Source organism: Sciurus vulgaris (genome assembly GCF_902686455.1).
Source record: "Sciurus vulgaris genome assembly, chromosome: 11".
Taxonomy (NCBI): domain Eukaryota; kingdom Metazoa; phylum Chordata; class Mammalia; order Rodentia; family Sciuridae; genus Sciurus; species Sciurus vulgaris.
In genome coordinates this window covers 57,913,868-58,058,046 of record NC_136472.1, presented here as the reverse complement: position 1 = coordinate 58,058,046, position 144,179 = coordinate 57,913,868, and the positions used below count along the sequence as shown (strand labels likewise).

At 37.0% G+C, this 144,179-nt stretch overlaps 4 protein-coding genes and 3 pseudogenes across 11 annotated transcripts; 2 read left to right on the top strand and 5 right to left on the bottom strand.

Moving 5' to 3' along the window:
• Window positions 1–34,206: 34,206 nt before the first annotated feature.
• On the bottom strand, window positions 34,207–73,655 carry COPB1 (COPI coat complex subunit beta 1). 3 transcript variants are annotated; one of them, XM_079104238.1, is made up of 22 exons: window positions 73,173–73,647; window positions 72,329–72,477; window positions 67,575–67,804; window positions 66,981–67,150; window positions 65,085–65,199; window positions 62,868–62,960; window positions 58,367–58,504; window positions 57,358–57,477; window positions 55,166–55,273; window positions 54,924–55,070; window positions 53,705–53,850; window positions 51,575–51,671; window positions 49,557–49,717; window positions 48,559–48,679; window positions 45,008–45,235; window positions 44,684–44,863; window positions 43,264–43,408; window positions 38,872–38,991; window positions 37,179–37,324; window positions 36,262–36,351; window positions 35,062–35,217; window positions 34,207–34,590 (listed from the first exon to the last, which is right to left on the bottom strand). In XM_079104238.1, the coding sequence occupies exons 2-22, from the start codon at window positions 72,417–72,419 to the stop codon at window positions 34,531–34,533; spliced, it is 2,862 nt and encodes a 953-aa protein (XP_078960364.1). In that variant the 5' UTR covers window positions 72,420–72,477; window positions 73,173–73,647; the 3' UTR covers window positions 34,207–34,530. The 3 variants fall into 3 exon arrangements, with proteins under 3 accessions (XP_078960364.1, XP_078960365.1, XP_078960366.1); XM_079104239.1 differs by lacking the exons at window positions 34,207–34,590; window positions 35,062–35,217 and adding an exon at window positions 35,247–36,216 and having other exon boundaries at window positions 73,173–73,655; XM_079104240.1 differs by lacking the exons at window positions 34,207–34,590; window positions 35,062–35,217; window positions 36,262–36,351; window positions 37,179–37,324; window positions 38,872–38,991 and adding an exon at window positions 41,682–41,728 and having other exon boundaries at window positions 73,173–73,639.
• LOC306638520 (ADP-ribosylation factor 2-like) lies at window positions 55,988–57,130 on the bottom strand (annotated as a pseudogene). The gene is made up of 2 exons: window positions 57,086–57,130; window positions 55,988–56,704 (listed from the first exon to the last, which is right to left on the bottom strand). The product of its transcript is annotated as an ADP-ribosylation factor 2-like (transcript).
• A 3,875-nt stretch (window positions 73,656–77,530) lies between the features above and the next one.
• Window positions 77,531–87,408, bottom strand: PSMA1 (proteasome 20S subunit alpha 1). Of its 2 annotated transcripts, none has more exons than XM_079104248.1 (10): window positions 87,273–87,408; window positions 85,856–85,900; window positions 85,499–85,600; window positions 85,280–85,383; window positions 83,118–83,206; window positions 82,312–82,382; window positions 82,059–82,188; window positions 80,696–80,775; window positions 79,683–79,793; window positions 77,531–77,902 (listed from the first exon to the last, which is right to left on the bottom strand). In XM_079104248.1, the coding sequence occupies exons 1-10, from the start codon at window positions 87,273–87,275 to the stop codon at window positions 77,846–77,848; spliced, it is 792 nt and encodes a 263-aa protein (XP_078960374.1). In that variant the 5' UTR covers window positions 87,276–87,408; the 3' UTR covers window positions 77,531–77,845. The 2 variants fall into 2 exon arrangements, with proteins under 2 accessions (XP_078960374.1, XP_078960373.1); XM_079104247.1 differs by lacking the exon at window positions 87,273–87,408 and adding an exon at window positions 87,215–87,243 and having other exon boundaries at window positions 85,499–85,595.
• Window positions 87,409–107,727: 20,319 nt separating this feature from the next.
• Window positions 107,728–108,879, bottom strand: LOC306638617 (mitochondrial nicotinamide adenine dinucleotide transporter SLC25A51-like; annotated as a pseudogene). The gene has a single exon. The product of its transcript is annotated as a mitochondrial nicotinamide adenine dinucleotide transporter SLC25A51-like (transcript).
• Window positions 108,880–127,222: 18,343 nt separating this feature from the next.
• LOC306639843 (small ribosomal subunit protein eS1-like) lies at window positions 127,223–128,081 on the top strand (annotated as a pseudogene). Its single transcript has one exon. The product of its transcript is annotated as a small ribosomal subunit protein eS1-like (transcript).
• A 7,361-nt stretch (window positions 128,082–135,442) lies between these two features.
• Window positions 135,443–137,099, top strand: LOC306638756 (AN1-type zinc finger protein 6-like). 2 transcript variants are annotated; one of them, XM_079102059.1, is made up of 2 exons: window positions 135,463–135,536; window positions 135,698–137,099. In XM_079102059.1, the coding sequence occupies exons 1-2, from the start codon at window positions 135,526–135,528 to the stop codon at window positions 136,326–136,328; spliced, it is 642 nt and encodes a 213-aa protein (XP_078958185.1). In that variant the 5' UTR covers window positions 135,463–135,525; the 3' UTR covers window positions 136,329–137,099. The 2 variants fall into 2 exon arrangements, with proteins under 2 accessions (XP_078958186.1, XP_078958185.1); XM_079102060.1 differs by having other exon boundaries at window positions 135,443–137,099.
• A 3,151-nt stretch (window positions 137,100–140,250) lies between these two features.
• LOC306639930 (large ribosomal subunit protein uL13m-like) lies at window positions 140,251–141,380 on the bottom strand. Its single transcript, XM_079103606.1, has one exon. The coding sequence runs from the start codon at window positions 141,298–141,300 to the stop codon at window positions 140,764–140,766; it is 537 nt and encodes a 178-aa protein (XP_078959732.1). The 5' UTR covers window positions 141,301–141,380; the 3' UTR covers window positions 140,251–140,763.
• Between the last annotated feature and the right edge of the window lie 2,799 nt (window positions 141,381–144,179).

The following is a 144,179-nucleotide window of genomic DNA, read 5'->3' as shown; positions in this document are numbered from 1 at the left end:
GCCTATCAGTGGCTCAGAGGGTGATGGAAGGGTGATGGGTTAGGAGAAATGGGTATAGAGGGTATCCTGGAGAGTGGAGGATCCCAGGGTCTGGATTAGCAGAGGGTCGTCCCTCCCCACCCCCTCCTGCTGCCTGTGTTGCTTCTGTGAGTAGCTGTACACACAGAGGGGTCCCCAGGGTGAGGCCTAGGGTGAAGGGAGCAGAGGATAGGGGCTTCCCTGCCTTTCTCCACCAAGGGCCCAGGCTGTGGGTGTGAAGCAGGAAGTGGGGGCTTCTTAGAACTGTCTAGGTTTCCTGGAAGCCTGTGAGAGTTGAGACCACCTGGTTTTCTAAATCTCATTTTCTGGTGGTATATGGGTTCTGCAGGAGGGAGCCCCTCTGGGGACATAAGTTTACTAGTTGTAAATTCCGAGGTCCTAGTGGGAGCTGATGTCCTTGAGCTGGAGGAGACATTTAGCCCTGGACTCTTCCATCTCCACTGCTATTTACTACAACCCAGCACCTTCCACCCTCAGCCAGCTTTGGTAGCCTGCACTTGTCGAATCAAACTGTCTTCTGGGAAATATGAGTATTTTTCAGGCTCCTCCTAGTCTGAGAAATCCTTGAACTGAAGGAAGCAGGAAGCCACAGACTACTGGTGGGCAGAGCCTACCTGGGGTTACCCACACCTCAGAGGGGAATGCAGCTCCTCTGAGTCATAGAGGATGCCGAACAAATAACACCTTCTCACATGTTCACACCATTAAAGAGGTAGGTAAAGGCCAACTGAATACCCGGAATGGGGGGATTGAAAAGGGCCTGCGCATTGGGGCTACAAGACCCAGCTTCTAGTTCTGGCTTTTTAACCTCATGGCCATATTTTTGAGATAAACTCTCAGTCTGTGATAACCAAATAACACAGTGGTACCATGTGGTTCCCCTCTTTTAAAAATAATCTGAGTGGGTGAATATAATGTAATATAAAATAGCATGTATTTGTATATGCTTTATTAATTATGGTAGTGCTAGCTGTTATAACAACTCCCCAAGTGTTTAAAGACTCAAACCTAAATGAAGATTATTTCTTACTCACATTGGGTTCAAGGTTTTTGGCAGGTGACTCTTTTCCCCTCAGCAATTCAAAGACCCAGGGCCCTTTCATTCTGTTTCTGCCATCCCCCAGGGCTTCAGCAGGCAGAAAGAGAAAGAGGGCAAGGAGAAGTCATGCTCACTTCCTGAAAACTTTGGCACAAAAGTGGTATCTATTTCTGTTCTCATTCCACTGGCAAAAACTATAAGCATGGCCACACCTGGAGGCACCAGAGGCTGGAAGTCACACCCGGTCACTGCTTCTGGGCAACATCTTGTACCAGAGGGGAAACTGTCACGTCACATATGCAAAGAAAAACCTGGAGCACACACACTAATGTATTAATGGTGGTTATTATTGAGGAGTAAGAATAAAGAAGATAGACTTCATTTGTACTTGGAATGGGCACACTATATAAGCCCATATTCATTTTAAAATGAGAAGACAGAAATGGGTATGGTTCATTGGAAGGTGTGGAGTAATATATCCCCATTGGTGCAAAATACAAAGCCTCAAATGATTGGTGGTTCTAGGAGACTAAATGGTGGTTTCGAGTGGTGTGAGGATGCGCTGATTGGATAGGAACCAAATAAAACAGTGTGCTGTTTCTGCAATAAATGAGTCAGCAGCTCTCACCTGCTCTTACCTGGCTCCCGGTGTCTAGGTGGTTATTGACACTGCGTCCTTCACCCCCCATTACACGAGCCCCCGTGGTAAGCAATATTTGGCGCCCCAACGTGGGGCCAGCGCCGCTGGTCGGCCCCTTTCTTCGGCTCTCGATCCCCGTGGTATTATTCTTCGACTCTCTGGTAAGGGCCCCTATCAGCACTATAAGGGTCTCTCGGGGTTTTGTTCTGTGTTTCGTGGTATACCCATAAATCTGGATGTGGGTCCTTCTTTTGATTCTCCTACCTATCATCGTGTCCTTCCATGGTTCCTCCACTGAAGCTATACTTCAAAAACATAGTGCTTCCGTGGATGATGATAAGTTGATTTTGCACTTGGTTCCTTTATCTTTGTCCTCTAAAGACCCTCCTTCTTCCTCTGATTCTGAGGAAGACACTGAACCTTCCCCATTATTTGAGGGTTTTGTATTTTGCACCAATGGGGATATATTACTCCACAGTAAGGAACTGAGTAAATACATTTTATCTGTTGTTATTTTTATCTTGTGTGTGTGTAAAGGGATTGAACCCAGGGCCTCAAGCAAACTAAAAGAAAAGGAAGAGAAAATATCATCCTCAAAAAGAATGCCCTTTCCCATGTCCTTCACGAATGACAAACAGGTTTCAGGGTACAAGGTATGGGAGGAAGTAGAGGACTTTTATTTTTCTCTTAAAATTTTAAGAAATATTCACACCAAAGAAGACTTTCAAGAAGGTACAAATTCTGGAATGGCAGACTCAGAAGCACCCACAGTGAAACACTCCATATGCATTTTTCAGACATAATGTAAAAACACCAATGTAGTTCTCAAAAAAAAAAAAAAAAAAAAAAGTCCATGTCTTAAATCTTTGCAAGACATAAGGAGTAGTCAAGCTTTCTAATTTTATTTGAACACAAAACATTTAATATTTTGCATGTAGAGAATAAAAGGTAAGCAGCATGAAAAGATTTATAACAACACTATGTATGAAAAAGCAAAATTGCAAATACCAACCTACTCAGCAGATGGATATTAAAGACAGGAAGACAGATGAAGAGCAATAGAGACCAGGGAGAGAAGGAGAGGAGGAGCTGTGAAGGCTGGCAGCTCCTTGGCCCAGAGCAGGGTGACAGTCTCTGAGAACCTCAGAGTCTGGCTCTGGTCAGAATCATATGTTCATTAGACAAATTGTTATCGTGTGCCTACTATAGGCCAGGACCCTTTAGGTCCTAGAAGTATAGCCTCGAACAAATCAAAACCTCTACCCTCATGGAATTTATATTCTATAGGCAGGAGACACAATAAACAAGCAAAGCTAAAAGTATATGACATGGCAGATGATGATAAGTGCTTTAGATTGAAAAAAAAAAAAAGAATGCAAGAAAAAAAAAAGAGCAAGGTCACTAGGAAGTGCAGAGGAGGGGTGGGGAAGAGAGATGGGAGTGTGTGTGTGTGTGTGTGTGTGTTATTTCCTGTAGCAGTCGCATGGTCAAGAAAGAACATGCTGGTAAGGAGCCATTTGAGCCAAGGCCTTAGGAAATCCATGTGAATTACTTACTGTATTTTACCGCATAATTGTCACAGATTTTATGCCAAATTATTTTGGAAAATAGTGGGATGCAACCATTATGGGAAGATTTTCTTTTTTTTTAAATGTACCATTATTAGTTTCAAATCATTTATTATTAAACTGTCTTTGGTGCAAGATCAGGATACATGGACTACTCATGAACATATGTTAAAATTGAAGTCTGAATCCATGCATGTCATTTTTTCATGACAGGTTAGTGAACATTTTTCTGATTAAAAAAAAAAACACATTAGTTGCTGTTAATTTGTGCATTTATAGTCAAAATATTACACTTGAGAAGATTTACTACAGTGTTGCAAAGTATAGACTTAGCAAAATTTAATCTTCTGTTTCTGAAGATTCTGTGGTGCTTTCACTGGTTTGGTTATCTGATGTGTCCTTCTCAGCACCACTCATATCAGGTGTATTTACTGTTAGATCTGCAGGGCTCTAAACAAACCATGCAAGTCAACTTTCAGAAATACACTGACAACATGCAATGTGTTGAGAATTGTAGGCTCAGACCTTGCAGTGCGCAAGACAAACGCACAACCAGATGCCACTGGCAAATACATTGCTGCTGTGATTACCTTTAAAGTGGCCTGACAGAGTTATACCATGTGATGATTATGCAATGAAAGGTTATAAGCCAATTTTTGAACTGGAAAAACAGTGAAATGATTATGCGGTGACAACAAATATGCAGTAAAATAGTTAGCATGAGATAAATGAGAGTTATCACCTCTTGAGGAGGCTAGTGATTATCCAGTCAACATCCAGTTCTTTCTTTCTGTGTCTAACAGAACCCCTCCCCACAGGCCAGGATGCAGCCATGTGGTCAAGAGAAAGCTGGACTCCATCTTTAACCCCAGGGGAGCTCCCAATTAAATCCCAAATTGTCTGAGCCAATCATGGCAATCTAACTTCACTTACTAGTGACAGGTTCAGGAAGTCAACCTTAAGCCAGTCAGCAAATGGAGTCCCCCCCCCCCCTCCTGCAAAACCCCATCACTGTCAGTAGGCAGGACTATGCAGATAACCTAAGTTAGCCTAAACAGATTCAAAGAAGGAATTTAGATTTGTTTGGGGGAGGAGTTGTTTTGTTGTTGTTGGTTGGTTGGTTGGTTTATTCTTTTGTGATGGATGTGAACAAGGAAGCATGTTGTCACAGTTACTCAGGACATGGTGACACAGCCATCTCTGGACAATGCAGGAAGCCAGCCTGCAGAAAGAGCCAACACAAAGAGGGCAGAGTGGGGAGAACAGCAGAGAAAGGGAGTCAGAGCCCTGATTATTCCATGCCTGGAGCCTGCTTCCCTTCAAGACTCCCCATTATTTGCCATGAACAAGCTCCTTACTGTCCACATCAAGTTCTGCCTAGGTTTTCTGTTTCTTGGTGCTCTGAAGTTCTCAACTATGACAATAAAAATAGTAACGACTAACATTTCATAAGAATTACCTTGTGCCAGGCACGCTCTTTATATTTCTAATTTATGTATTGTTTCCAACAACCTTATGAGACAAATACAACTATCGTTTTACTTGTAAAATATAAGGGATTTTTGCCCCAGATCATATGGGTGTTAAGCGGCAGAACCAAATCTTTCAGAGCTCAGAGTCTGTGCCAGTTTGATGTTTCCATTGCTATGTAAGGCAAAGGCAAAAAAAGAGGAAGCAGCATGAGAAGTCAGAAGAGGAGATGGGGATACTTTTATTAATTTTATAATTCTATGTAGGCTTATTCTCTCTGCCTGGAGTGCCTTCTTCCTGGGATAACTTTTCCCATGTCCACATCTAGCAACTTCTATTTATTCTTTAAGAACCTGACTCAGATGTCACCTCCTCTGAGAAGCCTTCCTACATTCATCTCCCTAAACCTCTAGTCCTCTGGGATCTCATAAAAAAAATTGTTCAGATTTGCGTTATAGCCCAGGTTATTTGTAATGTGTTTGTTTTCACACCTCCCTCTTTTACTAAACACAGAACTCCTTGAGGACAAGGACTACATCTAATTCTTCCTTGTGGTCCTGGTGCTTAGCTTAGCTCATGGTCAGTGGGGCTGTGGAATCAAGAAAAGTAGGATTGAATGAAGTACTCATGTCCATTAATCATCACCCTTTCTTGAAGATACTCTGTCTTACTAGGTACTGCACAAGGTCTTGCAGAGATGTAAAACTAAAAAGAGTAGGTCTTTGTCTTCTTGAAGTTCATAAACAAATTGAGGATGTCTTGGTATCTTTTACAGATCCCCAATTCAAACTAACTTAAAAGGAAATAAAAAATGTATGGATTAGATGCATTTGTCCCAGGCAGATTACTTCTAGCTTCAGTAATAGCTGAATTTAAGATTCCACAGCTTCCAACATTGTTATGCTCAAAATTAGCTCTCCTGTCCTGTGGCACAAGCCTGTAATCCCAGTGACTCAGAAAGCTGAGATAGGAGGATCACAAGTTTGAGGCCAATCTTAGTAATTTAATGAGACTCTGGGTTCAATCCTCAGTAACTGCCTTCTTCCACTGAGGAGGAAAAACAAATTAGTTGTCTTTCTATAATTTGCTCTTAGGTGGCTTCATCCTTAGGAATTCTTCTTCCATGTGAAAATCTAACAGCTCCTTGTTTACCATAAAATCACCATTAAAAAAAAAATTTCCTCCCCAATGATTCCAGAAAAAGTCCCAGGAGTCATTGTCAATGCTTTAATTAAATGACCTGTCATTCCCTGAGTCACTCACAATGACTGATTGAAGAGGCCTACCTCTGGATTTGGGAGGTGGGATCAATCTCATTCAAGTAATATGGACTATAAGTGAGAGAAGGTAGCTTACCAGAGCAAAATCAAGATAGTCTTACCCAAAGGGGGAGAGAATGTAAGGCAAGCAAAAACTAACACATGTCCTCCACAGAGCTGTCCTGTACATCATTATACAGCAAGATTCTGAGCTATGTGTGTCTGAAGAGCTTACAGTCAAACACTAGGATGACAAGGCCAGTCATCCAGGAACACCTAGATTCTAATTCTTTTGGATTTGGGATTTGTAGAAGTATGGTAGCAAAGAATACTTTCAGGTATACAAAAAGGGAACTTCAGGGAATCAAAACTGGGATTTGGGTTGGGTGCTAGATCCATGAACAATCTAATAAACCCTTGATCCTTTATGCAGATTTATCCTATACGTGATCTCAAAGAAAGACATACTGGGGACTGGGGTTATAGTTCAATGGTAGAGTACTTGCCTCACATGTGTGAGGCACTGGGTTCAATCCTCAACACCACATAAAATTAAATAAATAAAGATATTGTGTCCACATACAACTAAAACAATATTTAAAAAAAAAAAAAAAAAGACATACTGATTTGGGCAGGCACCAAGAATAGGATTATTTCCCCCCAGTTACCACTGGGGTAAGCAAGGCCCAATGCAAGAGACGCTTGCTGAAGCTGATTTAGTGACACAGCCTGTAATTCCAACAATTTGGGAGGCTGAGGCAGTAGGATCACAAGATCAAGGTCAGCCTGAGCAACTTAGTAAGACCCACTCTCAAAATAAAAAATAAAAGGACTTGGAATGGGGCTCAGTGGTAGAGCACCCCTGTGTTCAATATCCAGTACCACAGGGAGAAAAAAAATGATACTTACTGAGAGTCACCCATCCAGAGGCTGAGAAGTCCAGCGTTCTGCCCTCCAGCCCAGGACTGTGCCCTCCTTCTCCCATCCATAGCAAAAAGAAGTCCAGAGCTAGAGATCACCAGGCAACAGCTGTGGCAGAGCCTCAGGATCACCCTGAGGAGAACTTTGCGGGGAGCTGTGGAAGCAATCATCTAGGCGGAGAGAAGGCAGAGAGCCTTGCATAATGTTAAGAGCAGAGACTCTGGAGTCAGACAGCCCTGGTTTTGAATCTGATTCATGAGTTAGGATGTTACCTTGAACAAATTATACAACTTCTCTGAGCCTTGGTTTCCTCATTAGTAGAACAAAGTGGAGAACAATACTTACCTCACTGGATGGCTAACGAGGTCTGAATGAGGCAGCACATATTAAGAATGCAGCACAATGTCTGTTCCATAGAGATGATCAATAAATGTGATTTCGAGGACAGTACAGACTTACAAATCCCGGTTCCAACACAGTTATTGCATTTCATTAATTCTGCAATGTACTTTTCTTACTGCCCACCTCATTATTTTAAACATCTGTGAAGTTAAGGTGCACCTTAGCATTGTAATGTGATTTTATTGCCAGTGTCTCTTTTTATCCTTTTTCTTTGTGGTGCTGGAAATCAAACCCAGAGCTTCCTACTTGCTAGGCACATGCTCTATCACTGAGCTACATTCCCAGCCCTTTTAAAAATTTGTATTTAGAGACAGGGTCTTTCTAAGTTGCTGATGCTGACTTTGAACTTTGATCCTCCTGCCTCAGCCTCCTGAGATTACAGATGTATGCTACTGTGCCCACCTGTCAGTGTCTCTTAGTGCTATATGTGTGTCTTTACAATCAGTGTCTTTTATTGGGCAAGTTACCTGATCCTTTGGTATCACAGTTTCTTCAGTTGTAAAATGGGGATATTAGTAGTATTTATTTTATGCTGGGTGCATTGGCACACACCTGTAATCCCAGTGACTTGAAAGCTGAGGCAGGAGGATCATAAGTTCAAGGTCAGCCTCAGCAAATTAGCAAGAACCTGTCTCAAAATTTAAAAAAAAATTAAATAAAAAGATTTGGAGATTTAAGGTAGTGGTAGAGTGACCCTGGGTTCAATTCCCAGTTCCACAAAAATGAAAAAGATATATTTTATAAAGTTGTTGCAGAGTCTGAATTAGATATGATTTGCAAGTTTCTAGCACATAATAAAAGCTTAACAAATTCCAGTTATTATTATTATTATTATTATTATTATTATTATTTCAGACCAGCTAATGGAGGTAGTGGGAGCTGCATAGGCTGAGCAGCCAAAGGCAGAGTCAATCTGAGGGGTTGTGCAGAGATGAAAGTTGATGTCAGTGTTCCAAGATTCAAAAGCTTCATGTGAGGAGTAGCCAACAAATGGCCAATGAAGTGTGAGGGGAGAAAGGGCTTATGGTTTTAGATGAGACAGACACCATGTTAGGGTACCAAGATGGTTAAGCAGTGGGGATGGGTTGGTGGGTTAAAAGAGGCGGTGCAGCTGGGCTAGCTGGACTTTGTGTTTTTTGACTATGATAGCTACCACCTTTTAAGTCCTTGCTATGTGCCAGTGCACTGGGCTAGTTGGTAATTCCTATGTCATAAAATTTTGTAATCAACTCTATGAGTTAGGTGATTTTATTAGGTCATTTCTAGAGAAGAAACAGATTTAAAGAGATAAGTTCCCATGTTCAAAGTCACATCGCTTTTAAGTGGCTGAGCTGGAATTTGAATCAGGTTTCTTTTTTTACATTTTTTTCTGGCATCTAAGTCCCTCTGTCACACTGCTTCTTGAATTCAGTTCTCTGGCATCTCTCAGTATATCTAAACCGATTTTCCTCCCTCTTCCACTCTACCCCCCCCAACCCCAGGTCTCCACTTCCCAAGCCCACAAATGCCAAACTCAGAAGTCATCTGTTTTGCCAAAATTCTGTTCCGATTTGATAAACTCTAGCCAGGCCAGCTCACTCAGCATGATTCAGCCAGAGAGAATAGGGAGGCTGCATGCCCAGCATGCCGACTGTCTGAGCTCAGGCAGGATGGGCGGTACTCAGGAACCTCAGCCTGACAGATGGCTCCAGTCGGCTGTCCTCATGGGCCTAATGCCAGGGGCAGAGCTCACTCTCTGCAGGAGGGAGAGGCGGAAGCCAGGTCATGTTCACATGCATAGATGTGTGTGTGTTTGGGGGGTACATATGGAGATGCAGGAGTGAGGTTGTGTATTATTCAGATGCACATTTGTATGTGGCCAGTTTGTGCATGTTTATCTGTATATCTGCAGATGAAAGTATATGATCCTGCCTGGTTGTGTATTTGTGTGTGTGTGTGTGTGTGTGTATGTGTGTGTGTGTGTTTGAGCTTGTATTCATTCTGGTACATGTGTTCATGAACGTGGAAGAGACAGACAAAGAGACGGTAGAGGGGTGGGGAAAGAAGGGTCCTGGGCTTTGAGGATTCAACCTTTCAAATGTTCCCACCTGCAGAAGAGAGCCCATACAACCCTTCCTACAGTCCTCATCTCATCACAGGACTGACAGGCAGCAGCAGCAGCATAAAGTCATCCCACTTCCAAGTAAAGTCTAGGCTCTGGCTGAGCTTCAGATTTCAAAAAAAAACCAACTTCTTGGCCATCGTGTTTCCCTAAGGATGAGATACTTAATTGCTTGTGAACTAGGGCCCTCCTGAAAATCTGGTGACCAGAATGTATCTTTCCAGGAAAATACCCTCAAAACACACAATTTCACATGCAATACCATGGAGCTCAAGGTGCCCTCCAAAGACTGTGCATGGACCTTGAGTTAGAAAAAAAACAAGGATTATACATTTATTGGGTGCCTATTGTACTGGGCCCTGGTTAGAGAGATACATACACAGAGGAATAAGATGCCCACTGTTTTTGAAGAGTGTATAGCCTAGTAGGAGAAACAGATACAAATGCATGACTACAGGCGACTGTGACAAGTGCAGCAAGGGTTGGGTGAGGGAACTACCAGAGCATGAGAGGAATGAGAGAGGCATTTCTTGAGGGTTTTCCAGGAATGGATTCACCAAATAAGTGGACATTTACACTGCATATTGAAATATAAGAAGGCGTTTGGTCAACAGAATGAGGAAGGACTTTCCAGTCTGAAAGAAGAGCGTACAAAAGCAGAAGGGATGCTGTGATCAGGGAGCAATGCATGTGGGAGGAGCAGGAAGTAAGGTTAAAAGGGGAGTTTGGGAGGAGGACCCTGAAGGGTCTCACACCTACTAAGCCAAACGTTTCAGATTTTATCCTGTAATCACTGGAGCTCTTAGACACAGGAGTGATACGATCTAATTGATGTTTTGCAAAGACAATGCATCCAGCATTTATCTAGAGACCAAATAAGAGGTTGTTGCAGTAGATCCTGTGAGAGAAGTGTGAATGACAGGAATATGAAGAAACTAAAGCATGGGTTTGAAGAAAATAATTTAGGAGGTAAACTAGTAAAAAATGGGTTCCCCATTAAATGTGTGGGGGTTAAGAAGCAGGAAGGAATTGTTGAGCATGGCTTCTGTGTTTCCAGCTTGGGAAGAAAGGTGAATAGTAGAGCCTTTCACTGAGATGGAACCATGATGCTTTGACGTTCTTAGGGAAGATAGTGAGTTCCATTGGGACAGCTGTGAAATGTCCAGGTAGAGGTGTGCCTTAGGCAACTGGCTATGCAGATCTGAAGCATTGGGAAGAGAGGTTTGGAAATACAAATCTGTGAGTCCTGAGCAGATGGGTGATAATTAAAGTCATGGGTACTAGATGAGATGGCGGAGGAAGAGTGGAGATATTGAATGAGAAGAAGAATAAGAAAGAAGTTGATATTTAAGGATACATGGAAGAAGAGGAATTCATTATGGAGACTTTGAGAGAGGATTCTTAAGATTTGGAAGAACTGGAGTAAAATCGGGAGAGAAGTATCACCTGGAAGCTAACAACATACAAAATTTTAAGAATGAAGAAGTGATCACTAGTGTCAAAGGTTAAAAAGAGGTCAGGTAAGCAGAGGACTGATGTAAAAGCCACACAGCATCAAAAGAGAAAAAGAAGGGACTGGGGATATAGCACAGTGGGTGGAGTGCTTGCCTTGCAAGCGTAAGGCCCTGGGTTCAATCCCCAGCACCGCAAAAAAAAAAAAAAAAAAAAAAAAAAAAGGAAGGAAATGTGAAATACCTAAAGCATGAATCTTACTCAGAGGGATTATGGGCATTTGTATACTCTTTTTCTCAATTCTGGACCACTCCCGTCTTTGTAGTACTTGAACAATAAGAACACCTGGGGAGATTTTGGGAGGCTGTTGGAATCAAGGACTTTACTTTGAGTCAAGATGGAGTAATAGGTACTGGACTTAGTTTCCTGCATAACCTAATTATAAAACCTGTCAAAATATATGAAATAACTGTTTCCAACCTTAGACAACAGGCTATGAAGAACACCGGATAAAAGGGGATAAAATCAGAGTCCTAATATTACACCAGCTTACAGCCTGGAGAGTGTTTTCACACTTAGTGCATAGAGGAGTAACCTAGGCAGAGCTGGCACGTTCTCTGAGTTGAGACAACTAGTCATTCAGGGAGGCCAGGAAAGCTAAGGTTCACAGGGAAGAGTACGAACTCCAGAGATCCACAGAGGGCTCCCTTTAAATTTTCACCTAAGTACGATGATTGTTTGCCTAAGAGGAAGCTACTAGAAGCTGAGGAAAGAAACAGATTTGGAGTTCACATAAGTTTGGAAATAGTTTATATTACCAACAACATGGAATGAAGAAACTCATATTAAGCATGAAGCAAATACTCAAAAGGATATTGTCTCACAACAGAGCCAAATTAGCCCTAGAATAGATTCTGCTCCTGAAACACCAAAATAAATTCAAAATCATCAAACTGTTTCCAAGTAAGTTAATTGCACCCTGGAGCAAAACTCAAAACGGGGAAAAAAGTGCAACACCACAACAACATCAAGTTCATATTGTTGGCACTGAATTAACGTTACCAGATATTAAAAGAAGCAGGAAATTATGACCTACGATGAGGAGAGAAAACAACCAATAGAAACAGACCCATAATCACACAGATGATAGAATTAGGAGACAAGAACAAAATAATACATTACAAATACATTCATATGCTTTGGAAGATGGAGGAAAACATGTGCATATCCAGGAGACAGATGGAAATATAAATATAAAAAAGAACTCAAACCTAAAAAAAATGAAAAAGGCAATATTGAGATTAAAAACAAAAACAAACAAACAAAAAACTAAGTGGGACTAATAGATTAGATACCACAGAAGGGGAATTTGAAGACAGCAATAAAAACTATCCAAAATAAAACTTAAAAAAAAAAAAAAAAAAAAGAACAGGGCACTGGTGAACTAATCCTGATGGACAGAATAGGGAGGGGAAAGAAGAAATATATAAATAAACAATGACCCTAAAATTTCCAAATTTGATGAAAAACAAACCCAAGAAAGTTCATATACCCCAAGCAGAAGAGCATATAGACAATAAAGGCACATCATAATTAATTTACGTAAAACCAGTGATAAAGAAAAAAAGATGTTACACAGAGAGGAACACAGAAAATAACATCAGACTTCTCAAGTGAAATTTTGCAAGCCTAGTACTGGAATAAAAGCAGACACACAGACCAATGGTATAGAACAGAAGACACACAGAGAAACCCACACATCTGCAGTCATCTGATCCTTGACAAAGGTGCTAAAAACATACATTGGAGAAATGATAGTCTTTTAAACAAATGATGCTGAGGAAACTGGTTATCCACATGTAAAAGAATAAAAGCAGACCCTTAGCTCTCAGTCTGCAGAAAAATCAACACAAAATGGATCAAAGACCTCAGAATTAGGCCAGAAACCAGGCAACTCCTAGAAATATATGTAGGGTTAACACTCCAGCATACAGGCACAGGCAATGAATTTCTCAATTGGACCCTTAAAGCTCAGGAAATAATGTCAAGAGGTAATACATAGGATAGCATCAAATTTAAAATTTCTGCACAACAAAGGAAACAATTAAGAATGTGAAGAAGGAGGCTACAGAATGGAAGAAAATCTTGACCAGCTGTTCTTCTGACACAGGTTAATATCTATAATACATAAGAACTCAAAAACCTTGACAACTTGCCAGGCACCATGGCACACACCTGTAATCCCAGCAACTTGGGAGGCTGAGGCAGGAGGATTGCCAGTTCAAAGCCAGCCTCAGCAGATTGGTGAGGTACTTAGCAACGCGGCAATACTGTCTCTAAATAAAATATAAAAAAGGGCTGGGGATTGTGGCTCAGTGGTTAAATCCCCTGGGTTCAATCCCCAGTGCCAAAAACAAAAACACCTCAACGTCAAAAACAACAACAAAAAAGACCTAATCACTCAATTAATAAATGGGCAAATGAATACAACAGACATTCATGAAAAGAATGCAAATGGCCAACAAATATATGAAAAATGTCCAACATCTTTAGTAATTGGGGAAATGCAACTCAAAACTACCCTGAGATTTCATCTTATACTAGTCAGAATGGCAATCATCAAGAATATAAACAATAATAAAGATTGGAGAGGATGTGGAGAAAAAGGAACACTTTTACATTGTTGGTGGGACTGTAAATTAGTACAACCACTATGGAAATCAGTATGAAGTTTCCTCAAACGACTAGACATGGAACTACCATATGACCCAGCTATACCATTCCTTGGTATTTATCCTGCAGAATTAAAGTCATCATACTACAGGGACACACACATACCCATGTTTATAATAGCATGATTCACAATACAAACTATGGAACCAGCCTAGGTATTCATCAATGGTTGAGTAGGTAAAGAAAATGTGGTATACATACACAATGGAATTTTTTTCAGCCATAAAGAAAAATAAAATTATGCCATTGTCAGAAAAACAGATGGAACTAGTGACCATTATACTAAGCAAAATAAGCCAAACTCAGGAGGTCAAGGGTCATACGTTTTCTTTCATATATGGAAGCTAGAGAGGAAAAAGGAAAAGGAAGTGATGAGGGAGGGGATCTCATGAAAATCGAAGAAAGATCAGCAGAGGAAAGGGACCAGGGGAAGGGAAAATGGGAGGGAGGGGGCAAGTACTAGGAAGTGATATTGGCTAACTTATATTGTTACATTGTGTGCATGCATGAATATGTAACAACAAATCCCATCATTATGTACAACCATAATGCACCAATAAAAAATGCGGAAAGACAAAAAATTTTTAAAATTAAAAATAATTCAGCAAGCCACGAGAGGGTAATGAAACTCTTGAATTTATTTATTCTTATTTTTTTCAGGGCTGGGATTTGAACCTAGGGCCTCACTCACTGAGCAACACCCCCAGCCCTTTTTCTTATTTTATTTTGATCCTCTCAACAACTCAGGAGGCCGTGGCAGGAAAATTGCAAATTCAAGACCAGCCTCAGCAACTTAGCAAGACCCTGCCTCAAAATAAAAATGAAAAGGGATGGAGATGTGGTTCAGTCAGTGGTAGAGAACCCTTGGGTTTAATCCCCAGTACCTAAAATAAGAAATAAATTAAAAAAAGGAAGTCAAACTTAGAGTCACAGTAATCAAGAGTATGGTAGTAGCATGAAGATATGCACATAAATCAATGGAACATAATAGTCCAGAAATAAAACGTTATATTTACAGTTGTTTGATTTTGACAAAGGAGCAAGGAAAACTGATTGAAGGAAAAGACAGTCTCTTCCACAAATGGTACTTGGAAAATTGAATACACACACACACACACACACTCACACATGAATTCAGACCCTTACCTTAGACCATACGCAAAAATTATTTCAAATGATTATAAACTTTTAAGAGCTAACACAATAAGAATTTTTTTTTTTCTAGTACTGGGAATTGAACCCAGAGTTTAAGGCATGCACTCTGCCATGGAGCTACGTATATCTTCAGCCTTTTAAATTTTATTTTTGAGACAAGTTTTCATCAAATTGCCCAGGCTAACTTCTAACTTGCGACCCTCTTTTCTCAGCCTACCAAGTAGCTGAGATTACAGGTGGCCCACCACTCCTGGCTCTAGAAGATTTCTAAAAGAAAACAGGAGATAAACAACATGCAAATTAAAACCTCATTGAAATGCCACCATATACTCTCCAGAAGGACAATAAAAAATGTAATAAAATTAAGACAGTATCATACACAGTGTTGGTGAGGATGTGGAGAAATCAGAGCTCTCATGGATTGCTTAAGGGGCTATAAAATGGTGTAATGCTTTGGATAACCGTTTGTCAATCTCCTGAAAAACTGAGCATAAACTTAACAATACAACCCAGAAATTCAATTTTTATGAATCTTCTCATCACATGTCCACACAAAGACATGTATGTAAATTTTTTTTTACTATTATTCATAACATTAAAAAAAAGGGAAACAATCTAAATGTTCACCAATTGGTGAATGGATAAAAAAAAATGTGGTATAATCCATATAATGGAATTTTACTGTATAACTTAAAAAGATAAACTGCTAATATATACTACAACATGATGAATCTAAAAACATGATACTGAGTGAAAGAAACCAGAAACAAAAAACTACAGGTATGGTTCTGTTTATATAAGATATCTAGAAAAGGCACATTTAAAGAAGCAGAAAACAGATTAAGTAGTTGTCTAGGCTGAGGTAGGAGTGGAGATTAACTACTAAATGGGCATCAGGGAACTCTCTGGGTGATGGAAATGTTCTAACACTGATTGTGGTGAGAGTTACACAATTCTATGATTTACCAAATTACTGCATTTATACATTTATAGTGGTTGGATTTTCTGGTATGTAAATCAGACCTCAATGAAACTGTTTAAAAGAAAGCAGAGAAGACTCCTGTCTCAAAATTAAAAGGGCTGGGGTGTAGCTTAGTGGTGAAATGTTTGCCTAACATGTGTGAGGCCCTAGGTTCAATCCCCAGTAATGCCAAAAAAAAAAAAAAGAAGGAGAGGGAAGTAAAGACTTTTAGATCTTTTAAAAATGCTGAAAAAAATTAATCACCAGCAAACCAATGCTAGAAGAAAGGTTAAAAAAAACCACTCCAGGAGAGCTGGGGATGAGCTCAGTGGTAGAGCATGTGCTTGATAGGAACAAGGCACTGGTGTGGATCACTAGCATCCCCCCCACTGCAAAAAAAGAAGAAAAAAAGAAAAAAAGGACACCAGGCAAAAGGGAAATCAGAAATGTAGATGTACACACAATGCAATAAAGAACACTAGGCATAAAAACATATGGGTATGTTAGTTATCTATTTCTATATAATAACTTATTTAAATAATTCACATTTATTATCTCAGTTTCTATGCACCAGTCTTGGTAGACAATTCTCCATGGCATTTCCATGTTCCTTGTATCAGCTTTTTTTTTTTTTTTTTGGATGGTCTTTTTAAGGATGTTTGTATATCTTGGAAGATGGGAAAAGTGTGCCTCCCTGACAGAAGGCAGACCGATTTCCCTGACTGGTCTAATAAAGGTAATGTTTGTCTGGGGCAAAGGCTGGCAGGCTGGCCTACAGCCTCCAACTTTAAATCATACATTATGAGTGTTAAAGTTGATTTCAGGGTCTTTTCTCTTGTGTGGTCCAAGTATGACCTTAATTAGTGACAGCTATGATGCTAAGCTCTAGAAAAGACCTCTTCCAGGGCAGGGGAAGGGAGTGTACAAAATGGAAAAGATAGTCTAGCAGGAAATAGGGTGAGGGTTGGAGGAGAGAACTTCACAAAAAAAAAAATACACTGCACAGCAGTACCTGGTCTGACAGAGGTTCTTTGGTGTGCAGGTTGGTTGCTAACTTGGCATAAGAGCCAACACTTCCTGCTCTTTGCAGATGACACGAAGATAGGAGTCCGATGAACACTGTGATAGAGGTGGTAGAACCCACAGAGGCCTTGGCCTACTGTAATTCAGAATTAAAGGAGACGAACTTACTGCCAGGGCTTCAGACTAGTAATGATGAGAATGTTGTCAGGCATCTCAACAGGTGGTAGATGAGTACTCCCAAGAAGTCAGAAAAGAGAGAGATTACATTGGTTTTATTGTTTTTTATTATAATTACAAAAGTAACACCTGTTAATTATAAAAATAATTTAAACAGTACAGAGGATATAAAGTGGTAAATAAAAACCCTCTCCCTGCCAATACTACTCTTCGGAGACATCTGATGTAAACAGTTTCTTGTATGTATTTTTATACACTTAGACACTTTTTTTTTTTTTTTTTAAATGCTAGGAATGAACCCAGGCCTTCCTGCATGCTAAGCATGAATTCTCCCATTGAGTCACACCCGCAGTCTATACTTTCACTTTATTTAATGTTTCTCAAATTATTACATGCACAGGCATTTTTTAAAAGTTTTGTCTTCTGTGGCACTGGGGATTGAACATAGAGGGGTTCTTTCACTGAGATACATTCCCCCAACACACACTCCTTTTTATCTGATACAGTCTCACGGAGTTGCTCAGGTTGGTCTCAAACTTGCAATCCTCCTGCTTCAATCTCCCCAGTAGCTGGGATTATGGGTACACACCACTGTGCTGGGCTTACTTTTTATTTTCATTTAAAAATTTTTATTTATTAATTTGTAGTCCTGGGCCTCAAACCCAGGACTTCCTGCACACGCTAGACAAGCACAAGTTTTTATGTGGATGCATTTTCATTTCTTCTGTGTTTCTACCTAGGAGTGGAATTGCTGGATCAGTGGTGGATCAATGGTGAGTCTATGTTTAGCCTTTTTAAGAAATGCCAGACAGACTGTTCTCCAAAGCAACCACACCATTTTATATTCTTACCAGTGTTGTACAAGGGTTTTAGTTTCTCTATATCCTCATGAACACTTGTTGATCAAGACATCTATCTTTTTTATTATAGTTGTCCTAGGGAGTAGGAGGATTTGACTTTGATTTGCTTTTCTCTCATGCCTAGTGATGATGAGCATCTTTTCATTTGTACATCTGTTTTGGAGAGATGTGTACAGATTCTTTACCTATTTTTGTTATTGGGTTGTCTTTTTATCATCAAGTTGCAAGAGTTTTTTAAGCATATTGTGGATATAAGCCTCTTATTAGATACATGATTTGCGCATATTTTCTTGCATTCTGTGGGTTGCCTTTTCATTCTTTTTTCTTTTTTCTTTTTTGGTCTAGTGCTGGGACTTGAACCCAGGGGCACTCTACCCCTGAGCTACATCCCAGCCCTTTTTATTTTTAATTTTGAGACAAGATCTGGCTAATTTACCTAGGCTGGCCTTCAACGTGGGGTCCTCCTGCCTCAGTCTCCTGAGTTGCTGGCATTACAGGTGTGCACCACCACAGCTGGCCCAGCCACCTTTCTTAATAGTGACTTCAAAGCCCAAAAGTTTTTAAAATTTTGATAAAATTCAGTTTATCTGGTTTTTTTTTTGTTTTTGTTTTTGTTTTTTTTTACCCATGTCCATTAATATTTTGATTTAGTCCTCCAGGCGTTTTCTGTGTTTTAACAAATACAAGATGATGTATATACCTTCTGCTTTATTTAATTAATAAATTGTGCATAACTTCCATAACTATACCCATTATTGTCTTCATAGAATGTGTTGCATGAATTCACTGTTATCTATTTAAGCAGTTACCTAGAAATGAACATTTAGGTTCCCAGTATTTTACTATTATAAGCTATCCTTATTCAAACATGTTTGGACACACCTAAATTACTGTATGGAGAAACCAGAACTGAAGCACACGACAGATGTGGGGAACAGCATGAGGAAGATCAAAGAGAAGGAAGAGCTCATCAAGCCCATATTGGATAAAATGTAAGCTGTATAAAGGAGAACAGTAGAAAATAAAGCTGGACAGATAAGCTGGGGCTAAATATGGAGATTCTCAAAAGTCTCAGGTTAATAAGCTTAGATTTGGAAAGCCACAGAAGTTTTTTAAATGGGGGCTTGGCTTGATAAAAGCCATCTGATTGCTCTTTGATAGAGTGAGGAAAAAGTTCTGTTTATCTCCCAAACCTGTGTTCTAGAGAAGTGGGAGAAAAACAGACAGGCAGAGTCATAGGACCCAGAGGAAAGAAGTTTCTACAAGAGAACAGCCCATTGAGCCAAATGATGCAGAGAAATGAAAATGTTAGTTGACTTAGCAATAAAATAATTGTGGTGGCACTTACTCGAGTAAGGTCAATGGACAGGAAAAATGATAAAAGTTATGTCAGAAATATTGTATTCTTTTTTAAAAAAAAGTACATAGGAGGTGAGAAAGTTCATATATTAGTTAAGGTAGGCTACACTCTAGTGAAAAGAACCCCCAAATTTCATGTTTTAATACAAGAAAGTTGCTTTCTTATACTGTGAATCAGGGGTGGTAGTGGGGCCTGGGTCTGCACTACAGAGTCACTGATGAGCTTGGAGAGATGGAAGTTCCATCATCTTGAAGTTGCAACTCCTGGAAGACAAAACCTCCTTCATATTTGGCTCAGCTCTTCCCTGCTTTGGTTCAGAGTGAGATATGAGTCACCGTGCCCAGCATAACTGCAAAGTTATTAGGAAATATGGGGAGCAGAGGGACTATTTGGTGAGCATTGCTATCTCTGACACAGGGAAAGTAGAAGATATAACATTTAAGAAATATTTTTAGTTGTAGATGGACACATTGCCTTTATTTTATTTATTTATTTATGTATTTTTTTATGTGGTGCTAACAATTGAACCCAGTGCCTCACACATGCTAGGCAAGAGCTCTGTCACTGAGCTACAACCCCAGCCCTATAACATTTTGTTTGTTTGTTTTTATAAAGGTAAGGAGAGTGATAAGGTAGCAGCTACGGTAACAGGAGGCGGGTGGATTTTGAGTTTTGCTTATGCAATTAGAAGAGAATCCAGTATGTTTAGAGGCTGGGGAGTGGCTAAGCAATGGACCATGGTATTGGTCTTGGAGAAGGTGGAAGGGAAAATGATGAGCCTCAGAAAGGAAACCTGACCCTCCTTCTGTGATATTGGTAGGAAGGAAGTGAGGGAAGTACAGTTAGATGAATCTGTGGGTGTGAAGGCAGGAAATTGAGGAACTTCACACGTGATATTTTTAATTTCCTAAGAAGTAGGAAGCAAGTCAATTTCAAAAAGTGGTAGAAGTGGTGGTGTGGTGGGGGAGGAACCAAAGATAGGTTATGGGCTTTCAGGAGTTTAGAGGAAGTTCTGAAATCTATCTCCACTAAGCCATCAACCTTCAACTGTAATAGCTTCTTATATGGTTTGCTTAACTCCATTAAACATTTTTTAATACTACAAACAGGTGGACCATTTTTAAAAGAGGACACATTAAGTCATGACACCTCTGCATGAAGTCCTATACTTTTTGTTCAAAATCTTTAAAACTACCAAAGATTTGGCTCACATTATTTTCAGCCTTGCCCTCAACCCTCTCTGTGCACTTTTGCATGATCCCTCTCCCCGTTTTTGTGGTACTGGCAATGGAACCCAGGGCCTGATGCATGCTAGTTAAGCTAAGCACTCTGCCACGTGGCCCCTCTTCACCTCCTTCCTCCTTCCTGTCTCAAAGCACTTCCCTCCACCCTGCAAAGCACTTCCACTCCACGCTTATTCCTTTCACTTAGCTAATTCAAACCCTTTCTTTAGGCCTCAAATTAAGGGTCACTTTCTCAGAGAAACCTTCCTCAACCCTTCAGATGAGATTAGGTCTTCCCACTGTATACTCTTAGGAGTGTTTTCTTCGGTAGCACTCTTTGCAATTATATATTTGGATAAAATGGACAAGGGCTCTCTCCTCCACTAGACTATAATTCTATAAAGATAGTCACTGTGTCTGTGTTGTCTACTGTTGTACATTAAATATGTTGTACGTGACCTGGCATGTAACTGGTGGCAAAGAAATATTTGATAGAGGGAGCAAATTGATGAATGGATTAATCAATTTTGTTAATTAATATACACGATTGTGAAGAGCTGACCAGGGTTACAATACCTACAACAGCCCAGTGAATGATGTAGACCACAGGATTGCTGCATAGCCAAGAATAGGGGCTCAAGTACAGGTAGGGATGGAGAAGGCAGAGAGTTGGACTGATACAAGGTTGAGACTTCAGAGTATGGAAGAGAGAGGACAATGCTGGTCTTCCTACTGCAATAAATTCTAGGCAGAATAGGAGAGGAAAGGGGATACTGGGGGGAGTGATAGACTTGGGTATTACCCAGAATATTTTTTCCCCTGAAGCAGGGTCTTACTAAGTTGTCCAGGCTGGTCTTAAACTCATAGGCTCAAATGAACCTCCTGCCTCAGCCACGAGTAGATAGGGCCACAGTTACCACCACTGTGCCCAGCTTTGGTATCCAGTTATTAAGAGCATGTATGGTAAGAATAAGAGTAAGAGAGCTAGGTAGCCAGGAAGTGACAGAGATTTAGTATATCAGGCCTTAAGACCTCTGAAGTGGGGCACAATTCTGGTTTTGAGAAGTCCAGAGTATAACCATGGAAAGGAAAGCTGGAGTATCTCTGAGGTGGTGGTTATTTATTTATTTATTTTTACCAATAATAAGGATCGAGGTTAACGTGTTAAATGGTTCCATATAGTGAAGTTACCTGAGTGACAGCAAGACTTGAAGTGAAGATGCTGTATTAGGTGCTAAAATATTTATGGACCAAGGTAGGTCAGAAGATGACCACTGTAATTATAGCAGAGAGGATGGCACGAGACTCAAACACAGTATCTCCCATCATTCTGTTCTTGGATTGGCCATTCAAGACTCAAAATTCTAGAACAGAGAGTCTGATGGGCTGAGCTTGATGGTGTAAAACTCAAAGAAGCAAATTTGCATGTGGTAGAAGTGTAGTGACAAATTAATGTTAATGAGAAAAAACAAAACGGCCAACAGAGGCCTTGGAGGTATATGGAATATGTAAGAATAGTCAGCTTCTAATCAAGAGATAAGAAAAGCATGTGAGGGAGATATGACCTAAAGAGAGAACCCAATTTCTATTAAGCCCAAGGTGGAGATAATAATCTTTCATGAACTTAAAGGTTTTTTGTATATTTGCTTGCTTTTTAACAGAGCAAGGATTGTTCCAGCATTAAAAGTAACATGTAATAGAGAGGGGACAGGCCCTGGTCAAAGGTGAGGGCCTATCACTTACTTGGTAAGCAAACAACCAATTACTGAATCTCTTTGAGCTCAGTTTTCCCATTTGTGAAATAATGAAGTAATGACTGGATTACTGTATGGACCAAATGAAATAATGGGTACAAAATTGTACTGTAAACTATAAAATGATATCCATACAAGTTATTATTATTATTGCCCCATGAGTTCATGGTACCATTTGAACCCAAGTTTTCAGGGAGGTGGGGCACTGGGAATTGAACCCAGAGGCATTCTACCACTGAACAGCCCTTTTTTTAAAAAATTTGAGATAGGGTCTTGCTATGTTACCCAGACTGGCCTGGAACTTGTGATCCTCCTGCCTCAGTCTCTAGGCCTAGTTGCTGGGATTACAGGCCTGCACCACCATGATGGGCCTGGACCAAATTTCTTGATTCCTGACTCTAAATTTAGAATGGTCTCAGGAAGAACACAGTGCGAATACCATCTCTACTTTGTAGGTGGAAAAACCAAGGCAGGTCCAATTATTAAAAACAATAACAGCCCCCAAAACTAAAAAAAAAAAAATTATTGAGTGCTACTCTGTGAGTAACTGGGCAGGAAACCTGCAGGGTTTTAAAGGAATTTCGACTTGTCATGCATACTGATTATTCCATACCTGAATAAGGTTGCTGGAGGTCTCTCCACCTCCACCCCTTTCCCATCTCTATTTCTTTCAATATCTTGGGAAAAGCTATATCCTATCCAGTTTCTTTCTTCGCCCATTCTTTAGGTTCTTAAACTCTCGACTGTTTCTTTCTTGCTCTTTTCCAAAAGCATTGATGGGGACTCAGTAATCCAGCCTATTCCTGAAAACTTGTTCACCCAGGGCCAGCCTTTATTGCTATTTAATAACCAAAAATAAAAACTATGCTGTATCCATTTTATTTTATTTTATTTTACATGTTCCAATTAAACTTGTTTATTAAATCTTCATATAGCTTTACCTCTAGCCATATATCATCTCATACATAATTAAGCTGATAGCTGAACAACAGTGATTCCTCAGTAAATCCTAACATCATAACAAAAATGTCATTTTAATTATTTTAGGAATGGTCCATAAAGTGTATATCTGTGTTTCTAAGAATTGGTATATTCTCTAATATTCTAGATAAGTTTCAAAATAAGATTGTATGCAGTCACATTTCAAAATTATAAATATATTTTTGGCCCCCATCTTTCTAAAACAAAGTCAAACTTTAAGTTATAAATGATAAATGAAGTAGTTATAAAATTCTAAATATATTATTTCTGACAGGCTTAAAATCCAGCATAATGAAAACATAAGACATTACAATTTCTTTGTACACAACCTCTAGTCTTTAATTAAAGTCAAAATTTTAACTTGAACGAAAACACATTTTTAAAAAAGGATAGAGGTAAAGGCTCTATTTCCTTAAAATACTGCTATTTTAAATATGCTGTATCCATTTTATAGAAGAAGAAACTGAACCTCAGAGAGGGTAAGAAATGAGAGGCTCAGGGTAGAGAAGCCATCTTGGAGGGACACCCGTCATGAGGTAGGAATAAAGCCTAAAGTAATGAAATAAAGACCTCTGTCTGTATTTGGCTCTGCGATATCCATTTCCTCCTTCTGATTTCTGTCCAGTTTATGTGCTTCATGTGCAGTCTTGGTGTGAGTGGACACTATAGTTATTGAAGGGCTACAGAATTCTGACCTGTGAGGTTTAAGGGAAATAGCAGAAGTCTCTCTACTGATGCCAGCATAGTGCCTAGCCTACAGTACATGCTTAGCAAATGTCTGTTACTCAGCACTGATGCTCAGTGCTCAGCACTCTGTTACTATCTGTGTGGTATTAGGTGAGTCGGGGAACATTCTTTGCCTCAGAAACACTGTGTGTAAAATTACCAATGTTTGTAATATGTATTAAGTGCTTGGTGGTTAATAACTGCTATGATGGTTCTTTTGTCCCCCAAACAGTGAATGGACTGAATCAATTGTGGTTTATCATTATTAGCATGACAGAAACTATTTAAAGTGCTGCAGAGGTAGGAAAGTAATTTATTTAGCTCAGTGGTGCACACCCCATAATCCTAGCCATTCTGGAGGCCAAGACAGGAGGATAGCAAGATTGAGGTCAGCTTGGGCAACTTAGTGAGACCTGTCTCAAAAAAAAAAAAAAAAAAAAAAAAAAAGAAGGTCTGGGTGAAACAAGCTTTGCAGATGTGATTAAATTTTAAATCTTCCTGAATTACCCATTAGTCTAGCATAATCACAAAGTCATTATAAGAGGGAGGCAGGAGGGTCAGATTGAAGATCAAAGTAAAGTCAGAGAGAAGATGTGACACTGGAAGCAGAGTTTGAAGTGATGTAACCAAAAGTCCAGGAATTCAGGCAGCCTCTAGAAGGTACTAGAAGCAAGGAAATGGAATTTCTCCTATGGCCTTCAGAAGGAACACAACCCTGCCAACCCATTTTAGGTTTATGATCTCCCATATTATACAGATCATAAACTTAAATTTGTAAGTTTTAAGCTTAAAAAAAAGGTCTGGGGTATAGCTCAGTGATAGAGTGCTGGTTCATGCTAACCCTAGAACCTCAAAAAATAAAAAATAAAGTGTTACAGAAGCAGACATTAATTCATTGACATTAGGACTTGTTTATACCATTAAGATATGCTGATCATATTTTGATTAAAATATAAATGTATATCTGAAATGACATATCTCAAAATGTTAACCAGAATTTATCTGTCTTGTTTTATTTTTGCCTTTCTTCATTTTCTATCTTCAGCGAACAGACATTATTTAGTTAGTAATTTTTAAGCTGGGTGTGGGAGCGCATGCCTATAATCTCACCTGCTTTGGAGGCTTGAGGCAGGAGGATCACAAGTTTGAGGCCAACCTGGGCAACTTAGTAAGACCCTGGGCAAAATAAAATGAAAAGGGCTGGGAATATAGGTTTGTGGGAGAGTGCTGAGTGATGGGTTCAATCCCCAGCACCACAAAAAAAAAAAAAAAGGCAAGTAATTTTTAAGTTAGAAAAGGCTATCAACTTCTAGACAAATTGGCATTACAAGCTGGCCTGTAATTCCAACTACACAGGAGGTTGAGGCACCAGGATTACAAGTTTGAGGTCAGCTTTGGTTACTTTACAAGACTTTGTCTCAAAAAAATTAAATAAATAAAAAAATAAAAATAAAGATTAAAAAAAAAAAAGAACTGGGAGTGTAGCTCAGTGCTAAAGGGTTCCTAGTTTCAATCCCTAGTACCAAAAGAAAAAAAAAAAAAAAAAAAAAAAAAAAAAAAAAAAAGAAAAAGAAAAAAGAAAAGAAGAAACCCAAATATGTTGAGCAAATCTCCACTTTAGGTCCTTTCTGCCCTTACCTCCCTTTCTAAGTTATCCATCTATCTACCAGTCACTGTATATCCCATTAGCCCATTAGCTTGCTTATTTCCTTCCTTGCACTCATCCACTCTGAAAATACCTTATTTGGTTGCTGTCATAAGAATGTAAGCTCATGGGTGCAAAGATTGTCTGTCTTGTAAACATTTCGTGTTGTGACAAAACAGTGCCTGCACACAGTAGAAGCAATTAAAAAAAAGACTGAATTAATTAAAAATCAGAACCCTTCATCAGGGAACACAAATGTTAAGCAAGTAAGGAGGTGGGAGGGTAGTTCAGTGGTAGAGCACTTGCCCAGCATGTACAAAGCCCTAGAATTGATGCCCACAGTGTCCTAAAAAAAAAAAAAAAAAAAATTTTTTTAAAGGAAGGAAGGAAAAATGCTAAGCAAGGAAAATGAAGCAGAAATCTGGCTGTGCTACTGGACCCCAGGAGGGTGGAGAATCAATAACTGTGAGTTCACCTTTTGGGTTTGGCTTCAGAATTAGGACTTTAATAAATACCATTTGAACTGTTCGCACCACCCCCCTTCAAAAAGCAGTTATGACATTTAAAAAAAAAAGAAAATGGTGATTGTCGCTGGCTCTTTGCGGTTCCAAAATCCATGGATATTTGTGACCGCTTGCAGCAACAACTTGCACGGGTCTTATGGGTGGTGGAGTGGAAACTGAGGCACTTCTATCTTTCTCTTTAGTGCACTGCTTTCTTGCTTGTTTATAGAGGATAGAGGAAACGAGGTTTACTTGCTTTGAGAGGAGAGAGAGAGAGAGAGCCCGCTTATCAGAGAGAAAGAGACTTTGCTTAAGAGAGAAACTTTGAGAGAAAGACAAGCTTTGCTTAGAGCTTAGAGGAAGAGACTTGCTACACCTTAAAGTCCTGCATCCTGTGAACTAAGGGTACGTCCACCCAAGGTGCCCTAGTGATGCGTCTCAGTTCTCCGGTCCTCGATCTGCTTTCCGCCGCTGCCGCTGCCCCTACTCGCTGCTGCCGCGTGTGTCTTCTTCTGCTGTTTTCCTGCTAATGGCTGCTGTGTCTCTGTCTCGCTCTGCCTACGCTTATATCACCTCCAGGAGGCGGAGAGCAGGGCCACGCCTCTTACGCAAAGATTAGGCGAGTCGCTCCGAGCAGGCAATTAGTGCTGGAGAACACATGCGCATACATTGTGTGCATGGACGAGAAAATCACCTGAGTGTGCTTATGTCAATTAACCTCCTCGCTGCCGATGTGATCAGGCGCCATCCCGGCGCCATCCCGGCGCCGCCAACATAACACATCCCCCAACAGGTGATGACTTTTCCAGGGGAAAATGACACAGTATATATGTATGGGTTTATTGGAAATCTGTGCTAAATGAGTAACTTCCTGAATGATGTGAAATGTGATGAGACTTGTGGCATTCCGGAAAAACTTGACACAAATTGTGCTCAAAGTCATTTCATAGAATGTTTGATAATTTCATTGGCCACTCAGTTGAAAAGATTTTGGCTTGAAGTTAGGATAACTGAACATCCCCACCAAATCCCCAGTATAACTGTTTTTCTGGAACACAGGAAACAGAAAACTCTGATGTCTACGCCAAGTAGGAAAAATGAGGGAGAGGGGCATACAGAGCAGTGGAGACTGACTTTTATTAAATGCCTTTTGTATACCACATACTAACAAGCCACGAATTTTCTCATTTAATAAGTCTAATGAGGTAGATATTATTTCTTTCCATTTCCCAGATTAAAAAATACATGAGGCTGAAAGACATAGACTTGCCCAAGACCATTGTTGATAAATTAGAGGAAAATCTAATCCTAGGCTTATTTGACTCCAAAGTCTGCACACTTTCTACCACACTTGCCTCCCCAGCATTCCTGGAAATCCCTTGATGAAATAAATACATTGCTTCTCTTTAAAAAATAATGATATGGCCTTAAGTAAGCTGAAAGTAACAAGAAAATTAAGTAATTCATATCAAATCGCTGATATTTGACTTTTCTAGCCCATAAAAGAGGCAATTCCATTTCATTCAACCTCAGGAGTAGATGAAGATCACTCTGACAATACTATTAATAACTACTTCATTGTTCATTTGTACACATCTTTACCAATTACATTTTATTGTTATCTCTATAACCCTTTAAGACAGGAAGGGTAAAGATAGTTTAATTTATATGACCAAAGCAGATTTGGCAACCCTACCCATTTGTCAAGCAGCATTTGCCATTAGGGAGACTGGTAACCAGTTTTTTAAGGCTCCTACTGTCCCCCACTCCCCATTCAACCAGGTCCCACTCTCCATATCATATTCTGTCAAAATCAATTTTGATGTGATTTTTACAACAGGCTTTTTTAACTGGCATCCTACATTTCCAAACTATTCTCCAAAGGTGCTTTTTTCTAAATGCAAATCTGCCACTTATCTTCTTAAGACCATTAGTAGTTTTTCTTCATTCCCTGCAACATGAAGTTCAAATGCCTCTGATGAGATCCTTCTGATATAATCCTTGACTTCCATCTCCAGTCTCACCATTGATGTGCAGTTGTCTCCCAGCAAACCTCTCTGTCCTCTTACCTCAATGACTGCATCCAAACCGTGCTGTGTTTGGAATGGCGCTCTCACCTTTTCACTATCCCTTAGCTGACATTCAGCAGGCAAATGTAGGCTGTTCAAGGCTTATCTTAATGTCATCTCCTTATGAATCCATGCCTGACTTCCATTCAATAACCACCGGTTTTCTGTGTTCTCACAGCAGTTAGTGTATTTTTCTAAGACTTAAATAGTGCTCTGATTAGCTGGTTTTTGTCCTAAAATATTCACCTGACTCTATATTAATTTGAGTAACATCAGGCCATAGCATAACACTAGACATGTAGCAGGTATTATCAGTCAAAATCTAGGGATCCTAGTAAGTCCTCAGCTTGTGCTTTCACTTAGGGAATGAGAGAAAAATTATATCTATAGATTAAGTGCCAAAAACCAGGGCACACACTCCCAGGGCTTCGTAGAGTTCTCTATATTGAAGGTATAAGCCAGGGACTACCTGAACTTAGATCTATACTTCTATTATCATGGCTTTTTCATTAAATACTGCCCATAAGAACATGATCTGTATGAATTAGATAAGCATTTGGATTTTACAAATTCTATTTCACACAAAAACCTAGCACAGGGCAGAGTGTCTACAAGTCAAGTTGTCCTTTGTTACCACCACAAAATATTGACACGTTTAATTCAATAAGATGAATAAGGAACAATTTACTAGCAGAAAAATTCATGTATGTAATAAAAAACCACCAGGAGCACACACAGCCACAAAGACAAGCTGTTAGATCACGAACATTCAACTGGCCAAATATTCTCATAATGTTTCTTTAGTACTTTTACAAAATTTGGTAGTAGGTATTAAAATGTTAAAACATTTATAGAGAAGAAACATAGAATTGACAAAATTCTTTTAACTGACTTGTGTATTCCTGGACTTGGGAAAAATACCATCATTCTCTGATTTTAGCTGTGGGAACATATTGGTCTAACTTGTGGAATACTAGCAGACAGTTTGAAAACCATGCTCTTAGCCTAACAGAAAACAGTCAAACCTTTACGTGAAGCAAGGGCTCATTTCAAAAAAAAAAAAAAAAAAAAAAAAAAAGAAGAAGAAGAAGAAGAACTATGACCTTAAATAACTTTGTAGATAGAAAATTTTAATTATAATTCATCAAATTCACTTTTTTATGCTGTTTGTCCTTAAAAAATAGTTTACACAGCTTAGGAAAGTTCAGTAATTTTCCCACACAGACTCCTTGAGTCAGATGGGCATTTTCCCCACAGCCAGGCTGGTGAAGTCCTGTGTGGTTAGTCAGACCCCACCCTCTGCAGAGAATGCAGTGCTTTCTCACAAGGGGGATGCCAGCTCTCTGGGTGGGCCCAGAACAGGCTGAGGTTTCAGCTACTTTGAAGCCCAAGAGATCAAGATCACAGATCTAAAAATCACAAGAGCTGAAATCAGGGTCTGCAGCAATGAAATATCTTAGCTACACCCAGTAACTGGGGTGGGGTAGATAGCATTTATTTTCAAGCTGTCCTAGTGATATAACTGATGTGATATCAATTTTCTAGTCAGTTGGAAAGACTGGCGGTGTATCTGTCATATCCTAATTCATCTTAATGTAGGAGACACAACCTTACAGTGTTGTTTTTCTTACTAACATTATTTCATAGGCACATGTCCATGGATTAATTAAATCTATAGCCTTGCTTATTTTGGGTGCTGGGATTGAAACTATGGCCTTTACTATGTGCTCTATCACTGAGCTATACATAATGCTTTTTATCTTTTTGTGTGTGGTGCAAGCGATCCAACCCAGGGTCTTGTGCATGTGGCATTTAAGCATTCTACCACTGAGATATAACTTCAGTCTCGTTATCTTGTTTTTTTAAATTTATTTTTATTGTAAACAAATGGGATACATGTTGTTTCTGTTTGTACATGGAGTAACAGCATACCATTTGCATATTCATAAATTTACATAGAGTAATGATGTTTGATCCATTCCATTATTTTTTTTCCTTCCCCCCCACCCCCTCCCACCTCTCTTTTCCCTCTATACAGTCCCTCCTTCCTCCATTCTTGTCCCACTTCCACCCCCCATTAAGAGTCATCATCCGCTTATCAGTGAGATCATTCCTCTTTTGGATTTTTGAGATTGGCTTATCTCACTTAACATGATATTCCCCAATTTCATCCATTTGCCTGCAAATTCCATAATTTTATTATTCTTTATAGCTGAGTAATATTCCATTGTATATATATACCACAGTTTCTTTATCCATTCATCAATTGAAGGGCATCTAGGTTGGTTCCATAGTCTGGCTATTGTGAATTGAGCTGCTATGAACATTGATATGGCTGTATCTCTGTAGTATGCTGATTTTAAGTCCTTTGGGTATAGGCCGAGGAGTGGGATAGCTGGGTCAAATGGTAGGTCCATTCCAAGTTTTCTAAGGAATCTCCATACTGCTTTCCAGAGTGGCTGCACTAATTTGCAGCCCCACCAGCAATGTATGAGTGTACCTTTTTCCCCACATCCTCGCCAACACCTATTGTTGCTTGTGTTCTTGATAATCGCCATTCTAATTGGGGTGAGATGGAATCTTAGTGTAGTTTTGATTTGCATTTCTCTTATTACTAAAGATGTTGAACATTTTTTCATATATCTGTTGATTGCTTGTACATCTTTTTCTGTGAAGTGTCTGTTCATTTCCTTAGCCCGTTTGTTGATTGGGTTATTTGTATTCTTGGTGTAGAGTTTTTTGAGTTCTTTATATATTCTGGAAATTAGTGCTCTATCTGAAGTATGAGTGGCAAAGATATTCTCCCACTCTGTAGGCTCTCTCTTCGCATTGCTGATAGTTTCCTTTGCTGAGAAAAAGCTATTTAGTTTGAATCTATCCCAGTTATTGATTCTTGCTTTTATTTCTTGTGCTATGGGAGTCCTGTTAAGGAAGTCTGATCCTAAGTCATCCTTGTTATCTTTATGGCTACATGTTTCATTCATTTGGTCACTCAATAAATATGTTTTGAATATTTATTATCTACTATGTACTCTAGGTACACATTAGACCACATCAACTGATTTATTAATACTCATTTTGGTGACTACTGGGAATCGAGTTCAGGGACACTCTACCACTGAGCTACATCCCCAACCCTTTTTATTTTTTGGTTAGAGACAGGGTCTAAGTTGCTAAGACTGGACTTGAACTTGCAATCCTGACTCAGCCACGAAGTCTTTGAGATCACAGGTATGTGCCACTGTGCCTGGCCCCTCATTTGGGTGAGTCTTAATATTTTATAAATTTTTTACTTTTTTGAACTTTCTTAGTTTTTTTGCAATACCAGGGGTTGAACCCAGATGTGCTGTATCCCTGAGCTACATCCCCAACACTTTTCTGTTTTTTTGAGACAGGACTTCACTAATTTGTGGAGCTTGGCCTTGAATTTGAGATCCTCTTGCCTTGTTCTCTCAAATAGCCTGACTTTTGTTATTATAAATAGTGTTATTAAAATCTCTGAACTTCTTCTTTTTTGGTATGTCTCTTAAAATAGTTTAGCAGTGATGTCTGAGCAGGTCGAGGAAATGTATAGTTACTATTTTAAAGCATAGGCTTTCATTTTAAAATTATATGTGGAATGTGTGATTAGACTCCTGTGGTAGACTACATTAAAGATGACAATACTGTAAACCAGGACAATGGCAGTGGGTGTAGGGGAAGAAAATTGACTAGAAAATGTGTAGAAGGGAGAAAATGAAAATAGCTGCATAGAGCTCCCTCTAGTGTCATGACATTAGTGAAATATTAAGGGCCATTTAATTTTGTCCCAAGATTTACAGGTTTATTCATTCAGTACATTAAGCCCTCACTTAGTGTTAGATAATATATTTATTCTAAGACATCCTGGCCCTAAATACATGGTATATTCTATGAGCATCCACTACCTTCAAATGTACAGTGTAAACAGCTTCTCTAAAAGTGCTTTTATCCGTTCCCATTCGTAATCATTACATGCACAAAAGTTATGAAAAGCTAATAAAGGGGCTGGGGACATAGCTCAGTGGTTGAATGCTTGCCTAGCATGTGCCAGGCTGTGGGTTTGATCCTCAATATTGCAAAAAAATAAAAAAATAAGTGAAGTGTGATAGTGCACACTTGTAATCTCATCTACTCAGGAGGGTGATGTAGGAGTATTGCAAGTTTAAGGCTAGTATTGGCAACTTAGTGATGGTCTGTCTCAAAAGGGCTGAGGATATAACTGGGTGGTAGAGCATCCCTGGGTTCAATTCTCAGTACTAGAAAAATAAAGTAAATAGCTACCTAATTAAGTAAACAGCTTCAACTGTAATTAACTTCTGACAACTGAATTGCTCTCCTTCTTCAAGAATTTTGGGAAAATGGCAAAGTGAGGCAAACAAAATGATCTGATCCAATAAATATGGCCTGAAAATTTTAGGCAGGAAGCTTCCCAAGATTATCAACAGAGATATATTTTAGCATATACAGAAGCATAATTCCTTTTTTTTTTTTTTTTTTGGTTGTGTGGGAGATGGAACCCAGGGCCCTGTGCATGCTAACCAAGTGCTCTACCCGCTGCCCTCCTTGAGATTTTAAATTGTTTGGCTGTGATTATGCTAAATCAGTAGGTGTTCTAAGAACAAAGAATCTCAGGTCAAGTTAAGATTAAAATACTCTGAGCTAACCAAACAATCTGCATCTTTATTGGAGCTTCTTCTGAGAAGCTTCATTGGTATGCTAATGTGCACTATGAATGCCTAATACAGGACAGTAAGCAGTTTCCCCAAATTAACTGACTATGGAATCCTTTTTTTCTCAGTTTATCTAATGACTAATATTTAGTAGAACAGTTAAGTTCCTCTGCTCTCATCACAAATCTTCATTCCTCGATTCAATGCATCAAAATGACCCCTTTCCTATATTTGTGTCCTTCCCATTTAAAAGTTACTGGGTTTAAGATCTCAGTGTTCTGGAATTGCAAGTACTCTGTAATTTTCTGGCTTAATGATTAAAAAGGAAAGTGGCTTTAAAGTTTATGATTTAAAGTTTAACAAGGTATTAATCTCCTTAATATTCCAAGCAAATTGTTCCATTTTTACTGAATTAGAAGATGCCACTTTCTTTTCTTTTGTAGGGCTGAGGATCAAAACCCTGGTCTTGTGCATGTTAGGCATATGCTTGCTGTACCACTGAGCTACACCTTCAGCCCCTGCTTTCCCTCTTTCACAGACCTTGCCTATGAACTCACAGATAATACAGACTCAAGTCCTAGATGGAATACAAACAATAATAGTTTAAATTCAGATTTACTTAAAAGATCAGAATAACTCAATCATCCCCAGTGAAGAAAGGAGCCAAAAAGACAGCACAAATAGACTAAAAACTCAGCTCAGAAACACATTTGGAATCATAGTTGGGAATTATGGTGCCTAGTCCTAGTGCAAAGGACAAAAAGGGTGAAGGGTAATTTGGAAATAGAATAGCTTTTGTTTATTTTTTTGGTACTGCAAATTGAACCCAGGGGGACTTTACCACTGGACTTCATCAGTAGTCCTTTTATGTTCTTTTTTTTTGAGGCAGGGTCTCACTAAGTTGCTGAAGCTGTCCTTCAACTTGTGATTCTTCTGCCTCAACCTTCTGAATAGCAAGGATTATAGTCACGTGCCACAGTGCCTGCCCCTAGAACAGCTTTTTGAATCCTCTAGAGTTAATCCTCCCAGTAAAGTTTCAGTAATTGACTAGAACCAATTTAATTTCTAAGACAGAATACCAAATTTAAATGTAAATAATTTAAAAAATCCATTTTGCATTACCTACTTTTCATTATGATTTAGGATAATTAAGACCAGTGTGCCTGTTTCAGTCAGGGAACATAATAACTCCTTTAAACTGAAGATAGATATTTTTTCTCGAATTATTTTGATACCTTCTCTCTGGAGCTAAGTTTGAGAAAAAACCTTTACAACATGGTAAGGCATTTTTAGAGATCTTAACGTTGGAATACTGAATAAGTAAAAAACAAGTAAGTCAAGGCTTGTTTCATTTTATATCACTGTGTTTGTAAAGCTGTGTATACTAAGTTTAAAGAGTAATTTTAATTTATAATGAAAATCTATAACCCAACTAAAAGAAATTCATTGCTACATAAAGGAAATCATGTAATTATTTATTTATAAAATAACAAAAATTTATGAATAAATCTGTTTATTGTACTATGAAAACGGTCTTGGTACATGTGAGAAACACATAGTTTGAGGACACCATTCAGAACTATTAAGACAAAAGATAAACCATAATTTTAAACTCAATCTTGATTTAAGGAAGGCTATAAATTATTGGCTGGAATGCATTCAGCATGAACTCAGATTCTACATAACATAGAGCATGAAGGAGTACAAAAGATGTTGGAGTCCAATAAGCCCATAACTAAATTTTAAACTGTAAAGCTTCCAGGACTTTTTGATTATTCTTATATACTAGTTTTCTTCTGAGACAAGTTGATTTTATCTCCAAGACTTAAGGCCATCCCCTGAAAAGAAGAATGAAGATATTTATTATTATTGAAACTGTGTACAAACAGGTTATTCCAGCTGAACTAAGCCTCCATTCAATGACACCAAATCAAAAACAAAACCAAGTATGTAAAAAACAGACTCACCAAAATTTTACTGTGTTGAGTATATTTCTATGCTAGATACACAAGTCAATACATTTATACCTTGACTTTCAAAACAAACAACTCTTATAGAATCCATTTCACAAATACCCCACAGGAATCAGTCTGGTTTTAAGCAAATATCCCAAATGATAGAGTCAAAAGGTGGGCCATTTAAATGAATCAACAGTTACATTTCTATTCATCAAATACTGTTCTTATATATTTGCATACAGGGGACAAAACATGAGTATAACAGAAGATATTACCTATAGAAATAATAAAACATAAATTCTTCCTCCCTTTGTTTAGTTCAGAGATGGTCTCATAAAAAGGAATTGTTACCTGACTCTTTGCACGAATTCTTATGTGGCCAGTAACAGCAGCATCTGGTCCCTGGTGAATTGGTTTCTCAATGCTGACATTTGCAAGTGCATCTTCTCCAAATATGGAACGAGCATAAAGATTGGCTGCCATGAAGCCACAGTAACCAGAAAGGGCCTGGGGGAAATTTGTGATAAATTCAATAGTTTACTAGAGAACTACACATTGGCAAAACCAAACAACCTAAGTTAATTATTTAAAATAGTACTTATGTGATGTTGGTTACAGGACCATGAGTCTGCCAAAATTCATACAACTATACATGTAAAAAGTGTGAATTTTACTGTGTGTGCATTATTTTTCAATAAATCTGACTTTAAAGAAATAGTACTTACTCCAGTTTGTAGTTATATATTCTCTGCCTTACTCACTTGCTTCCTTCCCAGGACCTTAAGCTCTATGAGGAATGGACTATTATTGTTGGACTCAGAAAATGTTGAATAAACTAATACATGAATTAAAACCTACCTGTTTGGAAGCAGACATTATTTCTTTCTGTCTGTCTGTCTCTCTCTTTTTGCAGTGTTGGGGATAGAACCCAGGTCTTTGTGCAAGCTAGGTAAGCACTTTAAAGTGAGCTACACCTCCAGCTCAACAGCAGACATTCTTTTATTGATAAAATATTGTAACATTAACACAAATTTTATACAGAAAAATAATCCTTAGAGTGCTGGCTTTATTTTTGCCTTTCTTTTTAGTCTTTTCTTCATATACTCACAAATAAAGAAGAAAGTCACAGTATAACAATTCTGAACTTGGGGGGAAAAAAAAATAGAATCCTGAATTTAAGCAGATATATTCTGACCTACAATCAGAGTCTACTGGAAAGTCATGGACACTTTCTAATCCAGTATCACAAATAAACTGTTTTGGAATAAGCCTCTATCTGAAAGGGGAAGAAAACTGAGAAGAAAAAATTAATTTGACTATTCTGACCATTCAGTTGGGTAACTACACCAGGAATAAGTAAGATGATATATTTAAAAAGAAACAGGTAAGTGGATTCAAACATTATATACATAACTTTTTTCATATACTCCAAAACAACACTATTTTTTCCATGCTGAATTATAACAAAAACACATTAAAGGAAATATAAGAAAACCAGGAATCTACTGTTACTACTCTCTCAATTTTTAAAATTTCCCACTCAAATCTTACCTTCTCTGGAGTAAGGCACTTCATGTTGGTTGACTTTAATATGTGCTGTAAGTAGTCATTTAAATCAATCATATTGGTGTTAACTGTCACCTGTAGAAGAGAAAAAAGTCAAGGAGATGATAATGCTATAATAAGAAAGTTGTGAATCACTAGTATTTTTAGAACCTCCTTCAACTATTTAGGGGAAGAGGGTACAACAAAAAAGAAATGACATCAACAAAATCCACTACTTGTAGGTTGGTATTAGTGCTTGTGGATATAGATAACTTTACAGATAATCAACATGAGGTACAACAGACTAGTTCTAATAAAACAAACAAACAAACAAAAAACTAAAGCTGAGCTGGATATGGTGGCACACTCCTATAATCCCAGGGACTCAGGAGGCTGAGGCAGGAGGCCTGCAAGTTTGAGGCAGCCTCAGCAGTTTAGTGAGAGACTCAGCAACTTAGCAAGACTCTGCCTCAAAATAAAAAATAAAAAAGAAAGAACTGGTGATGCAGCTCATCAGTAAAGCACCCTGGGTTTAATAAACAGTTGAACCAAAACAAAAACAAACCAAAAAAAAACTTTAAAATATCAAGGCTCAAAGAAACAAAGTTCCTTACAGGCAACAGACTTTGCAAAGTCCCTTTGGACATTAAATTCAATGGCAAATTATCATTCATACAAAGAAGGGATAGAATATTGTCTTTATGTCTTATAATCAGATTTATTATTAATTATAGAATTATTACTCAATTGATTTATAATAGCAAATACCAAACTACAGAATGATTTCTAATTAAGGCTAATTTACAAGAACAGATATGTGTTTTTCATGTTTGACATTTTTTAGAGGAATTAATTTCATCAGAGAATCCTTTAGTACTACTCAAAAGAAAGATTAAGAAGAACAAGCTCTCCCAAGGACTAACTTTGTTTTCCCATTCAAATTCGGCCCACATCTGGCGGAATTCAGCATCAGTGCAAGTTGCAGGCTGGATATAGTCCATGATGTCAATGTGGATATCACTGAGGACCACACAATTTCTGTCACTTGCTGCTCCAGAGACATCATAAACTATAATACACATACACAAAAAGAACCATAATCTCAAGGTTGAATTTCAGTTCAAAAAATTTTAAAATACTATTCTAAGTGCTTTACAAATGCTATCTGTTTAACACAATAGATCCTATCTGATAACACTGTTTTACACTGTACAGATGAGGAAACAAAAGCACAGAAGAAAAATAAGTTACTCAAGGTGATCCAACAGATCAGTGGTGAAGCCAGGATCCAAACTCAGGCATACTCTTTTTGGTTGCTCTTAATAAATAATTCAATTCATTTAGTACTTATATAGTAGATGTAATGATAGGCACTACAGTGGATACACAAACAGGACAGTGTACCCATAGTAGGTTCCAATTAATATTTTTGAATGAAAATTGCTGAACCATAGCATGAAAAACAAAATTATTTGCTTCAATGACTGTCTTTTCTACAGTAAAAAGTCAAAATCGAATTGGAGTCTACCTTTCCTCTTTCAAGTGTCTTCTCTTGACATTCCCTCTATTCTTTCTACTTTCAGAGAAAAGTGATCTCTCTCTCTTGGAATCCACCCTCACTTCCTTCCCTTTCATATCAGAAGTCCTGCCTCTTTTCAAGATTAATCTTCCAGCCATTTGTGATTCTTGCTTTGGTTCAGGACCTCACTCCACTGACTGTTACCTCTTTCAGTCTTGGTCTTTATCTTCCCATTCTCTATCAACTTTTTTCCCTACAGTATATACATATATACGAGGATCTCTTTTCATATAAAAAAAAAAAAAATCCTTGCATTCTCTTCTGGCTATTACCCTCTCTTATTCCTATGAAAGCCAAGGGCCTACACTCAGAACAGTTTACACTCAGTACTTTTGTTTCTTCAATTCCAGTTCAGTCTTCAACTGAACACGCCATAAGAAATGTATTAAGATCACCGACTGACAAATCCAAAGGAGCCCACTTTTCAGACTTAATGTTCCTTGACCTCCTACAGCTTCAGATACTTAAGGTATTAAGGAGATGGTAACTAAACTCTAGGTGCACCAAGTTATTTGTATCTGTTCCAGCTGCCTCCTTATCTATCTGTAGAACACTGATCTTTTAAAATTGTTTAAAAAAATGATTCCTGACTGAATACTTCTGTACAAACTAATCTCTAAGTTTGAAATAGCTGTGTGCTTGCCCGTAAGTGCTTACATGAAGTTTCAGACTCAATTTAAATGCTATATTTTGATAAAACACCTTCTTTCTTTATAAAACTTTCTCTACTATTAGCATTTCTTTTCCTGTATGATCCTAAAGCATGTAGTATATCAACTAAGCTTATTATATTATATTCTAGTAAAACATTTTTCTATCTATCTTGTTCATTTGCCTAGTAGTTTCTTGAGAACGCTGACTCTATCTGGTTCATTCCTGCACATCTAGAACAATATATACTTGATACCATTGAGTGCCCCATAAGTGATACATAGATAGATTCAAGTCCTATCTTCAAGTCATGTCAACAGCTACTCCCTACAGAAATTCTTGAATAAAAATATTCAAACATCACATGCCATAGAACAGTTTCTTACCTATATTGCCAAAAATTATTCCATTTTCTGTTGATGCTACTTTGACATTAGCTTTAATATTTGCAAAATCATGAGGAGCAAGAGTCAAAGGAGATGGCTTTTCCACAAGTTTCAGATCCCCTAGACGGAGAAAGATTTTGAATGTGGTTTAAAAAAAAAAAATTGTATGTATGTGTCATAAAACATTAAAATATATAAAACTTAGGTTTCTAACATGAGAACATGATTCAAATATTATGAAGATAAAATAAATAAATCATTTAATATCCTTACTATTCATACCAATCTGTACATTTTCTTTTAAAAAGTAATAGCCATCTCAGAATAAGTCTGTTTAATTTATGTGTGTGTGTGGAGAGGTACTTAAAGTATACCATTTGATTTCAGTGAATGAATACAAACTTCTCAAAAAGCTTAAATCTTAAACTATGTACTCATTTACAATGAAAGATAAAACAATCTGTAAAAAAGAGTTAAATTCTTAGAGACAGAGTTCCGTATATATAGGCATCAAGCTATACTTAGATAGACAGGGCAAAATTGTGTTTTCCCTTAATACCGCAAAACCCTTAAATGTTATATAAGCCATATGGAATTTGCTGAGGACAGTACACTTGTTCCTGTATATAATTCACATTTTCAAAACCAGATGGATAAGTGGTCAGAGAAAGTCTGACTCGTGTCTTTATTAAGAAGAAAAAAGACATCACACTGCTAATTGTGATAATGATGCATTAGTTTAGCTACATGTGGTAGGGTAATGGGATTTACAAAATATCTAATTCTGAACTAAGACAATTAAAAGTAAAATTAAGTGAGTTATTTGGCAAATCTGGTTACTTAAACAGCTCTTAATATATCTAGAAAAAATGGCATTTGCTAGATCAAACTCAGAAATGAACCTATCTGAATGAGCCAAGAGCATAAGCATGGTCATTATGACAAAAGTTCAGAAAACTGAAGTCTAAATTTTAAATGTAAAATTCAAACTACCACAAAGGATGTTCATAAAGGATCACTATAATGAAAAACTACAGAACACTTAAGAAAGAAATTGAGGAAGATCTTAGAAGATGGAAAGACCTCCCATGTTTTTGAATAGGTAGAATCAATATTGTCAGAATGTTTGTGCTACCAAAAGAACTATACAGATTCAATGCAATTCCCATCAAAATTCCAATGACATTCTTCATATAAATAGAAAAAGCTGTCATAAAATTCACTTGGAAAAACAAGAGGCCTGGGATAGCTGAAGCAAACCTTAGCAAGAAAAACAAAGCAGGAGGTATCACAATACCAGACCTTAAATTATACCACAGAGCTACACCAATAAAATAGCATGGTATTGGCACCAATACTGGCAAAAAGACCAATGGAACAGAAGACACGGAGACAAACCCACAAAAATACTGTTACCTTACATTAGACAAAGGCACTAAAAACATAATGGAGAAAAGATAGCCTCTTCATCAAAAGGTGCTGGGAAAACTGGAAATCCATATGTAACAGAATGAAAGTCAAACCCTATCTCTTGCCCTGCACAAAAATCAACTCTAAGTGGATCAAAGATCTAGGAATTAGACCAGAAACCCTGCACATACTAAAAGAAAATATAGGCTGAACACTTCAACCTATTGGCTTAGGAATTGACTTCCTTAACAAGACTCCTAAAGCACAAGAAATAAAATCTAAAAATCAATAAATGGGGGGCTGGGGAGATGGCTCAGTCGGTAGAGTGCTTGCCTTGTAAGCACAAGGCCCTGGGTTCAATCCCCAGCAAACCCCCCCCCCAAAAAAATCAATAAATGGAAAGGTTTCAAACTAAAAACGTCTTCACAGCAAAGGAAACAAAAGTGTGAAGAGAGAGCCTACAGAATGGGAGAAAAATTTTGCCACATGCACCTCAGACAGGGTGTTAATTTCCACAATATACAAAGAACTCAAAAAGCTTAACACCAAATAACCCAATCAATAAATTGGCAAAGAAACTGAAGAGACTCTTCTCAAAAGAAGAAATAGGAATAGTGAACAAATATATAAAAGATGTTCAACATCTCTAGCACTTAGAGAAATGCAAATTAAAACTACACTAAGATTCTATCTCACAACAGTCTGAATGGCAATTATCAAGAATACAAGTAACAACAAATATTGGTGAGGATGTGGGGAAAAGGGAATGCTCATACACTATTGGTAAGACTGCAAATTGGTACAACCCCTCTGTAAAGCAGTATGGCAATTCCTCAAAAAACCAGCAATAGAACCATCATTTGACCGACTAGTTATCTCACTCCTTGGCATATATCCAAAGGATTTAAATTCAGCATTCTAAAGTGACACAGCCACATCAATGTTTATAACAGCACACAATAGCTAAGCTATGGAACCAACCTAGATCCCCATCAACAGATGAATGGAAAGAAACCGGTATATATACACAATGGAATATCTTTCAGTCATAAAGAAGAATGACTTTATAACATTTGCCAGTAAATGCATGGATCTGAAGACAACCATGCTAAGTGAAATAAGCCAATCCCCAAAAACCAAAGGTTGAATGTTTTCACTGATATGTGGAAGCTAAACCACAATAAAGGGTGGGTGGAGAACAGAAGTTCAGTAGATTAGACAATGGGCAATGATGGGAAGGGAGAGGGATAGGAATAGTAAAGACAGTAGAATAAATCTAATGTAATTTTTCCTATGTATACATATGTACACATATGTACCTAAGTGAATCCCACCATCATGTCCACTGATAAGAATGGGGTCCAAGGCAGGGAGCAAGGTCCACCAAGGCTTTGCTGGGATGGACGCTTTGGCAGTCATAATCTAGGGACAGATCCAGAATCATGCTCTGCACCAGAAAACAAGCAGCTCATGGACCAGGTGCGGTGCCTGCTGTTCGAGAAAACCAACCTGCTGGTCCAGCTGCTTCTATCCACCTGCTCGATTTCCTGATTTTTTTGATCCAAGTGGTATCTTTACATGAACTTCTTTGAGGACAGATTTTCAAGTGACACTCTAAAGGTGGCATTTGTAATCAGCCGCCTCACAAGCTGGTGGAGGCGTGGGTGGTCCCCTACATGGAGAGGGAGAGTCCCACCCTGGCTCAGTACAAGGGCTTTGTGTATGCGTTGAAGTGGGCCTTTGGTAGGAATGGGTAGAAAATGGTCCAGACAGACTTCCTGTGTTGGTGGGACAGCTGTGGCTCTGGGTGAGCCTTATTGGTTCAAAGAACCTGGCCTGCTTGGCTTTATTTCACAAGTAGTTCTGTGTTCCTAGCCTTGCCTGGAAACTTGGGCACCACCCAATGCCTTTGCATTTCCCAGCAACCCAGCTACAACCCAGTTTTCTCTTCATTAAAGACATTATTTGATCTGTAAGAAGTTGAATAGACATCCAAGAATCACAGTTCTGCCATCGCCCTCTCTGAAGACTGCTTAAGTCAACTTAAGGGTTCACACCCTAGTGGGCATTGATTTGGATAGCACAGGCCAAGGAGGCAACTTCTAAGGGTTAATGTGCCTGGTGACCGAATTTTAACATTTACATCTGAAACTACATCGTTTTTACATATTTCATTTCACAGAAGCCTTACAGATGGTGCCTTTTGGTCCAAGAAGTCCAGGCACTGGACTAGTAAAGTATTTACTTTAAAAATTTTTTTTTCTCTCTATACACACATACATGCATGTATATACATATACCACACACACACACACATATAATCTTAACGTATGCCTAAGGCCTAGGACAGGACTTGATTTTACAAAAGAAACAAAAATGATTAAGACAGGATTTGTATCTTCAGGAACATCATTACATTCTGAGGAAGAAAAAGAACTCACGTGAATAGGCTGATGTTTAGTTAAATAATGCTTTTTGTGCATATTTGATTTTTGTTTTCTGACCATTTTTGTTTTCACCGTTTAAAAAAAAAAAATGTCAAAAATGCATGCAACTTAGAAAGCTAGGAAGAAAACCAAGCTTGGGCAATTCAGTTTGTACTGAAGGTGGTCTATTTCTGTTGAAGCTGTGTATTTAAAGTTGTGTGTAACTCCTAGCAAAATAATGTTAATAATAATAGGGATGGTGCAGTCTTTGAGTCTGGAGTCGTTTTATTCCCTTATACTAAATAGAAGAGTATTAGCTCTCTCTTTTTGAGTAAAAAAAATCACTTTACATTTTGGAGCTGCAGTTTCTCTTCATTAAAGACATTACTTGATCCAAAAAAGGGGGGGGTGTCCAATTTAGAATAAGTTATATTCCATGCTTGTATAATTTTATCAAAATGGATTCTACTGTCATGTACAACTAAGAAGAACCAATTAAAAAAAAAAAAAAGAATTCTTATACTGAAACCTGTGCACTTATGATAAATTTCCTTACCTAGAGTAGCTAACTCTAATGTGCAGTTCTGCAAAGTATCACTGGTTTGGTTCACAACAAGTACATCCAGGACAATATCATACTGATTGACATGAACATAAGCTTCTGCATATACAGGATCAGAGAAACCTGTCAACTGAGTGACCTGTCAAAACAAAAATAAACATAATAGACATAATCAAGGGAATGACGCAATTTAACCAAACATATCTTAGTCAAATGATTAAGTTTGGTAATTGATGTGCTCAGATTAGAAAAGATATTTTGAGATAGGTATAATAAAATGGTTACATAATACAGAAATGGAAATTGAAACAGGAAAATTAGAAATAACAGGTCCTAAAGCTTAAAAAGTTAAATAATACAGAATTTAAAACTCTAATTTAAAAGATGATATCCAGGCATCTATTGGTTTTTCTTTTGTTTTAGTGCTGGAGATTGAACCCAAAGCCTTGTACATGCTAAGCATGAGCTCTACCACTGATCTACAACTCCAGTCCATCTATTTTTTAAGTTAATGCCATTTAAGGTATTTTATTAATTAACTCCATATAAGATATTTTGATTAGTAGTTAGTAGTTCAGTAGCAGAAAGACATTAAATATGTTTAGCAAATACATTAAACACTGTCTCAACTCAACAAATGAATACATTTTGATACATTTTCAGTTAGACCTCTTAGTAAATATCTAAGCTCAAAATTTGGTCTCTGAAACTCAGGAGCCAAATAAAATCAAGACAATGTGGTGGTCTCTTCTACTCAAGCTCAAGAAGTAAATGGATCATAACAGCAAGAGATGCTTGTAAGGTCACCAAGATAAAACTGAAAATGCCCCTCCAAAATTTAAAACAACTCCCAAGGTATAGCACTTAAAAAAATGTAATAATGTCATCAAAAGCATAGACAACAAAAGAGAAAACAGATCAATTAAAGAAGTTATACAAATAGCCAATAAACATATAAAAAATGGCAGGACAGGGCTGGCACAGTGGTAGAGTGCTTGCCTAGCAATGTGAGGCCTTTGGTTCAACTCCCAGCACTACAAAAACAAAACGAAACAAAATAGCTTGCCTCAAACTTAGATCCTCCTGTTTCCCCTTCCTACGTCATTGGGATCATGCATGCACTGATTTTTACTTTTTTTCTTTCTTTTTTTGGTATTGGAGATTTAACCCAGGGATGCTTACCACCGAGCTACACCCCCAAATCTTTTTGTTTTTTTAATTTTGAGACAAGGATTCATTAAGTTGCTTAGAGCCATGATAAGTTGCTAAGGCTGGCTTGGAACTTGTGATCCTCTTGCCTCAGTCTCTCAAGTCACCGGAATTACAGATGTGTGCCCCTGCACCCAGATATTTGATTACTACTTACTTAAGTAGTTAATTTAAATAATTTACAGTATATTTGAGATTTTGTTACCTTGTTAAGTTTAGATGCTAGGGGATCTGTAGCTTCTTTCCTCTGTGTGTTACCCATTGCTGCCAACAAACTCAGTTGAAACTGATCTTCCTTGCAGTTCATTTCATTCTTAGCAGTCAGTTGCATGAAGGAAATGGGGTCATCAGGCTGTATTGTCACATTTCTCTTTTCAGACTCTTTCTGTGTTGAGAAAACAAGACACGTGGCTTTACATGGAAAGGCAGTTTTTTACAGGCCTTTAATAGGAACAGCCCCATTACATGGAGACTGAAAAATCAACAACAAAAATCCACGAAGTACTTTTATGACCTTATGTTTATTTACCTTTTGAGATAGTTTCTCTTCTTCAAGTTTGGCAGATAACATCTGAGAAAGGGACTGTCTGCATTCCTTATTAAAAATGTCATTCATTAAAGGTGAACATTCAGATAAGACCTTGAGGCACAGGGAAATTCTGTCTACATCATCATCGGTAATTGGCTTCTTAGGAAGAGAGGATTTTCCCAAATGAAGGATAGTTGCCATGAGCAACATAGCCTCAGCAACGAAAGACTAGAAAAATAGAGAAATTGATCATTTTGTCATGATTCTCCAATTGCAGTAATGTCACTTTATAATTCAAGAAATAACTCATAACTCAAGAAATAAAACTAATTTTTCGTTTCACTTGAATAAGACTTCAAATCCTTTATGTTATCTCCACAGTATCTTTTTTGCATACTTCTTTTAAATTCTAACTGCCACCTTTTAAAATTTTCATTAATAGCCTCAAATATGGGGACTGGAAAATCAACAAAAACTCCACAAAGCACTTTTGTGGCTGTGGATTTATCATACATTGAAATACAGCAATGCCTTTTAATGGTTTTCCCTTTTATCCTAACTACAGAAAAGTTAAAAGAATGATATACTTCACTAATTGTTGACATTTTGCCACATATGCTTCCTTATTCTCTCATATACAAATATTTATTTTTTGGATGACCATATGAAAGTAAGATTCTTTATCTCATAACTGCATTAGCATCCATCTCCTAAGAATTAGGACAGCTTCTGGTCAAACAATAATATTATTTTCTTACCTGAGAAATTTAACAATCCCAAAATAGATCTATATTTTGAAATCAAATAAATCTTCCTATAATGTATCAAAAATACATTAAAATGTAATGTAAAAAACATTTTAATTTTAATTTTTTAATTTAATTTTTTAATTTTTTAATTTTAATTTTTAATTTTAATTTTTTAAATGTATATTTTAATTTTTTAAATTTTTTAAAATGTATATTTTTTTAAGTTGTAGATGGACACAATACCTTTATTTTACTTATTTATTTTTATGTGGTGCTGAGGATCAAACCCAGTGCCTCACAGGCATTAGGCAAGTGCTCAACCACTGAGCTACAAACCTAACCCCTTGAAATATATTTATTTTTTAAATCCAGGATCAGCTTCATGCATTTTATTTGGCTATTGTTCTGTTTAGTCCCTTTTAATATAGACTAGTTTCCTCTTTGTTTTTAATTACACTGACTTTCTCAAAGAACCCAGACCTCTTTTTTTTTTTTTTTTTTTTTAAATAGAATAGTCCACCATTATGGCTAAAATACCAGATACATTGTTTTACATTCCCAAATACATTGTATCAGGACGCACATAATAAGTTGTTCCACTACTAGTGATGCTAACTGTGATCACCTACTGCTATCTTAATTTTTATACTGCACAAGCATTTTACTCTGCATGTAAATACCTTCAATGATTTCCCTTCATCTTCATACTGAAGTCTGCATTACATGGTCTGCTATTCAAAGTCTTCCATAAGTGAACTACAGCTTATTTTTTCAGTCACGTGTAGCGTTCTGACCCAGATGCTTTATGCCCTTGCCAAACTGGACATAATACCTTTATTTTATTTATTTTCATGTGGTGCTGAAGATTGAACCCAGAGCCTCACACATGTGAGGCAAGCACTCCACTGAGCTACATTCCCAGCCCCTTTCATAGTTTTGATTATGTCATTCCTTGTTCATTTTAGTGATAAATTTTTTAAAAGAAATGAACACAAATAAAATAAAAACATCCATAATTTTATCATGGCAAGATTTTTTGGGGGGTGGGTGGGTAACAGGGATGCTTAACCACTAAGTCCTTTCTATTTTTTTTTTTTTTTGAGACAGGGTCTCATTAAGTTGCTTAGGGCCTCACTAAGTTGCTGAGGCTGGCCTCAAATTTGCAATTCTCCTGCCTCAGCCTCCTGAGTCATTAGGATTATAGGCATGCACCAACTAGATTCCTTGGAAAGATTTTTTAAAATGAAAGCAAAATAAGAAGTTTAAGAAAAATGAAAGTTGAAAGAATTCCTCTCCAGCACATTTGCATTATAAGCATGATCAAGTTGTTTAAAAAGAAGACAGAAATCTGAATTTTGTGACACACAAAAAAGAAAAGCACTATAAATGGTAAATATAAGATTTTTTCTCACTTAAAAAAATATCTTTCAGCTGGGAAGGGCAGAGCATGTCTTGAATCCCATTTACCCCCAGTTACTTAGGAGGCAGGAGGATCTTCAGACAGTTTGGACAACTTAATAAGACCCTGTCTCAAAAATAAAATGAGCTGTGTAGTTGGAGTTGTAGCTCAGTTGCTACCATATGAGGTTCTGGGTTTGATTCCCAGCACTACAAAGATAAAAAAAAAGAAACAAGTCTTTCAAAGATAATTGACTATATTATGATAGACAAATGGATAAAGAAACATGCACACAATGGAGTATTATTCAGCCTTAAAAAGCAAGGTAATTCTGATATATACTACGACATGAAAGAACCTTGAAGATATTAGGTTAAGTGAAATAAATCAGACACAAAAGGACAAAAAGTTAATGATTCCACTAATATGAGGTACCTAGAATAGGCAAATTTACATGGATAGAAAGGGGACATGAAGGAATGGAGAGTTACTGTTTACTAGATACAAAGTGTCAGTTTGGGATAATGAATAAGCACCGGAGAGGGACAGCTGCATAACAATGTGAATGAATTTAATGTCACTGAACCATTGTTACTTATCTGTATACCTGAAGTGGTTAAAATAGTAAATTTTATGTTACATACATTTTACCAGAATTAAAAAATGAAGGAAAGGGTTAGGGCTGTAGCTCAGTGGTAGAGTGCTAGCCTAGCACTTGTGAGGCACTGGGCTCAATCCTTTGCAACACATAAAAAAGCAAAGAAAAGCAGGTTGTCCATCTACAACTACAAAAAAATAAAATAAAAAAATGAAGGAAAAAAAGCAGCACCCCACCCAGGAAGGTTCTTGAACTTTGTCCTGTTTCCAACTCTCAATAGTTGGCTAAGCTAAGCATGTCCCTCCCCACATTGGTCCAAACACTGGAAAAAGAAGAAAACCGGGGGAAAAAATTATGAAAAAACAACAACAACAACAACAACAATGTATCGTAGAGTTCATAACCTGACATGTGAGTATGAATGTAGGATAATAGTCAGAAACTATGATAAAGGTATGAAACACAGATGAGAACAATCTGAGAAACATTCTGGGATAAAATAATGAATGGACTGGATGAAGATTCTGGGGAGAGAAGGGCATTTCCTTGAATGATCCTTGATTAATCAAAACAAACAGAAGTAAACTTCACAAACCATCACGTCTCTTTCACTATATACTAAACACATGTTATCATTATTGTATTGCTTTATCAATTTTTCAATTATATTGTACTATTATGTCCATTATGTCTATTAAACAATGAGCTTTCATTATAGGAACTTGAGCATTATCTTATGAGTTTCTCACTGACTACTGGTGCTCAATAATCAACTGTTGGGTAAATGTAGAATAAATTAACTTACATTTTGTTTTTTCTTCTCTGGAACCAAAGCTACATAGCGCAATGCAATCTTGGTTAGAGTAGTGGCAAGGGAGGCAGCAACAAAGAAATCTCCATCCAGAAGGAATCCTCTCAGGGGAGGTCTGCAAACCAATCAAGGAAAATGAAAACCACTACCTTCTTAAGCAGCATGCAGCTTTTGTATGAATGATTCAAATAAGTCACCCTCACTGCCACCCTGCAGTTAAATCCTTCTTTAACTCTCAAAAAGAAAAAGAACACATGACATTAACTTCAAATGAATGAAAATAAAAAAAAAGTTTGGTTAAGGGTATATGTAGCCAGGCATATGGTCCCAGGCCTATAATACCAGAGACTCCAGAGGCTGAGGCAGGAGGATTGCCAAGTTTGAAGCCAGCCTCAGCAATTTAGCAAGGCCCTATGCAATTTAACGAGACCTTGTTTCAAAATTTAAAAAATTTAAAAAAGGAAAGGGTATATATATATTGGTGCTAATGATCTACCTTTAAATCCCAGCTTATCTATTTATTTACTGGGTAGGTTACAAAATTCTCTAAGTTTCAAATTTTTCTTCTATAAAATGGAGATGATGTACTCTATCTCAAAGGGTTCTTGTCAGCTGGGGAGATAGCTCAGACGGTAGAGTACAAATAATAAGAAATGAAAATCTTCAAAATATCTTTCCAGATACTAATTATCAAATTCAAATATCATACTTACCTTCACTTCACATTTTCCATGTGACTAAAATAATTTTACTTTAAACAGAACACATTTACTTCAATGAAAATAAGAAAACAGAAGAGCGGAGAATTAAAACCATCAACACAATTAATGAGGGAAAACTTAAACATTTTCCTTCATTCAAGTACTTTAAGTGGCACAGACTTTCATTTTGGTCACAAAAGGAAACTAAGAAAAGAAATCACGCAACTGTTTTATACATGAGAGTTATAATAAAAATAGTTCAGCCGGCAGGGCACAGGGGCCATAAATTACCTGTCTTCCTCTTTCTTGGTGGGTCTAGAACTGCTGAGGGCACTCTGAGTTGCATAGGTGCCCATTTCAGTAACCAATTTTTGAACTGGACCCACAGTTATTTCTTCTTCAGGTTTTAATTCACCAGCTTCTTTCTTTATTTCTGACTCTACAATTGGGATCTAAAAATCAATTGGAAAAATTAGCAAGCAAAATTACAATTATTTGTTTATTTACTTATTTTTTGTAGTATTAGGGCTAGTTTTGTTTTTTGTTTTTTTTTTTTTAAATACCCCTGAATTACATCCTCAACCTTTTTTAAAATTTTGAGAGGGTTTTTTCTCAAAGTTTAGGCTGGTCTCAAACTTGCAATCCTCCTGCCTCAGATTCCCAAGTTGCTAGGATTACAGGTGTGCTATGACCAGCTGTAAAATCACATTTAAATAGTCGAATTATTTCTGAAAAAGACATCATCCCAATGGAATTTTTGACTCTGCTTTTAATTTATTTTCCTTCTCAGGATAATGCAATGGGAAGATCAGGGGTTTTGGAGTTGGCTGACATTCTTGGCTTTACATTTCTCATTCTGCCACTTACTACTTGTATGGTTCTGGAAAGTGAATTAAACAACTTTGAGTCCCAGTTCTTAATCTGTTAAATGGAAATTTTAATTATTTCCACACCAAGTTACTTTCTAGAAAAATGCATAGGACAATGTCTGACAGAAAGCAGCGAGCATCTGCTTTCTGTTTGACATTGGCTTTATTCTTCATCCTTTCCCTTGAATATTAACCCAAAACATCACTCATCTTTCTAAAAAAAAAGAAAGAAATGTGACTCATTTGTACCAATCAGTTCATTAACTACCCTGTTTAGTTAACCAAAGGGCTACTATGTATTTATTCCTTAATACTAGTCTAATTTAAGAGTTCTCACTGGGCATGGTGGTGCACATCTATAATCCCAGTAAATCGAGAGGCTGAGGCAGGAGGATTCCAAGTTTAAAGCCAGCCTCAGCAACTTTACAAGGCCCTACGTAACTCAGCAATACCCTGTCTCAAAATTAAAAAAATAAAAAGTGCTGGGGATGTAGCTCAGTGGTTAAGTGCCCCGAGGTTTAATCCCCAGTACCAGGAAAAAAAAAAAGAGTGCTCAATAGTCTTTAATCATTACCAATTTTAATTCCTTTTATTTTATAGACGAAAAAACTAGAGCCCAGCCAGTTCAGAAACTTAAATTCAAGGTTCCACAGTTAATTATCGGCAGAACCAAGAGTATAACCCAGGTCTTCTGACAAGTAGTCCATTGTTCTTTGTATTCTACCACAAGGATGTTTAGATGAGGAAATACTGTCAGTTCTAGTACAAAAATATTCTAATTTTAGCCTTGTTCTATGGCATTCTTTCAGAACTAACAGGCTAAAACAGAATTTTATCAGCCATTTTCCCTTTTTATGAACATGGAATATTTTATTCGAACAAAATCTTATCCAGAAGTGTAAATAATATAGGTAGGTGTATGGCTTTCATAGGGGTGAGGCATCCCTAATTTTCCACAGTTCTTGAGGCTCAATTATCTGTGTAATTAAAATACATTTTTCAGTGTTCTTCAGTCCAGTCACTACTAAATAAAAACACAAATGTAAATCATCACACAAAAGATTTTTTTATTTTTTGGTGATTATGGGGATTGAACCCAGGACCTCTCACATGCTAGGTAAGCACTCTACCACTGAGCTATGTCCTCAGTTCATTAGATTTTTCAGAAGCATAAATCACTACATAAAGCAGGATTTACACTGGATGTGATGGTGCATGCCTATAATCTCAGCGATTTGGGAGGCTGAGGCAGGAGGATCCCAAGTTTGAGGCCAATCTTGGTAGTCTCAGCAACTCATGGAGACCCTTTGCAACTTAACAAAAGCCTGTCTCAAATAAAAAATAAAAAGGACTAGAGATGTAGCTTAGTGGTAAAGCACCTCTGGAATCAATACCCAGTACCAAAAATAAGTAAGCAGGATTTACTAAAGTAAAACATACCTCCCCAAGAGACCTGCGAACCTCCGTCATCACACTCTGAATGTCTTCCTTGGTACTACAATATTCTCCCAGGATCCATAATGCACCTCGATAAATCCTAAGATAAGAATACAAAATATGAAACAAGACCTTGAAAATAAATCCTGAAACAGAAATATTTCTTTGTGAATTTAAGCTCAAGGGAAAAAATAAGATTCTGCAGTTCTAAATATGGAAGATTCTTTCAAAAATCCCTAGGAAAATAATGTTTCTCACTTATCATCATTGGGAATATTCTAAAGTTGATAAGCCCAGAATTAAAAATAAAATGCTGAAACATTTCCCAGGAAAGTGTCCCTTATGGCAGTTAAGGTAAATTTGGCTTTATTACCTTAGCAGACATTAACTTGGAAATGTAAGAAAAGATCAGCAGATCAGTGATGGGACAGTCATGCCTTTCAAATGCATTTAGAATGTTTTAATTCTTTAAAATATAATTCTGAAGCAAATATAGGAAAATATTAAGATGTACTCTATCTTGGCTATAAGAATAAAACATTTTTTCTTTAAAAAAACATGTATTACTTTAATGAAACACTAATTTACTTCTTACTTGTAGTCACTGAAAAGAAGAGACAAAATGCTGAATAGAACAATAAATACAGAGGGACAAGAACATAAAGTAGGGGCTGGGGCATGTAGCTCAGTAGTGAAGCATTTGCTTGGAATGTGAGAGATGCTGGATCCAATACCCAGCACAGGAAAAACAAAACAAAGCAAAACAAAACCTAAACACAGCAACAATGACTATAATCCCACCTAGTAGGAAGGCTGAGGCAGGAGGATGTCTAGCTGAAGACCGGTCTGGGCAAAATGAAGTAAAAAGAGCCGGAGATGGCAGTTCAGTGGTACAGTGCTTGCCTAGCATGCAGGTGGCACGAGGTTCAATGCTCAGTGGGGGAAAACACAGCAAAAATTCTCCAGTTTCAAATGTTAAACTGGATAAAGGCTTTACTTTTCCTTTCCTAAGATTTTAAATTTATTCAGAAAAAAAAAAAAATCAGTTACAGAAACTGAAGTTTTAAGACTTAATGGCTGTCAATGATATGATTTTTTTTCTCACAAAGGGAACAAATCTTGCTCACTTCCATATATACCAATAGTTTCATATTATAAAGGCAATTTTGTGTTGGTCCCTTCCTTCATATCTAAGTGGACATAATGTAAGTCTGTCATAGTACATCCATCAAATTATTTTGTGTTTGTGTGTGTGTGTGTGGTATTGGGAGTTGAACCTGGGGCCTTGCACATGATGGGCAAGCATTCTACCATTGATCTATATTCCCATATTCCCAGACCTTTTTATTTTTTATTTTTGAGATGAGTTTTACTAAGTTACCAAAGCTGCCCTCAAACTTGCCATCCTCATGCCTCAGCCTCCTGGGTAGCTGAGATTACAAGTGTGCATGGCACCTAGCCGGCCATCAAATTCTTAAAATGAAGCTGAATTTGCATTCAACAATCCTTTCTCAGTGCTGGGGATATAGTCCAGTGGTAAAGTATTTGCCTAAAACGCTCAAGGTCCTGGGTTTGAGTAACTACCACAAACAATAAAAAACAAATAATCCTTTCTCATTAGTAAGGGCCATCTGAAGAGAAACACATGTCAGATTTGGGTTGCATTTTCAATCTTTCTCTTCAACAAATGCCAAAGGGAGATATAAATAATAACTATATTCCAAAAAGATATAACTTAAAAAATATATAAAAATATGCTTAGTCACTTTAGAATTCACACCTTTTTAGAAAAAATCTGAAAGAGTAACCTAGATAAATCAACCCAAAAGGAAATTTAGCTCCTCTCCATTATGTATAAATTTTTTCCAGTACTAGGTATTGAACCCAAGACACCATACCACTGAGCTATATCCCCAACTCTTTTTATTTTTTACTTTGAGACAGTTTCCCAAAGTTGCCCAGGCTGGACTCAAATTGACAGCCTTCTAACTCAGCTTTCAAAGTAGCTGAGATTACAGATGTGCCCCACTAAACCCATCTCTTTCCATTATACTTTCTATCAATTGGCTCTTTGAAGACAGAAATTGGTAAAATGCTTACTTGACATTATACCAAAATATATTTTAAACCTACTTGACAGATTTAATAGCATGAAAGACTTCAAGCATCTTCTCAACAATCAGCATTCTCAGGCTATCAAAGCGTTGAATGGCTTCGCGAACAAACTCCAAGACATCAGCAGCTGCTGCTTCATTACTGTCACTGAGAAATTCCATTAACTAAAAAAAAAAAAAAAAGGCGGGCAGGGGAATAGAATTAGCAATTACATTATTTTCAGGAAGAAAATGATTTAAGACAAGAAATAAATTAAGAACAAGGAACAGTGGTGCATGCCTGTAATCTCAGACTTGGGAGGCTGAAGCAGGAGGATTTAAAGTTTAAGGCCAGTCTCAGAAACTTGGTGAGACACTGTTTCAAAATAAAAAATAAAAAAGGACTGGGGATATAACTCAGTGATAAAGCACCCCTGGGTTCAATCCCCAGTACCCTCTCCCACAAAAAAGAAAAAAAAAAATTAAGAAATTTGAGAAGAATGGAACTTAATAAGTTTCAAAAACAAAACAAAATATAAGTTGAGAGACAAGTACTATTATGAAAAAAGTCACAAAAGGTTTCTCTATATGCACTGAAGTTTATTATAAAACTCACTTTCTAAAAGAGAATCTAGAAATCAACAAGTCAAGCTAGGCTTGGTATTATACACCTATAATTCTAGCTACTTAGCTGAGGCAGGAAGCTTGCAAGTTCAAGGCTAGCCTCAGCAATTGAGAGAGACTCTGACTCAAAAAAAAAAAAAAGAATTGAGGATGTAGATCAGTGGTAAAGTGCTTGCATAGCATGAAGGGACCTGGATTCAAACCTCAGTACCACCAAAACACAAACAAGCAAACAAAACAAAAAAACCCACTACAATTCCTATTAGATAATCCTAAATTATAAGTAAAATCATTTTAGAGAAAATTAAAAACTCAGAGGCAAATCTTCTATTATAATAACCTACCTCATTTATTTAACAGAGATAGAAAGCAAAATATTCTAGTTCTTAAATTTTTCCCACAACTGATTCTTTCACTTTCAGAACTAAAACTCATGGTGGTGCACACAAAAGGGGGCTGCAAGTTTGAGGCTGACCTTGGCAACTTAGCAAGACCCATAAAAAGGGCTGAGGTTTTACCTTGAGATTTTGTGGTTCCAGAAAGTTGACATTTCAGATTAACTGTTGAATAATTAAAAACTAAAAAAAAAAATTCTTGTAGTGAACTTAAAAATTATGATCTTCAAAATTACATACCACAGGAATAACATTTGCAGCCATATCTGGAAATCGGACAGAGCAGGAATGCAATGTTCGTACAAGGAGTTGTCTGTATTTGTCAGTGTCTTCATGCTCAGACACATTATTTGTTTTAATTACTTCCTTCTTCAAGACAATAACCAACTACAGACAAAGTAGAAATAGTCAGAATTACATTGTGTTTGGCCTGACCACTTACAAAGGGGCATCATTTTTTATTCCTTTATTTTTTTTTTTACCTCTTCAACATTCCTAGAAGAAACAAGATCTAATGCTAATTGCAGAGTTTTCTTGCGTACTTCCAAGTCTGGTGTGCTCAACACTCTTAGGATGTCCATTACCAGATCCTAAAAAAGCAAACAATCAAAGATTAACACCAATTTTTCTGGTCACAAGAAGAAAAGCTTAACTGCAGAATGGTTTGCTCATCACCTTGATCCTTTGATTGATAATAGATTTACTACTGGGAAAAGAACTATCCATTTTGGGTTTCCCAATGTAATGCAATATGAACTAATAACATCACAGATGTTGCATTCAAACTGACAATGTTTACTGTGGCTCTATCAAACTTTATATCCAACTTACAGTTTTTAGGAAACACAGAAGTCAGAGGAACAAGTTAAATGATACCACAAGAGCAACCAGTCAGATGTAGGAAGGGCATTTTATAAGAACTGGTTCTCTCACCTCAACAAATCAGTGTCATGAAAAAAGATACTGCTCAAAATTAAGAGACTGAAAGGACACATTAACCAGAGCGATATATCATCATGAACAGGACAAACTAAATAAAAAGGGTACTTTTGGGACAACAATAAAAATCTGAATCTACACTTAGTATTAGATAGTATTAAGAAACTGCTAACTATGTTAAGTGTGATTACTACTTGGCTCTATAGAAAAATGTAATATTTAAAAGTGCATGCTTCAAAACAAAACTATGATAAATATTTTTAAATAGCACAAATCTAATTTACAAAAGATTTTACTTCTATAAAGCTTTATACCTAAAAAGTTTTTCAAGATGTTAAAAAAGTTCTAAAAGTTCTTCCCCCCCCCCCCAAAAAAGGTAATACTGGTTTTCTTATATTATAGGGTGGGGTATATAAGGCACAGAGTAAGAAAGCTGTCCCCACTCCCAGCCACACAGCCACTGAGGTTCCTCACACATGCAAATGTATTCAGAGGAGGCCAGCTGGCTTTGTCACAAAGCACAGGGATGGATTGCTTTGGGTTCCTTCTAGTTTTTGAGCTGGTTGGAGAGCCCGTACAAGTCTTTGTAAAGCCCATCTCTGCTGGTAGCACATGTAACCTGAATATATCAATTCCTCTGGTGGAGGGAATGTAAGCCAAGCTTGTCCAGTATCTCTCTGTATTCATAACACTGGGAAGATTCTGTTTATTTACAAACACTAATAAAACTATCTCTGAATTCATCTTCTGCTAATATTCTAATTAGTTCTTCCTGGGTCTGACTCTCTGTCATTACCATCAATCACAAAAATCAGACTTTGGGTATTCTGGAAATAACGTTGCCACAAATGTCTGATTTTGTCCTGATCACCAACATCCCAGAAGCACTGGGATGTTGCTATTTTTATATTCTACTGTCTTCACACTGAAATCTATTGTAGGAAGGGTAGCATTGTAGTCTCTCCCAGTTTCAATTTATACAAGATAGGGGTCTTTCCAGCTGCATCCAAACTCACTATAAGAATCTGCATCTCTTTTTTCCCAAATAGACTTTTAAACAGTTTTTCAAAACATGCTGCCCACTGTCATTTAATTCTGTAACCCACTGCCGCCGCTGTAAGCACTACTACAGGAACCACTATCAACTTGGCTGCCTTTAGGATTTTCACCCAAATTCTTATATACCCTTCACCTATATTCACCAATTGTTAATATTTTGCCATATTTGCTTTATCACTCTCCTAGCATTTTAGTATATTTCTCCCAAGAGTACAGGATAATTTTTCTTTTCTTTTGGTGGTGCTAGGGATTGAACCCAAGGCTTCACACATGATAGGCAACCACCTACCATTGAGCTAAATTCCCACTCCTGGATAATTTCTTATATAAACACAATATAAATATCACATTCAGAGAATTTAACACTTATTCAGACTCTTAAGTAAAATACAGTCTATATTCACATTTCTCAAACTGTTCCAATAATGTATTTTATGGCAATTTTTCATTGCTGTTGTTCTGTTCAAAGATTAGCAATGCATTTAGTGAGTCTTTATTTAGAACTATTGTTTTATGGCAAAGACAATAACCCATAAAGAAGAGTTTCACTTTAGTTGAACAAACTTAAACTGCCCAGTCTTCAAAGTTTTAAGTTAACTAAGATAGTAAAGTTTGGGAATGATTAACATTTGAATAATCGCTTATTGAGAATCTCTCTCTTTGAGACAGCATTTACCTGAAGGACGCGCTCATGAGCAGGATGCTCTTTCAATTCTACTAATCGATCCAGAACTATGAGCTTTACATTGTTATCACTCTCCTTAATAATTAAATCGATGTAACACTGAGCAGCAGCCTACATATATAAAAAAAGACATTTTAAGAAGTCATAAACATAGTCATACAATAAGTGTTAAAAAAGCCCTAAGAAGCCAAAATACACTCATTAGCCCCTGTACAAGTTTATTATGCATTTTGTTCAAAGGCATGTGGACTGAAAGGGGCTACTACAGGCAGAAAAATTTAAATTTGTTAATAGAGATTGAACCCAGCAGTGCTCTATTACTGAAATACATCTCCAGTCCTTTTTAATTTTTAATTTGAGGCAGGGTCTCTTGAAATTGCCTAGGCTTGACCTCAAACTTGTGATCCTCCTGCCGAGCACAGCCTCTTGTTAGGCTTATAAGTAGGCGCTACAACACCAGGCTCAGAAATACTTTCTAACAGCCAAAAACTTAAAAGAGTGGAAACTAAGAAAAAAAGCAGATAGGGAATCCCAGTAAGTATAGCTGTTAAGGAAATTTCACTTTAGGGACAAAGTTTAACACATCTACATAATAATACATAAAAAACAGGCATTTAAAGATCACTGTGAGGGGCTGGGGTGGTGGCTCTGTGATAAAGCGCTTGCCTGGCATGTGTGAGGCACTGGGTTCAATTCTCAGCACCACATATAAATAAATAAATAAAATAAAGGTCCAAAAAATTTTTTAAAAATGTGATTGTTAAAAAAGAGATCACTATGAATCATTAAAATATTTTAGTATATAACATTTATTAATAATCCTTAGTGTCTGTGTATATGAAGGTAGGAAGAAAGAAGATTGGATTCTGTAACAAGGCAAATAATTTTATAAATTTGTAGTTGCTCTTTGCCATGTAAGCACATAGTGAATTGCAATGTTACTAAATCATGAGTGATAAAACAGCATATCTAATCTGGCCCCAAAAGAAATAAGCAGTACCTTGATTGCAGTTGGTGCACTTGACAGTGTTACTAATGTCCCAGCAGCTTCATATTTCACAGCAGGGCTAGATGACTGTAGTAAGTTATAAATGCAACGAATGAACCGAGCCCTTTCTGATGGATTAGCATGACAGACCTGGAAAACAAACATACTTGTGATCCTCCTATGTTAGCCTCCTAAGTTACTCAGATTACAGGCATATGCCACCATGCCCAGCAAAAGCTAAAAATATTCTTACAAGGACATATAGAAATACTGACCAACATGGGATGAGACAATGTGACACAACATTGGTAATCTCAGAAAGAATTTTTATTTCAAATATCTATCACAACTACTCATTCCTTTATTTATTCTACCATAATTTGTATATTCACTGCTTCACAAAAGATTTTTAGATGACTTTTTTTTTTAAAGTTTACTTTTTTTTTTAACTTTATTTTTATGTGATACTGAGGACTGAACCCAGTGCTTCACACATGCCAGGCAAGCGCTCCACCACTGAGTCACAACCCCAGCGCCTTAGACGACTTATTTATAAAAGATACACATACTATATACACACGTGAAGGAGAAAATGTAAAACATAAAAGCAAACACATTAACCAAGTCCCATTAATTTGAGTACTGTGACAGGATATTAAATTTGGTATAAATTTTTCTTTTGGATACCATGTCAAAAAGGAAAACATAATGAATGACGTAAATCAACAGCTGATAAAAGGAAAACACCAGTTCTTCAAGCATGAAAGATAATCTTTTTCACTCAATTATATTTTCCATTATTTGGGACCATATTCAATATTGGAGAGGAAACTAAAAAAATTGTATTCTGTTCTCAACCTATTCAGACACCTTTAGCAGTGAAGCACATGTCCCTTATTTTTCTCTTTTAAACTTAATATATTAGATTTTCCTGAAATATATATAGTCAAATCTCTATTACTTGGGCATGATTTAAAAATTATTCCCTCTTAATAATCTAGACCCTACTAAACAAAGAATTCACTACACAGCAGGGTATTAACTATTTTTAAGAACTTCAGTGGCATCCTTAAACCATACACATGAATTCAGAGAAATTATATATTTACAATTCCAATTTCATTTTAAATGTCAGTTCTAAATGATTAATACCCTGTGATGAGAGGGGCCCCTTTTCTGTAGAAGCAAAGAAAGTTATAATCTGTTAGCTGTGCCTGCCATAGGTTTTTTGTTTCTACTACCCTATTTCATAAAGCCATTCCTGAATCTGTATTTTTGTTAACTTGTAATAGTATAAGTAGCAAAACTAGATGGTATGGTACCTTTTATCAGAACATTAAGAAATAATAAATTCTTCCAAAGGATATAGAGTGGGGGAACACTTAGCTAGCATATGCAGCATGTGCAAGTCCTGGGTTTGATCCCCAGCACTGGGAAAAAAAGTGGGGGATAGCACTTTCAGTAACATGTTTCATTTACCTGGTTTTATACTTCCTACTAGTCAATGGCCTACAATGTCCTATCAACATACAAGGATGCCTCAGAGAGACTATGGATTCAGTTCCAGACTACCATAAAAAAGCAAATATCATAAAGTGAGTTACATAAATTTTTTGTTTTACCAAAATGTTGTGTTTACACATACTATTGTCTGTTAAGTATATGTTATAGTTTAGATCTGGAATGTTGCCCAAAGGCTCATGTGTTAAAGGCTTGGTCCTCAGACAGTGGCATTACTGGGAGGGAGGTGATGGAAACTTTGAAAGATAGAGCCTAGTTGGAGGAAGTAAGTCACTAGGGATGTATCCTCAGAGCATATATTTTGCACCTGGCCACTTTCTCTGTTGCCTGGCATCATGAGGTGAGCAGTTTTCTTCTGCCACACACTTCCACCATGATGTCCTGACCTCACCACAGGCCCAGATACAACAAAGCCAAGAGCTCATGGACTGAAATTTTTGGAACTGTGAGCCCAAATAAACCTTTCTTCCTTTAAGTTGATTTTTCTTGATATTTTTATCATAGTAACGCAGTGTGTAATAATAATGTCTAAAAAAAACGTTTACCTTGTTTAAAATATATTTTATTGCTAATGATTATCTGAGCCTTCAACAAGTCATAATCATTTTGTTGGAAGGGTCTTGCCTCAATGTTGATGGCTGCTGACTAGTTGATCAGGGCTGATTGTTGAAGGTTGGGTGGCTGTGGCAATTTCTTAGAATAAGACAACAGTGAAGTCTGCCACATCAATTGACTCTTTCTTTCATAAAAGCTTTCTCTGTAGCATGTGATGCTGTTTGATAGCACAGTAGAACTTCTTTCAAAATTAAGAGTCAATCCTCTGAAACCCTGTTGCCACTTCACTAACAAAGTTTATGTAATATTTTAAACTCCTGTTCTTATTTCAACAATGTTCACAGTAATTTTACCAGGAGTACATTCTATCTCAAGAAAATTTTCTTTGATCATTCATATGAAGCAACTCTTCATCCATTAAAGTTTTATCATGAGACTTTAGGAATTTGGCCACATTTTCAGGCCACATCTGAAGTTACTTCCTCCAATTTAAGTCTTGAATCCCTCAAAGTCATCCATCTATTAATGTTGTTATTTTGACCTCCTCCCATGAACCACAAGGGTTCTTAATGATCCTTTCACTTTGCCTAGATCCATTAGAAGAATCACTATCTATGGTAGCTATAGCTATAGTCTTATGAAATGTTTTTGTTAAAGAATAAATATTGAAATAATGAAACTTAATATGCCTTGATCCACAGACGGCAAAATGGATGCTGTGTTGGAAGGGATGAAAACAACATTAATCTAATTATACATTCCCAGTCAAGTTGTTGGAAGACCAGGTACACTGTCAAGAAACAGTGATATTTTGATAGGAATCATTTCTTCTGAGGACCAGTCTTAAAATATTTAGTAAACCATGCTGTAAACAGATGTATTATCACTCAGGTTTTGCTGTTTCATTTTTAGAGCACAGGGAGAGCAGATTTAGTATAATTCTCAAGGGCCTTAGGATTTTCAGAATAGTACATGAGCACTGGCTTCCACTTAAAGCCCCTAATAGAGTTAGTCTGACCTCTTATTAGAGGCATTGACTCCACCTCTTTAATATGAAAGTCCTAAATGATATCTTCTTCTGAAATAAGGCTGTTTCATCTACACAGAAAATTAGTTGTTTAGTGCAGTTAACTTCATCAATTATCTTAGATTTTTCTGGGTAACTTGCTACAACTTCTTTATCAGCACTTGCTGCTTCACCTTATATTTCTACATTATGGAGAAAGTTTCTTTTCTTAAACCTTATGAAGCAACTTTCGCTAGTTTCAAATTTTTCTTCTGAAGCTCCCTTCCTCTCTCAACCTTTACAGAATTAGAGTTAGGACTTTGCTCTAGATTAGGCTTTCAAGAGAGGCCAGGTTTACTCTTTTTATAACCCTTGTGGGAGAACTAATTCAATGTCCTGTTAGAATTATCTTAACTCTTTCTAAGGGCAGTGACCCCAGTAATCTCCTACTAGCTCTCTCTCTTAAAGGTTCCACCACTCTATGGTCTGAGCCTTCCCTAATATGTGAACTTTGGAAACACATGCAAACTATATCCAAACCATAGTACTAAGCTTAATCAATTCTAGTTTTATTTATAGTGAGAGATGTTACTATTTCTTGCATGTGAAAACTTAGAGGCCACTGTAAGATTATTAACTGGCCTAATTTCAATATCATTATCTCAGGGATTAGGGAGGTCCAAGAGAGGGAAAGAGGTGGCAGAAGGGCTGGTTGATAAAGCACTTAAAACATACATAACATTTATCAATTAAGTCTGTAATTTATATGGGTGTGGTTCACTGTGCCCCAAAATAATTATAATATTAATATCAAAGATCTCAGATTATTATAACAGATATAATGAAAAAGTGTAAAATATTGCAAGAATTACCAAAATGTGAGAGACATAGAATACATATTGTTGGAAAAATAATGCTGATAGACTTGCTCAACACAGGGCTGCCATAAACCTTTAAATGATAAAAAACACAGTATCTGCAAAACACAATAAAAGAGGTATGCCTGCACTTAAAGTTTCTCTATTCTCTTTCATAAACAAAGAGCATAAAAAACATTTATGGCTTTTTTTTCCTAGGAGGTGGGGGAGCTTTTTAGATATCCAAAGTAGTCTGGTGTATATTCAAGAAAAATCTTGAATTTTATTCCAAAGCTATTCAGTGGTTGGACAGTACACAATGATTTCTTCTCAACTCTACTAACTCAAGTCATGAATTTTTATAGAATCCCTTACCAAGTATAGAAAGGATGGAAGCACATATTTGAAAAATACAATAAACCAACAGGAAAAAAAAGTGACTTTCATGTGCATGCTGTGCATAGCTATTATTACAACGTATTTTCCTAGCAATTAATAGTGCCCAGAAAGAGGCTATTTAGTTTTGATTTTAAACTGTTGAGCTTATTTACTCATCATAAATTATTATTCTTACCTTATAAATTAGCTCAACAATAACCAATTGTAGAATGTCTCCAAATGTTTGAACTTGATCAATACACGTACTTAGGTAATCCAAAGCACGATCCTAAAGAAATAAGAATATATTTATCATACCCTACCTCATTTGATACAATTATAAAATGCAACTTCTAAAAATACACATATTATGCTTAAATATAAAATAAATGAAGAAATCAGGGCACAGAGAAATTAATTGGGAAAAAAATGAAGAAACCAAGTAAGAAGTTAACATATAAAATATAAAACAGAAAGTCAAATACATTTTTCTAGAAACAGGCCACAAATCGAGGGTCTGAATTTTTTTGCATCTAAACCAAAGAGAAAAATACTACTCATTACCTGAGTCAGTGTATTCACGCAATCAAAACAAACTAACTACTTACAAACATAGTATTCTTATTACTGAGATCTAGAAAAATTTCATGTAGATCCTTATATATACTGTGATTTGGGGAACTAGGGCCTCAACAATAACTCTCCAGTAAAAATATCAATAAATTTAATTGAAGTAGTTCTGATTATGTCCTTTATTATGTATGTAGTTAAACAGTATAATAGAAAAAGTATAGATCAGTAAAACCAATTCTATAAGAGAACAAAATATTGTGGCTCATATAAGTAGCTTTCTCATAATTTTGTTTAGGAAGATAAAATGATAGTACCTAGTATCACCTCATACCCATCAAACAACTGAAAATAATAAGTGCTGGCAAAGATATAGAGAAACTGAAACCATTTTGTACAGCTAGTTGGAATATAAAGTGTTACAATGGCCATGAAGAACAGTATGGTTGTTCCTCAAAAAATTAAAAGAATTGCCGTATAATCCAGCAGTTTTGGTATATACTTAAGAGTGGAATACTATTTGGCCTTAAAAAGGAAGGGAATTCTGACACATGCTAAAACATGGATGAACTCTGAAGACATTATGCTAAGTGAAATAAGTCAGTCACAGAAGGACACATTAAATGATTCCATTTATATGAGGTACTTAGAATAGAAAAAAAAAAATCACAGAGCCCAGAAAGTAGAATGGTGGTTATTAGGAGCAGGGAGAAATGAGAATAGGAGTTATTGTTTAATGGATGCAGAGTTTCAGTCTCACAAGATGAAAAAAGTTATGGAGATGGATGGTGATAATGGCCGCACAACATCATGAATGTATTTAATACCACTAAACTGCACAGTTAAAAATGGTTAAGATGGTAAATTTTATGTTATATGTATTTTATCACAGAAAATAAATGGGAAAAAAAAAAAACAATGGAAGATCTGAGGGGAAAATGACAGTATATAGATTTCAGAGGAAATGGACAGACTCCGTATTTTTCAGTCTTCATATTATTTCCCACATTTTGATAACCAATACTGGGTATCAAAGTTTCCAAATTAGATGCCACCAGCAGATGCAGAATCACTGCTAACCAAAAGCAGATCCACATATTTTAACCACAAGCAGAGCTGGATATAGAATTGGTCTCTTCTTATCAAACTAATAGAGCCTAATAAAGGCCACCCTACTTCCACAGACATGGCTAAGGGTGGACCTATACAAACTTACTACTGTTTTTCTATTAAACATTTTTAGATTATATAAGGAAAAATAAGCAAAGAAGTCCTAGAGTAGTATGCCACAGAATACAGCCATAACAACTTCAATCTAGAAAATCTATTAAATGGGGTTGGTGGCATAGCTCAAACACAGAGTACATGTTTAGCTGTGTAAGGTCTCGGGTTTAATCCCCAGCACCAACCTTCCCCCATGACCCAAAACTATGAAGTGGCTGTTATGAAATGCCTCTTTTTTTTTTAAATGCCTCTTTGATTATTTTCTAAAAAAAAAATAAATATGACTTAGGCACAGAGGCACATGCTAATAATCCCAGTTACTTGGGAGGCTGAGGCAGAAGGACTGCAAATATAAGTCCAGTCTCTGCAACCTAGCAAGACCCTTAGCAAATTAGTGAGACCCTTTCTCAAAATAAAAAAATTAATAGGGTTGGGGATATAGCTCAGAGGGTTAAGAAATTATATAAACTATATAAATTACATCAAAAATCTAAAAAATATGGGAACACTCAAATCACAGACAATAGAAACAAAATTACTAACTGAAAACATGATCAGGACTACATAACACTTTTATTCTCATTTAAATATAGTCATAGAAGTATTTTTTAGTATTCACCTGATCTGCATGAATTAGCATCATAAATGCATTCCTTTTGCAACTTGCATCCTTCTCATTCACCAGAAAGTCATGTATCAATTCAGGAGCATCAGGAATAAGATGTTCAAAATTTCTTTAAATAAAACAGTAACATATTTATTAAAAACGTGCTTTACTATTTTAGTAACTTTCTGGATAATACCAAAATTAAAGTTAAACTTTATAACCCCATTGATTCTTCTGCTTTTTAAAATCAATTAGAAGTAGGGGAAGAAATCATAAGGTCATACCTTCATTCATGAAGTTATCAAATTTTGTTTTCTAGTTCAATATAGAAAGAGTTGATTTATTTGACATACATTTGATTGACTGATAACTCTAATAATTATCTGTCATATACTTCAGGAATACATACTAAGAAAGTTAAAACTCTTTCTTAATGAAGGAATAATCCTTCATTAAGAATTACGAGAGAAAAAAATTATCTTGAATTTTATTGGCTGTGCACTCTATTTACTTATTTACTAACTTACATCTTATTTTAGAAATTTTAAAAGTATTGTAGTACAAGGAATGATAAACACTAGATTAATAAAAATGCCACGTAGTTTCAACAATTAATTCTCAGCAAGTTTTATTTTACCTATATCCCTGTCTACCTCTCCTTCTATGTTATTCTGAAAAAAATCCCAATTTATTGTTTTTTCTGTAAATAACATTGGTATGGTTTCTCTAAAATTTAAAGCTAATTATAATTTCATTATCATACTTATAAAAATTAAGAATTCCTTAATACCATCATAAAGCCAGTCACTATTCAAATTTCCAATATTCTTATAAATGTCATTATTTTTATGTGCCCTGTAATTTAAATCCTGAACTTTGTATGGTTTGTATGTTGACATTCAAAGAATTAAATTGTTATTAATCAGAATACCACTTTTCTTAACAGATAACATATTTATTAAAGTCTACTATAACATTATGGTACCTGTGAAATTATATTTCAGTCAAGTAAGATATTGAAGTACAAAGATGTTTATAAAATTATATTCTAATTCTAAATAAATTGACACCAGTTGATTATAAAAACCAAGCACTGCAGCCTCATCTAACAACTTCTTTCAATTGTTTCTAAAAAAAAGTTCAAATACTTCAGCCTTCTAACAATAGGAATCAGTTAAGAATTGCAGCCCTTCTCATTAAAAAAGTTCCCTCATCAAAGCCTCTAAGGGTAAAAAGGTAAGATCCACATCCACAAAAAGAGAAGTCTAAAACAAGGTCAAAAACTCGAGCTGGGCTGGGAGGCAAGTAGGCCAGCCCTGGAAACTTAGTGAGACCCTGTCTCAAAATGAAGTCTAAAAAAAAAAAGGCGGGTGGTGGTGGCTGAAGAGGTAGCCGAGTGGTAGAGTACTTGCCTAGCATGCAAGAAGTCCTGGATTTGATCCTCAGTAGGGGGTGGGTGATATGGTGAACAACACAATGCTCAAAGTATTTAGGGGATAAGCAAATATATTTCAATGAAAAGTGAACCAAAGTAATATAATTGAGAATGACAGGTACTGGCTTAAAGTGTATAAATTTGTTGACTTTTTTTTAACTTTTTAATTCTTTTTGGTGGTGCTGGAGAATGAACTCAGGGTCTCATTCATGTTAGGCAAGAGCTCTACCACTGAGCTACACTATAATCTTTTTAAAGTGGAGCCAGCATCATTCAATTTCAGCAGATTGTTGTCAGGCAGAAACTAGGGCCAAGTGTTGCCACCTTCTTTTTGACTTTCCAATGCTGAACTTAATAGGAAAAAATATTTTGCTGGTCAATACATATAGCCTTTAAGTAACCACTTCGGAACCTCCAGTCTGAAAAGCTAAAAGGTCGTCACAGAACTAAGACAAAGAAGTATCTTTATTTACCTATAGATAGTATAGATGGCTAAAACAGCATTCCTTCTAACATAGCTGTGTCGATGTTCCAAACAAGCACGGATAGCTGGCATTAAAGGTTCCAGCAATTCTGCTTCCTTCAGTTTGCAAAGAAAACGTAGAGTAGATCCTCGAATAAACTCATTAGGATGCTGAAGATCCTGGCACAAAAATTTAAAAAATGAAATGCTGAGTTTCAGCTTTTTTACAAAAATTAATTTTAATTGTAAAATTTTTCAAAGGAAAAAGTCGAAGTAAGTTTAAGGAAAAAGACCTATTTTATCAGACAATTTCTATCAGATTCCTTTTGATTAGAGTGATTTTTACATATGTATATACACACAGATATATACATACATTTTACAACTTTTAACTAATAACACATACACATAAAATGCATAGAAAATGTAAAAAAAAAAAATAAACAACAAAACTTTTTGTAACACTTCATAACTTCCATTCCAAATATCCACAACTTACATCTTATCAAAGATTTAATTTTAAAAACCAACAAGGCCCATTCCATTAATTTTACAATTATTTAAAATCAAAGCAATATTCAGAAATAATTATGGTTTGGCTTACCTTTCTGTATGCATCACATACGAGAATCATTTCATGCAAAAGTCTTCCATCTGGAGTTGTTTTAGGAACAATTTCCCAAAATACCAGTAGTAATTTTTTGATGGTGTGATCCTGAAGAGGCAGCACAAAACGAATGATGGTCATCAGAAGTCCAGGAAGCTTTTCACCATTAAGAATCATGATGATTACTTTCTTTAAAGCTTCAGTCTTTGACTTCACATCTCCTTTTTCTGAGTCATTTTAAAAAAAAAAAAAAAAAAGCACAATTATTTCAAAAGAAAATTCTGTGGGTAATTTTTTTTTTTTTTGGTACCGAGAATTGAACCCAGTTTATTCAAGGATCCTCAGTCCTTATTTTTGATTTTGAGACAAGGTCTCACTAAGCTGCTTACGGCCTCCCTAAGATGCTGAGGCTGGTTTTGAATTTGTGATTTTCCTGCCTCAGCCCCCAGAGTTGCTGGCATATCAAGCATGCGCCACTGTGCCAGGCTTCCTGGATAATTTAAAAAACAAATTAACAAAATAAAACATACTTTATTATCTGCAATGGTAATAAAGGCACAAATTCAAGTGACAAGTTTTCTCTACTTGGCCCTACCACAAACGAGCTATGTACTTCTGCACAATTCATTTATCTCTAAACTGCGGATTCTTTACATATAATGTGAAGAAGTGGATTAGATTTCTAGGCCCTATCAACTGAGTTAACATAAGAGTTCACGAATCTACTTGGTTACCTGGTGTGTTTCAAACATACATGTAACTACTTTTCAATACATAAACAGATGTTAAGATATGTGCTTCTGAATTTAAAGCAGCTCATTTTGTGTGCATTTTCTCAAAGTTACAACCACTATTATGGGAAGAGGGGGGACATGGTGACCTGTTATAAATATTAGGAGGAGAGCACTGAATACTCAAAATTAAGGCTGAGAACAGAGTAAATAATTCCAATCCTATCATGTTTCTACAGATGACACAATTTTAGACTCTCAAGATACCATCTGAAAAACTAGAAGAGAATTAAAATGTTCCATATTAGTAATCACTGTTTAGAATTAAGGATATTTTAGATAAAATATCTTTACTGTTACTTTAGCTAAAAACTGTAGAATACAAAGTACTCTATGCAAAACAATCTATAACTTCACATTATTATCATTACATGCTGAAAAGTTTATGGTACTAAAAATCTTTTCAATTCAAAATTCAAAGGAAGAAATACAAAACAAACACATTGCTACTATAGTTGTATACTATACTTTTTTGGAGGGGTCCTGGGGACTGAACCCAGAGCCTTATACACAGTAGGCAAGCACTCTACTACTGAGTTACATTTCCAGCCCTACACTTGTCTAGATCATAAAAAATAAATAAATATGTGGGAGAGATGATAAAGAAGAATGTTGAGTGAGACTTCAATAATCCTAAAGCTATCATGAAGAAAACAATTAGAAGAAACTGGTGGAGCTGGGCATGGTGGCACATGCCGGTAATCCCAGTGTCTTGGGAAGCTAAGGCAGGAGAACTGAGTTCAAAATCAGCCTCAGCAACTCAGTGAGACCCTGTCTCTTTAAAAAAAAACAAGGGGGGGTGGTGAGGACTGGGGATGTGGCCCCATGGTTAAATTCCCTGGGTTTAATCCCTAGTACCACAAAAAAGAAAGAAAGAAACAAATCGAAGTTACCAGGAAGCAGATTTGAGCCAAAATATGAGAAATAAATCTTTTTTTCTTTTCTTTCTTTATTTTGAGGTGCTAGGTACCCAGGGGTGCTCTATCACTGAGCTCCAACTCCCCAGTTTTGCTAAATTGCCCAGGGTGGCCTTGAACTTGCAATTCTCCTGCCTTAGACTCCAGAGTTGCTCATATTATAGGCATGTACCACCATGCCTGGTGAGAAATAAATTTCTAACAACTAAAGTCAAGTGTCCATTAATGACTTCCTATTGCCAAAGAGAAAGAGACTATATAAGACCACTTGGTAGGGTTACAAGAAGGGCTTAAACTCCAGAAAAAAAATGAATTTAGACTTTTCTAAGCTGTTAAAGACTATTATTACTAGGTTAGTATGATATTTTCACATGTTGCAGAATAGAGAATACCCTCAGATATTTGGACTAATCAGGTAAAGTTCTAAGTGGCTAAAGTTGTATTCACTAGGTGTAAATAGTTTTTCCTCTTTGCTCCAAATACCCCTGATTTAAAAAAAAAAAATTTCATATCCTGTTTCATAACATTAAGGATACAAAATTCAAAAGTCATAAAATTTTAATACTATAATCTTGATGGCTTCTTTTGCTCTAGTATTTTTATTTTTCGCAAAGCAGAAAATTCCTAAATGTAATTTAGTAGGCTAAACTCCACTTGTAACAATACTTAAAAAAATTTTTTAAAGTAAGTTTAACAGTAACTTGGAAAAAAAAAAAAATTGTGCCATTTATATTTTAAAAACCTCCACCCAGGGGTTGGGGATTTAGCTCAGTGGCAGAACGCTTGCCTAGCACACACAAGGCCCTGAGTTTGGTCCTCAGCCCTGAAACAAAAATAAACAAAACAAAACCAAACCTCCATCTCAATTTTCATTTATTCCAACAATCCAAATCAAGGTGAAAGAAGGATATGTGTTTCTTTCCATATCTTCATAATTTCTAGAACTTTTGCTCTCTATGAACACATGGAAAATTTCAACTATCAATTCAATTCACAATAATATACGAAGCACTTCCTAATTTGGGGAATGTACAGTTATCTGAGTTCAGATTCAGTGACAAAAGGAAAATAAAAATGGTAAATTGTGGGAGTAACAATATTTAACCAAACAAAAAAATTATTACTCAAAATTAGAAACTAGTTCTTTTTTCTCCTCTCAACTTCTTCTTTTTTTTTTTTTTTTTTTTTTTTTGTGGTGCTGGGGATTGAACCCAGGGTGCAAGCAAGCACTCTACCCACTGAGCTATATCCCCAGCCCTCAACTTTTCTTAAAGGCAAAAATATACACAAAATTGGAGACTATTTATTTAATTATTGTTAGAGGACAGTTAAAGCAACTGCAATTAAGACAAGGGTAATATTCCAATTACGAGTTAGTTCTTTACCCTTCCAGTTATAATTGTAAGCATTGGGGGATCTAATAATAAAAAACTTTTATTATGGAAAAATAGTAATAAAAGTATATTTATTAATTTGTATTCCATTCAACTATCTTATGTGAATATGGGGGAAAAAGGAAAATTTACGTGGCTTTTGTATCTAATAGTATCAGCTAAATGCCATAAAAGAGGGTTTGTTTTCCCTTCTCTGAAAATAAACTTCTTCAGGCAGAGGGTAGAACTTAGTGGTACAGCACTTGCCTGGCATGCAAGAGGGTTGGATCCCAGTACTGACAAAAAGTAAAAAAGTAAAAATAGACTTCAACAGCATCTAATACTAAGTAACATAAGATCAGGAAGTATTCCATTAATGCTAATTAAGAGGTGGGAACAGGTAAGCGAAATATTGTCTCATTAAAATTGCCTTCTAAAAGATACTTAACAATATTTGAAGTATAATTTTCACTCAGCTGTGTTTAAAACTATCAGTTTAATTTATAGTTTTTCTTAATAGTTCAATTAAATAAGAAGCATTACTTTGGGGAAAAAAAGGGGGGGTGTGCTGGGAATATAACTCAGTGATAAGAGTGCTTGCCTAGCATGTGTAAGGCCTGGAATTTTATCCCCAGCACTGTGGGAGAAAAGTCTTTTTTTTTTTTTTCCTTGACAGAATCACTTATGTAAGTATGCACTTTAAAAGTAGAGACAATATACAATTTTAAAATTCAGAAATAAAGTTCTTGTTTTCTTCTTGCAAAAAAACTTTCAAAATGAAAAGCTTAAACTTTTAGGGAAAATACATGTTTATTCCAGTGTTGACTTCATTTGTTGGAACAGAAACCCAAAGAATAAAGTTCTTTTTGATTTTATAAGCTAAGTAAGTTAACTGAACAAAGTGATATTCCACCCCACATTTTCAACCTGATACCTAAGAATTGTCAGCTACATTTAAATATAACACATTAAAATGCAGAAACAATTACTTTATTTTGAAGAATATCTAACAATTAGATGATCGATTATATTTCTTTTTTTAGATGATTACATTTCTTCAGCTTGCCTAAGATGAACTGAGATGTTATTCTAGTTCCATAAACCAATATTGAAAGTCTAAAGGTAATGTTTTCATTTTTCATAAGATCTATTGAAGACATTCTAAGAAAAAATATTCAGATGAAAATTAAGCATTTCTAATTATGAAGGATCATGAAATATAAATGTTCTTCTTTTTCATTTCATTCTCAAAATATTATCAGAGTTTACAAAGTTGAGAGTAGAAAGTTGGTTCCCAGGGGTTGGGAAAAGTTGATCAGTGGGTACTACCTTATAGCAGTAAGAGGTTCAGGCATGCTACTGCACAGTAGGGTGACTACAGACAACAATTACGTACTGTATATTTTATTGACTGATTGCAATGCTGGGGATTGAACCTCCAGTCTTACTGAGCCATGTCCCCAGGCCGGTAATGTATTTTTTAAAAAGCTAGATGAAAGGATTTGAAATGTTTTCACCTTAAATAATTAATGTCTGTGATTCATTTAAACTGATTTAAACATTATACAATGTTAACAGGTATCAAAACATCACATGGCACCCCGTTAATGTGCAAATTTGTTTATATCTGTTAAAAATTCAAGTTTAACTTAAACTTTATAGAAGTTTACCTAGATCATTTTTTAAGCTAATTTCAGATGGTGGTTCTGAATCCATTGGCACGTTAATTAAAGTATAGCACACGTTCTCAGCAGCCGTCATGGTTTCTGGTTATGATAACCCCTAAAACAAGATTTTAGCGATGTAGATGCCAGAAAATCTAGAAAAATAAATAGTGATATCATTACAAGTTGTCTTTTTTTTTTAATCCCACAAATGAATAATCATTCTTTATATAAAGTTCATTCAGTTTGGCCCTTGAGTTTTAAAATCTTACAAGGGGAGAGTCAATCTATTATATTGCATTGTCATAAAAGTAAATTCTAATAAAAAACCCACCTATCAGCCTCAGCCTAAGATCTAAAATCTCTATCTCATACCTTTCCCGGGCCCAGGGTTGGAAATGTACAAAACAGTGATAATCCCCCAATCCCACTCTGTTACAGAACAGTCATTTCTCCCAAAACTGCTCAAGTAAGAGATCCTATGCATAAATACTGTCAAAACTTCGGAGCGTTTGCTGCGGTCCGCAGTGGGTCGCTCACCCTGAGCGCTGCACCCCCACCCCGACCTCGCCCCACCCACTTGCTCCTTCCCTTCCACCACTCAAGCAGACCCGGATTTCAAAGCACGAGGCCGGGGGTCTAGAGAGACCGAAGACCCCTAGCCAGTAAGCAGGCCCCGACAGGGCGTCCGGCCCAGAGCTTCCAGGCCCACCCCCACCGTTCCCCTTTGCCAGGCCCCGACGCCGGAGGCCTAGTAGCTCCGGCTCCGCGTCTCCCTGCTACAGAACCAGTTCTTTCGACTCTGTACAGCCCACAACGCCTCCGCGACCGGGGGCTCGTGGCCCGCTACCTGGCTCCGAGGGGCAGCGGTTAAAGCAACCGCTGGATCTTCTACCCCGGCTCCAAACAGCGGCAGCAGTGAAAGCTCCACAGAGTCCTTGGCTGACGTGGAAGGGGGTGGGGAGACGTCAGTAGCCGCAGCCACCTAGCTTCTACGGCGACGCAGAGAGGACATGCTTTCTCGGTCCTGCAGTTGCGCGCTGCAAGCATGTCCGGTTTTTTCCCCCTTCTTTTTCGTCCACGGTTGGTTTAGCCCGCAAAGAAGAGTGGAAATACGTATTTATGAAAAGTTTCCCGTAAGCCAAGCGCAGATCTAAACCTTGTGGTCATTTCATAGTTACTTGGAAATTATTCTTTTTCCAGGGACGCAAACCGAAGGGAGGAAGCGCCTGGAGAGAGGGCATATAATTCTACCGTACTGTTCCGGTGGAGGAACCCAGGACTGGGAGCTGGAGTCCCTTTTCTTGGTCTCCCACTAATAAACTGGAAACGTAACTACTTACCATTGGGAAAGTAATTTCAGTTCTTTAAGTAAAGTCATTAGATAATATAAAGACCCATTTCTGTTCCTAACATCTCCAGTAGTCTGAATCTTCTTTGCAGTTGAGCTGGAATTGCATTGGTGTAATTTCTGCTATTTAGTAATGACTTCTTTTGTTATCTTTTTTGAGTACCCAGTAGATTAAATTTTTAAAAAACGAATAAAGGGAGACAGTCCCTCTTAAGTATTTTACCTATCTCCAAAGATTAACAGCTACAGTCAGCACTTTAGGTTTTGCCCATTTGAGGTCCCCACTCTCTGCTCCCCACTAGGAAAAAAACAAACGAAAAGGTCTGACCAACCTGTGGCTGTTAATAGGGTCACCTAATTTGGGGCGATATAACACAAATAGAATCTCATCTCCATAGACTCCAGATATTTTGAGATTTGATTTTAAACCATTGAACAAAAAAAAAAATTCAAGCTCCCAAAATATAAAGATCACATGTCTACAGCACTTGAAGAATGCCCTCCTCCAGTGCACTCATTTTATTTTTCCCCCCTCTAAGGTGCTGGGGATTCCACCGCCAGCGCTCTCCAAAACGAGCTATTTCTTCAGCTCTATGCACTCATTTTCAAAAAGCTTTTTATCTCAGCACTGCATATAAACAAAATAACTAAACAACTAAAAAAAGAAATAACTGCAGTGACATGAACATGGAGATCCCATATACTCTTTCATCCAGTTTCTCCCAATGATACCTGACATATTTATAGTATGCTATAAAATTCAGGAAGATACAATTCACCAATCCTTATTCAGATTTCACCAGTTTCACTTACTTATGTCTAGACAGGTGATTTGTATGATCACTGGCAATCAAGATACAGAACTGGGGCTGGGATTGTAGCTAGAGCACTTGCCTGGTGTGTGTGAGGCACTGGGTCTGATTCTCAGCACCACATAAAAATAAGTAAAATAACAGTTCTGTGTCCATCTACAAATATATATATATATATGAGATACACAATTGTTCCATTGCAAGGATCCCTCATGCTGTCCTTTAGTCACAGCCACCTTCCTTTAACCCCTGGAAACCACTACCAATGTCTTATTGTCATTTCAATGATGTTATTTAAGTGGAATTACACAACGTAATCTTTCCTGACTTGCTCTTACTCAGGAAATTCCCCAAGATCAATCCAAGATGTGCGTTCAACAGTTTCTTTTCTGTGCATTTTCCATGGAATCTTTGCAAATGCAGTTATCTGGTTTCCAAGCCTACTTGACTTACCAAAGAGTAAAATGAGGCTAAACAAGGTATAGACTTTAGGACCATATGGTGTGGGACTAACCATAGCACTTGAGTTATCCCAGAGGTTGTTAAACTTCAGGGTTTATCATGACCCTGAGTTAAGGAAACTATGAAAACATGAAATGAAGGCATTTTAGTTTGCACCTAAGTGTCATTGGTAGTATCTAGTTACATATTCTTAAATGTAGAACTTCTTGAACAGATGTAAAGACAATTTATGACCTCACCAATTCTTCTCTACTTGTTACAAAATGCAATTTTGGATCTTTTTACTGTATCATGTAATTATATAATTTGAATACTTTAAAAATTATAACCTATTTGAATGCAAAGCCCTTTCTATATATTAAGAATCATAAGCATTTAGAAGTCTAGGAAATAAAGACCTAACAATGAGATTTGCTCCAAATCATGTAATTGTCAAACACTAATATGTAGGATTAGAACCCGAATCCTGTAATCTAATTTGTGGCCTTTAACCATTCCAGTTCTTAAGAGCTGCACATAATAGACGATTAATAAATTCCAAGTAAATTGTTATCTTTATATCAAAGTGATAAGACTTATAAGACATTAGGACTCTTATGGGTTGTCATTATTCAACACACAGACTAAATAGAATAACTAGACCAGACAAAGCAAAGGGCATAATGATGAACTTTGTAACATAGTGGGGTAAAGTCTTATTGGGGTATGGAGATTTTAAGTTCTTTTTTTTTTTTTTTTTTTTTTTTTTTTTGGTGCTGGGGATTGAACTCAGGGGCATTCACTTGGTCACTGAGCCACATCCCCAGCCCTATTTTGTATTTTCTATTTACAGACAGGATCTCACTGAGTTGCTTAGTGCCTCACTTTTGCTGAAGCTGGCTTTGAACTTGTCATCCTCCTGCTTCAGTCTCCTGAGCCGCTGGGATTACAGGTGTGTGCCACCAAGCCCACCAAGAATTTTAAGTCCTAAAGTCAGTGTGCTAGACTAAAAAAAAAAAAAAAACTTATTGAAAAAATTGACATTGCCTCCAAAGTAAAATAAAGACCACTGTTTTTTATTTTTCAGCTGAGTTCCAGTCAACTATTAGTAGTTTGCATTTAGGGAGTAGGTACAAAAAAATAAGCACACACAGTAAACAGAATCACTCAGCAGACAACTCACCCAATGAAAGGCACAGGGGATAGACTTTTCTAATCAAAGAGCAGCTTATCATATAGCCCACTTCTGTTCCTTCCCCAGACTATACATGCATTGAGTGTGGAGGTAGGTGGTTAGAGTCCCTCTGTTAACTATTTTTTTGTTATGTGTGACAGTTATATGTACTTGATGAAATTCTATTGTAGTTCAGATAGTCATGATACTTGTGGCCTGTTCCCGAACTTAAATGGCAGACCCTTGAGGCTACTTCTAGAGCAGGGACTGACTCCTCACAATGCTTAGAGATTTTTCCTTCAACAGGGCTGCCAATTTCTTTTACCATTACTTTCCCAAAAGTAGTCACAAAGAGATTTAAACTGATGCTTTTTAAAAAGCATCAGGGAAACCTGAAAAAAACAAACTAACATTTTGTAAATTTAGAAGCTATCAATTCTTTCATTTATCCTTAAATTCTCCAATGGGCTTCCTTAAAACAGGGCTAAGTAACTTGCCCAAAGCCAATAGCAGCTAATTAGTAGAACTAGGTCTAAAAATATAGATTAGTATTTACAAATAGAATCTCTCCTCTCTAGAAATACGTACTATCTCAGAAAAGAAAATAAACCTTCTAGGTTTTGGAGTAGTGAAATTTTTGATTTTTTGTTTTATGATTTCCTAATTTAATTCTGCATGATCTAAGATAAAAATTTCTGAAATATCTGAGGACACAGTTCATGGGAATAGAAGGCAGTCAACAAATTATGCTGGAGTTGCCCTGGGTAGGATAAGAAGTTTGAGAAAAAAAAAAAAATAAAAAAATCTTTTATTATCTTTGCAAAAATTCCCAAGTCCAGAGTTCTAACTATTGCCATCTGCTGGCTGGATAGAAAAACTGTTCATATGCTAATAATATTGCTGCTTTTTTTGTATGTGCTAGAGATTGAACCTAGGGCCTAGAGTGGGCTCAGCCTGAATTCTACCATGGAGTTATAGCCCCAGTCCAATCTCACCACTTTTGTTGGGAAGTGGTTTTTCTTAAGTAGGCTTTTTTTTTTTCCCCCAGTAATGGGACTGAACCCAGGGATGCTCTTACCAATGAGCACTAGCCCTTTATTTGAGATAGGCTGAGCCTAGCCTTGAGTTTACAATCCTGTCTCCGCTTCCCAAGTAGTTTGGATTACAGGTGTGTGCTAGTGTACCCAGCTATTTCTTTGATTTTAATCAGAATAATCTCTATCCTGAAATTTGCAGTCTGAGTCAAATCTCCATGAATTTTCATGCAGTCAGTCCATATACTAGAAGCTGTTATAAGCCTGTAGTGGGTAAGAGGCATTTTTATATATCATTAAAAACAAGATAATATAATCTTGCAAATGTGGCAAATGACCACTTGTAATCCCAGACTACTATTCATAGTTGAAGTTACTTAAAAAACAAAAACCCAGTACACCAGAAGGTGAAACAATTTTATTTCACAATTGTCTTTAAAACCCCAAAGACACTATTTTCTTCATATAAAAACACTGGTATACCTATATTTTCTAGAAAATGATTATATAGACCCTCTCAAAGAAAAATGTACCCCATTATATGGTTTGGGGAAGTTACTTGGAAAAAACACATTTGGACTGATTCCTAAAATCAGTTTGGACTGATAGCTCCACCCCTGCATCTTTTGGTTCAAAGTATACATTACTGTCATCAGTATGTGTTTCCGCATTCTCAAATATTCAATAATACACATAATGTAAGTTTATCACTTAATGTTCCATTGGTTCATCAGCCTTTTCTGCAGGCTCATCAGCAGGTTGTGCAGGCTTAATAGGGAAGGGGAAAAAAAAAAAAAAGAAAGAAGATGTTAAGAAAGATATTTTGAATACTGAATTTCTGAATAAAGCTTTTTTGGGGGGTACTGGAGATTGAACTCAGTGGCACTTAACCACTAAGTCCCAGCCCCAGCCCTCAGGGTCTCACTGACTTGCTCAGCACTTTTGCTTTTGCTGAGGCTGGCTTTGAACTCAAGACTCTCCTGCCTTGGCCTCCTCAGCTGCTGGGATTACAGGCATGTGCCACTCCACCCAGCCTGAATAAAGCTTTTTAAGATTTACATTAAATTTCAGTTCTGATGCTTAAAACTCATCAAACAATTCCACCACTTTATCAGACTCTCTCTTGCTCAAGAGTTAAAAGCCTTTCTTGTATTATCACTACTAAGCTTACTATACAATCGGCACTTTCTTAAGAAATATTTTTTTAGTTGTCAATGGAATTTATTTATTTATATGCAGTGCTGAGAATTGAACCCAGTGCTGTACACATTCTAGGCAAGCTCTCTACCACTGAGTCACAAACCCAGCCCCAATCAGCACTTTTTAAACATTCTTTGCCCCTTAACTGCTAACAAAGCAAAAATAAAATCAAACCAACCAGCTGCACGGCAAGTTCTGCATTCTTCCTAATAGTGCTATGACAACTTACATAATGCAAATCTTGCTCCCCCACATTACCAACAGTATCTTTTCGAGTTTGAAGAGATTTATGTAACAGACACTATATCTTCAGGTACATAGCTATCAAATAATCATCTATTAATGCAAATGTGTATAGTTCTAAACATCCATTGATATGCAACAAGATCCATATCAAAGGGTTTTTTTTCTTTTTTCACAAACACTTTTTGATACTTGTCACTCATTTATTTATTTATATTTAATTTTATTTTTTGCAGTACTGGAGATGGAACCCAGAGGTACTCTACCACTGATCTACATCCCAGGAGCTCTTTTTTTATTTTGAGACAGGGTCTTGTTAAGTTGCCCAGGTTGGCTTCAAACTTGAAATCCTCTTGCCTCAGCCTCCTAAGTCACTGGGATTACAGGTGTGTGCCACTGGACCTGATTTTTGTCACTATTTTTGAAAAGCCAACCTAGTGTTCAATGGTCTCCAGTGAATACTTCTCCCAGTACCTATTCACAAAGAAATCTATGCTGGCCCCATGACTTGCTTTAAACAGCAGAATGTGCAGAAATGATGCCATGCTAGGTCTCAGTCTTACAAATAGCTGACAGCTTGCCTTTGCAAGCTCTGAGTTGCCACCCTGCTAGAGAGAACCTGCTGAAGGAGAGGCCTTGAGATTACATGAACAGAGGCACAGTCATTCTAGCAGAGGACCCAGTATTCTAGCTGATCCTCTTAACACACTGAGAAAGTGACTAAAGAAGACAAAAGTAAAGTTTTCTTGGATGTTTTGGCTCCACCTCAACATCTGACTGTAGCACTCATGAGATCCCAAGAGACACAAGCAAAAGAACCATCAATGTTGAGGCCCAGTCAACCACAGAATTGTGAGAAATAATTTTGCTGTTTTAAATTTGTAAGTTTTGGGGTAGCTTATTACACAGGAATAGATAACCAAATCATTAATTCTTTTCCCTTTTTGTCAATATTTTACTTTACTCAGTTCTTAATTTTTCTGTTGTTATTTGAATTAGGGGCCTATCTCAATAATTAAAGAGAAAAATGGTAGATTAACACAGTAGTTAGGAACAGCAGTTTATGACAAAATTAAAACCTCTTTTGTTGTAACTAATTAGGTACCTGTGCCTTTCTCTGAGGTCGTTCTTCAAGACCTTCCAGGAACGGAGACACATCATCATCATCATAGATTGTAAACTCCAAGTCTTTACCAACAATTCCAATAGATACATTCTAAAGGCGGGGGGAACAGGTGAGAACAAAAAGATAAATAAGTAAATAAAGAGAATTTAGGTCAGAAAAATGCTTATGATAAAATGTTAGGTGAAAATATCACAATAAAAATATAGTACTTGAATTTAAGACTTTAAAAACTACTTATATGTAAAGAAAACTAGTAGGCACTTGCTGCCATACACAGATTTAATATTCACTGTTAATTATCCTGAGTGAACCTTAATGGTCTGTTGTCTGGAAACACTGACTAAAAAAGATTATATAGGCTATAAAGTCTCCACATAGATATTAAATGATAATAACCTACTTTTTGAGATGGGATTTTGCTAAATAACCTAGGCTGGACTGGAATACACAATCCTCCTGCCTAAGCCTCCCAAGTAGCTGGGATTGCAGGCATGTGCCACTGTGCCCAGCTGATCACCCTACTTTAAGTTATGTCTACCACATTATCTTCCTGCATCCAATTGATCATTTATTCTTTTTTTAAATGTTTTCTATAGCATTTATCATCTTTTAATACCCTGTATGATTTTTATGTGTGTATACAATTTAACTCCTCTCACTAGAATGTTCAATAAAAGTCCATGCACATGGTAAGTGCACAATATATACATATTTGTTAACTACATTAATAAAAGAAAGATTTACTATTTACTCAGAGAAAAAAAGGATATTCTACATTAGACTTAATGATTTTATTGCTTTATATCAAAAAGAAATGTTTAAAAAATAGCATTTCAAAACCAGATCACTTTCTGAACAACTTAAAGGGAAAAGTGTGAACCAAGGCAACCACCTCCAAAATTAAATAAATATACACACTTTAATTACCAGTTTATACAATATTAGATTAAACTGTAATATTATTATCTACAATTGGAAAATATAATATTTACCTTTGTAGTTAGGTCCTGCTCTGCAGGAAGTGTCTCTCTTAAGGCACGAAGACCATGTTTAACCAGTTCATTTAAGTTGCCTGTATGTAATAAATTAACAGTTATTTCTTAATTTCATTAAGAAATTCATGAAGTAATTTTATACTAGGCTTCTTATATCAAGTCTATAGTCTGAAATCATGTTAGTTACATACTCTTGTTATTACAACAATAACAGCCAAGTGTTTAATGCTAGTCATATACTCTTTAAACAGCAATAATATTGCTATTATTTTATTTAATGAGATGACCCATTATTTTTATTATTAACTCTGACCTGTTATTTTGCTAGGCTAGGCTAAATCAAAACCCTGATTTGAAAATGTCATTCACAATTTTGTAGAATGTGTTCTGTAAAATGCTAGATCCCATATTTGCTCTATATAAAAGTAGTCTCCAATTCATTTTATGTGGCCAGTATTACCCTGATTATAGATTCAATGTAATCCTTGTTAATATTTTATCCAGATTGGGATGTGTTAGGCAGAGCATGCTCATGTGACCAGATTTCAATCAAACTTTGGACACCCAAGTTTCAATAATGAGCTTCTCTGGTCAGAAATATTACACACATGCTCTCAAGTATGCTCTGTGACTCTTTCTGAGAAGGGACAGAACATAAGGAAGCCTCCTCTAGATTCTTTCCTTAATGATTCAGCTGTATATCCTTACCATATTGCTTAAGCCTTAGCTGTGAGTACAACTACACACTAAGTCCTTTGAGTCCTAGCAAATCTCCAGATGTTAAGGGCTATCTTGAGAACTCCCAACCCAATTACCACAATTTGAAATGTTAAACTTTAATCAGTGCTTCCCAAGTTTATATGGCCCTATGACTCTCCTTTCAATGCACTTGAAAAACCTTCCCTATCTCTCATCTTACATCTTTTACTTTACTTTGCCATTGCTACACTGCCTTTTACTTCTGTTTATGGACTACTTAATGCAGAAATGTCTATGTGGCTTAAAATAGGAACTGAATCACAGAAAACTGAAAGTTGTAAAAAGAGAATTTACAAATAGCAACTTGTACAATGCTTCCCAACTCTGGCTGGGACATATTTCAGACCAAATGAATCAAGAAGTTTTAAGGCTAGGGATACATTTATATATTGAGAGGTCTACTAGTGATTGAGATGAATATGGTAACCATAAGTAAAATCTAGTATGTATAACAGAAACAATAAACACTTCATAGGCTTAATTTTTTAAAAACGCCTACTGTAAGGCTGAAAGTTTTCCTTATTTAGTACACTACCATTTGTTCACTATACAAAGACTGGAGGAGGCAAAACAAAACAAAACAAAAAAAGCTATCACTTACACTCCATAAACTCAGACATATGTCTCTCCAAGTAAGTACGAGCTGATTGAGAACGGGCTCCAATGGACATAGCTCTGCAGTCAAAATAATTAGCAGATGGACAGGTTTGGAAAATGTGAGGGCCCATATCCTACAAAAGACAAAAAACAAACAAAAAACACATCTCATAATTCTTGACTTTGGTTGGGCTAAAAATGAGTGATTTTCTAGTTTTAAAAAATCATTAAAATATAACAATACCCTATCAACTTACATCATAACCAGCAATAAGCAGCCCAACACCATAGGGTCTCCGGCCATACCGCTGTGTTGGTATCTGGGTCTCTTAAAACTAGTTAAAGAGCTTGTTCTACCAAAGAATAAAGTACTATCTTTTTTTTTTTTTTTTTGGTACCAGGAATTGAACCCAGGGGCGCTTAATCACTGAGCCACATCAATAGTCCCTTTTTTATTTATTTAGGGACAGGGTTTCACCGAGTTGCTTAAGGCCTCACTAATCTGCTGAGGCTGACTTTGAACTCACTATCCTCCTGCCTCAGCCTCCCAAATTGCTGGGATTACAGGGGTCCATGACTGCACCCAGCTTAAACTACTAACTTTATTTTCAAATTAAACATTATTAACAAAGTCCTCTAACTTCTTCCTTAATCACTGCATAATTCATAGGGAGAAAATAAAATAGAACAGGGCTACTTTGACTCAATATTATGTTTGACTTTCCATCAAACCTAAGGATACATACTAGCAAAATGATCTCTTTCTATATAGAACATCATTTGTTTTGGATATAAGAGGTGAAGGACTTTTGGGGATATCTAGAATCAATAAGAAACTTTAAATCTCCTCAAAAATTATGCTTGGATGGTTTTCATAAAACTGGGCTTATATATGTCTGGAAAATATAAATTGCTTATAATGGCTAGTGAAAGAGCAATGCAATGCCTTAAAAGTTTTTAGAATCATTCTCATGTTTTATAGTCATGTTCCTAATACCATAGGGAAGAAGTTTCAAAACCCTTTAAAGTTCACAGCCACAAATATTAACGTTAAAAAGGATACTGCTTCCAATTAGAGACACAAGACGAGACACAGGAAGTGGTCTATCAAATACAAATCTGGAATCCAAACATTCCTGACGCATAAAGTTACTAAAAAAGAAACAAGAAAAGTTAGTAATCTCAAATCACAGAGAGCAAATCCAAATAAAGCAGTTTGAATTCACTTCCAAACATTTTCATGGATCACATCCATGTAATGAAACCAGAAAGGTAAGAAGATACATTTAGGTGCTAAATTCTAGGGCCATATGAGGTCTTACAACGGACTATTCCTTAGCTCTAGAAAATCTTATGTCTCAGAGCACTTATAGAATACAGAAGGTTGATGGAAGAGAAAAATAGCAGTCTCGTCTCTTATCATTATGAGCAACAGTTTGTCCTTATTTTGAGACAGGGTCTTGCAATGTTGCCCTTGAACTCATGGGCAACTTGAACTCATGACCCTCCTGCCTCAGCAACTCCTGAGTAGCTGGGATTAGAGGCACGTGACACAGGACCCTGCCAGCAACAGCAGGTCTTTAATTTTAAGTCTTAACCATAAAAAAAAAAAAAAAAAAAAAAAAACCAAAAAAACCTATTCTTTTTTGTTTATCCTTGAAAATAGATTAAAATCTCCCCAATAGAGCAATGGCAAGAAATAGAATCCAAAGCAGAGGATTTTTTTTTTTTTTGTCAGTAGACCTTTATTTTATTAATTTATATGTGGTGCTGAGAATCGAACCCAGTGCCTCACATATACTAGGCAAGTGCTCTACCACTGAGATACAACCACAGCCCAACAGAGGATGTTTTTACACATTATGCAAATGTTACTTCTCATCATAAGCTGCATTAGATATTAGACACTAGCCTGCTGAATCTCATTGTTAAACCTGTGAAGGTTTAAGTGAGGTTAACATTGGGGGAAAAAGGAATTCATACCTATTAGAGGATTAAATAACAATAAATAAACATGCTCCTTCTTTCCATGTTGCTTTGTCCAGTGTCTGTATGTCACGTCTGATGGTCAAATATATTTATATTTTTTTGCAGTGCTGAAGTCAAATCCAGGACCTCATGCATGTTAGAGTACCACCACTGAGCTACTTACACAGTCCCTGATAATCAAATGTGTATCAAGAGGAACCAAGCAAACTGTTTAGCATTTTTTAAAAGTCAGTTACCCAAGGTGGTCCAAAACCACACTCTCCAATATGGCAGACACTAATGATATGTGGAAACTAAGCCACTGAGAAGTAGCTTTATTGAGATGTACATATATAATGCACATCAAATTTCAAAGATTTGCACCAATGTATAATATCTCATTAATAAAGTTTTTACATTAAATATATGTTGGCATAGCAATATTTTAGATATAATGGGTTAAATGATTGACAACATTACACATTTCACATTTTTAGAAGCAAACAGAATCCCATAATACTTACTTCACTATACTGTTGACTAAGGAATGGACTGGCTGGATAACTTGAAACTCTTAAACAAAAGGCTTACCCTTCCTATTTGTATTCTTTCTTTCCTAATCAAATCATGAATTTAAAAGTTTGGCTAACTACCTTCCACCCTCAACATACAAACACTCACATGCTACCTGAAAGGCACTGTGTTAAGTGCCTACTTCAAGATATCCTTGAAAAATAAAATACTGAAAAATCTGAGTGTTAAGTAATTAGCTCAATCTCAGAAATTAAATGATGAAATAGGAATTGTATCTGTCTGATCTTAAAGCCTCACTTCTTCATTTACATATTGCTTCTTAACCAGAAACAATCTCTATCTCCTTTTGTTGCTCATAGAAATTTACCTGTTACTCTCTACTTCCTACCTAGATTAACTGGATTTTAAGTTCTTTGAAGACATGATCCAAATCTGAATCACCTTTCTATACTCAACATTATCCACTGTGGAGCTTTGCAAAAAAAAAAAAATGTCTAATAAATACTGAAGTATAAAGAAAGTAAGGGTGGCTCACCTCTCTCTACATTAGACAAAAATGTCAAGATCTTCTTAGACATACATGGCTTCAAATAATACATTATGTTAACAAGTAGTACATTATTCAGTGATTTCTCAAGTATTAATATATCTTACCTCAATTGTTCTAGAAAAGAAATCAGTTATGAATTAAGAGATACTTTTGTTTTTCATGATTCTACTTACCATAACAGTCTAGCATCAGCAGTAAGCCCAGCAATTGAGATACCAATATGGTTGTCAACGTGAAGAATTTTTTTCTGGTGAGCTGCAAGCTCTGACTGTGCCCTCTAAATAAAGACATGATGAGATGTAAAAATAAATTTAAAACTTTATTGTTTATACAGTGAAATTTACATAGTTCTGTTTTCTAAAGGAGGAAGATACATGTATGGCTTTACCTACCTTCAGTGCAACCAACACTGCGTGGGTTTTCGATTTCAGACCAACTGTGGCTGAACCTTGTTTAACAGCTTCCATTGCATATTCAATTTGATGAATCCTGCCCTAAAGAGAAAAAATAACACATCATGAGTCACCTTAGAAGAATTAAAAATCAAGAGTTCCCAAACCTCAGGCAAGCATAGTTATTTTTCAAATGATGTTTTTAAAACTAGGAAAGTTATTTTTGTTATAAATTTAAGTTCCAGAAATGTTCAAAATGATATTTCATTTCCTCACAGTCTATAATCACACAAGTTTCTAAACCTATTACAGCCTTGAACAGCCTCTTCATAGACATGGCATAAAACATTATTTTACCTGAGGGCTCCAAACAGTGACATCATTGTCATACTGGTTGCGAAACTGAAAGTAAAAGAAAAAAGATCTAAGTATATTATAAACCCAACTTCTTAAAAAAAATTTTTTTTAGTTGTAGATGGACACAATACCTTTATTTTATTTATTTATTTTTATGTGGTGCTGAGGATCAAACCCAGTGCCTCACATGTGCTAGGCAAGTGCCACAACCCCAGCCCAAACCCCTACTCTTAACAGCAAAAAATGTGCTTCCATGTGTTTCCATTCAATATTAAAGCAATTCTGTTAACACAACTTGGCTGGAACTTTATTACTATACTGTTACAAGCCAATTCTACATTTACCATTTAGTGGTGAGGGAGGGAAGAACAGACTAAATTAGATAGGTCCTATCTTCCCAATTTCCTACTCTGCCACTCTCCATAGCATTCCTTCCAGGTGAGTAAGTGTTAAAGTTCATATGCATTAATTTTTCTCCAGTCTTTGCTTATGCTGCTGTCTTACAAAGGACACTAATAAACGGTCAAAAACATTCCTTTTCTTTAAATTAGCTCAAATGTCTATCTCTTGAAGTCTTCTCCATGTTTTCTCCCCAAATCCCCCCAACACGTAGTCCCACAGTTCTTTACACATCTCTGTCTTTATGATTAGAGACTTGTCTGATTTATCTTTGAAATCTCACTATGCACATGTAAATATTCATATTGAATGAACACAAAAATGTTCTCAGGAAGTTAGCGGTGGATACAAATAGCTACAGTGATAGAACATTACCGCCCATAATGACATTATTAAAGTCTGTCAGTACTTGGAGAATAATCGTGGGGATGAGAAGGTCGAGTGCAGGAATGACAGATTCGTTTGAAGTTCAGAGACCTATATTGTACCTTGACGTAACACTTCCCTCGGTCTAGCTTTCCTCATCTGTAACCAGATGACTGAACAAAGTGATTGAAAGAGGCCTTTTTCTAGATGACAGGTAAAGCAGGACACACCAGGAAAGTGGACATGGTTCAATAGCACAAATCCTGGAGTCAAGTCCGTGATGGGGAGGCCTCCAAGTTAAGTCCCTTTCTTCTCCTCTCCCATACATAGCACGAGGGTCCACTCACGACCTCTCGGAATCTATTTTTCTTAAGGAATTTGGGGCGAACTCGGCTAACTGATGGAGAAAGAAATGCTAGAGACTCCCTCCCTGGAGGTGAAATAAACCGCGGCGAAAAGGCCTCACTGACTACCGACCGCCACTCCTTCAGACAGGCCGGAGATGCTGAATCACGGCCGGAGCCCTCCCGTCGGTTAAGGCTCCCTGGCCCGTGGCCCCAGGCCGCCTCAAGGATGACAAGAGCGGCAGATCACCTTCCCCCAGTCATCGGACCTCTGCCCTAAAGCTTCCAAAGATCGGGATTTAACGCACCATAATTCCGGCGCGGACCTGGCTGTGAGCTCCGGCAAAGCGGGCGAATTCAGGAGCGCTGCCGAAACCACGGCTCGGCGACCGATAGAGAAGTCTGCGGCGTTTTGACGGCGGCGCCGCAGGGTAGGGCAGTCTATTCCAGAGTTATCGATAGGCTTTCAACGCTTCCCCACCCTTAAAACTCCCAGCGCTCACGGCGGGGGTGGGCGGGGCCTTGGAAGAACAAGGGACTGAGATTGGTGGGGAACCCTGATCCCCGAGTCCCCGCCGCAACTAAGAGCTGCCGGTTCGCCCCGTCGCGTCCCCCTTTTGGATCCTCAGCGACGTTTGCCGTCTATTGTAGAGCCCAGCCAGTTTCTTATCCAACCGGCTGAATGAGCCGGAAATTGCTGCAAACTACAGCTGCAACTCTGGGTGGTACGCACGTGCCGCTCAACAGCTCACTCACTGTTTAAAGAGATTTGGGAGTTGTGTAATCCAAAAAAGTCCACAAAATAATGGTCTGTTTGTGTGTGTCAATTATACCTTTCCTCGAGTATCTTGTTTTTGTACATGCTTTTTTTTGTTTGTTTGTTTTTTTCTACTTTGGAATACGCCTCTTTACTCCCCGGAGATCTTATCTTTCAAGGCTTTGTTGTCATTGATCACAAATTGTAATTATGATTATCGGTTTCTTCCGCCAGACTTCGAGCTTCACGAGGGTACAGTCTGCCCTCAAAACCATGCACTATACCTGGTAGATTAACCCACTGACGAAAAAACTGACATTTTCTTACGAATTGCCTATTTTCTCTTTTGGAAGCATCTGGTAAATCCTTAAGTGAACTATCTTAAGACAGACAGCTCTGCAAACAGCTGCTGACTTAACATCTACCGACTGCTAATTTTCTTTGTAAAGAAGAGTACTCAGACTCAGGTAAGGTAAGGGTTCTTAAGGATCTGAGCTTTGTAGGTGATGGTGAAATAGATGACTGATTTGCTCAAAATTCACAGCAAATTAGTATCTTTTAAATTTTTCATGTTTATAATTGGGGCATTTTTTTCCATGTTAAACATTTTCCAGGGGAAACACTACTCCATAGTAGTCTGCATTATAAATATATGACATCTATCCAGATCCCTATTGTTTAATATATAGATTCCCCCAAAAACTCATTTATAAACTACTTTATAATTTTGTGTAATTCATACTCATTTTTTAAAGAATAAATTCCTAAAAATGGAGTTGTAGTGTCAAAGGAAATGGATATTTTTAAAGCTTTTGATAAAAAGTGCTTATTTGCCTTTCAGAAATATATTTTTTACCAGTTTAGACTCTTAATAGTATACAAAATTGCCCTTATCTTTAGATTCACCAACACTGGTTATTACCATTTTTAAAAAAATACAGGATAATTTAGCAGATTAAATTAACAATTTAAACAGACTTTTCTCTTTTGTTTGTCCCACATCTAGTACATATTATGTGCTTAATAAACATTGCTGAATGGATGAAAAATGAATACTGAATGAATGGTTAAATGTTTATTTATAAATTGTCATGTAGTTGTCATTTAGGATCCGGGTTGTGGCCCAGCGGTGGAGTGCTTGCCTATCACATGTGAGGCACTGGGTTCTATCCTCAGCCCCATATAAAAATAAATAGATAAAATAAAGGTATCATTGTCAATCTATAACTAAAAATATTTTTTAATTGTCATGTAATGTGAATATATTCACAAATCTTTTCTGTGTATCTTTCTGATTATGTGTATCACACAAATGTATAATAAAATTTTTTATAAGATAATACTAAACTGTTTTAACTAACACATTTATTTTTTTTTACTTTATTTATTTATTTAGTTTTTGTAAACAAATGGGATACATGTTGTTTCTCTGTACATGGTGTAAAGGCATACCATTTGTGTAATCATAAATTTACATAGAACAATGTTGTTTGATTCATTCTGTTATTTTTTCCCTTTCCCCCACCCCTCCCACCCCTCTTTACCCTCTATACAGTACTTCCTCCATACTTGCCCCCCTCCCTAACCCTAACTCTAACCCTAATACTAACCCTTCCCTCCCCCCCATTATGTGTCATCCTCCACTTATTAGCGATATCATTCGTCCTTTGGCTTTTTGAGATTGGTTTATCTCACTTAGCATGATATTTCCAATTTCATCCATTTGCCTGCAAATGCCATAATTTTATCATTCTTTATGGCTGAGTAATATTCCATTGTATATATATATACCACAGTTTCTTTATCCATTCATCAATTGAAGGGCATCTAGGTTGGTTCCACAGTCTGGCTATTGTGAATTGAGCAGCTATGAACATTGATGTGGCTGTATCTCTGTAGTATGCTGATTTTAAGTCCTTTGGGTATAGGCCAAGGAGTGGGATAGCTGGGTCAAATGGAGGGTCCATTCCAAGTTTTCTAAGGAATCTCCACACTGCTTTCCAGAGTGGCTGCACTAATTTGCAGTCCCACCAGCAATGTATGAGTGTACCTTTCTCCCCACATCCTCGCCAACACCTGTTGTTGCTCGTATTCTTGATAATCGCCATTCTAATTGGGGTGAGATGGAATCTTAGGGTGGTTTTGATTTGCATTTCTCTTATTACTAGAGATGTTGAACATTTTTCCATATGTTTGTTGATTGCTTGTAGATCTGTGAAGTGTCTATTCATTTCCTTAGCCCATTTGTCGACTGGATTATTTGAATTCTTGGAGTAGAGTTTTTTGAGTTCTTTATAGATTCTGGAGATTAGCGCTCCATCTGAAGTATGATTGGCAAAGATATTCTCCCACTCTGTAGACTCTTTCTTCACATTGCTGATAGTTTCCTTTGCTGAGAGAAAGCTTTTTAGTTTGAATCTATCCCAGTTATTGATTCTTGCTTTTATTTCTTGTGCTATGGGAGTCCTGTTAAGGAAGTCTGGTCCTAGGCTGACATGTTGAAGATCTGGACCTACTTTTTCTTCTATAATCTGCAGGGTCTCTGGTCTGATTCCTAGGTCCTTAATCCATTTTGAGTTTAGTTTCGTGCATGGTGAGAGATATGGGTTTAGTTTCATTCTGTTGCATATGGATTTCCAATTCTCCCACCACCATTTGTTGAAGAGGCTATCTTTTCTCCATTGCATATTTTTGGCCCCTTTGTCTAGTATGAGAAAATTGTATTTATTTGGGTTTGTGTCCGTGTCCTCTATTCTGTACCATTGATCTACCTTTCTATTTTGGTACCAATACCATGCCGTTTTTGTTACTATTGCTTTGTAGTAGAGTTGAAGATCTGGTATTGCGATACCCCCTGTTTCACTCTTCCTGCTAAGGATTGCTTTAGCTATTCTTGGTTTCTTATTCTTCCAGATGAATTTCATAATTGCTTGCTCTATTTCTGTAAGGTACGTCATTGGGATTTTAATTGGAATTGCATTGAATTTGTATAGCACTTTAGGTAGTATGGCCATTTTGACAATATTAATTCTTCCTATCCAAGAACATGGAAGATCTTTCCATCTTCTAAGGTGTTCTTTAATTTCTTTCTTTTGTGTTGTATAGTTCTCATTGTAGAGGTCTTTCACCTCTTTTGTGAGATTGATTCCCAAGTATTTTATTTTTTTCGAGGCTATTGTGAATGGGGTAGTTTTCCTAATTTCTCTTTCTGAAGGTTCATCACTTATGTATAAAAATGCGTTGGATTTATGGGCATTGATCTTGTAACCTGCTACTTTACTGAATTCACTTATGAGTTCTAAGAGTTTTCTGGTGGAATTTCCAGGTTCCTCTAAATATATAATCATGTCATCAGCGAACAGGGATAGTTTGAGTTCTTCTTTTCCAATTCGTATCCCTTTAATTTCTTTGGTTTGTCTAATTGCTCTGGCCAGAGTCTCAAGAATGATGTTGAATAGAAGTGGTGAAAGAGGGCATCCCTGCCTTGTTCCAGTTTTTAGGGAGAATGCTTTCAGTTTTTCACCATTTAGAATGATATTAGCCGTGGGCTTAGCATAAATGGCCTTTACAATGTTAAGGAATGTTCCCACTATCCCTATTTTTTCTAGTGTTTTGAGCATGAAGGGGTGCTGTATTTTATCAAATGCGTTTTCTGCATCTATTGAAATAATCATGTGATTCTTGACTTTAAGTCTATTAATATGGTGAATTACGTTTATTGATTTCCTGATGTTGAACCAACCTTGCATCCCTGGGATGAAACCCACTTGATCATGCTGCACTATCTTTTTAATATGTTTTTGTATGCGATTTGCTAAAATTTTGTTGAGAATTTTTGCGTCGATGTTCATTAAGGATATTGGTCTGAAATTTTCTTTCCTTGATGAGTCTCTGTCTGGTTTAGGTATCAGTGTGATATTGGCTTCATAGAATGAGTTTGGGAGGGTTCCCTCCTCTTCTATTTTATGGACTACATTGAGAAGTGTTGGAATGAGCTCTTCTTTAAAGTTTTTGTAGAACTCGGCTGAGAACCCATCTGGGCCCGGACTTTTCTTTGTTGGTAGGCTTTTGATGACTTCTTCTATTTCATTACTTGAAATTGGTCTATTTAAATTGTGTATGTCCTCCTCGTTCAGTTTAGGCAATTCATATGTCTCTAGAAACCTGTTGATGTCTTCGAAATTTTCTATTTTTTTGGAGTATAGATTTTCAAAATAGCTTCTAATTATGTTTTGTATTTCAATCCTGTCTGTTGTGATATTTCCTTGTTCATTCCAAATTTTAGTGATTTGGGTTTTCTCTCGTCTTCTCTTTGTTAGTGTGGCTAAAGGTTTATCAATTTTGTTTATTTTTTCGAAGAACCAACTATTTATTTTGTCAATTTTTTGTATTGTTTCTTTTGTTTCAATTTCATTGATTTCAGCTCTGAGTTTAACTATTTCCTGTCTTCTACTACTTTTGGTGCTGTTCTGTTCTTCTTTTTCTAGGGCTTTGAGCTGTAGTGTTAGGTCGTTTATTTGTTGAGTTTTACTTCTTTTATTAAATGCGCTCCATGAAATAAATTTCCCTCTAAGTACTGCTTTCATAGTGTCCCAGAGATTTTGATATGATGTTTCTTTGTTCTCATTTACCTCTAAGAATTTTTTAATTTCCTTCCTAATATCTTCTGTTATCCATTCATCATATAATAGCATATTGTTTAATCTCCAGATGTTGGAATAGTTTCTGAGTTTTACTCTTTCATTTATTTCTAACTTCAATCCATTATGATCTGATAGAATACATGCTAGTGTCTCTATCTTCTTGTATTTGCTAACATTAGCTTTGTGGCATAATATATGGTCTATTTTAGAGAAGGATTCATGTGCTGCTGAGAAGAAAGTATATTCGCTCTTGGTTGGATGGTATATTCTATAAATGTCTGTTAAGTCTAAATTATTGATTGTGTTATTGAGATCTATGGTTTCTTTGTTCAATTTTTGTCTGGAAGATCTGTCCAGTGGTGAGAGAGGCGTGTTAAAATCACCTAGTATTATTGTGTTATGGTCTATTTGATTTCTGAAATTGAGAAGGATTTGTTTGACATACATGGATGAGCCACTGTTTGGGGCATAGATGTTTATGATTGCTATATCTTGCTGATTTATGCTTCCCGTAAGCAGTATGAAATGACCCTCTTTATCCCTTCTGACTAACTTTGGCTTGAAGTCCACATTATCGGAAATGAGGATGGATACTCCAGCTTTTTTGCTGCGTCCATGTGCATGGTATGTTTTTCCCCATCCTTTCACCTTTAGTCTATGGGTATCTTTTTCTATGAGGTGAGTCTTTTGCAGGCAACATATTGTTGGATCTCTTTTTAATCCAATCTGCCAGTCTATGTCTTTTGATTGATGAATTCAGGCCATTAACATTCAGGGTTATTATAGAGATATGATTTGGTTTTCCGGTCATTTGGTTCATTTTTTAAATTTTATTTATTTATTTGTTTGACACAACTTGTTTCCTCCTTTATTTGACAATTCCTTTAGGATAATTCCTCCCTTTGCTGATTTGCTTCTTTTTTTTTCATCTCTTCCTCATGGAATATTTTGCTGAGAATGTTCTGTAATGCTGGCTTTCTTTTTGTAAATTCTTTTAGCTTTTGTTTATCATGGAAGGATTTGATTTCATCGTCAAATTTGAAGGTAAGTTTTGCTGGGTATAAGATTCTTGGTTGGCATCCATTTTCTTTCAGGGCTTGAAAAATGTTGTTCCAGGCCCTTCTAGCTTTTAGTGTCTGGATTGAAAAGTCTGCTGAAATCCGTATTGGTTTCCCCCTGAATGTAATTTGGTTCTTTTCCCTCCCAGCCTTTAAAATTCTGTCTTTATTTTGTATGTTAGGTATTTTCATTATAATGTGCCTTGGTGTGGGTCTGTTGTAATTTTGTGTATTTGGCGTCCTATAAGCCTCTTGAACTTGATTTTCCATTTCACTCTTCAGATTTGGGAAATTTTCTGATATTATTTCATTGAATAAATTGTTCATTCCTTTGGCTTGTTTCTCTAGGCCTTCCTCAATCCCAATAATTCTTAAATTTGGCCTTTTCATGATATCCCATAGTTCTTGTAGATTCTGTTCATGATTTCTTACCATCTTCTCTGTTTGTTCAACTTTGTTTTCAAGGTTAAATATTTGTCTTCAATGTCTGAGGTTCTGTCTTCCAGGTGTTCTATCCTACTGGATATGCTTACTATGGAGTTCTTAATTTGGTTTATTGTTTCCTTCATGTCAAGGATTTCTGTTTGGTTTTTTTTCAAGATCTCTAACTCTTTATTGAAATGATCTTTTGCTTCCTGTATTTGCTCTTTTAATTGTCGATTGGTGTGATCATTCAATGCTTGCATTTGCTCTTTCATCTCATCATTCAGTGTGTGCATTTGCTCTTTCATCTCATCGTTTGCTTCTCTGATCATTTTAATTATGTACATTCTGAACTCCTTTTCTGTCATTTCTTCTGCCATGCTGTCATTGGGTTTTATTGATGTAACATCTAGATTTGTTTGCAGCATTTTCTTTCCTTTTTTTCTCATATTGTTCAGGTATCAGTGGACCGCTGAGATATTGCAGATTTCTTCTATTGACTTACAGTGTCCCTGAAGATTTCTGTATATATCCTCCCTTAGCCTTCAGTAGGCTGAAGTCTTGGAGGAAGTTGATAATGCGGTGGTCCACAAGGAAGCTGCCTCTCTAGGAGTGGTGGCCTTCAGGTGGGGTATAATCCCTGCTAGTGGGCAGAGGTGCCTCCACTTGTTGACCAATGGTCATCCAAAGGGGACCTAGGCTGCGGGCTGAGGCAAGGCCTGTTTGGGCCTGAGTCTCTGGTTTTACCGTCCTTGTGGGGAAACCTCACCTGGCAGGGAAGACTCACCCGGTGGGGAGGTGTCGCTGGTCAATTCCCTCCTAGAGGTTCCCCTCAATTTACAGCTACCGCCTGGGCTGGGCTGCCTTCCTCTGCAAAGTTCCCAGGGTCCGGCCCTACCTCCTGGGCCTGGGAGCCTCACCCTTCGCAGATGAATCTCCTTAGGCTGCCCCTCCTCAGAGAATCTGCCCGCAGTCCTGGAACCTTCGCTCTGCCCCTAAGCCTGTCTCTGTGCGGCTCTTCCACCCAGAAGCCTCCTAGATCCTGGGACCCTGCTCTGCTTCTAATCGCCTGGCTATGTGGCCCCTCTTCTGAGAAGCCACCTGGGGCCCCGTACAATCGCTCTGAGACCCAGAGACCCGCCGCACACCTCTTCCTCCAGACAGCCGCCCAGTATTCTGGAGCGGTCACTAGGAGTCCAAGAAACTCACTGCGCGCCTCTTCCTCCCACCAACCACCCGTAGCCCTGGGCAATCAATCACTCCGAGTCGAAGTGACCCTCCCCGTTCCTCCTCCTTCTCCAAATAACCCCCCGGGTGTTCAGAAGCGGTCGCTCTGAGTGGCTCTGAATCCACGTGACCCGCTGCACGGGTCCTCTGGGCAACTGCCCAGAGCTCTGGTGCAGCCACTCGAGACCAAGCGACCCACCGCGCTTCCCCTCCAGGCAGCCCCCCTGTGTTCAGGAGCTGTCACTTTAAGTCCAAACAACTCACTACTCGCCTTCTCCTCTGAGCAGCAGCCTGGAGCGCTAATGCAGTCACTGTGAGTCCAAACGACCCGCCACGCTCCTCCTCCTCCTCCTCCTACTCCTCCGGGCAGGCCCCGGGGTTCAGAAGTGGTCTGAGTCCAAACAGCTTGCCACGCAGCCCCTCCTCTGGCAACCGCCTATAGCTCTGGTATAGTCACTCCGAATCCAAGCGGCCGCGCTCCTCTTCCTCCTCCTCGTCCTCAGGGTAGGCCCCGGGGTTCAGAAGCGGTCGCTTAGAGTCCAAATAGCTCGCCGCGCGGCTTCTCCTCTGGCAACCGCCTGTATCTCTGGTGCAGTCACTCCGAATCCAAGTGGCCATGCTCCTCCTCTTCCTCCTCAGGGCAGGCCCCGGTGTTCTGAGTCCACACAGCTCTCCTCGCCACTCCTCCCCTGGGCAGCCGCCGGAGCCCCAGTGGTTGCTCTGAGTCCCAGCGCTGTGCCAAGCGGCCTCCTTTATGGCGCTCCCAGTTGTCCGCGTTCACTGCTCCAGCGGGGGGAGGGGTGTCTCGCCGGCAGCTCTACTTCACAAAGTTCCCTGCGTTCCGGGACCACCGTCCCATCCGGGACGCCTTCCCAACGGGTGAGAGTTACCCGGCTGCTTTGAGTTGGTCTCAAGCGTCTCAATATCTCCTCTTTTGAATCCTGAGTCCTGGAGCAACATGAAATGCAGCCACCCTCTAGGCCGCCATCTTGAAACCTCTAACACATTTAACAAGTTATAGCCAGGGCTGGGGTTGTAGCTCAGCAGTTAAGTGCTTGCCTTGAATGTGTGGGGCACTGGGTTCAATCTTCAACAACACATGAATAAATAAAATAGAAAGGTATTGTGTCCATCTACAACTAAAATTAAAAAAAATAAAAAGTTACAGCCATCTTATGTTTACAAATAATGATCTATATTATTTTCAGTAGTTTCACAGTTGTCCATTGTGTGGAAATACAGCAATTTTCTCATTGATGAGAAATTAAGTATTTCCAAGTTTTGCTGTTATAAAAATAATGTAATGATTTTCTTGTACATGTAACATTTTATGTATTTTCCTGATTGCCACCTTCTAATGAATTCATAGAAGTAGAATAATGAGTCAAGGATCATATTTATAATTATGATAAATATAGCTAAGTTGCAAAAAAATGTTTTACATCAATTTATATTTAATTGTACTGATATTTCACCTTCATCAAACCATCACCAATGTTGGATATTAAGTACTTTTTACCTTTAAGTTGATAGAAAAAGAAAAAACCTTACTAATTTTAATTTTAATATTTATTTTTTTGATTACTAGTAAACAAAACTTTTATTTTATTTATTGGCTGTTACTTCAGTGAATTGTCATTTTAGTTTCTTAATTTTTTATTGTTTTAGTCATTCTATTATTGATTTATAAGAGTTCCCTGCCAATAGAGATGGTGATATCTTATTATTGTTACTTTCATAGAAGGAACTCTTTGAATACAAAGAGACCTAATGAAGCTAGCTTAAGTAAAAGCTGGGAGTGGCTGTAAATATGTAATAGGGAATCACATAGATATTCCAAAGCAAGAATTTTTTGCTTTAAAAAATTTTACTGAAATATTCTTAGTATGTGGAACAAAGCCTGGCATATAGTAGGAACTCACTATGTAAGTACCAAATGAATGAGTTCCTCAGATATGAGCCAGATACTAGTCCACTGTGAACCCCAACCCTTAGCTCCAGGGACCATATATCAAACGTCCATTAAAGTCTGAAAGCTTCTTTCTGGAGCTGGGAATGGCTCCCAGTGGTAGAACACTTGCATAGCAGGTTCAAGGCCCTGGGTTCAATCCTCAACACCAGGAGGTGAAAAAAGCCTCTTTCCCTAAGCATAAGGTTAGGCAAAAGCAATGACCATTCACAGCACACCAAAAACTCAAACTCTTCTAAACTCCAACTTTTTTCTGACTTAAGTGTGGACAGTTAAAGTTGCAAAAGAAGCCCCCTTTCCCCTTAATTGACAATTTCTGTTTGGTGGTTTTCCATTTTACTGTGGAATGTGGAAATAGATGGCAAAAGTGAGACAGTGCCATATAATACTTAATTGCACTTATTTCTTTGCATATTGTTTCCATATATACATGTTGTCTGCATCTGGAAGACAGGAACTGTATCACATTTCCCTTTGTGTATACATCTAATGTGTCAAACGTGGTGCTCCCGATAAATTTTAGTTAAAAGTTAGTGAATAAATAGTTAATAGTTTAATAGTTGTAGTAATAATTCCAAGTACATTACATAGTACCAAAGGTTGAAGTGCAAAACTTTGTTTCCAGTACTCTTCTAGCAGATTTTTTTTTTTAAATTAGCAAAGTTATGGGTTGCTTGCTCTTTAAAGTTATTGTACTCAATATTCCTGCTTGCCCCTGTAGATCTACTTCACTCTTAAGGGATTGCATCAGTAGAGTCCCTTCCACTCTCAGTTAAGCTTAGCTAATGAAGGCACCAGCAGGAAATGGGAAAACAGTAGGAGAGTGAGATCAGTATTTATTTACTTACCCTTCCTCCCTCTGTGTTGGCCACTGATTGTTGATGGTAGTGCCATCTCTTGTTTGCTTACCCATGTTCTTATTATACTCTCTTATCTCCTCTTTGGAGTGCACCGTTTCATTCTTGGACAACAACTGATACTATTACTTATTTTCTCAGGATACAGAGGTATTTAATACTTTTTTCTGTGAAGTAAACTTAACCTCTTAAAGTTGAATTTATATATCTTTATTATATTTATTATACTTTTAGGAAAAAATACGGGTAGGTTTGAAGTAACTGGAAAACAGAACCTAAGTTAATGGCATATGTCCTTCCTTGTTTTCTACCTGTACCTGCTCAAGTATTCAGAAGAAAAAAAAAAAAGCAAAAACTCAGCTTACAGTGGGCTTTATATTTTTTCTGATTAAAAATATGTATAATCAGGAAAATGAGAGATTATACTCCATTTATGTATGATCTATCAAAATGTATAAATGCATTCTGTCATATACAAATTAGAACAAATAAATGAAAAATTAAAAAATATATAAAACACATTTAATTTTTTTTTCAAACAGAGATGGTATGAAATATCTCTATAATCCACAAAGTAGAGAAAAATCACTGTTAGAATATTAGTAATTTTCCCCCTCAAATATCAATCTAGAGAAGGGAGGAAAATTATCCCAAGAATATATTTTCTAGTTGCATGTGTATGTTTATGTGTTTGCTCATGCACATATTGTGGGTGTGATTCTCATTCCATGGAAATATTTCATTTCTCTATATTAACTTGAATCTGAGTTCCCATTTTGCCATGCAGGTAGAGAATTCAATCTCAATTATCATTGAGCATTTCCTTTACATTCAGGATTGTACAAAGTTTCTAAGGTCTTAGTTATTGCAGAAATACCAGTAATTACCTCAGATTATTTGATTGTCCACAAAATAAACTGCTACAAAGAGATCTTGTTCTCAAGAGACATGATTATTTTTTAACCTGCCTTTTTTTTTTTTTTTTTTTTTGCTGGGTATTGAACCCAGGGTCCTGTGCATGCAAGGCAAGCACTCTACCAATTAAGCTATAGCCTCAGCCCTTAACCTGCTTTTACGTGTTTAAAGGAAAATTTTAAATTTAGCAGTTTAACTGAGCAAAGAATTCATGAATTGGGTAGTAATCTGGATCATAAAGTTTCACAAAGCTCCACCCCACCTCAGGTACTAGTTATATTTATAGCTAGAGAAAAGGCAACCTGTTGGTTGTTGTTGGCATTTGCCCTATATGATCACTTTTTTTGTGTGTCGGGGACAGCTTTCAGCCTCTGATTGGCTAGAGGTTTAACAACTATGATTAGCTGAGACTTGGTTGCTGCTTGAAAGAATATACTCTCAGATTAAGCTACAATCTGTTTACAGGTTATATAACAATTCATTATATACATAAGAAACCATTAGGCCAAAATTAAAATATGTATGAAACAGCTTAAGGCCAAACTTAATTTAATAATATTGTACCACAAACATTTCTTCATGTCCCATACTTTTAAATGTCTATAAGGTATTCCATCATATGACTTTGATAATTTATTTGGTCAATACTTCATAGCTCTTACATAGCTCACTCTAAACTAGGCTTGTCTGTACCCACTCCTACCTTCTTTTTTTCCTAGCTATTCGGATGCTAAGGTTCTCTTCTGGTAGGAGGCAACATTTGGAACAGGGCAAATCAGAGTTAATAGACATACTTAGGAAGAATAATAATTTAGAGTTACATCTAAGTTGTATAATTTTCCTCTCTCTGTATGTGACCAAGGGAGGCCTGTACAAAAGCCATTGGCATACTTGAGTTGTTTAGAAATTTTTTTTTTCCAGAAATTAAGCAATTATTACAGAATGTCATCTTGATGGTTGAGTAACAATAAAACATGTCTATGGGAGATTTTCAGTTTGGCTCTTATTAGGATTTTTTTTTTTTAATTCTAAAAAAATCCTGAAATAACTAACAGCAGTCTCTAATTCAGAAAAGTTTTTCTCGATTATTCTTCCTACAAAATACTCTTACTGATCGATTTTGCAACTACTGGTTAGGAATCAGGGTATATCCTGAGCCAAAATCCCTAAGTCATGCTTAGAGGAGCTGAAAAATCATTAAAACCCCAAGAGACCAAATATCTCTTTTTCTGGTGCCCAAGTGAGGCTCTTATATAAGAGCCACTCTGAAGAGTCCAGCCCACTGCCTGCTTCTCACAGTGCCTCCAAATTATGCATAAGAAGTATTGAAAAGGGTGGGGATTGGAATCAGATATTTCTCATTCATTCAGCAAGTATTTGTTCATCACTTTATGCTAAGCATTATTAGAAAGACGCCAAGAATATCTATGTAAACAAAACAGACAAATATTCCTGAGAAAAAGAATGAAATCAGGGAGGAGATGTGTTAGGTATTACAGATGTTGTAGACCTTCAGTCTGTAATAAAGACTTTGAGATATAAAGTCAACAGAAGAATTTGAACAGAGGAATGTCATGCCTAACACTTTTAAAAGATCTTGATACTTGTGTTGAGAACAGACTACAGGGGGTCAGGCATGCTAACAAGATCAAGGTTCTTATTGCAATCCAAGTGAGAGTTGGCGATATCCTGGTTCAGAGTTGTAATGGTGAGGTGGTAGAAAGTAGTTGGATTATGGATATATTTTGAAGGCCAACAGTCTTTTGATAATGGTTTGCATGTGGTGTGAAGACAAAGAGAATTCAAATTCCAGTGTTTTGACCTGAGCAAATGGAAGAATAGAGTTTTCAATAACTGAAGTGACAGGAGGAATAGATTTTTGGGGAAAAGATAATGAATATGGCTTTTACATTTCAAGTTTGAAATGCCTATTAGACATCCAGGTGGAAATATGGGGTAGTTGATTAGCATATGAATTGGAGTTTGGTGAAGTGATCTAGGCTAGAGATCCAGAATTGGGGTCACCTTTGTAGAGAAGTTATTTAGAGCCATGAGACTAGAGTGAGAAGAGACAGATAAAAGTTTGGAGGATTGAATGCTGCGACACTCCAATATTAAAGAAGAATTTGGTTAATAGTTGAGCTTACTTACTTATAAGTTTGGAGATCTTTGATGACTTATTTCACCTCTTCGAATCTTTGTGGTGGTGGTGTTGATGAAACCTGTAAAATAGAAATAACATTGGCTGGTATGTTTGATGATTATTGTGATGATTTGGAGAATTTCTCATTTATAGTGCTCATACCTGCATGTGGTAAGTACTCCATAAATATTAGCTATTATTTTTGCTACTTTTGGAATAAGCATTTGTCTTCCAAAATATTGCTGGTTGCCTTAGTATAATACATACTCATACAATCACAATAGTAGCAATGCCTATTATTTAGATAGAGTGACAAACCATAATTGTATTCTCCCCACTCAAATCTCATCTCTGAAATGCTATACTTTTAGCAAACCCACCTTTTTCATAATATTTAATTTTGATTTTATATGTTTTGACTACTTTGATGTACTTTTAGTTAGCTGCCACAGTCTACGAAGCATAATTATAGAAGATACCCTTTAAAGTGTTAACATTCAAGGTGGCTGACTGCTAAAAAATTATATATAGTTGGTGGGGTTTGAATCAAGGACACCTTTTTTTAAAATTTTTTTAAGTCTTCTTTATTTTTAGTTGTAAACGGACATAATATCTTTATTTTATTTATTTATATGGTGCTGAGGATTGAACCCAGTGCCCCACACATGTAAGACAAGTGCTCTACCACTGAGCCACAATGCCAGCCCAAGGACACCTTTCTTTAATAAATCTGAATAATAATTTTAACTGGAAATTATTGTATTCTTTATAAAATATCTCATTTAAAAAAATGAACCTCTTACTGTACTCGCAACAACAAAGAATATTTTGCTTTCATTTCTTTAGAAATCTATTCTGAGATTATTTGGAAAACTGCTTTCTGTACTAAAAGCAAGTATTTATTCCTGTGATGGGTCACAACCAGCAATTTTTTTTAGCATCAGGGATGTCTTCAGAATTTCTTTTTCATTGGGCTGTTGCTAAGGTGGCAAAGGTAACAAAAGAGCATACATTTTATGATGGAAAGTATTTTTATACATAAGCCAAACACTTTCACTTGTTTTACTTCCTTTTCTTTTCTCAAGATGAGAGAGAAAAAAATTAATCCCTAGTCTACCAGTAGGCTAATAATTTCTAAGATATTGATCACTCTAAAAGTAGTGTGCCTCTTTACAGCTAATGGTTTCTAGAATTCTATCCAAAGCTAAGATGCAATTCCTTTCTGGGCTGCTAGGTGGCAATTAATGCTTTGGAGAAGCAGGCGGGGCGTGGGTGGGGGGGTGTGACAACAAAAATACCCTTCCCTTACCAATGATTTTTCATACCCAGAAAGATGTGTGCATTTTCTCTTCTTTAAGGTGAGAAGTCTCTTAAGGATAATATTCTTTTTTCCCACTTTGTGTAAATGAATTTACATTTGTCTTTTTTCTTTAATTGTTAAGAATTACATGTATAAATAAAAAATAGAATGCTATAGCTAAAAAAGAATAGATCATGTCTTTTAAAGTAGGTGGTTTCCAGAGTGTATATTCAGGAGCAATATAGAGTAGGAATTTTCAATAATTTCCCTGCATTTTTTTCTAGTTTTAGTAAAGAAAAATTTTCTGTGAAAGGCATTACAACTGGTCCAACATTCTGCCTAATGCAATTAATTATAAATATAATATAAGTAAATATAAAATAAAAATGGAGAAGGAAAAGAATTTTAAAGACCTAAAAGCAATTTCACTGTGGCAAAATTGCTTTTTCAAGTGACCTGTAAGGGAAAAAAAAATTCTTCATGAGAGTAACAAGAGAAGTACAATATAGAAACCAAAATTTTTTTTTCAGGCAACTTATCCAGATTGCTAGCAAAATTATTTAAAGACAACAGGTTCTATGTATTTAGAAATCTAATGAATCTGGTCTGCATCCTTTTCTAAGTACATTTAATTGTGTATATTGTTGCTCCCATAACCTTTACCAAGAACGTATATATATGTATATATATGTGTGTGTATATATATATATATATATATGATGTTTGTTTTATATAAAATTCAAAATATCAAATCCCTCTTCAAAGAAGAATCTCAGTTTGAGTCTTAAGCCAAATACTCTCCCAGGCTGGACTCAATGAAGCCTAACACCAAAAAGCAAAGCTGCTTCTGGCGTTCTAGACCCTTCCTGCATCCAGATGTCTTGTCTGTAGCCTAGCCAGAACCAAACCCTTCCTGCTGCATGTTCAGCTGGCCTTGGATGACAGCCCCGGGCTGCACCAGCTTCCATACCCCTTTAACTCTTGAATGTCCTAGATTTTTAAGATATATATATATATATATATATATATTTATATATAATATATATGTATATATATATTTATATACATAAATAAATATATAAATATATATTATATATATTCCTTTTTATATATATATTTTTTTTCAGTTGTATATGGACACAAGACCTTTATTTTATTTATTTATTTTTAATGTGGTGCTGACGCTCAAACCCAGTGCCTCACACATGCTAGGCGAGTGCTCTACCACTAAGCCACAACCCCAGCCCAAGAGGTGGAACTTCTAATGTGAATTTGGTTGAAAGGGTAAATCAAATTTTAAGCTTGAAGTTAAGTTTATAAAATATTTATCCATGTCACCTCCCCCACCCACCGTAGGCTTCCTCTCAGTAGCTCAGCCAGTTGGCATCAGAGAAGTGCCGTTTGGAAAGGAGTGTGTGTGGGCAGCTTGCAGGTGAGGACAGGGCTGCCAAGGCAGACCATGCGGTTTGTCCTGTGCCTACACCCAGTAGTACCTGGCTGTGCCTTACCAGAGCATTTGTATACACAGAGCATTTCTACTGTTTGGGGTGTGGGTAATTTCAAAAAATATTTTTTAAAATAACTCATTGACAAGACTTAAGCAAACAAAAATGCATAATGGCTGATATAAAATAGCCATACATGTATTTAAGTGGGAACGCTCTGAGGCAGTTGTGATAGGAAAACAAATCTACTCTGTTTAAAAGGTACCCTTGGAAATCTTATTAGTGGCAGCCATTGTTTTCAAATGTTTGTTTGTATGTGGGAATTTCAACAGAAGGTAATCCACAAAAGCAGACTTAACACTTGAAGGCAGAATTTCCTTATGGCTTTGCTTTTTTCCACCTAGACAGATGTTAGTAACTGATCTCCAAGGATGCATTTCAGTTGAGCAGAACAGATATTTTCAAATGAAAGCTTATGATTTCATGTCACTCTCCTTCTTACTTTTCTGTGCTCACTGTTATTTATTATTATTATTATTATTATTATTATTATTCCTGGTGCAAGTTGTTCTATGTTCTGCAGAGTTGATTAGAGATCTGAGAAATCAAGGCCAACATAAAGTCTTGCTTTACAGACTATGTGAACAAAGTGGGGTAAACTCTACTAAGTGCTAGCTTTTAGAGAGCTCTCGAAGAGAAAAAGAAAAAAAAAAAAATCCGAAGGAAGCTAAAACTGTGAGGAAGAACTTAAAAGCAAGACCCATTCAAGGAAGAACTAAAGGATTTAAAAAATCATAGCACCAAGATTAAAAAATGGAAATATATAAAAGAAAATAAAAATAGATCTGATCTATGTAGTGACTTGTACCATTTAGCCTGGAGTCATCTGTGGGTGTCTACTCTAAGCAGCTGACCCTCTCTCAACAGCCAACATTAAAGGGGCACTCTGGCTTGGGATTCACTTGTGGCTTCAGAACTGAAATGCTTCCCTTGACCCTCTCCACCCATCCAGCTCTGATCAGATCTTCACTCCCTTGTTTTTAGTTTCCCTATGTGTTTTCTGCTTTTCCCTCATTCACAAGTGTACAAAGTTGCCTTCTGTGCTGTGACCTTGTCTTCTTGCAGCTAAGATCATGAAAATTGGGACTGTTACATACAGACATAGTATCTCAGGCCACCTCGGGTAGCATTCTTCCCGGTAGGACCCGATCCTCAGGATTCTTCCTTCTGTGAAAAACAGTGAACTAGATAGGCATTTCTGAAAGATTATGTCTCAGGAGAGATATGATATCACTTAACGGTTCAATGCACATTTCCAGCAAATAAGCTGAGATCACCCAAATGCAGAAAGAGCAAATAAGTTTGTCATTTCTGGATATAAACATTTTTTTCAGTTTGACACATACTTTCTAACTGATAACTGATACCTGATGGATTGCAATTGACTTAATCACAGAACCGTAAAATACTATTCCCACCAGAAAGGAAATGTGAGGAAAAAATTTATGAAAGCAAAACAGGAACTAATACATGGAGTTAGATGTCAATTGTTAGAGAAAATCTGTTTTAGAATAAGTCATACGATGTTGGTTTACTGATATTTTTCTTTTCCTTTTTTTTTATAGTACATTTTATTTCTGTGAAAAGAAATTTACTTTTCTTTGTCCATTGGAGGCAAGGGTGCAAAAACATGAGAGTGTCATTCCCTTGTTCTAGTGTAAAAGGAAAAAAAAAATTGCTGAAATGAGAAAGGTTATGATTTAGTATATAATGATAATTTCCTCCCTTGGAAGGATGAGGCAGGAGGATCTCAGGTTCAAAGCCAGCCTCAGCAACTTAGCAAGGCTGTAAGCAACCTATTGAGATCCTGTTTCAAAATAAAAATTTAAAAAAAAATTTTTTTAAGGGCTGGGAATGTGACTCAGTGATTAAGTGCCCTTGGGCTCAATCCTTGATAAATGAATAAATAAATAAATAAATAAATAAATAAATAACAAAACTGTGTTTTTCTGTACTTTATCCAACACCATGAGATTTATATATATTACACACACATATATGGCATCCTTGCATAAAACCCTTTGACCAGATTGCACAACTCTGGTCCTACATTAATAAGAAGACTTTATTTACTTTCATTCATTCCAAATAAACTTGTAAGCTCGTTTTGTCCTCTCTGTTCTCTGCCCCTCAACCCCTTGCTGAAACCTGGCTCAGTCTTTTCACCTAAAGTCTTTTCACTTGTTTCTACAGAGCGATTTTGCATTAGTGCAGGGATACGCAGAACTGTGGAGAGCTCCTCTTCTGGCCTAAGAAGGAGATAGTGCTGGGAGTGGTGGCAGCACGCCTGTAATCTCAGGGACTGGGGAGGCTGAGGCAGGAGGATCGTAAGTTCAAAGAAGCCAGCCTCAGGAAAAGTGAGGCCTAAGCAACTCAGTGAAACCCTGTTTCTAAATAAAATATGAAGTAGGGCTGGAGATGTGGCTCAGCGGTCGAGTGCCACTGAGTTCAATCCCCAGTACCAAAAAAAAAAAAAAAAAAAAAAGAGAGAGATAGAAATTGGCTGCCATCCAGCTCAGCTGGCTTGAGAGCAGTTCAGCTTCCTTGTCCTTTCACTGACAGTTCCTTCCAAGCTGACCTTAAGTACTTGGCAGGGCTCATACGAGCTCTGACTTTGCTTCCTCACTGTCCGTGCTCTTCTTCCCCTTGGTGTTGGTACCTCTTAGAACAGGGAAAAACCTGAGAAATAAGTACAAAGGAGAGAAAAGTAGGACTCCTGACTTTGGGTTCTCTTAGGATTCATGCCCCCCCCCCCACCCCATCCCCACTTCATAAGAAAGTGGACTATTAATTTAAAAGGATGTCAACACATGCATGGAAAATTTGCGAACCCATGGAGAAGTTAGCATGGTCTATGCATTAGAGTAGCTAGGTCATAAACCTCAGGAGACCATGCTAGCTTTTCTGGAAATATCCCATGGTCTTTTAAAAACTCCATATTTAATGGAACTTTTGAAAACATACATTTTGCCTTTTTGTAATTGTCAATATTCTGTATAGAAATAGATTCTAGAAAGAACTGTAGTGCAACAGACAATCACATGGCTTATAGAACTTGGTGCTAACTTACGATTATTTCATTAATTTTGAGAGACATAAACAATCTATATTTAAAAACTTCCATGACATTTTCTTTAAAAAAGGAAATAATGCAGAGTAACAATTTTGGAAAATTGTAGGAGTACTTTTACAGTTGTAAAAGTAAGGATTTGATTGTATTTTCCAGATTTTTGATTCCCTTTGGTGACTTCAGTGATAATGACTCAAGTTTCATACTTAGCATTACTTCTCCTGCTAACTTTGTACAAACAATCCCCTTTCTCATATGGGGATGTCTATTATCCATTCATTTTGCCTATTCTTATTTACCTTCCAAGAGCTGGCATTAATCTGTATCAACAAAACAAGCTTTCCAGTTTGTTGGGAACTTGTTGAAGGCAATTGATTGCTTTTCAACAGACAATATTTCCTTCCCCTATTGTGTCACCTCTACCCCTGACACACTTCTCTCAAAGTTCTGGTTGAGCCCTCCTGTAATCCCCAGACAATGGCTTGCTTTGGTGGAGAATATAACTGGTATCAGAGACTTGAGGTGTTTTCTTAAGAGTCATTGCTCTCCACCCACAATATCTGCCCAGTAAATGCCACCACAAGGCTAGAAGGGTCTTCCCAACTCAATCCCATATATTTTCCAGAAGGAAACAGTGTCAGAGAAATAAAGGTTCAAGTTCTAGAGCAAGAGTTCTCTTTTCCTCTGCTGTAGATTGCCTTGTAGGCTAGAGAAGCCTATGTACTCCCTCCCAGAATAATGTTTTGTTTGTTTGTTTGTTTGTTTGTTTGTTTTTTTGTTTTTTTTTTTTGTTCCTACTGAAACTTTTTATTGTTTTATTTTTGTTGTTGAGGCTTAAGGAAATTAACTTTGCCCATAATTCATGCAACCTGGACTTAGTGACACGAACTTATATTTGAGCCAATTAGTAATAAAGTCAAATTACATTCTTAGGTCTATTTAGTTGATACATGGCACTTCACCAATGACTCCTCTCATATAACCTTTAGCAAGAACTCATAAGTAGCATTGATTATGCCCCAAGAGATGAGGGACCGATGGTAATTCAGATGGGCACCTCTGAAAAGATTTGTCAGTTTCCTGTCCCGTTCTAGCCAGATTGTTTTAAAAACCTTGGGGAAAGACTGAAATTCCCCACCAATCTGAGACTGTATGCGAGTTTTTACAACATTAACTGGAAAAAACAAGAATCCCAACATGGCACCCAACAGACCTCCACAGATAAAGTCATTGACCAAATGAGCACTGTGAGTCGTGCGGTAGGCAGGTGCTCCTTAATGGGACCTCGAAGACCAAAGAAAAGGATGTTGCTGAATCCATTGCGGAAAAGAATGGGCACCAAACCTCGGTAATACTCTCCAATTCCATGACATTTCAATGCCCTGAAAGCCTGATAAGTGTTTGTGAACTTGTCATGATGCTTGTGGTCTTGAAGCAATGTCTGAACTCTTTCCAATGGAGTGAAAATGGCTTCTGTTGTCCCTGCAAGTACTGCCGCCACTCCACGGGTTGCAAACTCTAGGGCACTGACGTGCTTCTGGAGAAGGCAAGACAAATCCTCATACAGACCAAACATAAGTGCCAGGGTGGTGGTTTTCTGCATTAATGGCGGAAGAATTCCAAGATACAAGTTTCTAAATCCATCCCTCCTCAACTGAAGCACCGCATCGCGGGTTTTGATTCCATAGAGCTGCTGTCGGAACAGGATTTTCTGGATGGGAAATGTGATGGCTACGTTGTTGAAAGCTGCGCAGCAGCCACACAAGTAATGCTTCATCTCACCGACATTTGTGATGTGAGGGGAGATGTCTTGTTTTGAAGACGTAAGGATTGGTGGCCTCTTTTCATGAGCTTCTGAATCCATCATATTGCTTAAGATCTTTCGTCTTCATGAAGGATTTTTTTAACCTGTGACACCAGCTGAGCCTGGTGGTATGAGGGATGATAGTTTTTTGACAACTTTCCCAATTTCTTCCATTGTTACTGGTTTGTCAGGTTCTTTCTTCTGGAGTCAATTTTGATTACTGGATTTCCATGGCTGCGGGCGCCCGGCCACACGACCGCGGCGAGCGAGCCCGCGAGCCAGCGCCCGCGCAGGCGCAGACCTGGAATAATGTTTTTTAAGAGCATAAAATAAAGCCCATGAATTGGACCCCTTTCTAAAATCACATACAAAAATCAACTCAAAATGCATCATAGACCTAAGTGTGAGAGCTAAAACTGTGCGATTCTTAGAAGAAAACATAGACATAGGAGTGAATCTTATGATTGTGGATTAGGCAATAGTTTCTTTTGCCTTATTAAAGACAGCTTAAAATTCATCCATTTGAAGTATACACAATTCATTTGTTCTTAGTAATATTTACAGAGTTCCACAGTCAACACCAGGATCTAATTTTAGAAAATGATGTTTTTTAAAACAATAATAATTTATTGGCTTTTGTATAGAGAAGGTCAAGCAATGATACCAAGATCTGGATTTTTCTCTATTATCTCTTTTTATTTTTTAAGTTTTTACAGACTACTTTTTAATTCATTGTACACAAATGGAGTACATCATTTTGTTTCCATGGTCTCTCTATTATCTTTTGGATTTTTTTTTTTTTTTTTTTTTTTTTGTACCAGGGATTGAACTCAGGGGCACTCAACCACTGAGCCATATCCCCAGTCCTATTTTGTATGTTGTTTAGAGACAGGGTCTCACTGAGTTGATTAAGTACCTCGCTTTTGCTGAGACTGGCTTTGAACTTGCGATCCTCCTGCCTCAGCCTCCCGAGGTGCTGCGATTACAGGCATGTGCATCTTTAGGATTTTGACTTAAAAAAAAAATTCTTATAAAGATGAAATCACATACTTTACAATTCACCTGTTTGCTGTGTACTATTCAATAGTTTTTAGTATATTCACAGAGTTGTACAACCATCACCTAAGCAATAACTTCTTAGATATGATAGCAAAATCTCAACCAATAAAATAAAAATAAATTATACTACCTCCAAAACTTATGCTGCAAGTCATACCATCAGGAAAGTGGAAAGGGAGTCCACAGAATGAAAGAAAATATTTGAAAACCATATACCTGATAAGGAATTTGTATTCAGAATATATAAAGAACTCTTAAAGCTGAATAATAAGATAACAGAAAGAATGGGTGAAGTTCTGGATGGGTGGCACGTACCTATAATCCTGGCTACTCAGCAGGCTGAGGATGTAGAATTTTAAGTACAAGGCTACCCAGAGCAATTTAGCAAGACCCTGTCTAAAAAAATAAAAGGGCTGGGGATGTAGATCAGTGGTAGAGCATCTGTGCACCAGTATTTGGGTTCAATTTCTATTGCTGAGAGGGAAAAAAAAAAAAGGCAAAGGATTTGAATAGCTCTTTCTCCAAAGAAAACATAAACAACCAATAAGCACATGTAAAAATGCTAAACATCATTAGCCATTAGGGAAATGCAAATCAAAACCAACATGAGATATCACTTCCTACTTACTAAGTAAGATGGCTATAATAAAAAAAATAATAAAAGAGTTGGAAAGTACATTGAGAAACTGGAATCTTTAAATTGGAACCTTTAAACACTGTTGGTGGTAATGTAAAATGGTGCAACCACTTTTATGGTCTGGCAGTTCCTCAAAGGTTTGAACAAGTTACCACATGACCCTGCAATTCTACTCCTAAGTATAAACCCAAGAGAAAGCATACATCCACATAAAAACTTGCGTGCAAATGTTTATGACAGCATTATAATAGCTAAAAAGTAGAAACAACCTAAATGTCCATCAACATAGACAGACAAAATATGGTATGTCCTTACAGTGGAATATTACTTGGCAATAAAAAGAACTGAGTTCGAAAGGGCTGGAGGGTGAAGGGAAAGAGTGAGAAGTCTTGCTAATGGTCCAATTTTCTTTCTGTGATGATAAAAATGTTCTAAACTTAGATTATAATGAAGGTTGTATAATTCTGAGGACATATTAAAGCAATTGACTTGTACACTTCAAATTAATCAATTCTCAATAAAGATGTTTTGAAAAAATACCTAAGACTGGGCATGGTGGCTCACATTTGTAATCCCAGTGACTTGGGAGGCTGAGCCAGGAGGATCACAAGTTCAAGACCTGTCTCAGCAGCTTAGCAAGGCCCTAAGCAACTTAGTAAGGCCCTTTCTCCAAATAAAAAGGGCTGGGGATATGGCTCAGTGGTAAGTGCCCCTGGGTTCAATCCCCCATACCAAAACAAACAATGACCCCCCCCCCCCCCCCCCCCGCAAGAATCCAAAGGAAAGAAAGTCTATTGAAATACCATTATCAGAATATTAGGAAACAAATTTGTGAAAATTGTGTTTATTGACACATGAAATCTTAAGATCTTAAGTGCATCTATTAAGTACCATAATTTTGACATAGTAGTTAGAATACATGATATTTTGAGATACCTGCAACAAATGTAGAAGCAATAAGAAAATGTTTGTGATTTCTATTGGTGAAAGTCATAAGAACTGCTAATACACTATAGCTTCTTGTCTGCATTAATAATTGAAGAACTATAGGTAAGGGGAGGGGAAAGATAGAGCAGAAGTTGGGGAGACCCTGAATGAAATGCTGAGTTTCAATAAGATGTCAGTGAAAATAATTATGTGATTTTGTTCTTTCTTCCAAGTTCCATGAACACCCTGAATTCTTTACATTAGCAGAGTTCAGGCTTCTTGACTCTTAGTCCCTTGCTCTTTCTACCTAATTATATCTTTTATCCCCTCTCTATTAATAAAGAGGATTAGGTGGAAGAAAATGCATTTTATTTAAACTGCTAGACTGAGCCAGGCATGGTGGTGCATGACTGGTAGTCCCAGCTACTTGGTAGACTGAGGCAGAAAGATCATCTGAGCCCAGGAGTTCGAGGCCAGCCTGGGCAACATTGTAAAACCCCCACCTCGAAAACAAAACAAAACAAAACAAAAACATTGCTGGAATGAGTCAATTCTAAAAAAAGAGGGCAGAGGGGTTATGTGGATGGGAGCTTCCAAAGAACGAGGATTTTTGACTAGAACCCTTCCTTTCTTCTTCCTGCCTGCCCCATTCCCTCAGTACCATCCATACAACCTGTTACGGTTTAGATGTGAGGGAGGTGTCCTCTAAAAACTCATATGTGAGGCAATGCAATAACGTTTAGAGATGAAATGATTGGGTTATAAGAGGTTTAACCTGATCAGTGAATTAATTCCCTGATAGGGATTAATGGAGTGGTATCTGAAAGCAGATGGGGCGTGGCTGGAAGAGGTGTGTCACCAAGGACTGCTTTGGGGGTTTACATTTCGTCAGGTGGTGAGGAGCACTCTCACCCCCTCTTTCTCTCTGCTTCTTGGGGCAATGCCCTAAGTCACTGTCCTTCACCATACTGTTATACTAAAATGTTCTGCCTCTTCTCAGGACCTGAGGAATGAAGTCGGCCATCTATGGACTGAGACCTCTGAAACCATGAATTCCAAAATAAACTTTTCCTCCTTAATATTGCTCTTGTCAGGTCTTTTGGTCGCAGCAATGAAAAAGCTGACTAAAACCCAACCCATATACAGCATCACCACTAAATGATGTTGTTTTTCCCATCAGCAGAAGACATTAACTTAGAGAAATAATTATTGTTTAGAGCTTTAGCAGATACGTGAATTTTGAAGTTTCCTCAGATGTAATGTTTTCTACAGTTTGCCTTTGAATGCTTGGTAAGGCAGAAAAGCTGCCAGCAGAGATTGAGTCAGTTGGAGAAAGGATGAGGTAACCAAACTCAAACACTTATTTTGGACTATGTGGAAATTCAGTCCTTTTGATTTAGAGGGTAGCCTACCAGAGCATGCCACATGATAAAGATCCATATTAACAGGTGCTAATACATTTGTGGTCACTAAGTGATAAAATGGAGGAGAACACAGGCAATCAAGTTATTTGTCTCCATAATATTCAAGGGACAACAAATATCAGATAATTGCCTTAGACACACATAAATAGAATAAGACAATTTTTAAATTTTTTGGTACTGGGGATTTAACCCAGTGGCACTCTACCACTGAGCTACACCTCCTGCATTTTTTAAGTTTTTATTTTGTGACAGGGTCTAAGTTGCCGAGGCTGGGCTCAAAGTTGGAATCTTCCTGCCTCAGCCTCCAGTGGAATTAAAGGCATACACCACTGCAATCAGCTTAAAGTAAGAGACATTCTGGCCATTGCTTGAAAGTAGGAGCAGGGAGGTCTCTGGGTCCTCCTCTCTACTTTGCCTTCTTTCCAAATCATCTCCACCATGTAGTATGGTACTGCTTGTTAGAAGTAGAAACTGGACTGTGGTTTAGAATCCAGCATAAGACTGGTGGTCATTTCAGAACTGACACTTAAAAGGTTAGATAAATCTTTGTTTAAATGATCATTTTCTTAATTTAAAAAGATAGAGACTGGGAGGACTGGGGTTGTAGCTTAGTGGTAGAGCACTTACCTAGCATGTGTGAGGCACTGGGTTCAATCCTCAGCACCACATATAAATAAATGAATAAAATAAAGGTCTATCAACATCTAAATTTTTTTTAAAATAAAAAATAAAAAGAGACTGGGAGGGCTGGGGTTGTAGCTCAGTGGTCGAGTGTTTACCTAGCACATATGAGGCACTGGGTTTGATCCTCAGCACCACACAAAAAGTAAATAAATAAAAGTATTGTGTCTACAACTAAAAATATATGTTTTTTAAAAAAAATTTTTTTAAAGAGAGTGGGAGTGCAGCTCAGTGGCAGAAGGCATGCTTAGTATATGAGAGACAATGGGTTCAATCCCTAGCACCCATCCCACCCCCCACCCCAAAAGTTCTGATTTTGGGATTTTGTATTACTTTCTCTTCTCAAAAATTCTCTGGGAAATATATTTCAGGTACTGAAAGAGTAGAGTCAAAAGATAGAATATTTAAAATTGACCCTCTCTGGAAACCCCAGATTCACTGGTCATTTCAGGGCAAATATCCCAGATCAAGAAAATTGGTAGTACAGTAAAAATTGGTAGGGATTGGGGAAGGTCCAGATCATCAGTCGGGATTCCAAGATGAAGCAGAGCCAGGAGATCAGAACCTAGGAGTCAAGCTCCAGAGATCCAGATACATACTTTGAGCAGGAATCATGGCAAGCCACCAATCAGAAATCAAGAGAAAAAAAGCGATCAGATGAGTTCAAAGATTCTGAGGGGGACAAAGGAAAGTACCAAATACTCAGGGTCATACTTCAGTACCAAGAGATCTCCAGGGATTGACAGGGACAGACATGAGACTTAGTAAGGAAACGGTTCCTGTCTTAGGTCAAAAGATTTGCTGTGATTCTGATTGGACAGAAATTAATTTCTACAAGGCTAATCTGAACCTACAGATGGGAAGAGGGGGATCTGAATCAGAGGTGGAGGAGTAAAGGAAGAGACAGGTAGAGATGGAGCATCAACTGCTTCTCGTGGGCGATATTCTGACTAATTGCTGTATGTATGCATAGAGTAGTATATTCAGGTAACAGTGACAGCGACAATGATGGCTGATGTTTGAATAGCTCTTATGTGTTACTGTGGTTAGCACTTTGTGTATATTTATTTAATCCTTATAACACACCTACCAAGGAGTAACATTATGTTGATTATGTAGAAGTGGAAATTGAGATGTGGAAAAGTTAAGTGATTTGTCCAAGTTCATCAACTAGTGAATGGTAGAGGTGCGATTTTAATAGGCACTGACTTCAGTCTTCATTGCCACTCCATAGGTCTCTTGGGATAATTGTGTCTCTGTATGTGTTGTATACACACACAAACACACAAAGATACAGTGGTGTGCTGAAGCCTGTTGGTAGTGGTATACAAGAGTCAAATGGGGACGACATCCATTCTCAGCTCAACATTCAGTAGCATTATATTGATAGATTGAAACTGGCCAAGCTAGGGATAATTACAGCATGGAACAGGGCAAAAGTCATGAATTAGGACTTAATTTTTTTGAAGGACTGACTTTTAGTACCTCACTGGATGTACATATCACATAGATACATCATATGAATAAACATGTAACAAAAAACTTAAGTTAATTCACAGTATAAATAACACATTTTTAAAAACCTCTTAGCATAAAACATTTTTAAAAACTAAACACAAGAAATAAATGATCTATTCTTGACTGTATAACTTTATTTTGACCTAATTTCTTTCATACTAAGTCTAGACTGAACAAAAAAATCAAATAAAAAAATTACTCTAGAAGATACTTGTTATAAAATGGTAAGCTAAATTTCAGTACAGAAAAAAATGATACTACTCTCTGGATACCTCATGGAAAGTCCCTATGAGTCCTAAATCTGCTATGATGCTAAATGAAAAATACTAATTTTTTTTAAAAGAAGCTTGATATTTGCTATTACTATTTGGTTTTCATTCATAATCATGGTAGAGTCATTAGTGAAAAACATATTATAATGTCCATTTATGGCTTTTGATGAGATATGCCTATGGGTTATTATGAATTTTAACATGAAACTCATTGCCTGGAGTCTGTACAACTTTTTTTAACTTAATAAAATCTACCAGATGTGGATTAATTTCCTTTGCTCAATATTGTTTCATTCATATTTGAAACAGGAACTGTAAGTGGGTTGAACGTCTTCTAAGTCTCACTCTGTTCTCTTGGAGTGATCCCCATTATCTTTAGTAATCTAATTTTGCTGTTTCTTGTAATGTAAACCAAATTCAAAGAGACTTTTTTGCCACCTCATATTACACAGCAACAGTAGGCAGCTCTCCTTATGCCTTTTGGATCCTCCTGGTCAAATGGTGTCACAGAGTGTGCTCAAGGTCAGAACTCCGTCTGGGGCCATGAGAATATGAACAGATCTGTCCTGATGCTCAGACTGTAAGAGAATGGAGTCAAGCAGGAAATATGTGGGCCAGAATCCTTTTTTATTTTGGCAAATCAAAGCATGTTAACTCTTCTCAGTCTTGTCTTTTCCTAATGCCTTGTGTTCTGTATTTAACAAAATGTATCTTGGTGAAATGGTCATCTGAACAGATTCTGAGCACAGTCATTATCTGTAATCATGTATTTCATAGACATTCATGTACACTATGAAGTAGTTTTTAAAATATATAATTATTTTTAAATAATTTAAGTTTTTTTTTTGTTTGGATGCTTCTGGTATTTAGAAACCCAGATTGAAGATCTTCTAATATGGGTTGTTTGGTATGGAACATTGTTATGGTTTGGATATAAGATAGTCTCCCCACCCCAACTCCTGTGTTAATGCAGGAATGTTGAGATGAAATTATTAGATTATCAAAGCTGTAGCTTAATCAGTCCATCCTAGTTTGAATGAACTGAGTAGTAACTGTAATTAAATGGATCATGGTTGAAGGAGGTAGGTCACTGGAAAGGCAGTGCCCTTAGGAATTATATCTTATCCCTCTGGTTCCCTTCTCTCTTCCTTTCCCTTGCCCCTCTGCTTCCTGGCCACCAGGAGGAGCACCCCTTCTGCCATGATGTTCTGCCTCACCTCAGGCCCAGAGTAATGAAGTTTGCTGACCTGGACTGAGACCTCTGAAACTGTGAGCCCCAAATGAACTTTAACTCTTTTCAATGGTTCTTGTCAGGTATTTTGGTCATAGTGATGCAAAGTTGACAAATCATTATCAGGATATGGTAGGCATATATGAAGGCTAACTTGAGAATGAAGAAATTATATTGGATCTTTGAGACTTTATATTTAAAGTCCTCAGGACACTGATTGAAAACAGATCTATATAAAAGCATTCTGAAGAAAGATGAGTCATAAGCCATCAGGACTAGTCTGTTATTTGATGGGAAGGATTCAGTTGTGGAAGCATAGAAAAGGAATAGTCTCTAGGACAAATGTTGGTAATGTTCATCCAAGTGCCCTCCAGGGAGACAAAGTACTAGCCAAATGTCCCTGAGTACTGCAGTTTCACTGGCAAGGACATTCTCAAAGTGGACATGGTTTCAAGGGATTTCAGCCAATGAATTTCCAGTGTTTCCAAGAATTCTACTGTGGGATTAATATATCAGGGTATGATATCTTGGCCCCTTTAAATGTTGAATTTTTCTTATGCCCCTAGTTCTGATTGCAAGCTCACCAGGCAACATTCTACTTAGGATTTTGAATTTTTATTTTAAAGAGGGAAGAATGGACTAGCTATGTGGATGTAACCTGTTGTTGCCACATTCATTGCAAATTAATAAGGTGACTTTTCTAATTCGATCTAGTTTTCATTTTGTGCTCCCTAAATTTTTCTCTTCACATTTCCTAAGTTAGTGAGACTTTACAATTCCTTACCACGGGAATTTGGGTGTCATTTCATTTCCCACATTTGGAAAAGCTAAACTGATAAGATGATGCTGGGTGTCCTGGAGAAATGGGGGAGAAAGGATCTTAGAAAAGTAAGTGGCTTCTTTAGGTTCTTTCCTGAGGCTGGAAAGGTGAGATGTCAGAGCATGGATGTAGCAAGACCTCAAAGGGGAATTGCTATGTGGAGTGTCTGGGGAGGCTAGATCCTAAATCCTAGGCCCCCAAGTCCCACGCATCACAAGAGCCTGAGTCAACCATTATGGGAGTATTCTGGCATAGAATTGCTCTGGGTATTCTGGGTCTTTTATTCTTCCAAGCAAATTTTAGGATTTTTTTCTAGTTCTGTGAAGAATGTCATTAGTATTTGGGGATTGCATTGAATCTGTATATTGCTTTTGGTAGAAAGACCATTTTAATAATAGCAATTCTGCCTATCCATGAACATGGGAGGTCTTTCCATTTTCTGAGATCTTGTTCAATTTCTTTCTTCAGTGTTCTATAGTTTTCATTGTAGACATCTTTCACCTCCTTGGTTAGATTTATTCCTATTCATTTATTTATTTTGAGGCTCCTGTGTCAAATTCAGGAAACTGATACTGATGTAAACTATAGACTTTATTCAGATATCACCTTATTCAGATTTCAGTGCTGGGGATCAAACTCAGGCCTGACATACTAAGCAAGTGGTCTACCCATGAACTACATCCCCTGCCCCTGGATTTCATCACTTTTACATGCACTTATGTGTGTTTGTGTTTTTGTGTATATGTGAACATAGTTCTATGTAGTTTCGTCACATGTGTATTTACATATATATCACATTTTCCTTTTCAGGTCATCTGTGGAAGGGCACCTAGGTTGCTTCCATAGCTATTATGAATTTTGCTGCTATAAACATTGATGTGGCTTTATCCATATAGTATGTTGATTTTAGATCTTTTGGATATATACTGAGGAGTGGGATAGTTGGGTCAGATGGTGGTTTCACTCCTAGTTTTTTGACTAATCTCCATACTGCTTTCAGGAGTGGTTGCAGTCCCACCAGCAATGGATGAGTGTACCTTTTCTAGTCAACACATATTACTATTTTGTGTTCTTGATAATTGCCATTGTGACTGGAGTGTGATTTTTTATTTGCATTTCTGACTGGGTCATATGTTAAGTGTAGGTTTAGTTTTATTTTTTAAAGGAATTGCCAAAGTGTTATGCAGAGGGTTATATCATTTTATATTACCTTTAGCAATATATGGGAGAGTTAGTTTTCTCCACCAGCCACTATTTTAACCATTCTAATAGGCTAGTGTTATCTCAGTGGTTTTAATTTGCATTTTCCTAATAGCTAATGATGTTGAATCTATTTGTTTGCTTATTTACCATCTTTTTAATTCTCTTTGCAGAAGTGTTTCTTCATGTCTTTTGCCATTTTCTAATTTCTAATTGGATCATTTTCTTTTTTCTCTTTGTTGTTGTTGGTTTTTAAAATTTTTCCTGATGCTTTGGATTGTTTTTTTTTTTTTTTTTTTTTTTTTTTTTTTTTTTTTACTGATGATGGTTTTAGTTCTTTATGGTACTTTGTCAGATGTTTGATTTGCAATACTTTCTGTGATGCTTTTTGATTTGTAGATACTTTCTCCCAGTCTGTCTTGTCTTTTCATCTTCTTAACAAGCAGAGCAAAAATTTAAGCTGTAGGGCTGGGGATATGGCTCATTTGGTAGAGTGCTTGCCTCACAAGCACAAAGCCCTAGGTTCAATCTCCAGCACCACAAGGAAAAGAAAAAGTTTAAGCTCTAAAAAATGGAATTTGTCAACTTTTCTCTCATGGATCATCTTTGGGTGTCATCTTTGAACAGTTCTAGTCCTAAGTGCAAAAGATTTTCTCCTTTGTTTTCACCTAAAAATTTTATAATTTGACATATTTTAACTAAACCTTTTATGCACTTTGAGTTAATCTTTGTATAAGGTATAATGAGGTTTAGGTTGAAGAAAATTTCTTTGCATGGATGTTCCAGTGTTCTAGCATGATTAGTTGAGAGACGGTTTTCCCCCAATGAATTGTTTTTGCACCATTGTTGAAAATAATTGTTCATTCCTATACAGATCTATTCCTCTACTCTATTCCATTGGTCTATGTGTCTATTCTTCCATCAAAATCACACTGTTTTCTTTATTGTAGTCTTAATATATAAAGTATTTTAAAAAATACATGACTAAATAATATCTTTTATTAGTTTGTTTTGTTTTGTTTGATACTGGATCTTGCCATGTTACTCTGGCTAGTCTTAAACTTTTGGGTTTGAGCAATTCTCCTGCCTCGACCTCTTCAGTGCCAAGAAAATATCTGTGGGCCACCACATGTGACTTGAATAAGGGATCTCTTTCTCTTTTTTAAGTGCTTACATATGCCAAGTGTTAGTCTATGTGCTTCACATATGTAAACTCATTTAACCTTCAAAAAATTCTGTAAAATGGTATAGATTAGAAAACTGAGTAAAGAGTACAAAGTAACTTGCTTGAGAATGATTTGAAACTCAGTCTAACCACCTAGCCAGTATGCTTTATTGCCTCATAAGTGAACAGATGTTGATCTACTCATAGTCCTTTTACTGGACTCTCTATTGGCATTTTGCCATCTACCTACATTCAGACACATGATAAAAACAGCTCTATGAAACTTATTGTTGCATTTAATATAGGGAAGTTGATGAGGGTAAGGTTCACTATGTCACATGGTGTCCTCTTTAGGTGGACAGATGGGAAATTGTCTCTCATTTCAGTACCAGAAGTAGATGTATTTCTCCTGAGTAAGTGGTCTGTTTTTATCTCTAGGACATTGTGCAACTGTAGAAATCATTACATTTCCCACTTTGTGCTGGTTGCTAAAAAGCTTAGAACCCAATTTTCAGCCTATCTTTTTTTTCTTTCCACATTTTTTATTGGTGTATTATAGTTGTACATAATAGTGGGATTTGTTTTTACATGTTAGTACATGCACACAACAGAACAATATAATTTGGCCAATATCACTCCCCACACTTCCTCCTTCCTTTCCACTCCCTACCCTATGGTCCCTTTCCTCTACTGATCTCCCTTTTATCTTTATTTTATTTTTTAGTTTGAATATCCATATATATTTTCACATATATATTCCCACATATGTTTATATATATTCATATACACATATGAATATACCCTAACAGCAACCAAATTTCTGCTCATACATTTTCATATATATTCAGTTACATAATCATTAACTATAACTAAAATAAATTGTAAACCTTCATCTCAAAAGAAAAATAAATATATACAAATTTATATCCATTAAATATTTTCATGTATATTTTTGCTATATATTCATATTTGTATTCCTACAAGTGGATTAAAATGTTCAATCCCTAAACTAACCCTATTTTTCTACATTAGTCCTATACCTACCAATACACCTCAGAGAAACCTCTATACATATAAACCATAATATTTTACATGAATTTTCCTATGTATGTGGGGACATTCATAAATTCACATAAAAACCCATAGATATTTTATACATATACTCATTTCCATAAGCATAACTCAGATTTCACATGAAATTTAATAGTATTACCTACCTTAAAAAAATCCCTAGATAAAAGTATATATATAAATTTTAATATATAATCTCTATATTCATATATATTGATATATATGTTCCAAAGGTAACCCATCCCTTAAACCAAAGCCTAAACCTAATCCTACCCATAATTGTGAGCCTTTTAAATAAAAATTATAAATATTACTGAATATTCATATATATTTTCACATATATATTTCATATGTTTATATACATTCATATACATATATGTACGTACCCTAATGGCAACCCAAATCCTACCCATAAATTTTCATATATGTTCAGTTACATGATCATATCCTATATCTTACCAAAACTGTAAACATCCATCTCAAAAGAAAAGTAACTGTATACAAATCCATATCCATTTAGATATTTTCATGTATATTTTTACATATATAGTCATATTTATATTCATACATATGGGTAAAAATGTTCAAACCCAGTATTATTGTTTTGTCTATTTGATTTTTTTTTTTTTTTTTTTTTTTTTTTGCAGTGCTGGGGATTGAACCCAGGGCCTTGTGCTTGCAAGGCAAGCACTCTACCAATTGAGCTATGTCTCCAGCCCCTCTATTTGATTCTTGAAGTTGAGTTCGTTTGATGTATGTAGATGCTCCATTGTTTGGGGCATAAATATTTATGATTGTTATGTCTTGTTGATATATAATGCCCTTAAACAGTATGTAATGACCTTCTTTGTCTCTTCTAATTACTTTGACTTGAAGTCCACTTTGTCTGATATGAGGATAGAAACCCCTGCTTGTTTATGCTATCCATGTGAGTGGTATGTTTTTCCTGTCCTTTCACCTTCAGTCTGTGGATGTCTTTGCCTATGAGGTGAGTCTTTTGAAGACAACATATTGTTGGGTCTTGTTTTTTAATCCAATTTGCCAGTCTGTGTCTTCTAATTGATGAGTTTAGGCCATTAATGTTTAAGTTTATTATTGAGGTATGATTTGTGTTCCCAGTCATTGTAGTTTATTTCTAGTTTTTAATTTGAATTAAATTTCCTTTTGATTGACTATTCCTTTAGTGTAGTTCCTCTCTTCACTTGTTTTCACTCTTTTTTTCATTTCATCTTCATGGAATATTTTGTTAAGAATATTCTGAAGTACAGGTTTTCTGGTTGCAAGTTCTTTTAATTTTTGTTTATCATGGAAGGTTTTTTATTTCATCTTCAAATCTGAAGCTTAATTTTTCTGGATGTAGGATTCTTGATTGGCATCCATTTTCTTTCAGATCTTGGTATATGTTATTCCAGGACCTCCTAGCTTTGAGGGTCTGGGTTGAAAAATCAGCTGAGATCTGTATTGGTTTCCCCCTATATGTAATCTGATGCTTTTCTCTCACAGTCTAAGATTCTATCCTTTTTCTGTATGCTAGGCACTTTAATTATAATGTACCTTGATGTGGGTCTGTTGTAATTTTGCACATTTGGGGTCTTATAAGCTTCTTGTGTTTGATTTTCCATTTCAGTCTTTATAGCTGGAAAATTTTATGATATTATATCATTAAAAAGATTGTGCATTCCTTTGGTTTGTATCTCCATGCATTCATCTATCCCAATAAATCTTAAATTTGGTCTTTTCATGTTATCCCATATTTCTTGGAAGCTCTGTTCATGGTTTCTTAACATCTCTCCATGGTCAATTCTATTTTCAAGATTATATATTTTGTCTTCATTGCCTGAGATTCTGTCTTCCAAGTGGTCTAGTCTGTTGGTGATGCTTCGTACTGAATTTATTTATTTTTTTTGGTACTGGGAATTGAACCCAGGGACACTCAACCACTGAGCAACATCCTCAACCCTATTTTGTTTTTTATTTAAAGACAATACTTAGTGCCTCACCATTGTGGTGGCTGGCTTTGAACTTGTGATCCTCCTGTCTCAGCCTTCCAAGCTGTATTGAATTTTTTATTTGGTTTATTGTTCCCTTCATTTCAAGATTTTTTTTTTTTTTTTTTTTAGAATCTCTATCTCTTTATTGAAGTGATTTTTTTGCTACCTTTATTTGCTCTCTTACATCATCCTTTACTTTGCAGGTCAATTTAACTGTGTTCATTCTAAATTCCTTCTCTGACATTTCTTCCACTGTGGTGTCAATGGATTCTGTTATTGGAATATCTTGGTTTGCTCCCTTCTTTTTCATATTGTTTATGGGTCTACCCATCTAACAGTATGAATCTGAGGCAGTAGAGTTTCTACCCTGTGGACTTATAGTGTCCCTGAAGGTTTCCAGTACCTCACTGTCTAGGGGGAGACAAATATTAACAACAAATGCAAACAATTTACAGCATTAACTCAAATAGTTCCTATTATGACATCTATAATGTTAGTTATCACAATAAACAGAAATGATATGATCGGTTATTGTCTCTAATAAAAACAGCAAGTTTGCAAAAGGGATTACATTTTCAAATGGTGGACAGGGAGAGAACAGTAGTGATAAAGAAATTGATGATTATGAGGGAGGAGGAGAAAAGACAGAAGTAAAAGATTAAAGGAAGAGTGAAAGAACAATAGAATCAAGGTAGATAGAAAAAATATATATAAAGCAAATTTTTTAAAAAAATTAAAAATTAAAGAATACAAAACAAAACTAAAATATACTAATCAAACATCCTAGTTCAAAAAAACTAATCCACGTAAAATAACCGGCTTCAAAAATGCTAGAAATAAGAAGAAAAAAAGAAAACTGTGTAAATGTTCGTGTACCATTAAGGTACAATTAAACAATGAAAAAGAATTAAAAAGAAAAGATATCTTGATGAAAAGTTAAAAAAATTCTTTCCATTTGAGTTCAAAATATTCTCAGCTTCTCTTCTCAGCAGTTTAAGATGGGGTCTTCTGGAGTGTGGTGCTGCCACCCTCTGGATTGCTGGAGTGAGAGAGGTAATCCCATAGGCGGAGCTCCTGGAGGCAGGGTTCAGGCTTAGGCAGGCCCAGGTTCTTCCCTGAATGCTAATTGGCCTGGAAATTTTAGATCAGTGCACCTCCAGTGCCCAGTATTTGCTGGTCCACACTGGAAGTCTTTACCCCAGGGATCTCCCACAGGGTCCACTCATGTGGTGGGGGAGCCAATTCTTTGTCCCCTATGTCACCTGCAGACTCCGCGTTTCCTGATCTCAGGTTCAATCTCCAAACAATCTCTCCCAACCCTGTCCTTTCAAGTTCCAGGTCAGATGTCTCTCCCAGCCAGTCCTGCAAGCAGTCAGATTGGAGAGGGAGAGCCAGCTAGCTGGGTTTCTAAGACCAGTTGTCCCCTGTGTAAACCTCTCCTCACATTTGATTTTCTTCTGGTCACTTAAGCAAACTCTGTGTTGTGCAGCATGTGTTTACTAGGCCTGTATTTTGGGCCAAACCCAGGTTTGCCAGCAATTGACTTTCTCCATTGCCAGCCCCCCAGCTAAAGTTGCAAAATGATTCCTCCATTTGTCCTGTGAATGGCACCCGGAGAGATGGTGGCTTCTTTCCCCACACATGGGAAAGATGGATGTTGTGCAGTGTATCCTTCAGGTTTGTTGGACAATGTCATTGGTCTCTAAATGCTCCATACCCAGACATACCTTGGGCCTCCACAAAATGTGGGTTCCCTTAATTCCCTTATCCCTCTACTATGCTCATGGAGAGACCCTCTCTGGCTGGAGCTTCTGGCCTGACTGTGGCAGTGGCTTTGCCACTGGGGATTTTTTTCTTATTTTATTATATCCAACCTCCTGTGTCCCTGGTCTGCTTTGAATGTCCAGTTTTAAATTCCAGTAAAGTTCCTCCCACCCGTTTTTTGTTTGTTTGTTTGTTTGTTTTTTGGTGGTGCTGGGGATTGAACCCAGGGCCTTAGGCCTTAATGCTTGCCAAGCACTCTACCAACTGAGCCATATACCCAGCCCCACTCCTCACTCTTTTTTTTTTTTTTTTTGGTTCACCCACCTTTTGGAGAAGCTGCCTGTCTACTTTCTTGGTTTCATACCACCCAATTTTCAGCCTATCTTTAGCAATGATTGCACTGGACCTAATATTGCTTCTGACTTCATCTTATTTTTTCTACCCTCATTTTTTCTTCATTCTTATTTCCTCTCAACTTTTTTGTTTTTGCTTTAGTCTTTAAAAATCAAAATATACAAGCACATAGTTAAAAAGTCAAATACTTGAAACAACAAAACAAAATGGCAGTCCCTTTGCCCACACCTCCCCACCTCTGATTTCTGCTCCACATAGCCAACTACTATCAAATCTTTAGTTGTTTATAGTTTTTACTCCCTTCACTTTTTAGTATTAGATATTATTTCTTGATTTCTTAGTATGGAGGTTAAGATTTAGTTTTCTTATACAACAAGTGGATTTAGTTATCCACTACAACACATGCCCTATATGTCTCCTTATCCTCCCATTATATCATAATTTGGGTTAAATCTATTTTGAATGTTTACATTATTAAGTCTATGAAATTTCCGTGCAGTGAGCACTAATTTCTCCTCAAGCCTTCTGATAGTATTATAAATCCCTATCAGTTTTCTTTTCTCACAGACATTGCTCTTAATTGTCAGGTTGGAGCCCTTCCCTGCATGGCCAGCTCTGGTTCAAACTGGTTGTTTGCTAGGCCCCCTACTCAACTACTTGAGATTTCAACTGTCTGAGATTTCTCATCATTTTGGAAATTCTTTCTCCATCCCTCTTTTGTTTGATCTCCTGTTGTCCAAGAGCTCATATTTTCCTCTTGGTTTATTCACTGGGTTTCGTGCAGCTTATCTTGAAATATCTTCCTGAGAAAAAGTTCATGGAAAGTAAAATATTTTAATACCTAGCATAACTGAAAATGTCTTTAATGCATATCACACATCTAGATTGGAAATAATTTTCTCTATGAATTCTAAAGGCATTGCTTCATTGTCTTCTAGGTTTTCACGTTGTTGTTCAGTAGTTTGACATTAATACCTCCTCTGCAGAGTTTGGAAATCTTTTTTCTGAAATTTCATGATGACAAACTTTAAAATATGATGTCTGTTTTAAACCACTGTGAAGAATGAACTTCAACACAATGGGCCCTTTCAATCTGAGAATGCATTTTCTTCAGTTTTGAGGAATTATCATGTATATTCTTATTTTAAATAAGAAATCCTGATTTGGTTATTTGATCGCTAAACTGATCTTCTAGTTTCTTATCTTTCCTTTTTTTTTCTAGGAAATTTTCTTATTTTTATCTTAAAATTTTTCTATTGAATTTTCTGTGATCATGCTTGTATTTTCTAAAAGCTCTTTCTGTCTGAGTGTCCCTCTACTCTCAACTCTGTTTTTGTTTTGTTTTGTTTTGTTTTAAATGATATTCTATTTTTGTTTAATGGATGTAGTATTTTCTCTAAAGATATTAATTATAATTTTTGAAGTTTTCTTCTATTTCCTACATTGTTATCTCCCTTCGAATTCTTGTTTCTTTGTATTTCACACTAGAAATTTTTCACAAATGTTTGTCTATTCATATATGAGTAAGAACTTAAGTACTCACTGTGCATGGGCATAGCATATTGGCTATTGGGCTTCACAATAGCATCACAGTCCTTTTATGGGGAGAGGAGGAACCCACAAATGGCATTATTTGAAGGTCTCTTTTCTTATACTGGTAAGTTTCCCCATCAGGAGAAATCTTTTTGCATAGAGCTTTATAAACCCAGCTGCCATCTTTCTGTGAAAACTGAAACCTCATCAGGAGAAAGGGTCTCAAGGGGTGGGAAATCATTCAGTATGCAGACTTCAATTTAACCCCCCTGTATTTGGGTGTGCCTAATATACCAACCCAAGAATGTTTGATCCAGCCTCTCAAGAGAATAAACCTGCATGATTCTTCCATAGTCATTTGGCTAAGCTACATTGGAAATAAGATTGGGGACTCTAACCACCATGATAAAGACTTTCAATCTTCTTCTTCCACTCACACCTCATATTCCATCCTCATATGCACCTGGAGCTTCCATTCAGAGTTTTCCAGAATTCTGAAGTGCTATTTATCCTCCTTCCTTTAGCTTTCTGTGATTTTTCCAAGTATGAATGAGACTGAATCCTGATTCAGGAGTGCCATAGTTTTAATATGATTTATCCCTTTCAAAACCATATTGAAATTTGATTGCCATTGCAGCAGTTAGGAGGCAACACCTGGGATTAGGTCATTAGAATTGATTAATGACTTTCTCCTAAGAATGCATTTGTTTTCAGAAGAGAGTGCTGTTATAAAGCAAGTCTGTTCCTTGTGCTTTATCTTTTTTGTACATGCTTATTTCCCCTTTCATCTTCTGCCATTATGATACCCTGAGCAGACACTGACCACTGTTAAGCCCTTGGATTTTCCAGCCTCCAGAACCATGAATCAAAATAAACCTCTATTCTTTATAAATCACCCAGTCTCATGTATTCTGTTATAACAACAGAAAATGGACTGAGAGAAGGTACAAAACAGAAGTTTGAAGTCCAAGTGAAAGAAATGATGCCCGTAGTCAGGTACAAAAGATAAGCAAAACCAAAAAACTTTCTGCAAGCAAAGAAGTATTCACAGTAAAAACCACAATCTTTGGAGCAATACCATGATCACTGGCAAGAATAAGAGACTTACAAAAGGTGTAAAAAGGAAGACAAGAAGAAAGTGTTTGACATGTTCTCTAAGAAAGATTGGTGTGATATGAAAGCACTGGTTATGTTCAATATAAGAAATATTGGGAAAATATCAGTTATGGGAATTCAAGGAACCAAAAAATTGCATCTTATGGCCCCAAAGGTCATGTGTGTGAAGAGAGCCTTGGTGAGCTGCAGAATGATGAATTTGCATTTATAAACTTTTAAGTTAACTAATAAGGATGTTTAGGGCAAAAACTACCTAATTTCCATAATATGGATCTTACCAATGACAAAATGTGTTCCATGGTCAAAAAAATGAGAGACCACAATTGAAACTTAGGTTAATATCAAGACTACTGATGGTTATTTGCTTCACCTGTTATATGTTGGTTTTACTAAAAAATCCAATAATCAGATACAGCAGGGCTCTTCCTCTCAGCACCAACAGGTCCACCAACTCCAGAAGATGATAGAAATCATGACCTGGGAGTTGCAGGCAAATGACTTGTAAGAACAAGCTGATCCCAAACAGCATTGGGAAAGACATAGAAAAGGTTTGCCAGTCTATTTATCCTCTTTATGATGCCTTCCTTAGAAAAACAGAAATGCTGAAGAACCCCAAGTTTGAAATGGGGAAACTCAAGGAGATTCTTGGTGAGGGAGTAGTTCTGAAAAAGCTTCTGGGATGAGTCAGGTCCTATAGTTGAATGAGAAGATGGATATGAATCGCCATTCCAAGAATCTTTTAAATTCAGATTTTTAATAGTGACCACAAGTCCTATTTATGAAAAAATTTTAATTAAAAAGATCACAATCTTTGTCTACTTTCCCTAAACATTTCTCCATTTGGAAAACTCTGCTTTGAGATAACATGTGAAGAAGAGGAGTAGCTCACCCCAAGCCATGCCCTGAAGGAGAGGCAAGGCTATAAATGGCAGAATGAATTGCAAGATCAGAAACCTAGTATCTGGGAAAAGGTTGAGAAATGCATCCTGGCTTCTGGACCAAGGTCAATAACAATTGAAAATGGAGAAGATTCAACTTTATGTGACTTTTAAATTTAAAAGTACATAGGAAGACCTAATATCTTGAAGGAACCACTGGGAAGGGGCTGGATTGTAGCTTCTAACCTCGCTGTCTAGTTGACCTTAGAAGACTGATTGGTCGATATAAATCTACTGATTAGGGACATTCCACTTTACTACACTAAATATAGTGGGCCTTTACAAAAGTTGGAGCCCTTCCTACACAAACAGAATGTTGTTAATAAATTCTTCATCCAAGGGCATGAGCTCTGGGTTATTGTTGCAGTGGGATACATTGCAAGACTCACTGGTCCCCTAGGGAAGGTTTGAGAGGGAATGGTTGTGGCCCTAATATCACATTTAATAATGTTAAATAAGCATAGGTATAGCCTTTCTTCATCTAAAAGATGACTTAGAGTTGATGAGCAAGAAATTTGCTGAAGAAAGGAAGGAAAGAAGAAGCAAAAGAAAAAGGAAGATGAGAAGTTAATTCCCATGTATAGCTTTGTCATTCAGAAATTTGAAAGTGTAGTGAGTTTCAAGTATAAGGCTTTGATCTAAAAAGATGTTAATTCCAGTGGATAGAGGAAGCTGAAGATGCAGTAGGTGTGGGAATACTTTTGATCATGAGAGAATGGGGCAAAGGAAAGAAACAGACAAAAGATGGTAACTGCCTGCCGGAGGAATTCAAGTTCCCTTCCTCCTGACAACACTGGAGAGATTCCCACAAGTCTCTCAGCATCTGGACCTTATTTGACTGTGGGTGGAGGTAGACAAGTGACTACTAGTGGAACTAGTGGCTTTCTGTAGAGATGGAATGGAAAAGCTTAGGGTTTGACCCAACCAGGGAGCTGAAGGAGAAAGGAAATGTAACAAAATCGAAAGGCTTCTTGGTTGCTTCTGGCATTAAGCACATGGCACACAGTCCCAGAAAATCAAGGTCTCCAAAAGGAAAGAAACAGTATTAATATTGTTGGTGAGGTTAATGAGCTTTCCAGAAATAAATCACCTAGGGATTCTTAATAGCTCTATACAGTTATACACTTAATGCTTTGTGTAAGTGTTAGATAGCATTTTCTGTTAAAAAAAAAAAAAAAGTACTCTGAGGTGGATATATGTGTGCAGAAAATTTATTGGGAAGTGTCCAGGGATTCAATGCCAGAGGAGGAGTGAAGGAAGGAGGATCAGGTAGAAGTTGAACTGCAATGGAATCACAACAGAGGTCTCTCAGCCAGTCCTACAGGGAACTCTGGAGTTGTCTTTCCTTGGAGCCAAGAAGACTGGGCCTCAAAATTAGGTGTGGACTTGTCATTAGGTGTAGGCTGCTTGTGAACTTGGGTAAGGTGATTCTTTTCATCTGAGGATAATATCAGGGGAGAGATTCATCATAGAGTCACACTGCCAATATTCCTAGCAGTCGAGGGCATGATTAATTCAATCATAAAGGGAATCTGAGTCACACACCATGCATCAGTTACATCCAATCCTTTGTGCTGAGTCTATTTACTTTGTATAATAAATTCTGGGAACGGCTCCTCTAATTTCCTGGGGAAAATTACAAGAGGAAGGTTAGTGGGACCAATGACAACTCAGGTTGCAATTGATATTTATTGTTTTTCTTTCACCCATTTTAGATTCTTTCACCCTCAGCCCTGCTGTCTAGGTGGCATACTTGGTAGGATTTTTGTTACCATGTCCTGAGGCTATGACTGCTCTTATCTCCATTCAGCCAAAGAATACCAAAAGATGCCCCCGTCAATCATCAGACCTCTAAACCCACAGAACCCAGAGCTGCAGGGACAAGAAGCACAAATACCCCAAGTGGGTCATTGTGAGTTATGGTAAACAGGGCCTGGGGCCACTCCTACTTTCTTCCCTTGGATCTTAGAACTGTGTTAGGCCTATTGAGAACACAGGCCCATATAATAATTGTATATTTAGGTATATGCTAAATCCTGGAAGACGTCACTTGTTATGGTTTAGATATGTGGTGTCCTCCAAAAGCTCAAGTATGAGAGAATGTAAACATTCAGAGATGAAATTATTAAATTATGAGAGCTGTAACCTAAATAGTGAATTAACCCACTGATACAGATTAACTGGGTAGTAACTATAGAGTGTAACTAGAGAAGGTGGGTCACCAGGGGCATGCCTTTGGGATGTGTATGTGTGTATATATATATATTTTGGTGGGTGGAGGTACCGGGACTTGAACTCAGGAGCACTCAACCTCTGAGACACATCCCCAGCCCTTTTTCGTATTTAGAGACAGGGTCTCACTGAGTTGCTTAGCACCTCACTGTTGCTGAGGCTGGCTTCAAACTCATGATCCTCTTGCTTCAGTCTCCCAGGCCACTAGGATTACAGGACTGTGCCATCATGCTTGGCATGGGGTGTATATTTTGTCCCTCGTGACTAGAACTCTCTGTCTGCTTTCTGATTGCCATATTCTGAGCTGCTTTCCTCTGCATGCCCTTCTTCCATGATGTTCTGCCTCACCTTGGGTTTAGAGCTATGAACCGAAGTTCTAAAACCATGAACCAAAATAAACTTTCCCTTCTCTAAATTGTTCTTTTTTAAAATTTTTAAAAGAGTTTTAGGTGTACAGCATGCCTTTGTTACATTTTTATGTGGTGCTAAGTCTCAGATCTAGTATCTCACACATGCTAGGCAAGTGCTCTGCCACTGAGCTACAGCCCCAGTCCCCTAAATTGTTCTTGTTAGGTATTTTGTTCACAGTGGTGCAAGAACTAAGTAAAACATTACTCCATATTTACCTGTAAAATAGCACTTTGGTTTCATCTTCAAAAGGCCATTTCATTATTCTGTCAATCTGATAGCTTCTGTCAATAGAAGTGGTATCGTATGAAATAGAAGCAGTGGATTCCATAATCATGTGCCAGTGTTGACCTAGTCTGTTGTGATCTGGGTTCCTGGGTCCAATAAAAATATGGTGCAGGATTCTGTGTTGGTGGATGAAATACTCTATGTGCTCAGATACCATGTTAGCTGAGGCCTCAAGGGCACAAAAGACTAACACATAATATGTATTTATTCCAGTCAAAATGAATCACTACTTTTTTCAGTATAATCGCCTTGCCATCAAGTGGCTGGCTTGGTCTCCTGGAAGAACTTGAAGAATGGTGCCTTGTTGAGGACTCAATGTTGGTCTGTCTTGATGGCAGATTGGACAGAGGGAAGAGTAAACAGTGATACAATCACTGCAGTGATGCAGTCACTCCCAGAAAAAAATGTTCCCATAGGAGCTCTGTGTCTGGGATGACACTTTAGAAGGGTCCTTCCTTGAGGCAAGGGAGTCTGTACCCTGTCTGCCATCATTGCCTAGACACTGAAAGTGCTGTACCTAAGGAGAAGGTTATGACTTTGGGCAAGGCAGCTTGCTTTCTTTCTTTTTTTTTTTTTGGTACTGAGGATTGAACTCAGGGGCACTCAACCACTGAGTCTCATCCCCAGCCCTTTTTGTATTTTATTTAGAGACAGGGTCTCACTCTGTTGCTTAGGGCCTCACCTAATTGCTAAGGCTGGCTTTGAACTCATGATCTTCCTGCCTCAGCCTCCCAAGCTGCTGGGATTACAGGTGTGTGCCACCATGCCCAGCTAGACAGCTTTCTTTAATGCAGGGTAATTCTTGGAAAGGCAATTAGAAGACAGCTGGCTGCCAATTCTCCCAGCAGGCAGCAGGTGGGAGAATGAGTGTCTTGATTCTGAAGGAGGAATCTAGTCAGCACATCACATAATAACTAAATGATAGGAATTTCGGTTTTCAGTTTCAGCAATTCCTAGAACTTTTGGAATGGGTTTGGCTTGGAAGAGGATGAAGAATCCTAAGATATGCTACCTGCCATATTTCATAGCTGATTATCTGGGAAAATTCATTGAAAACTCATTTATTATGATTTTATATGTATTTAATCAAACACAGTTGAAAAAAATTCTAAACAGATCAAGGAAAAGTATGAAGAATGCCTTTATCATAAAATATCCAACATTTATAAGATTTTCTTTGCTTCTTTTAAAATCTTTATTGTATAGACATTATGTTTACATAGTCCTAATCAAGAGGTATCTTCATATTATTTTAATTTCTGTTTTCATTTTCCATCAGTACATACTCCATAGATTTGTTATTTTTATTAGGAAGTAAATATCCTATCATATTAATGTATCAATATTTTCAGAATTTTAATTCACTCTCTTTAGAGCATTTGTCTTATATCCAGTTTTTCACAATAGTAACTAGTACAGCTATAAAAAATAATTTTTTAAAATTTTCTTTTTTTCTTCCCCAAAGTGGCAACAATAGGTGTTCTGTTTTTTTCAAAGGTTATCCTAATTTATAGCAGTATAAGCAATGTTTAAGTGCCTGTTTACCTATGATTTAAGTGCCTATTTACCTATGGTTATGAATTTTTCTCATTTTTACTTTTGATAGTAGCGTGAATTATTACCTCCTCAATGTTTTGAATTCAGTTTCCTTCAGTGAGGCTGATAATTTTTTTCTTTTCTTTTTTACTTTTTTTTTTATGTATGTCTTTTGACTTTGTATCTCTGTAAAAGAGTACTGATCTTTCATATTTTTATCATTCCCTTATGTATGGTAGTCAACTTTGTCAATTTATTATCAGGGGTTTCTCCTTTCATTGCTTGTTATTTAAAATTTACTTTTTTTAAGTAGTTGGAGTTTTTGTTTGTTTGTTTGTTATATAGCATAAAACACGTAGATCTTGCCATTAATAATTTTAAATGTTTTTACATTATCAATCTTAAAATTGATATTTTATTTTCTGTTAGGGAAATTAAGTTATTGTATTGTCTTCTGTATTTTATAATAAGAATTAAATTTTTTATCTTCAAATAGAAATAGATTTTGGCTTAATTAATTCCTCTTGATTTCTTGTATATGGTAAATGTGGTCCTATATCTTCCCTCTTATTTCTACCTAAAGACATGGAATAATTCTGATTTTAAAAATGTATTATATATGAACATAGACATTTACATATAAGTATACAAGCATTAAAAATATGGAAGGAAAATTTTAACAGTGGTACATTGGATGGTTGGATTGTGCTAATATTAGATTTTTCTCATTTTTGCTTTTGAACTCATTTTCACAGTTGAACTTAATATTTTACTTCTCATTTATTTGTATGTCACTATATATATATATATATTACACTATATATATATATATATTACAATTCACACATATCATTTCATAGCTTAGAAAAGGAGAAGTTCCTTAAATAAAATGAAGAAAATAAAGATATTAACTGTTAAATAAAAGACAATTAAAAATTAGAAAGGAAAGGTTGGGGAATATATCACATTAGGGGCAAACTCAGATAAACAGCATTTTCTCCCAAATCCTTTTATATGACTATACATGACATTGTCCAGAACTTTGTGTAAGCATATCTCTGCATAGTTAGTCTCTTCCCTTTCTCCTGTCCCAGTCTTTCTCAGTCCTGTCCCTGGGATTTATTCCAACTGTCTCTCTCTTTGGATTTGTGTGTGTGTGTGTGTGGTGGTGGTGGTGGTGGTGGTGGTGTTGATGCTGGGGATTGAATCCAGAGCCTCGTATGGGAGGCAAGTGCTCTACCAACAGAGCTACATCCCCAGCCTGCCTTTAGTTTTTGACCCTTGTGGTTACCACAGTTTCTATGGGTCAACAGTTTCTTTCTGGATTTCTGGTATCAACTTTACTCTTTGAATGTTTGAGTAACTCTGCTCTATTCTCTTTGTGGTCTTCCTCAATTGTCAGTCCTAAAATAAGGTCAGTGCTAAAGCTGACACGATATCAATCAGAGTCTAATGAGGAAAACAGAAACCATTGGAGAAAGGTTAAAGAGAAAATATTTAATTCAGGGAATTTGTTACACAGCTGTTGGAATGCTGAAAAAGCAAAAAGGGGAAACTAGGAAAACCAGAGATTATATTTTAGGGGCCGTTACTACCTCCAAGACTAGGAGAACTGAAGTGAAGAGGTGCTGTGAACACCCTCCAAAGCTGCCTCTGTTTCAGGGGCTGAGACTGCAGGGAGGGGTAAGAGGTGGGACGAGTTGTCACTTAGGTATTTCTCAGACCTCAGAGGGAGCACTAGGAGGGTTTCTTGAGATATGGGAAAAATTGCTTTCAGAGTACTGAGGTCTAGCTGTTACTAGTTTCTATTCTTAGATGAGATGAGACAACCTTAAAATAAGTTCTTATACTTGAACTACCTTGAAGGAGGTCTCTGGGTCTTGCAAAGCAAACAACCTTCCAAAACACCCATTGTCCCTTAGTGTGTTTTAGCCTAGACTTCTTCCACACCATTTTTCTTTACCATGCTAATTCAGAACAGTTCCTTCAATTCCAATTTAATTGTATTTTGATCACTACTGCTTTATAATATAACATTACTTTTCAATCCACGAAGAAGTTCTGAAATACTATTACTTTCTCCCAGAACACTAACAAAAATCCTTCTATTTCTGTTCATTTACAATTATGTTGTCAAGTTCTATTTTCTAAAACTCTTAATACCTCATTAACTAGTGTCATATTAAATTGTGAATAAATATGGGAAGTGTCATTATGTGATTTGTTTAGTCTTTCTATTTATGAGAAGGGATAGCTATCCATAGTGTCATTATGATTTTGGAGTTTTCTTAATAGTTCTTGTTAAGTTGACATTAAAACTTTGTTTTATTTGGTACTGGGGATTGACTACAGGGGCACACTACCATCAAGCTACATCCCTAGATTCTTTTTAAAAATTTCCTATTTTGAAGGTAAAGAAGAACCCAAACTATCACATTTTGTGGATGACATGCTTCTATATTTAGAAGATCTGAAAAATTCCACCATAAAACTTCTAGAGCTAATAAGTGAATTCAGCAAAGTAGCAGGATATAAAATCAACACCCATAAATCTAATGCATTTCTATACATCAGTGATGAATCCTCTGAAAGAGAAATTAGGAAAACTACCCCATTCAAAATAGCCTTAAAAATAAAATAAAGAGGTTTGGTTGCTTTGGAGTACAGCTTCAAGTGAAGTTAATCTGAGGTGAAGCAAACAGAAAATTGTGGAGGTTTTGTTGGAATGAATCTGAAGTCTGCTGCGGTAAAACACTGAAGGCTTTAAAATGTTTTCTTGCATAAAACTCAAATTTTAAGTAGCTGCTTATGAGAATAGGGAAGGCAGGAAGCTAATGTCTGTCTCAAGATACAGGACAACTGTTTGCTCATCAACCTCAACTGTGTGTGCAACAGAGGAACATGGCTCAAGAAACTAATCACAGCCAAGTGCCTATGCTTTGTTCCACTGGCTGCGGATTTTATGGAAACCCTCATACAAATGGCATGTGTTCAGTATGCTATAAAGAACATCTTCAAAGACACAATAGTAGTAATGGTAGAATAAGCCCACCTGCAACTTCTCTCAGTAGTCTGTCTGAATCTTTACCAGTTCAGTGCACAGATGGCAGTGTCCCAGAAGCTCAGTCAGCATTAGACTCCACATCTTCATCTATGCAGCCAAGCCCTGTATCAAATCAGTCACTTTTATCAGAATCTGTAGCATCTTCCCAAGTGGACAGTATATCTGTGGACAAAGCAGTACCGGAAACAGAAGATCTGCAAGCTTCAGTATCAGACACAACACAGCAGCCATCTGAAGAGCAAAGCAAATCTCTTGAAAAACCAAAACAAAAAAAGAATCGCTGTTTCATGTGCAGGAAGAAAGTGGGACTTACTGGGTTTGAAGGCTGGTGTGGAAATGTTTACTGTGGTGTGCACCGTTACTCAGATGTACACAATTGCTCTTACAATTACAAAGCTGATGCTGCTGAGAAAATCAGAAAAGAAAATCCAGTAGTTGTTGGTGAAGAGATCCAGAAGATTTGAACTCCTGCTGGAATACAAAATCCTTTGACCATCTGCAAACTAAAACTTGACTTGAGGGTTTTTTCCTAGTCATTAGGAATGTAGAACAATGTATCTTGCATAGACCTTTTAATCATGCATGTCATCAGAAGAATAGATTTTTGTTTTTGTTTTGAAAATGACTCTGAACATTTATTTCCATTGCAGTTTCTGTGGCTGAAGAGACTTAAACTTTACAAGTATTATCCTTTTAAGATCATTTTAATTTTAGTTGAGTGCAGAGGGCTTTTATAACAAACATGGAGAAATTTTGGAGGGCTGTGATTTTTTCCAGTATTAAACATGCATGCATTAATCTTGCAGTTTATTTTCTCATTGTGTATGTACATATAGCTTTTCTCTGCAGCACGATTTCTCTTTTGATAATGCCCTATTGGGCACAACTACTTATCAGTAACTGAATGTATCTTAATCAATATGGCTGCTTCTGTTTTTTTCATTAACAAAGGTTATACATATGTTAGCATATAGTTTCTTTGCACCCACTATTTATGTCTGAATCATTTGTCACAGGAGAGTATGTGCTGATGAGATTCCAAGTTTGTGTGTTTTGATTTTTTTTTTTTTTTTTTTTTTTTTTGTGAGGGAAGAAAAAAAGCTGTATGCATTTCATTGCTGACTGCAGATTTCTTTCAGATTATGTTCATTGGTCTGTGTGTATACAATATGAAGAATGATCTGAAGTAATTGTGCTGTATTTATGTTTTATCCACCAGTCTTTGATTAAATAAGAAGGAAAACCAGAAAAAATTAAAATAAAATACTGGGGAATCAATCACATAAAAGTGGTGAAAGATCTCTACAATGAAAACTACAGAACACTAAAGAAAGAAATTGAAGAAGACCTTAGAAGATGGAAAGATCTCCCATGCTCCTGCACAGGCAGAATCAATATTGTCAAAATGGCCATACTACCAAAAGCATTACACAGATTTAATGCAATTCCTATTAAAATCCCAACAATATTCTTCATGGAACTAGAAAAAGCAATCATGAAATTCATTTGGAAAAATAAGAGACCCAGAATAGCCAAAGCAATCCTTAGCAAGAAAAGTGATGCAGGAGGCATCACAATACCAGACCCCAAACTGTACTACAGAACTATAGCAACAAAAACAGCATGGTATTGGCAACAAAACTGATTTGTAGACCAATAGTACAGATTAGAAGACACAGAGACAAACCCACATAAATACAGTTATCTCATACTAGACAAAGGTGACAAAAACATTCACTGGAGAAAAGATAACCTATTCAACAGATGGTGCTGGGAAAAATGGAAAGCCACCTGTAATGAAATAAAATTAAACCTCTATCTCTCACCCTGCACGAAACTCAACTCAAAGTGGATTAAAGACTTAGGCACTAGAACAGAAACCCTGTGCCTAATAGAAGAAAAAGTAGGCCCAAATCTTCACCATGTTAACTTAGGACCTGACTTCCTTAACAAGACTCCTAAAGTGCAAGAAGTAAAATCAAGAATCAATAAATGGAATGGATTCAAACTTCTTCTCAGCAAAGGAAATGATCAATAATGTGAAGAGAGAGCCTACAGAATAGGAGAAAATCTTTACCACATGTACCTCAGGTAAAGCACTAATCTCCAGGATATACAAAGAACTCAAAAAACTTAATACCAAAAAAACAACCCAATCAATAAATGGGCTAAGGAATTGAACAGACACTTCACAGAAGAGAAATACAATCAATCAACAACTATATGAAAAAATGTTCAACATCTTTAGCAATTAGAGAAATGCAAATCAAAACTATTCTAAGTTTATCTCACTCCAGTCAGAATGGCAATTATCAAGAATACAAACAACAAATGTTGGCAAGGATATTGGGAAAATGGTACCTCATACATTGCTGGTAGGACTGGAAATTGGTGCGACCATTATGGAAAGCATACAATTCCTCAGAAAATTTGGAATGGAACCACCATTTGACCCAGCTATCCCACTTCTCAGTTTAGACCCAAAGGACTTAAAATCAGCATATTACAGTGTTGCAGTCACATCAATGTTTATAGCAGCTCAATCACAATAGCTAAACTATGGAACCAACATAGGTGCCCTTCAATAGATGAATGGATAAAGAAAAAGTGGTATATATATATTCTATGGAATATTACTCGGTCTTAAAGAAGAATGAAATTATGGCATTTGCCGGTAAATGGGTGGAGTTGGAGAATATCATGCTAAGTGAAACAAGCCAATCCCCAAAACCGAAAGGTCCAATGTTGTCTCTGATATGCAGATGCTAATTCACAATGGGGGGCCTAGAGAATAGAGTTCCTTTAGATTAGGTAGAGGTGAGTGAAGGGAAGGGAGGGGATATGAGGATAGAAAGGATACTAGAATGAAAGAGACATTATTACCTTATGTACATATATGACTGCGTGATGGATGTGATTCTACATGTACATAGAAAAATGGGAAATTATACCATATTTATGTATGACATATCAAAGTGCACAAATGCATTCTACTGTCATGTATAACTAATTAGAACAAATAATTTTTTTTTAATTTCCTATTTTGAGACAGGGTTTCACTAAGTTGCCCGGCTGGCCTCAAACTTGCCAGCCTCCTGCCTTAACATCCAAAGTAGCTGGAATTATAGGTGTGCACCACCACCCTGGCTGACGTGTTTAATGGGGATTTGGAGTCTCCAATATAAATAGGATTGTTTTTTTTTTTTTTTAACATTTTCATTTCTGGTTATTGACTGTAATAACAATTTTAAAATTTGTGTTTCCTCCTGACCACTTGAGGAAATGAGGAATTGTCTAGTGTGAGAAGGGGTGCCTAGCAAAGATGGATTTTCACTGCCTGTTTACTTTCACATGTTTGTGTCTCTTGTGGACAATATTTGAGTAGTGCCTGGCCCTTGTGAACCAGGCAGGCAGTGTACCTTTACCATGTGCCTCTATGAATAAGCCAAATTAATTGATTTGTGCTGAAACTAAACTCATGTCCTTAAACTCTCTAAAGGCCCAGGCTGTGCAGACCTTTGCTTTCAATTCAAATAATTAGAGCTGCCTGGGTTGCTTTGGGAGATATTGGTTTCTATACTATTAAAGGCTGAAATGACTAATAATTTGAGGATTGGTTGCATTTTTAAACAAAGGATTAGACTGATTCTAAATAATGTCTTAAAATATGTTATGCCTTTGAAATAGCATAACTAGTGTATGTTCATTGTAGAAAAAGTAGAAGATGCAGATAAGTTAAAATAAAAAAAAAAAAAAAAAAAAAGAACACCCACTTAGAGATGGCCATGGCTAAGATGTTGTAGTCTTTTCTTCCTGTTTTTCTATCTGGTTTGTACAAATGAATATATACAAATAATTTATTTCCTAGTTGTTTGTAAGGGGTACTTTTCTGTATTTTAACGCTTCTGAAATTGAAATACAATTTTACAATCAATGATTAAATTTAACAAAGTTTTTTTCTTCTTCCTCAAAATAGCTACAATTAAATGTAGTTTATGGTATTTTAGAATTGAGGGAGTTTTTTGTTTGTTTGTTTGTTTTGAGGTATGGGGATTGAACCTAGGGCCTCAAGCAAGCTTGGCAAGCACTCTACCACTGAGCCACATCTTCAGCTCAAGAAAGAGATTTTTAATTAAACTTTTTGTTTTCAGATAATGTAAATTCACATGTAATTGTAAGAAATAATACAAAAAGATCTCTTAGTTCCCCCCAATAGTAACATCTTGCAAAATTATAATATAGTATCATAACTGGCATATTATATTGACACAGAGTATTTTCATCACCACAAGAATCCTCATGTTCCCTTTTATAACCATGCCCACCTTTCTCCCACTACTCCTCCCTATTATCCCTGTAGCCATCAATTTGTTCCCCATTTCTATAATTTTGTCATTTCAAGAAGATTCTGTAAATGGAATCATATAATATGTAAATTTGAGGTTTTTTTTTTTTTTACTCATTGTAATTCTCGGGAAACTCATCCAGGTTTTGTGTGCATTGACGATGTGTTCTTTTTTATTGAGTAATTTTCCATGGTATGGATACACTCAATTTGTTTAACTCTTCACTCGTTGATGTATATCTGGATTGTTTATGATTTTTGGCATTACAGATAAAGCTGTTATAAATATTCATGTATTTTTTGTGTGAATATAACTTTATTTCTCTGGGATAAATGCGTGGGGGTGAAATTGCTGATTTGTATATGATAGTTGCATGTTTATTTTATTTTTTAACCAAGTAAGCAATTTTATTCCAATCATTATATAATAAAACAATTCTATAAACTAATGTGTCTTACTTGCAGTTTCCTGAAGCAGTTTTTTCACTGTTCTAGGGCAGAGAAATTCATCAGGAAGCAGCCTAAATCACGGTATTTTCTGTAGTTTCATTCTCCTATATCCAATAATCTTCAGGTGGGGACCACACTCCTGGGAAAGCCTCCACTTCTTCCTGGGTGTACTCATCTAGACATTTTGGAATTTTCCGAGGCTGAGGAAGCTCTTCCACTACATTCTTAAGAGTATACTCTGGAATATCCTCATCTGGAAAAAGATGCAACCTTTGCATCATTGTTCTTCTGTGAAGGTTTTTTGGCAGCATGCCATGAATAGCTGATTTTACAATTGCCACTGCATCTTTCTGGTGATGTTGAGCAGCAGTGACTTGTCTAAATCCACCTGGATAGCCAGTGTGTGAGAAGTATACTTTTTGTTCCAATTTGTTTTCAGAAAATGCTATGTGTCTTGCGTTTATTATGACAACGTGGTCTCCACAGTCACTCAGCTGATGGTATACAGGTTTATGTAATCCTTGAAGTTTTATTGATGCTAGAGCAGCAAGTTTACCAGGAGGCTGCATTTTCCCATCTAAGAGATACCATATTTGAGCAAAAGTGGCCCATTGCTGGTGTGCCGGAGAGAAGCTAGACATGCTCCCCCATGGGCTGAATCCCAAAGCTAAAACAGGTTAGCATGTTTAGTTTTTAAAGAAACTGCTGAACTGCTGGGGTTGTGGCTCAGTGATAATGCTCCCGTCTAGCACATGTGAGGCACTGGGTTGGATTCTCTGCACAACACAAAAATAAATACACAAAATAAAGGCATTGTGTCCATCTACAACTAAAAAATATTAAGAAAGAAAGTAACTGCCAAACTGATTTTCAGAGTGGCTATATACTGTTTTACTTCCCACCAGCAATGTATGAGTGATCTTGGTTCTTTGCATCCTTACTGTTATTTGGTGTTATTTTTTATTTCAGCCTTTCTGACAGGTAGGCAAATTTCCTTAATAGTTATAATGCTATTCAAATGATTTATTTCATATTGAGTGTATTTTGGTGGTTGTGGTAGTTTTTTAAGGGATTATCCCATTTAATCTAAATTGTCATATTCATACATAGGGAGTTGTGAGTAGTATACTTTTATTTTATTATTCTTTTCATGTCTGCAGACTCTGTAATGATATCATTCCTAATATTACTGATTTGTATCTTCTCTCTTTTTGTTATCAGTCTTGCTAGAATTTTATCAGTTCTAACGATCTTTTCAAAGACCCAACACTTTGTTTCACTGATTTTTCCCTATTCTGTTTTCAGTTTCACTGATTTCTGGTTTATTCCTTCTATTATTTCCTTCTCTTTTACTTTGTCTTTTTTACTGTCCAGTACTGGGAACCAAACTTACAGCCTTCTAGAGTCTGAGACTTTCCCTGGTTTCTATAAATTTCCTGAAAAGACATATTTTATATTACATAGGGAAAGCCTTAGGGTTCCTGCCAGGTTTTGTTGTTGGTGGTGTTTGTTTTTAACTTTCTACAAAGTAATATAATTTATTTCAACAAATTGAACAATTCAACAAAACAGTGCCTGCCTTGGACCAGGCAGTGTTCTAAATCCTCGGAATATTATCAAGGAACAAAATAAGCAAAGATCTCATTACTTTAGTTGTAAAACAAAATAAGTTGATTGGCAGGCCTTTTGGAGAAAGCAGGATATGAATTAAGGTCTAAAGGAGATATGAGAGTTAGTCAAAGATCTAACAAAAGTGTATTTCAGACAGAGGAGGCAGCTGAAGGAAAGCCCATATGGGGAGCATGCCTGGAATATCTGAGGAAGAGCAAGACCAGTGAAGCTGGAGTGGAGTGAGCAAGAGGGAGAGTGGTAAAGATGAAGTCAGAGATAATAAGGACTAGTAGATTAGATTTTACCAAGTGGAATGGGAAGCCATTGTCATATATGAAACAAATGAATGACGTGAAATGACTCATGATTTTTTTTTTCTGTTTGTTTTTGAGAAAGGATCTGTTACCAATCAGCTGAGAGTTCTGTTGCTCAATTTGGTTAGAAATCATGAATAGGCAAAGTGCAGTTTCCTTAGTGTTAGGAACTCTGAGCCTTGAGGGCTGGCGGCTCTCAGCTCTTAGTGTTAGCAGCCTTGAGCTTTGAATATAGTGACTCTCAGTTCCTTGTGCTTGCAGCTCTCCCAGATGCTTTCCTTGCAGTGGAAGCTAGCAGCTCTCAGGAGCTCTCTCAAGCTCTTGCAGAAGCCAGAACTAGCACCTTCCAGAAGCTCTCTATTGTTCCCTGCCATTCTCTGGTTGCTAGCTGTCCTCAGTGTTACCAGCCCTGACTGCTGGCTTCTTTTAGTGCCAGCACCCTCAATGTTTCTAGCTCTTAGTGCAACCTGCTCAGCCTGTTCTTGAGATAGAAATCATGAATAGACAAAATAAAACTATCCTCTAGGACTTTATTAGGACTTGTGCTGCAAGGAAAGCTGTACACAGTTCCAATAAGGGTATGGGGCTAGCTGCTTATATAGACAAGGTAGGCTCACATATGTGCTGTGTTCTGCCAGCCAACCACGGACTTTCTATTTAGTCATGAGCAGGGAAGAGACTTCTTGCAAACCAGATTGGGGATAGCTGAAGCAGTCATAGAAGGCAGAGTCATCCAGGGAGGCTGCGAATGGACCTGAAACTGAAGCTTGCTGCAGCCAAAGTAAAAATCTCTAAGTGGTCAAATGGCGAGGAGCCATCTGATATAGCTATGTCTAGCTACAAAGCATTTATGGGCAGCCATGGCTGTCAAAGATAAAAGAAAAAATTTAAAAGTACCTTTTGGGGGACAATGGTGGCTTTCTTTTTTTCTGTCTCAGCCCTAGCTACTTGGCCAGGCAAGTCTTGAACTCCTGGGCTAAGTGATTCCCCTCCTCAGTCTCCCTAGTAGTTGGGACTCCAGGCAAATGTTACTGTGCCCAGCTCTATGACTCAGGTTTTAAAAGATCACTTTGGTTCTAGATTATGGGTATGTTTTAAATCAGCTTTTTTTTTTTTTTTTTTTTGTGCTGTGACAAAAAGACTCAACCAGAACAATTGTAGAGGAGGAAAAGTTTATTTGAGGACTCACAGTTTTAGAGATCTCCATCCAGACAGCTGGCTCTATTCCTTAAGGCTCAAGGCGAGGCAGGACATCACGGCGGAAGAGTGTGGCAGAGGGAGGCAGCTCACATGAGGATCAGAGAGCAGGGAGAGAGAGAGAGAGAGACTCCACTTGCCAGATACAAAATATATATCCCAAAGGCATGCCCTCAATGACCCACCTCCTCCAGTCACATCAACCCACCTACAGTTACCACTCAGTTAATCCCTTCAGTGGATTAATTCACTGATTGGGTTAGGGCTCTCATAACCCAATCACTTCTCCTCTAAACCTTCTTGCACTTTCTCACACATGAGCTTTTTGGGGATACCTCATACATCCAAACCATAACAGGGTGGAAGGAGGTTACTTCTTATCAGGCTACTGGAGAAAT

Excerpts from the sequence above, each read along its gene's own strand:
- COPB1 (XM_079104238.1), bottom strand. The coding sequence starts at position 72,419 with ATGACGGCTGCTGAGAACGTGTGCTATACTTTAATTAACGTGCCAATG. Across the intron at positions 55,071-55,165 it reads CTTCTAGGAATGTTGAAGAG|TTGGTTATTGTCTTGAAGAA; the intron begins GTAAAAAAAAAA and ends CTTTGTCTGTAG. Across the intron at positions 51,672-53,704 it reads CATGCTATTAAATCTGTCAA|GATTTATCGAGGTGCATTAT; the intron begins GTAGGTTTAAAA and ends TTCTTATCTTAG.
- PSMA1 (XM_079104247.1), bottom strand. Across the intron at positions 79,794-80,695 it reads AGCAGGACCTAACTACAAAG|AATGTATCTATTGGAATTGT; the intron begins GTAAATATTATA and ends CCCCGCCTTTAG. Across the intron at positions 77,903-79,682 it reads GACCTCAGAGAAAGGCACAG|CCTGCACAACCTGCTGATGA; the intron begins GTACCTAATTAG and ends TTCCCTATTAAG.
- LOC306639930 (XM_079103606.1), bottom strand. The coding sequence starts at position 141,300 with ATGTCTAGCTTCTCTCCGGCACACCAGCAATGGGCCACTTTTGCTCAA.